This window comes from Onychomys torridus, chromosome 3, assembly GCF_903995425.1.
Source record: "Onychomys torridus chromosome 3, mOncTor1.1, whole genome shotgun sequence".
NCBI lineage: Eukaryota > Metazoa > Chordata > Mammalia > Rodentia > Cricetidae > Onychomys > Onychomys torridus.
The window spans coordinates 34,530,541-34,674,719 of record NC_050445.1 but is presented as its reverse complement, the minus strand read 5'-3'; the positions used below and the strand labels follow the sequence as shown (position 1 = coordinate 34,674,719).

Genomic DNA, 144,179 nt, shown 5'->3' with positions numbered 1-144,179 from the left:
CCCTGTCTTGAAAAACAAAACAAAAAACCAACCAAACAGACAAAAAAAACAGTAGTCTTCCATTCTCTCCTACTCACCAGACATCATTCTTAGCTCCCCAGGCAGGGGTGAGTAATGTCCATGTTAGCAGTCTTTGTCCACCAGCAGTTAAGATCAGTAAGTGTGGCCCCAACATTCAGAGCCACCACCTAAGCATGCACATACACTCAGCTAACATCTAGCCTCGTGAAGGGGCAGGAGCAGGCACATTCCCGGATTTCACAAGAACTCTGGGGGAAAAGGGCCCCAGAATTACTTGGAAACATTCATTGGTAATACCTAAAGCTAAGCTGCCAATCATGAGGGGTGCCAGTCTTCAAAACCACTGTGGCTCTTTGGAGCTGGTTAGGCCTGTTGTCTGACAACTCTGGGCACTAGTCAACAGTGAGAATAAGTGGTGGCTAGAGGTGGGAAGCAATGTCTATCTTCTCACTAATGGTTTCCAGTTCAGCAGGAAACTGAGGTGTAGTGAGGTGGCAGACCAGGAGCCATCCAGTAGCCATAATCTCCCTAACACTACAATTGGATACTGGTACTTTCCTTGCAATTGAGAAAACAAGCTCAGAGAGCTAGTGAGAGGGGAGACTCCGCTCAACTTGACCCTCTTCTCCTAAGTGCAGCCATGAATTCCCCACTACACAGACCTGCCTTGTAGGATGAGTCCAGCTCCTCAAACTCCACGAAATGCTCTTACATGGGAGAAGTCAAATGTGTCAAGTCAGACATGTCCAGGGTGCGATCTAAGTCATGGAGATGACAGTAATGCTCCTCTCTGGGGAAGGAGAGTCTAGGGTGAAGAGCACTGAACTGGGGGAGTGGAAGAATGTCTGGGTGGCAGGTCTAGGCCGTGCTGCCAGCAAAACCGTTTTCCATGATCAGAAGCTGTTCTAATGTGCTCCCCGAACCAAGAAGGTAGTCCCGAGGCCATGTGAGACTTATGGCTGCAAACGTCTCCTCGAGGTTCTCTGCTAGAGTGAGCTCTGGGAAGAGGTGAATGGGTCTAGTGCCTAATGGCTGTGTCTTTTGGCATCACATGGCTGCTGGCAGGCTGTTGATCAGCTTCAGGGATGGAGAAACATGCCTGAGGAGACCTGAAGTAGTCACCAAAGTTGGTCAGCTTCATAAATCTGTGTATTTCTGCCTCTGCTGACTATACACCAGCCATTGTTCAATCTCAACTAATGCCGTGAACCCAAGAAATCATCTATAAAATGGGAATAACATAAAGATCTCACATAGGTGGACCCTCTAACAGCAAACTTCTCTGGGGTTCACTGGCCCTCACCCTCTCTTGATAACTGTTTCCCACTCTCCTATGGTAACCCTGGAATCTTCTGGTCCATAGTCAGGTGTGTTATCCATTGTGCCCCTGGCCCAGTGCGGACACCCCTGAATTCTAACCATCCCACACTGAACTTCCTTTTTGAAATCTGATCTCAATTTCTCTAGGGAAATTCCAGCTCATGTAGAAATATGCTCATCATGAGTGTCTTTTCACAACATTACAAAATCAGGAAAGAAAGACTCATAGACCTACCGGGTTACCTTTTAAAAAATTTCTCTAGATCCTCTTCCAAATTTTAGCCACATATACACATATTCATAATAAACATTATTCTAACTTGGGTACCACTCAGTAGTATCACTCTTTCTCATTTAAACACTTCTTTGCAATTAAGTTGTCATCTTTGTCTTTTGGGGAAAGTCCTCATCAATATGCTGTCCTTCCAGATTGTTCCTATAATCTTTATTCATGCTTCAGAAGTAGGGATGACTATTTTTTGCTTGCAAGTGTGGATGTCATATGTCAACTAGACCAGGTCATGGAGTGTTCAGATTACATATTATTTGGGGGCATTCCTGTGAAGATGTTTCTAGAGGAGCTTGGCATTTGAATTCATTTGCATGCACAATCTAAGTGAGGCAGGTGGTCCTCCCCAGGAGATAGGCATCACTCAGCCCATCTAGGGTCTGAAGAAAACAAAGGCAAGGAAGGAATTCATCTTTTTTTTTTTTTTGCCTCATTGCTTGAGCTGGTACATCTCACTCTATCTTCTCTGCTCTGAATCCAGGATTTATACCATCATCTCTCCTGGTTCACAGGCCTTCAGACATAGACTAAATTATTCATTGGATGTTATGAGTCTCCAGCTAGAAGACAATAAATCATGGGACTTTTCAGTCTCAATATTCCCATGAGCTATTTTTGATAATAAAGTGTGTGTGTGTGTGTGTGTGTGTGTGTGTGTGTGTGTGTGTGTGCAGGTGGATGTACAGAAGCATACACAGACAGACAGATGAAATATATATATATCACACCAGTTGTAAATCTCTGGAGGGCTTAAGAAAATGAAATGCTCCAATCTTGTTCATCTTGTCTGGGTAAATCCCCCTGAGCTCAACAGCATTCATCTGTAAGACTATGTTTAATTTCCTACCTTTGAGTCTCATTTACTAAGGGAAGTCCACACCACTACATAGAACACAAGTCACTAAGGTGATAAATTTTCATAAAGAAAAATTTATTTGTGAAGCAGCCAAATATGAGGAAGTTGGAGCCCCATGTCTCAAATCTACCTCCCCAGGGAAGGTTTAGAGGTATTTATGGGACAAAGCATCGAGGTGGTTTGAGGCAAGTGATGGGAGGCAGGGGAAAGGGAAGGAATTGATGGCCTGAGCATGAGAAATCAAACTTTGTGGCTCTTCATAGAGAAATATACAGAATAGTGGTGACTCCATGCCATCTAATGGTAGTTTCCAGCCCTCTGATATCAGACAGTCACCCATGGGACACCTGCAAATGTCCACGTGAAAGGCCAGTATTTTCAGCTGGTTAGAGATAAATGGAAGCATCCTCCAAGTTCCTGCCAAACAACATGGCAGTTGTCGCCACCATGACCGGCTCACCAGAGCTGTTGTCAATAGTGAAACAGATAGGCATATACTAAATAAGGTATCTCTAAAACTGTGGATAAGAGCAAGTAACTCAAAACAAAGTGTAGCTTGAGATTTTATTCAAATCTTCCCTCAGTTCTACTTGGTCCCTGCCCCTTTCCTTCCAATCAACCTGAATATGGAAGCCTTATTCATCTTCTTGGTTTCGAGGAAGCCCTGACCATGAACTTTAACCCAAGTCTAGCCTGGAACTACTGGACTGTGAAATTAGGCCAGATTTCCTGCCCATCAGTAAACCCTCTTTGTATTACCACATCAGCTGAGCTCTGGGTCTAAGGATACCTCAATCACACAGAGGACTATGCCCTATCTGACACAGATATCCCTGTTAGAAGACAGAATTTGCTGAGAGCACCCTTTCTACTTGAGATTCTCAGAGTTAAGGAGTACTCAGCCCATAGCCAGATGAGTTTATCCTCAGTAAAGCTCATTTGCTGCTGCAGAATTGAACCCATGACCTTCCATTATGCTTTCAATTATGGCTAAATAAGAGTGAAATATGAGTTCATCTCTGAGTGTATCTTGGGAACTAAAAGATTTTTTCCTTTTTACAAGAGCAGAAAAATTAAAGTATTATCCCCCAGAAATAGTAACAAGAGATGGATATCTACCTATAGAAATGAGAAGTCAGTCCAGAATCAAAAGTTGGCTTCAGTTAATGGATACAAGACTACACTGAGCACCATTATCAAGCCTCATTCTACTCCTGAAGTGTTTTCTATCCATTGAATGGGAAAGGAGTCTGTTTCTCTACTTGTGACAGTTTTTATTGGCAATCCAATTTCTGAGTGTCATTGTGTGCCCTTCTCCAAGCATAAAAGAATGATGACTTGCTGGCAAAAGGCCCTGAAGTGTTGTCAGACATCTTGATAAATGGGAATCATCCTTGTTTTCAGTGTTGGACTGCACATCCCAATGCCACCCTTGTACAATTGTCTGATATCTACAGTGACATCCCAAGAGCCAGGCAGAGAGCCAGGATAATAAGTGAGCATCCATGCCCTTGCTGTGTTGGTCCTGTTCCTCTCTCAAGAGCACACAGGGAGGCTTGCTCACAAACGCCCTGCTGGAACCACCTCATACCAGCTCCCTAAAGCTAACTGCTAGACTTCCAGGAACTTCAGGAAGAAACTCCTATCTCCTTGTGAACTTGAAACTGGCTTGTCTGAAATGAATTGTGGTACAATTATTTACACCATGGAAATTGGCAGGTTCTGCACATCAGCATTGGTTGTTAAGCATTGGTTGTTAACCTTGCTTGTTATTGAGTACTTGGGATACTATAGGTAATTCAGGTAGGGTTCCAGACTTGAGCTAATTTGCTTGTTTTGTTTTTTGGGACAGACCTCACATTGTAGCCCAGGCTACGTTGGAACACAGTACATAGCCAAAGCTGACCTCAAATTCATTTGACTCCCCCTACCTGAGCCTTCCAAGTATCCTTCCTTCAGGCATTGAAGATCCACTGTGGACAGATCAGTCAGGTTAGCTGGTAGCAGAATAGTGACTGAGGCCGGGTCTCCCTGCACATCTGCAGTGCCCAGGGTACCCTGCCAGCCTGAATTCAGAGCTGTCTTTTGGATAGTAACCCTTTAAGACTCCAGAGCCTGCTCAGGGTGAGCTTCATACTCAGTACAATGCTTCCTTCTTCCTTGGAAATCTTGAGGGATGCAGGAAGTGGATATTTTCCATAAAGTATTTAAAAAATTCACACACACACACACACACACACACACACACACACACACACCATACTGGGATACTGGAAATTGAATATAGGGCCTTTCATATTCTCGGGAAGTGCTCTCCCATGGAGCTATAGTCCCAGCCTGCATTTGGGATTTTCTGTGTCACCTGTTTTCAGGCTGAGAAAGTCAAATTGGGAATTCATTCATGAGCCATCACACCCAACTCCAATGTGCTTTGTAATCATCCCCAGAAAAGAGCAAGAAAGGCAGAAACAGAGAGTCTAAAAGTGTGGGGAATAGATACTAGAAACCACCTGGAGAAAACACTTGACAAAGAGTGGAAGAAAGAATGTCTCCCTGCCCAGGACAAAGCGGGAGGAGACTCAGGGGCCTCTGTCCATGCCACTGTTCTGTAATGTTCCACAAAAACACTACAAGAACCACAATAGGGGAAAGAGTGACTGCTTTTACTACATCACCCCAGGGATGGGTTTATCCATGACACAAACTGAACATCTGCTTTGCCAAAATTTCCTCACCTGAGAAACAGGTCCCTCAAGAATTTGCCAGACCCAGGCCAGAGATAGCTCCAAGTTGGAGCTTTGTCTACTGTGTGTAAACCCTAGGTTCCATCTCCATTGTGGGGAGAGGGAGGTCCAACACTTCATTAAAAAGAGCTACTTCCTACGTCTCTCAAGATTTCCAGGGATGAAAGGGAGCTGTACTGAGTAGGAAGTCCCCTACCCTCAGCAATGGAAGTATCTGCTTCTAGTTTACACATCTGGACTCTTAAGAGATCACAATCAAAGAAATGGCTCTGAATTCAAGCAGCCTAGGATACCCTGAGCATGACAAAGGTTGACAGAGACATGTCCAGGCATGGGTGTTCTCAGGCTCTAATTTGGATGCCCATGTCTGAGGGATATTCAGTAATCACAATAACTAGGAAGACATCCCTATACCTGCACCTGAGATCCCTAAAACTTCATCACACCCAAGGGCTCTCAGGAACTGGGAAGGGAATAGATTGTTGGTCCCATTTTGCAGTGTGTGGCAGACCAGATATAGTAACTTGTTCATGTTTATAAGAGACAGAGCTACACTAAAAAGTTTGGGGATAATAGATCCTTCCTGAAGAAAATGAAAACACCTCAAAAACTAACAGCAGAGTGTTAATGAGCTAATGGACATGAATACATTGCTTGCTAATAGTGCACATGTGAGCAGAGAACCTGCCTTTGATACTTAGAAGTTTGTTCTTAACACTTAATTAAACAGAGTATTAACTATCCAAGGAAAAAAGTTAGGTGTTATATTGTGTATGTGACTTTACAAGAAATTAGAGAGTATCTGTAAGAGAAGTTCATTTGATCTATTCTATTCCAGAATCACTGATGTCCTTGCTTCCCATGTTTGAAGGAAATATGGCCTGTGTCTCTAATAGGTGTTCACAGTTATGTGGTGGGAGACACCTTCAAAACATTCTAGTGAAACTTACTTTGCGACCTAGATTTGTTTGAGTGTGTGTGTGTGTGTGTGTGTGTGTGTGTGTGTGTGTGTGTGTGTTATTATATATACAATAACTATATAATATGTAGGGTTATATTAGTCCAAGGGAGCACAGATTGGTTCACTGGTTCTATGTAATTCAGTGTTCAATGAATGCCAGCTTTGGGGGTTATAAGGTACAAATGAATCTCTTAGGAGTCTTGACTCCAAGATTCTAGTCCAGTCAGTCACGCTCACTTTCAGTTCCATTATCTTGTCTTTGGAACACTGAAGTTTTATTGTTTAACCTATCATTTAGCGTGCTCTCTCCCTCCTCTCTCTCTCTCTCTCCTTCTCCCTCTCTTCTCTCTCTCCCGTAAGCTAAACTATGTGACAGTAGAGACTTCCTTTTGTTCATCACTGTATCCCAACCCCTAGAACATACAAATGCTCCATCAATGCTGTTGAGTGAATGAGTTTGTTGGAGGTAAGATCAGCGTAGGGAGAACTATTAGAGACTTTGGAAACCCTCCCAGAAAGACTAGAGGACACCAGCAGTAGAGCACTGGTCATAGAGACAGAGAAATAGTTGGGGATAAAATTGGGCTTGTTGATCTGGAAGAGACAGGGCATGTGAAGTTAAAATGACTGGATGCCTTCCCATCTTACCATACCCAGTGAATGATAATACCTGAGATATGGAATCCCAGGAGGAGAAAATGATGTTTGGGTATAGATATGATAAATTTGCAGGCCCTTTGGAACTTGTAAGTGGTGAGCGAAATAGGATCTGGGACTTGGGAGAATCATCCATGCTGGAGGTAGAGGTTAGAGAGGTAATGGTAACCAGATAGGGGTTGAACAGCTCAGAGAGAAGTATGTATAAAAAGAAAAAGATGCAGCTGATCTTGAGGCGCATGAATAAAAAGAAGTGTGAAGAAAGCAGAGTCCACAGATGAGCTGAGGGGACCCAGGACATCTGTGCTTCTGTGTCATGGAAGCCAGGGGGACATAAGGGTTCCAAAGAGGCAGAAGTGATTCGTGGAGTTAAATTTAGCAGACGGTCAAGGAAGATAATGAAGAGGAAGTGACCATTGGGTTTGGCAATTAGGTGTTCAGAAGCATCTCAACTTCTGTAAAACTGTGTGGGTGGATGTCAAATGTGATATAATGAAGACTGAGTTGGAAGGGAGGGGTGACTAATAAACATAATTCTTCAAGATGTTTGAATGAGACTAGAAGGTAAAAGGACATTGAGTACAGAGGACACCAGAATGTTTTGTGTGACAAGGTCTTTAATGATGAGAGAGGCTGGCAGTGTTTGTGCTGAGGGTAAAAGTCCATAATGAAGGGAAGGTTGAAAACAAGAGAGAAGAGATTAGTGATAAAGTGAGGTCAAGTGGAGATGGGAAAGGAAGGACAGAATGGGAGCTAGAGTCTCCATCAGTGAAAGGGACATTTCATTTTCTGAGCCAGAGGAGAAGAAAAGAAAGATTGGAATGTTACAGTGATGCTATCAGTAAAATAGAATGACCTCAAGTTTCCCTAAAAAATAGACAGTCAGAAATTCAAGACTTTTTAATGCAAGAATGGCCACTTTAATTTTTTTAAATGGGAGCTGAAAAGTTCCCTAAGTGATAAGAGCAGCTTAGAGCATGCAAACTCTGCCAACCGTGTGGCTGGTACCAAATACCCGCTTTCCTCTTGGGTATGTGGAATTTTGACATGAGCTACACAATGGGCACCAATGAAACCAGCCAGCAATAAAAGTCATGGGCACTGAATAATGGAACCCTCTGAGCAGAACAGTCACACACATGTTGTCAGGTTTCCATTAATGGGAGAAGTGTGAACCCTGGGTGGCCTCTCATGGGAGAGAGGGCATAAGAAAACCTGAAGGTAGACCCCTTCTGACTCTGTAGGCAGTTCCTCGAGGTCTGCCTGCCTCCTATCTTATGATTGGACGTGTACTTACATTACACTAGAGCGATTCTTCGCCATGTTTATCACTCTGTGCTGACTCCTGTGGGTGTTTCAGACATGGTCTATATCTACCAGCCACGTTGCCCCACATCCTATTACTCCATCACCAGCCTCCAGTAAAGTACGATAGTAAACCTCCATTCTTTATAAATTACCTACTTTTAGGCATTTTTTTTATAACGACAGAAAATGGATGAAAAGGTTTTTAAATGTAAAACAACAACAACAACAACAACAACAACAAACCCCAACTCCCCCCCCCCAAAAAAAAAAAAAACAAAACCCAGAGGACCATTACCAAAAGCCCAAAGTATAGCTTCTATGGCTCCAGCAGATGGCAGCTAATGGATCAAACCCTGGAACAGAAGCAAACAAGCTATGGCCAAATCAGTCCAACATCTATGTGTGGAAGTAAGTCTCAGCAGAGCACAGCATGTCCTTTGTTTACACACAGTTTGACAGAGCTGGATGCCTTTCATGTCCTCTGGGGGCTCACAGGTTGATCATTTGATTCCCAGGGTGGTGATGTGAGGAATGGAAGAAGTTTTAAAAGGTGGTCCTCACAGAGGTCCTTAGATCATCGAGAATCATGCCCTCAGAAGGGAATAGTTTAGTTCTCATGGGACACCCACCCTATCAGTTCTCAAGAGAATGACTTGTTACAAGAATGAAACTGACCCCAGTCTTGGTCTCTGGCTTCAGTCTTTGGAAATGAACCCTGCGCCTGCATACCCTCTTATGATGCCATCTGTCCCCAAAAGACCAAACTGATGGGCCCACTCAATCTTGGACTTTCAGCTTCCTAACTATGGCTAAATTATATATATATATACATATATATATATATATATATATATATATACATACAATTTAAAAAAATCATTTTAAATAAAAATATATAATATGTAAATAGAATATATATAAATAAGATATATACATAAATAAATAAATGTGTGTGTGTGTGTGTGTGTGTGTGTGTGTGTGTGTGTGTGTTTGTGTTGTCTTCCTTGGGTAGTTCATTGTTGTAACAAAGAAGGGAAGGAAGAGGAGGACTTATATAGTATCCCTTGCTTCTTTGGTTCTCCAATAAGACTGAGGATTTGTAAAAGAAAAGAGGCCCAGTGGCTCAGAAAGCCTAGAAAAGTTATGAACTGGGGCTCATGGAAAATGCTAGTTGATTTGCTTTTGTGGACAGATTCCAGCTTTGCACACTAAGACAAAGTAAAGGACACTGAAGTCAGAGACTATCTTTTCCTGTTGTCCATGTTTACCTCAGCCTGGATTTTGAGCCCTTGAGTTTATAAGATGTTGTCCATTCAGCAACGCTAGTTTTTCTAAGCTGTTCTAAAGTAGAAAATACTTATCAAATATGACTTTCTTCCCTCTCTTGCTAGTCTGTAGAAAATGTAACTCTTAAAGCTCCTCTACAAGGTGAAAGCAAGCTTGTGTCAGGCTTGCATGAGCTCTAAACACCTGCTGTCCATTTCTCCACTCAGAGTTCTTTGGGAAATAAGGATTTTCTGGGGTCAGAAGTAAGACTGAGTTGATGCCCTCCCCCCAAATTCAAATTTATTTCACCACTAAACAGCATATCCAGATTTGGCACTATGCCACCTTATCTTGCAGGGTATTCATTCAGTCCATGGTGGTGACATCAAAATGGTTTCTACCTACGTGCATTCTGAGCCTGCTGACAGTTGCCTCTGCAGTAAGTAAATGAAATGTCCATTTCCTCCAACTGATGCCAGGTGACTGAAGAACTACAGCTTTGCCCCCTGGGAGTCACTTCTTCCCCCTCATCTGAAGATGACCAACCCTGTCAAACTCAGCCCTGCACTTGACTGGGGAACAGGGCGTAAATCCCCAAGAAGAAACCCTTCCTACTCAATGGATCATTCCCATCCATGGGCTGATCTTTCAGGTTTCACGTCTAGGGGGAAAGGCTGGAAGCATAGGAATGCAGAGAGGGCTCACGTGACACATCTGAGCTGGAATCCCCATGAGCTGTGTGAGGACAGCATTGCATCTCTGGGCAGTTCACGTCTTCATAGTGTGGAAAACACCTGGCTGTGCTTCTCATTGTCGGTCTTTGTTCAGCCTCCTCATGCCATGGCATGGACTGGCCTCATTTTTTCCTGAAGGCAAGACCTTAAGGTGTTCCCAGCCCTCCCTGCACCTGCTCCTCATTCTTCACCGATCCCAGTGCATCCTGTTATATCTATGCACCTCTTAAAGAAGAGTGTAGATCCACACATAAAAGCCCCATAGGAGCTGGGCGGTGGTGGTACATGCCTTTAATCCCAGCACTCAGGAGTCAAAGGCAGGTGATCTCTGTGAGTTTGAGACTAGCCTGGTCTACAGAGCAAGATCCAGGGCAGGCTCCAAAGCTACACAGAGAAACCCTGTCTGGAAAAACCAAATGTCAGGCTTAGGACTGACATTTCTTTCAGGCTTAGGATGTTTTCTTATGAAGGTCTCCTGAAGTCATATTAGCTTCCAAAAGCAGTCATCTCCCATCATTAGTTCTTTCTATCATTCACATATCCTAGTAAATCTATCAACATATTAAGAAGAAGTTCTTTTAAAATGAAGAACTCATATCTAACATTCTAGAGAGAAACTTAATTGTGTGAGTTATTTTCCAGTCTACTCCCTTGGTGAGAAATAAAAGACAACTGGGCATCAAAAAACATTAGAGAAAGGGGAGATTTTTGTGAGAATTTGAAAGACCAGGTCTATTGAAGAAGCCACATTCAAGGGTTCCCCCATCAATTAGACCCATCTGGACATACTTCTACAGACATGCCCACAAGTGTGCGCCACCAATGTCCTGGGTAATTCTAAATCATCCAAGTTCACAATGAAGATTAATTTTCAAACTTCTTTTCCTTCCAATAACATTCCACCAAAAGGAAAAAATCCAGGCATCAGGCAGTCTTCTCAGATAAACTGTCCCCTACACTGTATTCAGCAAATGTAACTCTTATACTTTCTTCTGAAAGGTTCTAATCCATCTTCTTTTCCCTGCTGTGGATATCGCTCTGTACAAATAAAGTGATGTTTGGCCAGTGGCCAGGCAGGAAGTATAGGTGGGACAAGAGAGTAGAGAATTCTGGGAGGTAGAAGGCTGGGGCGGAGAGATACTGCAAGCCGCCTCCATGACTAGGAGGATGTAAGGTAATGGTAAGCCACGAGCCACATGGCAAAGCATAGATTAATAGAAATGGGTTAATTTAAGATAGAAGAAGTAGATAACAAGAAGCCTGCCACAGCCATACAGTTTGTAAACAATGTAAGTTTCTGTGTGTTTACTTGGTTGGGTCTGAGCGACGGTGGGACTGGTGGGTGAAATTTGTCCTGACTGTGGGTCAGGCAGAAAAAACGCTAACTACATTTCCCCTTATGCCTTTTATAAAAGTGATGTTTTTCCTTCCTCTCTAATCCAAGTGGCATAAACATCTCCACGGTTCTTTAGCCAAAGGATTAATCATGGCATTGGTGACAACTGGAGGGACAAGCCCCACGACCCCCTGATCCAGCTCTTGCATCTCTCCTCTGCGTGGAGCTAGAAAGCCATCAGAGAAGCTGGTTCCCATGCTTCACACTGAGCCTGGGAAGGTGAGGCGTGGAGAGAAGGGAGACTGTGCTAGGCCCAGTCTATTGAATAGTCAGAGGAAGCAAGAAAGAAAAGCAGTCCAGGTAAGTGATCCATGCCCAAGATGTGTGTGATCAGAAACCTTTTGCATTTCAGAGGTTTTCAGCTTTGTTTGGAATATTTCGAAAGTAGATTGTATAAGGCTGGGTGTCCCTAATCCAAAGATTCAGTTAAAGGTTTTGAGGGGCTAATGCACAAAAAGTTCTGTATTTTTAGTATATCCTAGCTAGCTTTGATTGTCAATGTGACACAAGTCAGAGTCGTCTTAGAAGACAGCCTTAGTTGAGGAATTGCCAATATCAGATGTGGGAAAGCCTTGATTATTAACTGATATAGGAGGGCCCAGCCCACGATGAGTGGCAGCATCCTTAGGCAGGTGATCTTGGGCTATATCTAGCTAAGCATGACCTGGGGAGTGAGGCAGCCAGTGAGTCAAGAAACAGCATCCCTCCACTGGTTCTGCTTTGGGCTCCTGTTTAAGCTGCTGCCAGGACTTCCCTCAATGATGAATTGTGTCCTGAAGTATAAGCCAAGTAAATACTTTCCCCGCCAAGTTGCTTTTGGTCAGAGTGTTTTATCACAGCAACAGAAAGAAACCAGAACACAGGGCATTCCAAAACTCTGGTGTTTGTGACCTGAGTCTCAGCACCTCACCTCTATATTCAGACTAGGTGCTGTGTTTGAATCCCACACCATGCTAACCTTGGACTGTACCTTGTATGCTCAGTCGCTGCTCAGGCTCACTCACAAAGGTTCTCTCACAGGCTTTGCTCAAAGTCCCATAGCTAATGAATATTTGGACAACCACCAAGATCATAAGAATTTTTCAGTTTACTATATGCTTTCCTCCATAGCCCTCCAAAAGTCGGGGGGTACCATCAGATTCTTGGTTTGCCAGTCTTTAATGTCACATGCTGCAAGCTTAAGGTGCAACTCTTATAGTCCTGTAGCCCAGAGTCAGAAAGAGGTGAATGTTAGCAAAAATCTCCAGTTCTGGTTGAAATCTGTGAGGCGGGATCCCAAATGGCTATGGAGCCTGCAAATTACAGTTTTTAACTGCAAGCTACAAAAAGAAAAAAAAAAAAGTTGGGTAAGCAGCCAGTACAGATGGTTACTCGTCATGTGCAAGAGTACCTCATGTTGAGGGCTGAACTGACCAATCACATCACCAGTTCTTCAGAAGTAAGGGGATGTAAACAAAGCCGCCACACACTCACAGACCCAGTCCTCTGGCTGCATTCACCACTGTGCTTAGGTGCACAATAAAAAGATGTTGCTTTTGCTGCATTTGCTTGGCAAGGAAAACCCTGGAAATGTTGGGAATGTGGGTGGAGAAACACAAAGAGCTACCATGTGCTGTATTTGGAGAGATGCTAGGATCAGATGACTGGAGGATATTTTCTCCTGGCAACAGAAGCTAACCCATAGACCTCCCCTCAGGACAACCTGGAAGTCATTGGTTAGCAAAGTCTCATGCTAATTAGTCATTATTACACAGCAATCAATGGATTCAAACACTCTTAACCACAAGAATAAAGAAAGGGAATTATAGTAAGATTTCTAGGACAAAATTCAGTGTGCCTATGTATCCATTAATTGAAGTGGGAAGATTGCCCACCATGGATGGTTCTATTCCCTGGGCAAGGTGCTACTTCTTGGACTGAATGAAAACCAAGAAATCAAGCTATGCACAAAGACTCCCTGCCCCTCTGTTTCTTGACTATGGCTGTAACAGGAATCTTAAAAGTCTTATTAATAAAATCAAACCCGAGGGCAGTTGTTGGGGTGAATGCTGGAAAATCAGAGACACAGAACAAGCCACAGCTACCTCACCTTGCAAGTTCCTCAGCTGGTCTTATTTCCTCAGACTGGAAGCTTCTGAGTCCTCATCCTAATGGCTCTCAGCTGAACTGTGCTGCTCCAAAGCCTGAATGCTAAACCAGCCAAATGCTTAAGTAACTTAGTTCCTGGTCCTCAGGCCTTATATACCTTTCTGCTCTCTGCTATCACTCCCTGGGTTTAAAGGCTGGATTTCTGGGATTAAAGGTGTGTGTCACCATGCCTAGCTGTTTCTAAAGTGGCCTTGAACTCAGAGATCCGGCTAGCTCTGCCTCCCAAGTGCTGGGATTAAAGGCATGCACCACCACCGCCCAACTTGCTATGGCTTGCTCTGACCCATTTTCTAGCCACCATTTTTGGCTTTGTTCTAGTGGCTGTCTGTTCTCTGACCCCAGATAAATTTATTAGGGTGCACAATATTGTGGGGAACACAATACCACCACATATGGATGCAATGTAACCATCTGTTTCAAGTTCCTGCTGTCTTCGCTCCCTAACACGATGGACTGGCCTTGAACTGTGAGCTACAATAGAGCCCCTGTCTCCTCAAGTTGCTTTTGTCAGGGCATTTCACCACAGCTACAGAGCTAGGAAAAGAAACGAAGACAATACTCTAAGATAATCAAATAATGTGGAGTCAAGATCAACGTCAAAAGGGAACACATAGGCACTGTGGAACTTACTACATCTAGGAATCTTACTGTAACTCTCTTCTTTATTCTTGTGGGTAATAGAGTGTAGAAGTCAATTGGTTGCTGCATAGTGGTGACTAATTAGCAAGAAGGCTCAGTGGGTAGTACTTGCTGCACAGGTTTGGAAACTTGAGTTTGAGCTCAAGATGCCACACAAAGGTGAAAAGAGAGGAAGGATCCACAAAATTGTCTTTTGACCTTCACACGTGCAAACCACACACACACACACACACACACACACACACACACACACACAATATAAAAATATAGTAAGGAAGACATCATCATTTCAGTAAACAGAGAGAGAAAACTAGATAGACAAAAAAAAAAAAGAGAAAACATTAAATACAGAAACCGATTCACAGATGATAAGCACAACTACCTGACTAGCTCATCTAAAGGAAGAGGAATAATTAATTTCCCAAATGATATCTTATGCCATTCACAAAAACCAAATTCAGGCCGAGCAGTGGTGGCGCACGCCTTTAATCCCAGCACTCAGGAGGCAGAGCCAGGCAGATCTCTGTGAGTTCGAGGCCAGCCTAGTCTACAGAGTGAGTTCTAGGAAAGGTGCAAAGCTACACAGAGAAACCCTGTCTCAAGAAACCAAAAAAAAAAAAACAAACAAACAAACAAACAAACAAAAAAACCAAACAAACCAAATTCAGATCGATTATAGATCTAAACATGAAAACCATAGGAAACTTTCAGAAGAAAATACAATGTTTTAGGATTTGTAGTAAAAATGACACACAAAAGATAGCATTAAATACTAATATTAAAATGAAAATATTTGATTTATGACAAAATACAGTGGATAAACTACACATTGGCTGAGCATATTTGCAACACAGGTCTCTAAATGAATGCTTAGCATATGTCATATACAAAGAATTCTCTAATCCCACAGGGGCATTAGAAAACATTTTTAAACTTGATGTTAAAGCAATACAATAATCTGGGGTAGTTAAGTGAACTGAGTTCAACTCCCACCCTGAGCACAAGTAAATGTCAAAAACACAACAGTGAGTTAAAAATATAAAGCAAAGTCATGTGCTACAGCATAGAGATTTTAAATCAGTACAATGCCAGTTTATATTGTTCATAGATACACAGGTATAATTTTGGTAAAGAAATGTGCATTAAAGTGATAAGAACCACACTGAAGCAGAGCTATCTCTAGGGAGAGGGATTAGGAACAGTTATCTATGATGAGAATTTCTCATATGTCTAATACATTTTGTTTCTTTGAAAAAGAAGACTCCCTAAAATTATACACAGGGGCTGGAGAGGTGGCGTGGCTCAGTGGGTAAGAGCACTGGCTGCTCTTCCAGAGGACCTAAGTTCAAACCCTCAGCACTTGTATAAAAGCCAGGCGTGGTCACATGTGTCTGTACCCCATTGCTGAGGAACAACAGGCAGATTCAGGGAGCTTGGTGGCCATTGAGCCTAGCCAAAGCGTCAAGCTTTGGGTTCAGTAAGAGACCCCGTCTCAAAGACCAAGGAGGAAGACAGTTGACATAGTTGCCTAGCCTCTGCATACATAACTGCCCCCTGCCAAATAAAAATTAAAACATATGAAAGTAAAGTGTTGGTCTGATGGTATATGTTGGCTCATACAGACAATAGTATGAGAAAGAGCTTGCCTTCTCTTTATTATATATCCTTGATGAAATTTCTTCAGGAGTATATTAGCCATAAGTACAGATTACCTTTTTTTTTTTTTTTTTTTTTTTTTTTTGAGACAGGGTTTCTCTGTAGCTTTGGAGCCTGTCCTGGACTAGCTCTGTAGACCAGGCTGGCCTTGAACTCACAGAGATCTGCCTCTTGCTTCTGCCTCCCGAGTGCTAGGATTACAGGCATGTGCCACCACCACCTGGCTCCTTTTTTTTTTTTAAAAAAAAAATCTGTTCCCATCAGATTAGGAGTATATGTAGATTCATCATACCTTTGTTTCGTGCTCATGCGCTTTTACTGGTTATATAAATTGGCCCAACTTTCTGTTAATACATATAAGAGTTGAAGTTGTACAGCAATTTAGTTCCTGAAATCAATGTCTAGAAGTCTGCCATGAGGAACAATAAAATACAATCCCAGAGCTGCAGGTATAGTAATGTTTGCTGCAGGGTGGTCTATAAAAGACCAAAAGGGGACTTTTCATTAGTAGACACTGGGGACTTTCAGTTTGTAGACACTGGTCTTCCAGTCATGTAAGTATGATGTAACCACACAGAGGAACATTATGCAGACGTTATACACGTACCCATGATTCCAGCTCTGTTCTCATGGACAATGTATTAAGGGGGAAAGGGTTATGAAGCAGCAAATACAAGATGAAGGGACAGGAGAAAAGAAGACAAAGGAGATTTGGAAAGGTCATCTTCTATCTCAGGCAACTGAAGAATGAATAAAGTTACCAGGAATGAAGGAAACAGAAACCAGGAAAATTCCAGGGACCCTGTTCTAGCTGGCTTTCTGCTGCCGTGATAAACTTCGTGACTGAAAACAACTTAAAGAGGAATTACAGGTTTTGTGTATTATTGAGAGAAGTCAGGGCAGGAACTCAAAGCAGGAACCTGGAGGCAAGAACTGGAGCAGAGGTCATGGAGGAGGGCTGCGTGTCGACGTGCTCCCCATAGCTTGCTCAGCCTGCTTTCTTATAGAACCCAGGACCAGCTGCCCAGGGATTGCACCACCCACAGTGGGCTGGGCTCTCCTACATCAATCATTAATCAACAAAATGCCCCCACAGATTGGCCTAAAGCATCCTCTCAATTGAGGTTCCTCCTTCCCAAGTAACTCTACTTTGTGTCAAGTTGACAAAACAAACAAAAAGTGACCAACACAGACTCCATTAAATTTTTTTTCTAATTTTGATATGTGGCAGAGAGAACTGATCTAAACTCTATTTTATACTAAAAACCAATCAGCTTTAGCTTTACAAGATAACATAAATTTGGTTATAAAGACTCAATATCGATGATTAGGCTGTCACCAGAGTAAGAATAACAATTGCACATGTCCCTAAGAGGTGTCTATTGCTAGTGTGACCCATTTTTTGTATGATATATGTGGGTGTGAGTGTCACATGCCTGTAGCTGGAGACCTTTTCTCCAGCCCTTGTCAGGCCCTGTCAGTTCGACGGCCCACTTATAAAATAATAACACAGACACATATGTTATTTAAACTGTTTGGCCATTAGCTTAGGCCTACCATTGTCTAGCTCTTACTCTTGTATTTAGTCCATTTTTATTTATCTATACTTTGTCATGTGGCTTGTGGCTTACCAGTACCTTACATCTCACTTGTCATGGCAACAGCTGCCAGGTCTCGATTTACTTTCTGCTCTGTTGTTGTGATTAAAAAATGTGAAAGAAAGAAAGAAAAAGACAAGACCCGGATGAAGGCAACTTAAAGGGGGAAGGAGGGCTTATTTTGGCTCACAGTTCAAGAGTTCAGTCCCCATGGTGGGGAAGCCAAGGTACCAAAGGAATGACACAGCTGGCCACATCCCATCCACAATCAGAAAGCAGAAAGAGATAAAGGCACACTGCCGATCCATCTGTACTCTGCTTCATACAGCCCAGGATCCCACCCAGGGGGCGGTGTCACCCACAGTGGGTGGCTCTTCCGACCTCAGTCTCTGTAATCGAGAGACTCCCCACAGACATGCTCAGAGGCCTGTCTCCCTGGGGATTCTAGACCCTGTCAGCTTGACAATTAACACTAAGCATCACTCTGATGGAATAATGCAGAGTGCTTACTTTCTTTTATGCTTTTCTGTTTGCCTTTTTTTCAATGAACACCCATAACTTTCATAATTTTTGAAAAGCAATTTCCTCTGGGAAAAAGAACGTGTCACTTCAAGATTTGCTGAGGTGTTTTATGTCTAGGGTGGAACTGACAGGCTTAAGGTACAAAGCTTTCATCAAATACTCTTAAGCAGGGGAGGGTTAGTGGCAGCCCTGCCTCTCTTCTCAGCTGTCTGCTGGCCTCCCCTTTTCCACCACTCACCCTAATGTATTCCCTGGTCTAAGAACAAAGGAGAAGCCACTGCCCTTTAAGGTACATAGTACAAGCATGGACAATAAACAAATCCATCCCCAAAGAAGGAAGGGACCTTCGGCTGTTAGCTTGAAATCATCACCTGGATGCTGTGCCCGGTCTGGGATGTTTGCATCTCTCTGTCTCTGCTAAACTGATTCATAGAAGACAGCTTTTGTTGCTTTCTTCCCATCCCCCCACCAGCTCTCCACCTAATATGTACAGATTGTAAGAGAAACAAACTCAGATTTTAAAAACTGGTTTCCATACTTCCCTTGCTACTGTCTTCCGTCTGTTCTGTACATTTCCTGTGTCACACAAAGGAAGATTCGTGTGATGGACATCCCCCAACATCTCCATGGACAGACTGCACAGCTTTGGGTTCAAATACCTAGGGTTTGAGTCTGGACTTCGCTTCTATAGTTTCTACGTCTGAGTGTTGTCCTGCACTTTTGGGTCTTCCTTCGTGACCTGTGGGTTGTAAACAGGTTTGTGGTAACTGAGGCTGATGGCTGTGACATGTCTTTATCTATTTTGTCCTTTCAATTACTAGTAAATGAAGGGGAAAGGCTACATCGTCTTCATCTTTGTATCTTCAGCTAGCACAGTGCTTGGTGATGATGATCATGTACAGGGGGTAGGGCACAAGAGGACAGAGCTGGCAAATGCCAACTGTTGAGCTGTACCAGGTGCTGAATTAAGCAAAGACTTTTATCAGGCTCATTTCTCTCTCTTCTCTCTCTCTCTCTCTCTCTCTCTCTGCAACAGTAACCAGAGTTTTAGAGATCCTTCTCCCCCCTCTACCTGCAATAGTTTAAGCCATGTCATAGGAGACCTGTGATTCTCCATAAAAGCCTCATTCAGCCACAGTCTTAGATTTACCAAGCACCTACTTTGCGCATACCAAAGGCACTCCTCTCAACATAAACAAGAGACCCTGAGAAGTCAGATGCCAGTGCTAAGCCATCCAAGAAACTGCAGCACAAACCACCTACTCAGTGACTAGTCTATTTCCAGTCAACAGTGCAGTGGCCGTCTGTGCTCCATATCCACTCCCTCCCCAGTTCCAACCAGGTAAGAAGACAACAGGAAGTCCCTGTGGGTGAGATGAAAGTAAACAGGAAGTTCCTGCAGCCTAACAGAGGCATCAGAACAAGAGACTCTGCAATCTGCTGAGGGTGACATGCCTTCCAAAGTAGAGATGTAAAATCAAAACCTAGGGGTGGGGGGAGGGTATCTGAAGAACCAAGTGTCAAGTGTCTGTCTGTCAAGGCATCTTTGGCACCCACAGGGAATCAGGAGCAACAAAGAGAAAATAACTGCTTTGCTTCTCATGAGCCCATTTCTGTGACTTCCAGAATGTTCTTAGGTTATTTAAGTTGTTATGTTAGATGCAGGCTGTGGTTTATTCCAAGGCTGGGCCCCCCTTTTCCTTCTACTAATGATGAAAACAAAACAAAACTGAATCCACCAGGTTTAAATGAATCCCCAGGGGAGTCTTGGCCCTGGAGGAGATGGGAATGGAGGGGAGGGGCTGGGGGAAGGTGGGGGCGGGGGCGGGAAGGGGGAGGACAGGGGAACCCATGGCTGATGTGTAAAACACAAATATATTAAATAAAAAGAAGGAAAATAAAAAAAATAAAAAAATAAAAAATAAAAACCGCATTAATCAGCAAAAAAAAAAAAAAAGCAAAGATAGGAGAATGTGATACAAGTCTTGTTTTGCTTTGTGGGAAAGCAGCTTGCTTGATAAGAAGATGAAAGGAAGCATGGAGGATAAAGTGCTGTTAATGGAGTCCTATAGGCCCAGCACCACCCCCACCTCACCCCACTACCCACCCACCAACCCCCACCTCACCCCCACCTCAGAACAATTAGCATCCTCACCCTCATGGACAGATGGTATCTCCCTTCTCAGACCAAACCCAGGCCAGGCGGCTCCTCCACAGATCTGCATCAGTGTCATTCTGACTACCGGGGTGTGGGGGAGTAAAGGGGTGAGGGGGTGAGGAGGTGGGGGGGTGGGAGGGATGGGTGCTTTGTCACCAGAACATCACCTCCCCAAGTAAGGTGAAACACCAAATTGCCATCAGCCATGGGGGTCTGTGTTGGGCACTTTTCTTGCTGCAGTGAGTCCCTGATTAGAAGCATCTTAAGGAAGGGCTAATTTCAGCTTCCTGTTAGAGGAGATACAGACCATCATGGCAGGAAGGGACAGCAGGAGTGTGAAGGGACTGGTCACATGGTGTTGCTTTCAGAGTCCAGAAAAAGAGGGCAGAGAGGAAGGGGGCCAGGCTGTAAAACCTCCAGATCCACCCCAGGCGATGATCTACTTATTAGCAAGGCTCCACCTCCTAAAGGTCTCATCACCCTCCCACATGTGGGGACCAAGTCTTCAACCACATGAATCAAGGCAGACATTTCATAGTCAGACCATGACAGGGTCTTCAGGGCCTTTTTAGTTCCAATCTGCACAGTGGCCAGAGTGTGCCTTGGGATGAGGGCTATGTGCAGGGCTGAGATTTGCTTCATGCACAACTTGGCCATCAAGATGAATGATAATCTGAGGCAATACTTTTAAAAATCAAAGTGAGCACATAGACAAAAATCCATGGGCAAAATGCCATTTTTTTTTTTTTTTTAAATTTTTGAGACAGGGTTTCTTTGTGTAGCTTTGTACCTTTCCTGGAACTCACTTGGTAGCCCAGGCTGGCCTCAAACTCATAGAGATCCACCTGCCTCTGCCTCCCGAGTGCTGGGACTAAGGGCGTGCACCACCACCACCTGGCCAAAATGCCAATATTTTAAACAAAGACTGGGCCAATGCTATCGATTTGCTTTTGCTTCAGATTCCATGGGGCTCAGTAGTCTTGTCTTGCCCTGAAACACAGGCACCTTGTTCATCACAAAACAAGTGGATTAATTTTGAGTCTCATGAACATTATCTTAAAATATTTTTTCTCTTGTGTTCTAAGATTTAGGGCTTGCCACCATTTTTGGAGTCTGAGATTCTTGTTCCCATCCCTTAATGGTTCACCATCTGACAGCTGTAACTCACAGAATGTTCTAGGCTTTTCTCTCTCCTGTTATGTTGGTGTAGAGGACAGGTTCCCAGAAGCTGGCTGCTTGGATGGTCCCAATCAGGTTGTCTGAAACCCTTCCTAGGCTCCTGATTTTTTTTTTTCATCCAATTTCCTCTTGCCCTGGATCTGCCTTCATCAGAACTTTTCACCTGTGACCCAATGCCACCTCTTGCCAAAGCTATGAGAACAAAGTTCCTTCTGGAGGAACTGATTCCTTGTGGTATCCTGGCTGTAATCAGACATTCTCATTGGTCTGAAACACAAGTTGTTTTTCCTTCAAACATCAGGCCCGGGGTTGTTGCTGGTCTCCTCTGAGAGGGCTATGACCATATCGTCGCCTGCTTTTCCATCATACCACTCACCAAGAGATTCTCTGAGCAGCAGGGAAGAAGCAGAGCATGGAGCCAAGGTTGAGGGAGCTGCAGGCTATGAGGAACTCCCCTCTCACTGGGAGCTCTCCTCCCCATGAAGGAGCCCTCAGCCGGAGCAGAGAACTAGACAGACACCAGTGAGCACTGCAGACTCCAAGGAATCTGTCACATGGGGTGCTGGGTTTTAGGTGACTGTCATAAGAAGCCTCAAGACACTGTTCCGTTATCTGTGGTGCACTAGGTGAGATGGGAGGAATGCATGGGTTTGAACAACCCTGCTCCTTAGTGCCTTTGGAATGTACCTTGGCTATTTCAGAGCACCATCGAGATGCGAGCTAGTCACTCAGGAAATGTTTAGAAACTCTGTAGGTCTAAACAAATGTAAAATGTACTGTTTCAATAGTTAGCTAACTGAGAATGTTTAGTAAGAACTTTTCAACATGAACCACCAAGACAGGAGGTGGTCCCCACACAGCACACAGGCAGCATGGGCCACAGTCCTGAGAGGATGCCTGCTGTGGCAGCAGATCCCACAGGGATGTGAAGATGCACGCCTAGCTCCTTTTTGCTTAGGCTTTTGTGATTGGTGAGAGCATGTTCCCACAGCGGGCTGAGCAGGGGTAGGTCCCAGTGAGGTGGCCAAAGAATGCTATGATGCAGACCCTATTGAGGAAGCCTGGGTGCTGTTCTGAGGGAGAGGGAAGTGACACTTGCAAGGCAAACGAGAGTCTCAGGCTCATGCCCAGAAGAGAGGAGTTCTGTGCATACTCTGCATGGAGGGCAGGAGCACAGGACAAAGCAGTTTTGGAACCTAGAATGACCACAAAGCCCCCATATAGCGGGAGAGCACTCAGGTCTGTAGAGCATGTGACCTTGCATTGCAGACATCTGCTCTTTCCTCTTTGGTTATGCAGCCACGAAGCTGCCTCCTTCATTTGCAGCACACCCCCTTGTGTTTCTAAGTAGAAAGACAAGGCCTCAAAAGTCAGATAACCAGTTCTTGCACATCCTTTGCAGCTAGGCCCAGGCAAAGGGCTGAGATTCACACATCCAGTCTCTGAATCAGGTCTTAAGAACCACACAAAGAAGAGGCAGAGTATCCCCTAGCAGTGGCCATGGCAACGTCCTTAGATTCTAGGGTCAGGGATGCCCAATGACCTGTGCCAGAAGCAGAGATAGTACCAACAGAGATGCCCAGTGTTCAGTGACATCAAAAGCAGTTTGTAAACACCACACTAGGCTCTTTCTGGAACATGGTTTGGGCTGAGGTCCATGTTGTCGTTCATGTCTAATTTCTAAAGCCAGAGCAAAGCAAATATTTGCAGACTCCTAGATACATGGCAAAGCCGTGTGAGCTCCCAGTGAGAGCATGTCTACCTATGTGTGTAGAGAGCCTTCTCCAGGAGCCAAACCTGCCAGCACTTTAGTCTTCCATTTCTCAGCCTCTAGAATTGTAAGAAAGAAACACCTGCTATTTAAGTCAGCTATCTGTGTGGGTTTTGTGTTTCAGTTTTTGCTTTGTTTTAGTAATCTAAGCTGATACCTTCTTAGAGGTTCCTTGGTCTATCTAATCTCTAGTCAAGAAATCAAAATCTGCTCACACCCTCCCCAAGTCTCAGAGTACATCATGGAACAGGGGACAGAAACGACTTAAGAGCTGGAGAATGGATGGAGTGCTGTGAACACTGTCTCCTGGACATGGCATAGCTGCCTCACCTATGAAGTCACACACAGCAGTGGGCCCATCAATACTCCTTCATGGACAGGGAGGGCTTCTTGATGCCTGCCTCATCCCTGAAGAGCTGTTAATGGTTGCTGTGGTGTAGCCACTGGTAAGGTGTCTTTGTTCAATTAAATAATAGCTCATCTATGTTTATCCAAGCAATTCTAGTTAAATGCAGAGGGGTGCACGCGCACGTGCGCGCACACACACACACACACACACACACACACACACACACACACGCAAGCACACAAACTAGAAAGTAGGAAGTAAACTTGTTGGGAATAAGAAGTGGTTCTATAGGAAGTAGATGTAAGAGGTGATATATATATATACATATATATTAAAGGAACAAATTTTTGAAACAAAAATACATCTCCTTACCATTTACACAAGGTAAAGAAGCACCCTAGATCCAAATCAGTCCCTCTGGCTCCAGGATACACTGGTCCTTTGATTGATAACACAGATCTTTGGCTGGGGCATCAACTTAAAGCAACAGAATGGGTCTCACTGCTCAAGTCACATGGGGGCAAGATGGACATTGATCTGCACAGGAGGAAGCTGCAAATTTTTAGATTAGAGTTTTGTTGACTTTTACCTTAATAACATAATTCTCATGCATGGTGACTCTGCCTGCAATGTGACAACTTTTGGAAGGTGTTCTAGTGCACACTATCTTGCCATGGATTGATGAGGACTTGACTTGCGGATTCAGAAGGGTACCAGCCTGGGTTAGGAAGATGCTGAAAATATCTGGCCATTGCACAGAAATGCCAGCAAAGCCATCCTGCTCCTCTGATCCAGGCCTGACCCCTCTCCTAGCCTTGGTGACACACCGTGGTTCCAGTGGACAGTGGACTCCTTTCCTAGTCAGACTCCATGAGAAAGGAGACAGGTAGCACCTACATCGCCTCTCAACCCTGATGCACAGAGTGTGGCTGGAGGAAAGTGGCAGGAATTCTTTTGAGTCATAAAATCAGTGAATAGTGTGACTTTTTCCAGGGAGACATGAACAGCCATTTCTATTCTTACCAGGACAGGCACCAAGACCAAAGGGACAACTCCACCCAAGTCCAACTGATGAACCAATGAGTTGATTGAGGTTACTTCTGAGGCAGCTGCATCACAGAAAAGACCACCCTAGCATGGGTGACATGAAAATGGTGTCCCTGGGGTTCTCTGTGCAACTTACAGGCTGCTCCATCAAATGGAGTGCCCTGGCTTCAGCAATTGTTTGTTGCTTATGTGTGTACATGTGTGTGCATAACTATTGCTTCTTTGGCACCATCTACCTTGGGTTTTGTTATTGCTTGTTTTATTTTGAGACAGGGTCTCTCACTGGCCTGGAGCACACTAAGCAAGCCATAAGGATTTGACTTCCTCTACTTCCCCAGCACTAGGAGTACAACTATGTGCCACCATGCCTGGACCTTTTAAATGAGTCCTGAAGACTCTGTCCTCTAGTCCTCATGCCTGCACTTGACCAACTAAGTTATCTCCCAGACTCTGTTCACTGTGCCTATAACCTTAGGGGAGGGGCTAATGAATCTTGTAAGTTTCTGGGGTTCCTAAGCCTTGTAAGTTTCCTTAGCTCCTTTGTCTTATGAACCTCCTTCTCCCTCTAGGAAGGAATTTCAGTTTAGAGAAAATAGCTACATAACACTCACAGGATTTTGAAACTGGGGACAATAATGTGCTGGCAAATATTTAATAATCAGTTCTCACAGTGGGAGGGGGAATACATTTACAGGTTGGGCATTTCTAGTCTAAATGTCCCCAAGATCAAGACTTTTTACGCATTGACATGATGCAAGTGGGAAATTTAACCTGACCCTTATGATGGAGTTCTGGTTTGCTCTCTCTTCTGTGATAAATATACCATAATCAAAGGCAACTTTGGGGAGGTGTCGTGGGATATTTGTACACTATGTGATGATGTATTGCTGTGATTGGTGTAATAAAAAGATGAATGGTCAGTAGCCAAGCAGGAAGTATAGGTGGGACTTCTGGACAGAGAGCGAACTCTGGAAAGGAGAAAAGCAGAGTCTCCAGCCACACAGAGAGGAAACAGGAGGTAATGCCAGAGGCAATGGAAGAGAGTGGTAGAATGTAGATGAATATAAATGGGTTAATTTAAGTTATAAGAGCTAGTTGAGAGTAACTCTAAGTTAAGGCTGAGCTTTCATAATTAATAAGTCTCTGTGTCATTATTTGTGGCCTGGCAGTCCCAACAAGAAGAACTACTACAGGGAGGGAAGAGTTTATGACATCCTACAGGTTAGAGTCCATCACTGAAGGAAGTCAGGACAGCAGCTCAAGCAGAACTAGAGCTAGAGGCAAGAACTAAAACAGAGACAATGGAGGAGTGCTGCTCACGGGCTCTCTCTGGTGGCTCGCTCAGCTTGCTTTCTTATACAACTCAGGACCACCTGCCCAGAGGTGGTACCACTCACTGTAGGCTGGACCTTCCTGCATCAAAGAAATGCCCCATAGAATTGCCTACAGGCCATTCTGATGGAGGCTATTCTTCAGCTGAGGCTCCCTCTTCCCAGATAACATCAGCTTGTGTCAAGTAGACAAAAAACTAACTAGCACAGATGGCTCAGTTAGAATGCAGGTGATAAGTGCTTTCACAATGTATTGTGCAAACTTACCTTCAGGCTATCTATCTATCTATCTATCTATCTATCTATCTATAGTCCATGTGAAATGTAAATGACTTTGGGTTTACATTAGCATTCCATCCTCAAGATAACTCATGGTATATATGCAAATATTCCAAGATGCAAATAAGCCAAAATCTTAACCATGTCTGGTCTTAAATATGTCAGATAGGCATGCACGTGTGTGTGTGTGTGTGTGTGTGTGTGTGTGTGTGTGTGTGTGTGTGTTATACATGGAGATACTGGATTTTGCTCTAAACAGGGCTGTGACACAGTCCACAGGTAACACAAACACAATGTTCTTGCTTCAGTCTCCACATAGTTCACTCACTCAATGCTTTTCTTGATTTTTGTTCATAGCTCTCATCTGTAGCTAATCTATGGATGGAATCCAACCTTGATCTGACAAGTAGAGCTCCAGCTCAGTCTGAGTGAGTGAACTCTTCTCCCGATAAGTCAGTTGCTATTACAAATACCGCTGTCTACTGACAATCGTGTGCAAACTCTCTTCATTGCACTGAATATGTTCTTCTTGTTTCAATGGGAAGTCAAGGCACACATCTAAGTGTATTTACGTTTCTTACATTTATTTATTATGTTTGTGTGTTATGGGGGAGGGGGACATCTGCCTGAGTGCATGGGTGGAAGCCAGAGAACAACGTGCAGACTGACCTCTCTCCTTCCAGCATGTGGGTTCTGGGGACTAAAGTTAGTTGTTGGGCTTGGTGACAAGCATGGTTATCGGCTGGGTCATCTCAGGCACCATACTTTTGTGCTTTGTCTGCATCACTAGAATTTCCCCTCTGCTTTGTTAGGCTCAGACAAGCAACAAAACAATGACCCAGCACTACTTAAGGCATTTGCCAATTCTGTGATGTGTGTGCTCCCACTAGGGCCAGTTCGGCCATCGTAGGACCACCAGCCATGGAGATGGAGTTGTTTATATAGAACATACATGATGATGTTGATTTTTGTTGTTCAGGGCATATGGCATAGCTTACAGATAATACAGTGCACAATGGTCTTTTCTGTAGATTCCACATAGCTAATGAACTTGGGGTGCTTTTGATTTTTGCTTGTCTCTTAAGAAGCAAAGAAGGCAGTGGTGGCGCATGCCTTTAATCCCAGCACACAGGAGGCAGAGGCAGGCAGATCTTTGTGAATTCAAGGCCAGCCTGGGCTACAGAGTGAGTTCCAGGAAAGGCATCAAAGCTACACAGAGAAACCCTGTCTCAAAAACAAAAACAAAAACAAACAACAAAAAACCAACCAAACAAAAAAAAAGAGACACACAGTAGTAAGCCATCACACATATTTATACCATAGTGATGGCAACAGGACTAAAAAAAAAAAATACTCTCAAAAGATAAAATATAAAATAATTATGCAAATATGTGGGAGGGGATCTATTACATTAATGTGTGTTTACATATGTTAATGCACATGCAGGTGTATATGAGTGTGTGTGTGTGTGTGTGTGTGTATGTGTGTGTGTGTGTGTGTGTGTGTGTAGGAAAGAGGCTAATGTCAGGTGTCCTCCTTTATTGTTCTATGCCTTATTTTTTGAGACAGAATCTTTCAAAGAAACTATAGGGTATCTAGCCCAAACCTCAAACAACAAGCATGAAAAGCCCTCTTTTGAATTGTTCAGAGTTGTTCAAAAGACTCCCAAAACATTGTAGGCTATTATTGTTCTCCTCACTTGCCCCCAGAAGATAAGTCTCTATTGCTGAAGACACCATGCACTTCAAACACAGAACCCAGAGGATCCGAGCTGGATCTCACCTGAAAGCCTCTCTCCTGTGCACTAGCTTCTAATTCAGAAGGTACCAGGTGAGCTTCCAGAGAGAACTAATTATCCTGCCCAGCTACAGTGCCTAGCACAGCACAACAACTTAAGGGTGCAATAATGGCACTCATACCTTAGCAGTAACCAACAGCTCTCTAATTGGATTTAAGGTCTGCTCAATGAGAGGGAAACTATGCCTGGTACTGGAAACCTAGCAAATCACTTAATGCTAGTGAAGTCATGAGTCTTGAAGGAAAACCTACAACCACCATTTTACTAAACCAGCATAATTCCTAACTATACTGTAAATATTTATCCCTATACTCGCAGCTGAGTGAAGCTCTCACCCCTTATCAAGGAAACGTCTCTTTGCCACAGACAAAGACCATTACAGAAAACTATAACTGATCAAAATGCAGAGCTGTAGAGCCCAGCCCCAGCTGATACACCTACAATACAATCCTTGCACCTAAGGCTCAGGGATCATTGTAGAAGAGCAGAGGACCAGGAAGCCCACTGGAAGACTCTGTCTCCTACCAATGATAGTAAAGCTACTCCTATGAAAGCTCACCAGTATGGCTGCCTAGGCATGACCTGAGCAAGGTCAACACCACAGACATGCTAATGTAGAGGAGGGAAATCCCAGGAGGCTGCAACCCGAGACTAAGACCAATCGGCAACTAAGGAATGTTGAGGGTGGAAGAAATAGTCCCCCCTCCTCCGGAAAGCACACCAATTGGTTATACAATACCAAATGATCGGCCCTGAAAATATATACAAACAAGTAACAGTGTATAGACTGAGCAGGTTGTATTTATATATTTAGGAATACACACACACACACACACACACACACACACAAAGAAAAAGAGGCCATGAATTTGGAAGAGAACGAAGGGGAGGGGTATATGTGAGAGGGACTGAGCGATTAAAAGGAAGGGAAAATGATATAATTATAATTATAATATCATGTATTATATTATAATGTATAGTTTTTTTTTCAAAAAGAGCAAACAGAGAACCCAAAGTTCACTGATGCACCCAGACCAACTGGCAAGCCCCAAGGATCCTCCTGTCTCCACCCTCCTTGTTCTGGATATGCTGCCACAACCAGCCTTTGATGTGGGCGTTAATGAGCTACACTCAGGGAGTTATGCTTACCCAACAGCACTCTATCCCCTTAGACATCCCCAAGCTCTTCTACCTTAGTTGTTACGAAATTATTTAATTATAAATCTGTATTTATGGCATGGGTCAATAAATCTATATTTAAAGGCTAGGCTCACAACCAAAAATATAAATCTATGTTCATACATACACACACACACAGAGCTCATAAAATTCCTAAAAAGTTCCAATCCTCAGAATACCAGCATACAGGGGAGGCCTGGAGAGAGTCAACCTCCCTGTCCCTGGACATAGAATCTCTGGAGATGGGAGAGATGGATGCAGACTTGGACCAATTCCTCCACCAGATGTTCTGTGTCTTCACAATCAGTTGCAGCTGTTGGAAAGGATGGAGTCTGGCCTCTGGTGTGGGCCCTGCTGTGTTGTGTTCCAGCTCCACCTACCATTGCAGACTTGACCTATTTTCAGGCCAGGAAAAAAAATGCTGATTGATTCTCCAGTCGCCCGCTTTGGCTACTGGTTGCACAGACCTCACTCTATGCCTGTCATCACAGCCCAGGCTTTGACAATGTTCCCCATAACTGCAGGTCCGGAAAGAATGACACAGCTGGGGATCATTTTATAAACAATTAACCCTAATGAGCTGACTCAGCAAAAGCAGGGAAAAAAAAAAAAAAAAAAAAAAAAAGGGCAGGGAATGGCCTGGGCTGGAGGAGTTTTTGCCTTGGTGGTTCGTGGTTGGCAGAGGCCAATTAGAAAGGAAAAGGAGAGATCTGATTTATTAGCAAAGATGAAGATGTGCTGAACTGGGCCACTTCATGGGATGTATGTCTGTCCTCTGAGACTGTGGACAGCCATACTCTTTTCTATACTATTGGTAAGATGGTGAGTTGGTTCAGCCTCTGTGGACAATTGACCTTAAATCTCACAGATTTGAATTCACGTTCCATGTGATCTAGATGCTTAAGGATACTTGTGGCTGCATTGTCTGATCTTGTAACCCTGGTTTAGACGCAAACTCAAAGTCTATTTATAGGTAGCTTGCTAAACTTATAAATGACAATACTGTAAATCCAGACAAGTGAGTACTATTAAACCACTGGAAAGAGGATAGCTATTCTTTGTGACCTGCTGTTGAATACTCTTAAAGCTATTAAGTGCAAAAGGCAAGGCAAACTGCAGTGCACTGCCTCTACTTAAATTAATATACTGGTACACCTGGGTGCACATAACATATCTTAGGAAGGATATTGGACCCAGCCTCTGAGGAAGAAAACTGATAAAGAACAAGAAACAAGAAAGACTTCTTAATATATCCAGGATGGTTAATTTTGGTTGTCAATGTGATTGGAGCTGTAATCTATTTTCTACCTTGCAATCCAGATCAACTCTCCCAGCCAGCATCAAGAGTCCTATCTTTGCCTGTTCATTCAGAGGCATGAGGAAGCCAAAGTGTCCTCTATGGTGGTTTGAATAAAAATGGCCTCTGTAGACTCCTAGGGAGTGGTATTATTGGTGGTCTTGCTGGAGTAGGTGTGACCTTGTTGGAGGAAGTATGTCACAGGGGGTGGGCTTTGAGGTTTAAGAAGCTCAGGCCAGGCCCAGTGTCACCCTCTTCCTGCTGCCTGTGGATCCAGATGTAGCTACTTCTCCAGCACTGTGTCTACCTGCATGCCGCCATTCTCCCCACTATGATGATAGACTAAAACTCCAAACCTGGTGCACACTTTTAATCCCAGTACTTGGGAGGCAGAGGCAGGTCAATCTCTGTGAGTTCAAGGCCTGGTGTACAGAGTGAGTTCTAGAACAGCCAGGATTGTTTCACAAAGAAATCCTGTCTCAACAAACAAACAAACAAACAAACAAACAAACAAACAAAAACTCTGAACCTGTAAACTGGCCCCAGTTAAATGTTTTCCTTTATAAGAGTTTCCATGGTCATAATGTCCATACACTGTTGTGGAATATTATTTTAAGATGTGTTCATTTGTTTATGCTCTGGAACATTTGTTTAAAATGATGCAAAGATGTGTTGCATTCCTTTATGTTGCATTTGTTTAACTCTGTGATGTGTTACTTTGCCTATAACTCAGGCAAATACCTGACTGGTCTAATAAAGAGCTGAATGGCCAATAATGAGGTAGGAGAAAGGATAGGTGGGGCTGGCAGGCAGAGAGAATAAATAGGAGGAGAAATCTGAGAAGAAAAGGATTGAGGAGAGGAGGATTTCAGGGGCCAGCCATCCAGCTACAGAGCAAGCCATGGAGTAAGAAGTAAAGAAAGGTATACAGAAATAGAGAAAAATAAAAGCCCAGAGGCAAGAGATAGATAATTTAAGATAAGAAAAGCTGGCTAGAAACAAGCCAAGACAAGGCTGGACAGTCACAAGAAAGAATAAGACTCTGTGTTATTTATTTGGGAGCTGGGTGGCAGGCCCCACAAAGAGTAAAGAACCAAGGAGTTAAAAACCAAACAGCCACAATTCACAGCAATAAAACTCAATTAAGACAGCGTCTTAAAAAAAAAAATGACAGTTTTAATTTCCAGTTCAAAGGAGCCATTGTCATTATTGTGTTCCTGATGAAAGCATTTGGTTCCTCTAGAACCAAAACCTGTAGGCCAAAAAAAGCAGAGTGACAGGACCAAAAACTGCTAGTGAGTCACTAGGGATAACATGGAATGATGTCATACTTATTTTTACCACTGGACTCTTGGGCCAGCCAGTCCTGGAGTCAAGAGCTCCTGTTTCCACAATGAAAGGAAAACCTAAACTATTCTCCACTCCTCCCACACTCCCATAGAGGACACAAGTGCAATCACCCTTGCCATTTGTAACACAAATGGTATTGCCGTATACTGTTGGTGCAGACTCTGGGAATAAGGAATTGGCCCCTTTTCTCAGACTTGAGCAAGCTTATCTCAAGTGTCCTCTACAACTCTCTGTCCGGGGTCAGGCTGGTGCCTGACCTTCTAACAGGGAGGGAGGAGAACCACAAGCATCTAAATGTATGAAAAATATTATACCCTTGACTACAGCTAGAAGGCAAACCATTCCCAACAAAGGTTGCTATTGTTTATCACCTGATATAAAATGCCTGTGCTGGCAAGAGAGTCCTTGAACTTCTCTCAGTCTTAAACCCTGGGATCAAGGCCAGTGAGACAACTGAATACAGACAGGACTACTAATTACCCAGACTCTGTAGGAATAAAGGTTTTGGTCAGTCTACCAGGGAAAGAACCAAAACTAGCCGAGGTGCTTCCTAAACACAAAGGAACACATAGTAGACTGGAAGAGAGTGTTAAACATACCAGCCACCATCATGTGATAAGTTACAGAAACACCAACTGTCATGAGGATTTTCTTCCTTATTATGCAATGAATGTTTGTGTCAGTAGGCATTTCTCATCTCTCACTTTCTTACCATATAAGATTAAGCACTGATAATTTTACACTATAGTGTTTACATTATAGAGCACAAGGACAAGAGTAAATATCATGCAAGAACTTTCCCTCTTCTGCAGGAAGAGTTATATGAAGAGCAGTAGAAATGATGACTATGATATTGTCTTTATTTGGAGGTTAACAACGACTTAAAGAGATATCCAGGGATGACAAGGGGTGTCTAGCATAGTCGGTTTTATATGACAACTTTGCCAGGCCCAAAGGGCCAGTTAGAGCATTTTTCCTAGGTGTGTCTCTGAGGGTGCTTCTGGGTAAGAACAGCATTCAGTTTTGTGGGCTTAGCTGATTGGTCACCCTCCTATCATCAATGGACATCATCCATCCCATTGAACAGAACAAGAGATAGGAAAAGCAAGGATTTCCCCATTCCTTCCTGCATGCTGATTTGAGCTGTGATGTCCATCCTCCTCTGCCCTTAGACTTGGATTGATGATATCAACAAACTGGTTCTCAGCCTTTTAGACAAGAACTCAATTATATCACTCACTCTCCTGGGTCTCCAGCTGACAGATGGCATATGTGGGACTTCTTGACCTCTGTAAATGGATAATCCAATTAATCATTGATAGATAGATAGACAGAGATAGATGATAGATAATAGATAGATAGATGATAGATAGATAGATAGATAGATAGATAGATAACAGATAGGTGTTGGATAGATAGATGATATAGGTAGATGTGTGTGTGTGTGCATGTGTGTGTGCATGTGTGTGGGGGTGGGATGGGTGGGGTGGGGGATGGGGGTGTATGTGTATATATGGCTCTGTTTCTTTGGGAAAGGACTACCACAGTTGGTTACACTACGGGCTTCACCAAATCCATGCAGCATCCTCAGATGAGCCAGTCAGCTCCTCTTTACTCTCTTCCACTAGGGATTCCCACAGACTAAACTCAACCAGAAGCCAGAGGGCCAAGAGCTCTTGGCTAACATCCAAATAGGTCATCTTCCTGGATACAAAGCAGGAAGAAAGATCACTGTAGTCCAGGTTGGGTTAGTAAATGGAGTGGGCAATGGAAGCTATCCCCCAAACTCATGTTCTTAAGAGTTCTCACCTTAGAAACTTGAGACCAAGAGCAACAAGCAGCAGCTGTAGGGCTCAGTCTCTATCGAAATCAACTCTATTTCCCATTATCTTTCATTTTTCTCTGTCTCAGTTTCCTCATTTGTAAATAGAGAGGGTTTTTACTGACTACCATCTGTAGGTGTCTATCTTACTGGCCTCTTGGACATAGGAGCTCACTACCCAAGCAACCGTGACTCAGGTTTTACACAGGAGAGTGCTCTCCAAAACAGAAACCCTCAGAAGTCTTGGTGCGGATTGGGATCATAGAACTCTCAGTCCAGAAAGCAACCTGTTCTACCTCAGAGTCCATTTGAAAGTACTGTTTCTTAACACCACAATCTCAGCCTAAAGAGTTTGTTTGTAGTGTTTCTCAGGCGGCCCTCCGCCAGGGCATCTGAAGAATGCTCTCGGTGAAGCTTCTTGCAGCCTGGTTTGAAAACACCGTCAAAAAGGACGACTCCACATCATAGTATAAGAGCTTTTGGGTTCATTTCCTCTTTAATAAAAACAAGCCATTATTGGGTGATAATTATTTTTAAAAACAAAAGTAAGAGTTTTGAGGCCACCAAGCCACTGAATGAGTGGCAGCATGGAACTTCTTGCTAAGCAGTAAAATTGCATTCCGAAACATTCGCAAACAACCTAATCAGCCAGGTGTTAGGCTCTCAATCACAGGCCTCAAAACACATAATCAAGTATCAGTCAGCAGGTGTTGTAAGTGGAGATGGAAATAAACAGTTGCCTTTGTGGTTGTTTAAGAAGGTTTGCAGCATTAAGATGAAGAGCCTTCACTTACAGCAAGCTGATGTCAGAAGCATCTCAGCTCAATGAACCCAGGCATAATCATCACAGGAGACTTCAACCATACTGCAGTTTCAAAAGCCTTTGGTCTTACCAAGGAACTATGTTTATTTCCTTTATTCCCAGGACATTGACAGGCTCACCTTTAGGCAGGGTGAGTCTTTGAAAACTCACTGGAACACAATCACTTATCAAATGAAAGATTTTTTGATCCATTTAGAGAAAAACATATTCAGACTCTCTCTATATATGTTAAGTGCCACAGCTCCAGGGACTTGTCTTGCCTATCTCCACAATGTGACAGGTGTAGCTGGAGAGTTTCTCTCCACCAAGCCCCCGCAGTCCTGCAGCCCACTTATAAAATAATCATTTAGATGCTTATATTACTTAAACTGCTCAGCTATTAGCTCAGGCCTACCACTATCTACCTCTTACATTTAAACTCAGCCCATTTTTTTTTTACTAATCTATACCTTGTCATGTGACTTGTGGCTTACTGGTAACTTACATCTTGCTACTCATTGTGGTGGCTGGCAGCATCTCTCTCCCTCAGCCTTCCACTTCCCAGAATTCTCCTCCCTCTTTGTCCCACCTATACTTCCTGCCTGGCTACTGTCCAATCAGCATTTTATTTATCAATCAATCAATCAGTCATCCACAGTAGACAGGAGAAGGATTGGGAACTCTGAAGAAAAATCCATTACATGTTTTTCCTTCCCCATACATTCAAAATGGCTTCTCTATGTCCCCATAGTTAATCTAACATAACCTCACGAGAAACACTGATGGATTTGGGGAACAATTTAAGGATTTATCATTCCCCAAATAAGACCCTAACCACAAGTCTTAGTGACTTTCCTATTGCTGGGAACAGATACCACAACCAAGGCAACTTATAAAAGAAAGCATTTAATTGAGGTCTTGCTTACAGTTTCAGAGGGTAAATCCAAGATCATCATGGCAGGAAGTGTGGCAGAAGACAGGGATATATGACCCTGAAGCAGTAGTAGCTAAGAGCTTGCATCTGATCTAGAGTTGGAGGCAGAGGAAGCTAACTGGGAATGGTGTGGGATTTTAAAACCTCAAGTCCACTCCCAGTACATGCCTCCTCCAACAAGGCCACACCTCCTAATCTTTCCCAGACAGTTCCGCCAACTGGCGACCAAGCATTCGAATATGTGAGCCTATGGGGGCCATTTTCATTCAAACCGCCACAGCAGGTCTGAACAGGTCAGAGATCCAGAAGACGAGGAAGCCCGTCTTTCATTCCCACCAGCCCCTGAAACCTGCAGGTAACTGAAAATCTCACTGTGACTTCTCATTGATGCCATCTTTCTTTTTCTGCCTTGGAATTCAGCTGGGTTCTGAGTAGTGTGTACTTGAGGCTTTCATATCTCAGAACTGTAGACTGAGTCCATTTGTAAAGACAGCTAAGTTTTCTTTCACACCAGCTGTGGTTTTGCACACCTGTAACCCCAGCACACAAGAGGCTGATGAGGGAGGACCTCAATTAGGATGCCAGTCTGAACTACATCATGAGTCCAAGACCAGTCTGGGCAACTTAGTGAGACCCTGTCTAAAAAAAAAAAAAAAAGTAAATAAATAAAATTTCCACTTTAAACAGGGAATCTAGACATCTTTGGGCTTTTCTGGCATTCCTTTGTCATGCCACACCCTTCTTGTTTTTTGTATGTGTTCACTCTCTTCTTCTCCTGACATACTGGGAACTGTTAATCTAAATTAGACTTCTGCCCATCAGAGGCAACTCATTAGCCCTTTGCCCTTTACCATTGTTGGGTTGCATAGCATTAAGATGAACTGAAAATATCTTCAGAATTCCATCACACAAACAACTCAGACCAATTCAGAAGAGAATTCTCCCTCATCATGGTATTTCAATAAAATTTTCATTTCTCATTTCAGGGAGAAAATAGAAATTGTAAAGGGGAAGCTCTAGCAATTCTTCGCTTGTGTATAAGGTCCCAGAACTGATGGGATGTGTATATATATTAAAAAGGGGGATTCATTAGAGCAACTTACACCACAGAGATCGCATACCCAGCAGTGGGTATCTGCATACCAGGGAGGCTGAGAGCCCAGTAGCTGCTCAGGCAATGAAGCTGGATGCCATAACAGTTAGGATCTGATGGTGAAGGCCTAGAAGATTCCTGGAGAGTCCCTGCTCTTCAGTCAAGGCTGAAGAAGCTGGAGTCTGATATCAATGAAGGATGGCCAAGACAGCATCAGCATCAGCAATCAGACAATGTGGCAGCAACAATACTCAACAGCAAGAAGCAAAGGCATACAGGAAACATTGCCATTCTCAGAGCTCTTTCTATCTAGGATACACACAGGAAAGCGCTACCCACTCTGAGAGAGAGTCTCCCCCTGTGAATCCATTCTAGAAATGTCCTTACAGACCCCATAAGAGGCATGTGTTTTGGTTGACTCCAGATCCCATTAAGCTAACAATAAAGATTAACCATCACACACACACACACACACACACACACACACACACACACACACACACACTGAATTCTGGGGAGACTCATTACCTTCAGATATGCACTCAATGGTGAGCTCACCAGGCTTCATTGGATAGTTCCACACCGGTGGTCACACATGGTCACACAGAAAACCCTAGTTAAACCCAATGGGTCACAAACAAAAAGACGTGAACACAGGGAGGGGACCTTGGTGCTAACATTTCTTCTCGAGGGGAAATGTAAGCAATGTCTCCTCATCCTCCTAAGGTTCCAATGACAAATTGTGATTCCATCAGAGTTTATTTTGGGAAACCAGTGAGTTCATTGGGTTTACTTACAGAGCAGAGGCAAGGGGACACTTACAGAAACATGAGTGCTTCACCCAAAAGACTTTACACCAGAAAGTCTTTACCAACAGGGATAAGGGCTTTCCCATAGCCACACCCCTCACCTAATCTTCCACAGCCTATATACTCTGAACACCCCACTCCAAGGCCATGTGCAGTTAAGGCAGTACTACACACAACAGATTATATTCTGTAGCAGCTGCATACTCAGGGGAGGGTCCTGTGACCTCCCCTGACTTTCTATGGCAGGGGATGTAAATGGTCAACAAGCCAAGATGGGATATTTTGCAGGCAGGCACAGCTGAACTCCCAAAGACTTCTCAGAGGATAGCCATATACAATATTCATATAGGGAGGGTGGGGAGAAGGTTGACAGGGAGGAGATAAAAGAGGGACAGTGAAAATACTCAGAATACATTGTGTGTGTGTGTGTGTGTGTGTGTGTGTAGAGCTGTCAAAGAAGAAAATTAAGCTTTTAAAATTAACATCACAGCTTGCCTCCTTGAATGTAAGAATTCCTCTCTACATTCTCTCATGTCCCAACAGAAAAGAGGCCTCTGATCCCTCCAAAATGATTCCTCCTGCATCAGCTTCTTCCTCATTCTCACCATGCGTATGTTATGCAATGTTAAATTAGAGGTCTGGATACAAGAAACCAATCTGTTCCAACCACTACAATCTGAAAGCCAGTGTTTTAACTTTTAAACCCTCTCATGGGCATGAAGTACTAAAAGGATCAAAAGAGCTAAGAACCAAAAGAGAGATTTGGAGGAGAAACACCAGCATGCTAGAATCTGGAGAATGAAGCAGATACCTGTTCACCTCAAGTCAATGGGAGAGCTTTACTGGGATAACTTGAAGAGATGAATAAATGTCTACTGAGATTGAGGGATTGAAAGGACTCAGAACCAGGTCATGCCCAAGCTTCTCAGAGCAGCCTATGGCCACAGGGTAGAGAGCCAAATCCAGAAAGCGGCCTCATGCCTGGGGAGTGAACGTGAGGACCTTGTTCTGGAAAAGTGGGCCCTGTGGAAAGAGGCTCTGGGCAGCCCTGGCGGGTAAGGCTTAAGGACAAGGGAGAGATGATGAGGAGTAAAAGACCAGCTAGGGAATTGCGGTTGGAACGGTCTACCAAATGAATATCCAAGACACTAATGGAAATGCTTGCTGGGAGCCTGCTGTGAACACCTTCTGACCACTGGGACCAAGTGTATGGGTGTGGGGCCTTCCATTGGAGCATGGGAATCCAGCTCCTGCCACAGTTTCAGAATAGAGTGGTTCTGCACCCTCCTGCTCTGCCCCAGCAACTGTCAACGGCCAGTAGCTCCATCAACACCATCTATGGCAGAATTTTGCCTGGCTTGATCTTGTGTCAGTCTTGTGCGGGTCACCTCAGCTGCTATGAGTTCAAGCGTGCAATAGCCATGCCATTTGCAGAGGACAGCATCCCACAGCATTCATCCTCCTCTGGCTCTTACATTCTTCCCGCCTCTTCTTCCATGATGTTCCCTGAGCTTTTGTGGTGGGATGTAAATGTCCTTTTCAGGGCTGAGCACTCACTCAGTCTCTTACTCGGATTCAGGAAGCTAAGGAAGTGTGGCTTTGTTGGCAGAAATAGGTTACCAGAGTTGGAGTTGAGTTTGAAGTCTTGAATCATTTCTAGTTTACTCTCTCTGCTTCCTGCTTGTGAGCTCTGGGCTTCTATTCCTGCCACCATGCCTGCCACTTGCTGCCATCATGGACTCCTAAACCCTCAGGAACCTTAGGCCCAAATAAACCTTTCCTTCTGAAAATCACCTTGGTCATGGTGTTCTGTCACAGTAACAGCAAAGTGACCAACATGCCTGTTATATATATATATATCTCTGTGTTGATGGTTGCATACAAATTTTTATATGTACTTTAGAAGTACATGGTAAGTTTGAATAAATTTAAATAGATTCTCTCTCTCTCTCTCTCTCTCTCTCTCTCTCTCTCTCTCTCTTTCTCTCTGTGTGTGTGTGTGTGTGTGTGTGTGTGTGTGTGTGTGACATACATACATGCACACACCCCTACCACAGTGTTGCAAGCCTATAATCCCATCTATTAGGAGACAGAGGCATGATAAGAAATCCAGAAAAGTCTGGGCTACATAGCAAAGACTCATCTCAAAAAAACAAGAGTTAGGGACTCAGTAGTAAACACTTGCCTAGCATGTGCAAACATTGCCAAAAATAGATAATTCTTCTTATAGAAGATGAGATTGGTTAATATAAACAAGAATATTCCTCACCAGTACTTCCTTTCTGAAGACATTATTTTTGCATAGTGAACTTATAGGCTATTACAGATCACAGCTGTATTCTTTTCTCCACCATTTTATTGTTTGTTTAATATACTTATTAAGATCTTAATTGATGTGGTAATTATACATATTTATGGGGTACAGTGTGGAATTTTAATACTTCTATACAATATAAGATGATCAGGCTAAGATAATTGTTGTATCTATTACCTCAGATATTTATCATTTTTGTATGTTAGGAAACATTCCAACTCTGCTACCTATTGGGAAATATTTGGTTGATTGTTGTCAAGCATAGCGATCCCACCATGCTCCACGGCATTAGGAGATGCTCCTCCTCCTATCCACCTGCACCCTTGGCTCATTCACCATCCCTGCTCCATCCTTCCCTCCCCCAGATGTTTTCTTTTATGTTTCAGATCTTACAAAAATCACAGCTGTCTGTGTCTTCTGCTGTTCCCGGGTTATATAAAGATTTATGGATGCATTAGAAGAAGGGGCTGTGTGACAACTTGGCACACCCATTCATGTGTCGAAGAACAGTGAGGACTAAAGGATGATATTGACTTAACACTCTATCAAATAACATTATTCATTTCTCTTCTAATTGCGCACATTGCAATTTTAGGACATGAAGAGACAGAGCTGAGGTGTAGCTTGGTGATACCAAAAATGCCAAGGATGTACAAAGAAAAGTAAAGAAAAAGGAAAAAAAACCCAAACAAATAACTAAAAAGAGATGCTTGGGTGTATCTCATTTGGTAAAAATGTCCTGGGTTTGATCTCCACTAATATATACACCAGGTGTATCACGAGGGCTAGTGGCTGTTGGATTCTAAGTTCAAGGTTGGGCCATGCCAATGGTCCTATCAATAAGGCATTTCCCACATTTGAGTGTGAAGACTGGAGTTCAAATAAACCCACATAAAACCAGACACAGTAACTCATGTGCTTTAATCATGGTGTGGCTGTGGTGAGATGGAAGTGGACACTGCAGAATTCTCACACTCCCAGGCCAGCTGGTCTGGCACATTCAGTGGCACAGAAAAGACCCTGCCTCAAATAAAGTAAAAATCAAGGTCATCTTCCCATTTCCACATGCCTGTCATGTTATGTATTTGCATGCACTCGACAATGTGAATCTTACCCGCACATCCATATATCACACACACACACACAACAAACCCACAAAAGATATTTAAAGAAGTTCAAGGTCATCCTCAGCTACACAGAGTTCAAGGCAAGCCTAGAATACATGAGACAATATGTCTCAACAACAACAAAAAGATATAAAAGGATAATGGAGGAAATTCTAAGACATGATTGTGCCCTAAGGAATATATTTTTCATTCATAATTATGTTGAATATACCTTTGCCAAGATGTCAATACATAATGTACATTACTCTACACACTTAGAAACATTAACATCTAAACATAATGGACCTAGAGACCCCTACTCACCCATGTTGTCCCCACACTTTCAGGTCTAACTGCAATCATTCAGCTTGAGCATTAGTCCTACCTAGTGCCTGTAGCCAACACTTTTTTACAGTGGCAGACAGAGGACTCCTTCAGAGATCCACAACTTGTCCAAATGCCAAGAGTAAGTGACTATGGGGTGCTCAGCCCTAACTGATACATAGTCAACACAATCCCAACACCTAAGGCTCAGCCCAGGGAACACTGAGGAAGAGAGGGGAAGAAGATCATAAGAGCCAGAGGACCGAGATGCCTGCTTCTAGTGTCTTCTAGATATGACAGAGAAATTGTCAATAATATGGTGGCCTGAAACAAGACCTTCATAACGATAATGCCCATCAAATGCCAACATAGTTGGGTGAAATCTCCCAAGGTCCCATTCTTAGATGAAGAGCTATAGACAACTGCTGAGTATGTGTGTGTGTGTGTGTGTGTGTGTGTGTGTGTGTGTGTGTGTGTGTGTGAGAGAGAGAGAGAGAGAGAGAGAGAGAGAGAGAGAGAGAGAGAGAGAGAGAGAGAGAAATAGAGAGAAATCAGTTTTCTCCAATGACAAGCCCCCTGACACGTTATTCAACCCCACTCTTATGGTACCCAATGATGCTTTAGAAAAAATTATACTAATTCACCCTCCCCACCCTCTCCAACAACAGATATTATAGACTTCCTATGTTTTGTTGGGTTATTGTGAGTTGAATGGAGAACCTTGTATAGACTAGGTAAGTGGTCTATCACTAAGCTGCATTTCATCTTTGCCAATCTGATCATTTAAAAATTATCTCAGGCCGGGCAGCAGTAGTGTGTGCCTTTAATCCCAGAACTTGGGAGACAAAGCCAGGTGGATCTCTGTGAGTTCAAGACCAGCCTGGTCTACAGAGCGAGATCCAGGACAGGCACCAAAACTACACAGAGAAACCATGTCTCAAAAAAACAGAAACAACAACAACAACAACAACAACAACAACAAACTCCAAAAAAACCTCAAAAAACAAAACAACAACAACAAAAAACCAACAAAAGCAACAAAAATCTCTCTTTTTTTTTTTTTTTTTTTTAGATATTATTTCATCATGTAGCTTTGGCTGGCCTAGAACTTGCTGGTCTTGAACTGACAGAGATCTATCTAACTGCCTCTACATCCCTGGTCCTAGGATTAAAGGTGTACACCCCCAGGACCAGCCAGTATTTTCTTCATAATCAAGAATATGAAACTTTGGGGATGGAGGCGTGGCTCAGTGGTTAAGAGCACTTGATGCTCTTGCAGAGGACTTTGACTAGGTTCCTAGCACCCCATGGTAACTCACAGCCATGAGGAACTCCAGTTCCAGGGGACCTGCCACCATCTTCTGACCTCTTTGAATGCCAAGCATGCATGTGGTACACATACATGCATGCAGGCAAAACATATATCCATAAAATAAAAATAAACAAATCTTTTATAAGAGTGTGCAGCTTCTCATATACTGATGGCACGGCTTCCCTATTCATGTCTTGTCCATTTTTCTGATAGACTATTTGCCTTATCTATAAATTTATAAAATTTACTTAGAGCACACACCTGGTATATGTACATTAAACCATCCATACATATAAAATAAAATAAATAAATCTTAAAAATTAAATTAATTTAGAGTATTACTTGGTGGTGTTCATTAGGATTTATTATCTATCCCTAGCCTTCCTTCTAGTCTTTTTACTTAATAAGTTTCTTCTTCTATAAGAGATTAAACTTGCCCATCATTCAATTATCTTCATATTTTCTTCATAGTTCCCCTTTTTTGGATCATACTCTCGGGCTTTCACCACCCATGATTATAAAAATAGTCATCCATATTTTCTTCTAATATTTATATAACTTCACATCTCCTCTTAGCTTGCTTCATGGGTACTGATTTTGGTAGCAAAAGTGAAGCCAGCATCCTATAGAAACAGATTCTGCAATTGTGACCATATTTCCATCTTAATGAACATATTTATATATTATTACTTTATACTGTTTCCATAATTTATTTAGTCACTCTTCTGTTATTGGGCAGTTAGGTTGTTTGCAATTACATCAAACTACACAGTGATTAAGATAACAGAAGCTGAACTCTCATTCATTACTTGGATAATGCTTTTGTATAACACTTTTTTACATTTATTTATTATGTATGTATGTATGTTTGTGTGTATGTTTGGGAGAGCACACAAGTGCCACCTCATCTATGTGAAGGTCAGAACAACTTGGTGCTGTGGATATCGCTCTGTGTAAATAAAGTTCTGATTGGCAAGTGGTCAGGCAGGAAGTATAGGCGGGACAAGAGAGAGGAGAATTCTGGGATGTAGAAGGCTGGGGAGAGACACCGCCAGCCGCTGCCATGGAAAGCAACATGTAAAGACACTGATAAGCCACAAGCCATGTGGCAAAGTATAGACTAACAGAAATGGGTTAATTTAAGATAGAAAAGGTAGATAACAAGCAGCCTGCCACGGCCATACAGTTTGTAAACAATGTAAGTTTCTGTGTGCTTTTTTGGTTGGGTCTGAGTGACTGTGGGACTGGCGGGTAAGAGAGATTTGTCCTGACTGTGGGCCAGGCAGGAAAACTCTAACTACAACTTGGGGGATCTGGTTCTCTCTTTCCATCATGTGGGTTCCAAGAACCAAATGCAAGTCATCAGTTTGGCAGAAATCATCCTTATCCACTGAACCTTCTCACTAGCCCTCAAATGATGCTCCTAATGTGCATTTCACTGCCTTGCCTGGTGGTGCTGTCTTTTATCCCAGTATCCAGGAAGCAAAGGCAGAGAGAAGAGATCTGGATTATTCAGGGCCAGGCTGGTCTGTAAATCAAGTTCCAAGCCAGCCAGGGTTATATAGGGTGTGTGTGTGTGTGTGTGTGTGTGTGTGATATGAATTCACACTCTTCCTTTTCTAAATCCAGACCTTGTCCAGTCATTTCATCATAGTGAATTATACCCTCACTCACCCTCTTGCTCAAACCAAATCCTTTGAACTAATGCTTGAATCTTTACTTTTCCCCATCCTTCAACCCAAGGCATCAAACAAACCCCATCAGCTCCATTCATAGTTCATGTGCATCCCATTCTTCTCCTACAGTCCCATTTCCCAAGCCACTGTCGCCCTCAGCGGACAACTGCAGCAGCCTCCCTGTCCCATCCCATTACCATCCATGTCCAGACAGTAGGGTGCCATTCTAGGATGTAGATTCTATCAAGCCTCCTCCGTACTGAACCCCCCTAACCGCTTCAAGCCCTCACCAAGTCCTAGCAGGGCTGTCAGTGGGCCCCGCCCACCTCTCTGACTCATGTTCCACCACTCATTCTTTGCAGACCAGTTGCCAGGCACTGACCTCATTTCCAGTCCTTAAGTGGGCCAAGCTTGTTCCTAATTTAGGCCTAGACTCCTCACACTTGGCATTTGAGCGGGATAATTCCTTGAAGTGGGGGCTGTCCTAGTCACTGTAAGATGTTAAGCAGCATCCCTGCCCTCCACTCACTGGGTGCCAGCAGGACCTCTCCAGCTGTAAGAACAGAAAAAAAAAAAGTCTTATGGACTGAGAGTGCAGTTCAGTGGCAGAATGCTTGTGTAGCATGCACAGGACCTGGGTTCAAGCCCATGCACCAAACACATGCATAAAAAGAGTATTAAAACAATGCCAGATGTCCTCTGGGGAACAAAATGGCTCCAACCAAGGTCTGAGTTCAGACCTTGGCACAAGATCTTCCTTCTGAGGCAGGTAGTTTTCAGGGATAGCTTAGCAACCCATGACCCCACCTGTATCCATCTAAGCAAAACAACTGGTCACTCGGCCCTAATAACTCCCTGGCAACTACCCACTTGTAGTTAGTTTGAAGTCACACACATCCTGGAACTAGAAGGAAATGAGTAGGGCCAATCAGAACAAGCTTTAGATATAAGGGCAGTTAATTGAACTGGGACCTCAAGTGATTTTCTATGAGAAAATTCCTAAATACCCTCTTATGTCTATATATGACTCAGACATATATGTGACTAAAATTACAGGATGTGGGGCTGGCGAGATGGTGGCTCAGAAGTTAGGAGCACTTTGCCGCTCTTGCAGAAGACCTATGTTGGATTCCCAGAGCCCACATCAGGTGGTGGGTGTCATCAAGCCCACTGATGGGCCTGAGTACGTTCAAAGGGCAGGGACAGGAGGGATCTGACCACTTCTGCTTCTAGCCTCACTGTTTGAGCTACCCATCCATCCGTCTTTGAACTCAAACCCTCAGCCTCTAGTTCTCAGGTCTTCGGACCTTGCACCACCAGCTCTTGTAGGTCTCCAGTTGACAGCTGGCAGGCTGTGAGACTCCTCGGCCTCCACAGCAGGTAAGTTGACTCCTCATAATAAATCTCTCAAGGCATGCATAGCTCGATATCTTGGTCTGTTTCCCTGGAGACCTCCAACATACACTCTCAGCTGGCACAGCTTAGTCTCTGCTCCTGATGCTCCTAGTGTCTGTGGAATTCCTATTGGGAGTTGAGACAACATCCTCCCACGAGGCTTTGTGGCTGCTTTGACTCCTCCAGTACTTGTTCCTTGCTGCCTGCTTGAAACTCAGTGACTTCACATTACCTGAGTCAAAGATAAAATCCCCTCCCTTGCCCTCTCAACACACCAAACTCTGATTACCTCCTGGACCATGAATGCGCTCCTTCTCACATCTGAAACAACCTCACGCCTCCTCCTCTGTGGGGGATGCAGGGAACATCTGCCAAAACAGCATGTTGGATTTCCATTGCCTTACCCTGGTTCTTAGCTTAGTCATTGGGTCTTTTCTGAGTCTCCTAAGACAGTGAGGTCTGTATACTTGTTCTTCTGTCCCCTGTGCTTCAATAGACTGGTTAATATATAGTGACTTCATAGGGGGACATGCAATTGTCAAGTGTGAGTGAAAAAGGTGTGTACTAAGCACATGAAGGTATCACTGCCCAGCCTCTGTTAGCACTGTCACCTACCTGTGGGTACCTAGGCACCGGCCTGGCACAGTATGACAACATGTCCTGAGATGAACTGATGGAACCCAGCTTTACCTGTCAGTTCCTTGAGCTGCCCACCAGGCCAACTCAGAGGGGCTTTCTGAAGGACACAGCCCTTGAAGGACCAGATAGATTCCTCTTAAATAGAGTGCCCCAAGTGTGGTGAGCAGACCCAGTGACCTGGGGGAGTGACAAGTATCTTAGATGTTGTCCGTTGTCAAAGCCATTTTCCTTAATTGAACAGTGAAGAAAAGGGCAATTGCCAATTCTAAAAAAAATTTTATTAGACAGAATGATTGCCTGTCTTCTCAAGCTCAAAGGGAGTGAATAGAAATTCATTTCATAGCTTGTGCAAGCCAGTGCTGAAAGGTCACAGATGAATATTGGCCCCTAGTGGGAAGTTTTGGGAGCTTATATGATGTGGGTCCCTTTTAAGAATCCAGAGGTAAGCTGGAGATGTGGCTCTGTTAGCAGAATGGTTGGCTGGCATGCCCAAATTCCTAGCACTACATAAACCAGGCATAAACCAGTGCCTATAATCCCATGCTTGGGAGGTAGGGGCAAGAGAATACAAAGTTCAAAATCATCCTTGTCTACATAGCATTTGTGATCAGCCTGAACTGTACCAGACCCTGTCGTTAAAACAAAAACACAACCTAAAAAAGACACTAGAGTGTAAAGCCGGCACCTAGTCAGCACCTCTCTCTCTCTCTCTCTCTCTCTCTCTCTCTCTCTCTCTCTCTCTCCTTCGTGACTTCATATTCCTTTTACTTAGAGTGCTTCAAGTGTTAGCCATGCTACAGTGGCCAGCTTCTCAAGGTTGTGGCCAGAGTCCTGGAAAGGCTTGTCAGAGTCTGACAATGACCCTGGTAGCACAGGAGAACATGTTCCCAGGCTTCAGAGGCAGCCTCCAAACAATGATCAACAAGAAAACACATCCACATTGCAATTTGTTAAAATAAGCAATGGTCTCTCTTCTCACGCTGTGCAGGAATTAAACAGAAATCCCTGCTCTCCTGGCTGTTGTGACCTAGTTAAGGAAGAGAGACTATTGCTTAAAATTATACCTTGCCGCTGAAATCACAGGCTTTTCTAAAACCAAAAGCACTCCTCCAGCCTGAATGAGGTGTGAGAGAGCAATAGAGCCCACGTTTTCCTAAATGTCAAAGCTCAAGATTTCCCGAAATATCCCGTATCTCAAAGGTGGTGAAACAAAAGGATGCCTCTGTCCCAAGTCCCAAAGTCTCCAGTCTCAAGCCTCCTGGAGGGATGGGGGCACTGCCCCACCTTCTACTTCTTCCATAGATCAGGTTGTCCTGCTGGCTCACCGGACTTACCTGACTGTTACCACTGTTCACTATACTTGCCATCATTTTTCTTTTAAAAGTTGCTTAGTGATTAACTGATTGATTGACTGATTGATCGATTGATCCTGTGTGTGTTTATGTGCCTGTTCATGTGTGTGGGTATGCTCATTCATGTGTGTGAGTGCACATTGTGTGAAGGCACATGTGTATGTTTGTGGGTGTGTGTGGATGTCAGGGGTCAACCTCAAGTGTCTTCTTCTGTCATTCTCCATCTTGTATTTTGAGACAAGCTCTCTCACTTTGACCTGGAGCTACCAATTCTACTAGGCCACTGGCCCATGAGCCCCAGGGATCCCCCATCTCTGACTCCTCAGAGCTGGGATTAAAAGTGTACTATGGGGGCTGGAGGTACACCTTGGCAATTCAAAGCCCTTACAGTTCTCTCAGAGGGCCTGGGTTTGGTTCCCAGCACCCAGGTGGTAACTCAAAATCATCTGTTAACTCTGGTTCTAGGGCATCTGGTGCTGTCTTTTGGCCTCTGTGGACACTGCACACCCATCATGCACATACATATACCACACTCTTGAGCATAAAATAAATCTAAAAATGTATCATCATGCCGGGATTTTTTAGATGGGTTCTGGGTTTTGAAGTCAGGTCCTCACACTTGCATGGCATGCATTGTAAAATGATTCTCACTGTCAAGCTAGTCAGCACGTCCTTCATCCCACATTCTAATTTGCCTCACCCTTACTCTGTTTTTCTAAGTTCTTCATAACCATGTCTGGATATGGGAGATAAAACCAATAGCTAATTTTTATTTCTTTACTTCCCATGGGCTATCTTAAAATTTTAATGGGAAAAATGGTATAAATGCCTTCATTTGTGTACTGCTTTTTTTAAAAAAAATATAGTTCCAGTGTAGGCAGAGTTTTCTGTCTCGCCAGCCAGCTCCCAAATAACCACAGAGAGGCTTAGTATTAATTATAAATGCTCGGCCAGTCATTTGGGCTTGTTACTAACTAGCTTTTACAACTTAAATTAACCCATATTTCTTATGTATGCTCTACCATGTGGTGGTACCTTTTTTAGCATGGAATATTCATCTTGCTTTTCTCTGCATCTTGTGGCAACTCTGCCCTCTTCTACCCTGTGCTTCTTTTTGTCCACAAGTTCCACATTATGGTGATATTTTATTTGCACTGAAATGTGATTTTATTTGTATGTTAATAAATAAAGTTGCTTGGGGGTCAGAGCTAATAGCAAGGCATAGCACAAGCTGGGTGGTGGTGGTGGTGGTGGTGGTGGTGGTGGTAGTGGTGGTGGTGCACACCTTTAATCCAGATCACATGACAGGCAGATCTCTGTGTGTTCAAGGATACATCCAGCATGGAGACACACGCCTTTAATCTCAATACCAACCATAGAAGACCTGGAGGTCTGTATAGACAGGCAGTGATGAGGAGGTCATGTGGTTGGATTTACAACCAATGAGGAGGCAGAACAGAAATTCAATAAAAAGACAGATACACAGGAAGTAGGCCTCTTGCTGAGGGGGAGGACAGCAGTGGCAGTGAAGGGTAAGAAAGGGTTTTTAGCTCTTAACTATTGCTCTGATCTCTTGGACTTTTAACTCTGCGTTTGGCTCTGTGCTTCTTATTTTAAAAAGACTGTTACATCTACACCACCTAACCTTTTCCTGCCTAGCTATTGGACAGTCAGCTCTTTATTAACCAATGAGAGTAATACATATTTACAATGTACCAAAAGATTGTTCTACAACAGCCCAGAGCCTGTATAAGTCTGCTCCAGATGGGGTCTTAGAGATGAAAGCAGCAGTGGACACATGCCCCCACCCCCAACCTGGAAGCAATCTCTAATTGATAACCACTTGCAAATGAAAGAATTTAGTTTTCTGCAAAGGAGCGTAACTGGGGAAACAAACTACTCTTGAGGGTAGCCTGCTTGGCCAGCAGCAGATGGACAAGAGAAAATGAAGTCAATGACATCTTTGGAGGTTCCTTGTTTTATAATGTTATGTTGGAGCTTTTAATTTTTCATTTTAAAAAAAAATTTTGTCTTAATATATTTATTTTTTTATTTACATATTATCTTCTCTCTTTTTACTCCGCAGGTCCTCTGTGTATATATTATGGCTTCCAGTTTAGTGTTTTTATGGGATTCCTGAGTGTGAGGACAAGTGGGTCTCTGAGTTTCTTGTTTCTTGTGCCTTCTCTTAGGCTCTTTTCTTTCTGCTTGTTTGTTTTGTCCAATTCCAATGTGGTTTTGTTTTATCTTATTTTATGGTATTATATTATATTTTATTATTATCTTTTATAAGGCTGTCTGTTTTCTAATGAGAGGCAGAAAGGTGATGGATCCGGATTGGGGGGAGATGGAGAGGAACTGGGAGGAATAGAGGGAGAAGAAACTAATCAAGATATATTATATGAGAAAAAAAATCTGTTTTCTAGTAAAAACTTTTTAAAAAGAATGATTACTTAACCCCTGTGTCAGTCATACTGTCTTCCTCATACACCTTTTGTTGACCAGTTTTCTCAGTGATCTTCACAATCAGCTTTAGTTTTCAACTTGACCACACTGGGAAGAGGGAACCTCAGTTGAGGAATTGTGTCCATCCAAGTAGCCTATGGAAATGTCTTGATATATGGAATTGATATAGGAGGACCCAGTGCACTGTGGGCAGTGCCATCCTTAGACAGTGGCTGTACCAGGCAGCTAGCTGAATAAGTCAGAGGAAGCAAGCCAGCCAGTAAGCAGCATTCCTCTCTGTTTTCTGCTTCTGTTCCTGTCTGGAGCTCCTGCCCTGGCATCCTTCCATGATAGACTATAACCTGCAAACTACAATAAACCCTTCTTCCTCCAGAGCAAGCACCAGCAGCACCACCTGGAGGTGCTAGTAATACAGAGCCCTGCGGAGTTCTGCGATATGTGAACACATCAGTGTTAGAGAAGCCTTAGTGCAATACAGAAGACTAAGTCACTGTCTACTTGGCTGTACACTGAATTTTCAGAGCTATGAAACATGCTGATGCATGAGTTTGGAAGATATTCTGATGTCATTGGTGTAAGAAGCAGCCTGTGTATTTGGGTTTGTTTTTGTTTTCTGTTTGTTTTAATCTCTGAACAATGCTTTTGCAGAACTGGAGACTGATGGCATAGTAGAGGGGAGACTGGTGTGAAGAGAGGTGTGCATGAACATCAATAGTCACCAGACAGTGAGAAGACCTCTCTGAAGGAGACAAGGGGCTTAGGATTGGTAGGGAAAGGCAGGTAATTGATGTGGATATTGATCTGTATAAATAAAATGCTGATTGGCCAGTAGCCAGACAAGAAATATAGGTGGGACAAGGAGAGAGGAGAATTCTGGGAAGTGGAAGGCGAAGGCAGAGAGATATGGCCAGCTGCTGCCATGACAAGATATAAGGTACTGGTAAGCCACGAGCCATGTGGCAAAGTATAGATTAATAGAAATGGGCTAAATATAAGAGTAAGAGCTAGACATTGGTAGGCCTGAGCTATAATGGCCAAGAAGTTTAAATAATATGAATGTCTGTATGTTTATTTTATAAATGGGTTGTTGGACTAATAGGGCTTGGTAGGGGCTGGAGAGAAGCTCTCCAACAACATATGGCACCCAACATGGGGCACCAACCCATGACCCTAGGATTAAGAGTCCCATGCTCTACCAACTGAGCTAGCTTTCCAACAACAGGTAATTGATGTGGGATGATGTCTTTCTGTATGTTATGAATATGTGTTGCTCTCATAAAGCTGCTTTGGCCTGTGGCAAGGCAAAATAGAGGCAGGTGGGAAATCCAAGCAGAGATACAGGAGAAAAAGGGCAGAGTCTGGGAGAAGCCAGCCAGCTGCCCAAGGAGCAACATGCCAGCAGATGGGTAATGCTACAGACCACATGACAAAACATAGGATAATAGAAATGGGTTAATTTAAGAGATAATTAGTAATAAACCTGAGCAATAGGCCCAACAGTTTGTAATTAATGTCAAACCTTTGAGTAATTATTTTATAAGCGGCTGTGGGACCCGGCTAGATACAGAAAAGACTCCAGTTACAGGTAATGATCATAGACTTTAAGACATAAGCTGGTAAGAAACAGGCTGCTGGAGAAAATGCATGCCACTCAGCAAAGCTTGCAGTCACTGGATCACAGGCCCACCCTAGTGAACTTCTTTCTCCTGATTACTTCTTCAAATCCCCTAACTCAGATATGGTCACAAACTGAGTAACTGGGATTTGGAAATTCATCATAGGAATGTGGGAAGGAAATCATAAATTCAGTTCATAACACATCAAAAAATAATACTAACCCATGCAGAGTCCACTCTTTCTACTCAGTAGAGGTGACCAGAGTGGGATGCATGTGGTCCTGTCCCCTGTCCCCTGAGCTGGGCGGTGATCCCACCATACAGGAACAGGAGGCATGTAAAATAAATGTGAGCCTGAAGGGGGCTCTCAGTGCCAGAGATAGCTGGCCAAAGAATTGTTTTTCAATTCAGATTTCTTCCACCACAGTTGGTTTAAATGTGTCAATTTACAGAGTTGAGATTTGCAGTCCATGGTGTAATATTCAAAAGCAAATATGTCATCTTTTATACAGTGAAATCACTATCACAGCTGACAGAGACATCGGCAAGCCCCAGGTGATGAATGGAAATATAAAATAGATTTCAAAGCTGAGGGTGTATGATTCATTACCATAGACACCAACCACTAGCCTGTTGACTGGGGACTGTAGGCTTACACCTGTGTTCAGGGAACTGAGCAATTTCCAGTGTCAGGAACCAAAGACCTCAGTGGTCAGGGCAGCCAGGAGGAGGGGACCATGAAGGTGAGATTGGTAAGTCACACTAAACTCCTTGTTCATAACCAGCAACTAGTCCTGTGGCAAAGGTCATGCATGTGGTGGGGGAGACAGGTCCAGATCAGACCATCCTAGGGGACACAGAGTCAAGAAAGACGAGGATCCAGTGTCCTCAGATGGGGCTCTGCTCCTCTTTGCTCATGACAGGATGGCATCAGCTCTGCCTCTCTCTGTTCTCAAAACAGAAAAACAAAGTTGGCCCATGCTGTGGTTGTTTGTAGAATGTTGCCCCAAAGCCCATGCATTCAAGGCTTGGTCTCCAGGGAATCAGGTAGGACCTTTCAAAGACTGGGCCTAGGAGATCCGTAAATTACTGAAGATGTGACCTGCAATGGGCTTATGGGTGCTGGGCCCATTTTGTTTTCTCTTTTCTGTGTTTTGCTCACTCACACACAGCTACAAAGCCAAGAGCCACTCGTCATTGACTGGGGCCAAAAGACGTCATGACTCTTTTTAAGTTGCCCAAGTCATATGTTTTGTTATAGTTCTAAAAAGCTGGCTAGTTCAGGTTATGAAAAGCAGTGGTTTCCAACTCCATGGATGGTTTTATTAAAACATGCATTTCTAGAACCCATGTTCAATTCCCAACCCAGCAGGTCTTCAGTGAGGCCTGGTCACATGCATTTCTAAGAAGTCTCTTAGGCAGTGAGCCACTCTGGAAGATCCACTTTCTTTTTAGTTCTTTTTTTTTTTTCCCTTCTTAAGTTGGGATCTCATGTAGCTTAGGCTGGCCACAAACTCTCCACTGTTAAGCCAAAGATGACCTTGAAGTTCTGATCCTCCTTCCTCCACTCCTGAGTGCTGGGATTATAAGCATGGGCCTGGTTTACACAGTGTTAAGAATCAAATTCAGAGCTTCTTGCATGCTAGGCAAACACTCTACCAACTGAGCTATCTCCCCAATCCCAAGAAATGGTCTTATAAGCTGTATATAAATGTTTGAGGAACAGCTAGCCCAGGTTAGGGTGAAGTCTGTGACTGTGGCATGCCATTGTCCCCTCAAAGAGATCACTGTTTGCTGAGAATCCAGGCCAATAACTTTTGTTTTCATTAGTTTTATGTTCTAATCAAATGTGGTCTCAGGTTTTTTTTTTTTTTTATTTCTTATAGGACCTAAACCAACAAAGCAATAAGACCTGCCCAAAGATTCTGAAAGATGGGGTGTTGAGAACAGGCAAAGAGCACTTTGTCTGAGCACTGCCATTTTGACTTCAGACTCTACCTGTAGGGTGAAACAAAGTTCAGGTCCCCAAGCCCTGGGGGAGCTGGGAACCTTCCAATGGCTGACCCACCTCCTCCACAAACCATAGAAATAGTCACTATGCATCTTCAGTTCTCTAGAAACGTTATGGCTGATCCTGACAACAGACAGAACAAATGAATCTGACTGGCTGAACTGAAAAGCTTGCATTGTACATTGATTGACAGTGATGGAACACTTAAGAAAAGTCCCCAATCTTTGAATTCTGATTGGTGGAAAATTGTAACTGAAACTTAGCAACAAATGTTTATCATTTTTATGCTGAAATACTTGTGTTAGTTAGCATTCAGGGTCCCAGTTCAGCTCCTGAGTCTGTTCTGTGGCCCCGATCAATCAGCTGACATTTGCCCTCTTCTTTTGTGCTGCCTGTATTAAATCTTGCTTTTCTTTTCAGTAACCTCTTGTGTCTGCTTGGGTTGATATGGAGCCTCAGACCATAACAGGGGAACAAATTGGGCTTTGTGGGTGGTGTGCTAGCTTTGGAAGTTTGGCATAGGAGCACATTTAGAGTGGGCTAGACAGACAGCTTAGCAGATAAGTGTTCTTGCTGTATAGCAATGAAGACCCGACTTCAGGTCCCAGCTCCATGGAGCAAGCCAGGCATGGCTTACACATATCTGTAACCCCTGTACTATGTGGAGCAGAGACAAGGCAGATCACCAGGGCTTGCTGGCTGGGAACCTAGCCTAAGTTGGGAGAGAGATCCTGCCTCAAAGGAACAAGGTGGAGAGTAAAAGAGGACACCCAGTGCCTTCTCTTACTTCCACGCACACACACACACACACACACACACACACACACACACACACACGGAGAGTGGGGAGAACCTACTCATTTAGAAACAGCATGGCCAACCCTGGCCATACTATTTAACTAGAAAATAAGCAAAGCAAGATGGAGAAGAGAACATACATAAGGGGCTGGCACCAACCTTCACATCTCTTTGCAACGTTATTGTTGACTCAATGTGACCAGCCATCTCATGCTCCTGCTATCACAAATTCTCCACCACATTGGACTGTGTCCCCATCAAACTGTGAGCCAAAATAAACTCTTTCTCCCTAAGTTACTTCTTGCCACACATTTGGCCACAGCAATGTGAAAAGTAATGAATACATTTTCAGAATCTAGAGAACACACTATTTATTGTTTATGTCAATGGTTTATCTATTGGGTAGGCTGCTTCCTTCTCTCCACTAAATCATGGCCATTTTCTACTTTAATGTTCAATTACAATGCCTATCTTCTAGAAAGTAGAGTTCATCAAACCTTTGTATATTGCATGACCAAAGCCAGTATCATCTAGACACATGTGTATGTGCATAGCAAACACAAGCTCATGACCATAGAAAGCAACAATAACAATCCATTCATAAATAAGAGCTACATAGTACCTACCATGTTATAAGACCCAAAGAAAACAGGCAAAATCTCTATTGTCCTGTTACTATATTCTAGTAATGGAGGCATATGACAAAGAAAAGCTTACATTCAAGGTAACACATTCTAGAGAGAGAATAATAAATCACGGAGAGTGATTTGAGTGCTATGGGGAGCATTTGAACTGTATAAGAGCTGATGTTTTAGTAAGCTCTGCTACTGTGACAAAATACCACAGTCTGGGGCTGTGAAAACACAGGAACTTATTTCCTCACATTCCTAGATGCTGAAGTGCCTGCAGGGTTGACTGTCTTGGAGTTGGAGGTCCATGCATTTTGTCTTCTGTATTCACATGGCCTTCTCTCTTTCCTTCTTTGTGTTTTAATCTCCTCTTCCTATAAGGAAGTCATATCGGGATGCAGTGCATCCTAACTTGAACCTTAATTACCTCTAGAGTCTCATTCTGAAGCACTAGGGGTGAAGATGTCAATATAGAATGGGAAGGCATGATTAAGCCCATAGCAGGATGTATCCTTTCTGAAAACAAAAAATACCTGAAGGAAATACCAGTGTGAGTTATGGGAGGGGGGCACCCCGCTGGGGAGGAGACACCAGTTGAGAAACCTTGAGGTGGCTGCTGTTCATAAACAGCAAGGAGGTTCTGTGGCTAGAAGCAAGTGGGAAAGGAAAACAGTGGGCAAAGGAAGTCCCAGAGGCAGCAAAGGCATCTGTCCTATGGAGTACTGCTGGTTATAGTGACATGAAAGTCAGAGGAGTGACTAGGTCTTCCTTACAGGGCTCCTCTGTTGCATTAAGATAGGTTTAAAGAGGCAAAGGTGAGCAGGTGCTACCACAATAGGACATGATGGTTCGGAGGTAAAATGGATAGGGTGTTCTACAGGCCAGCTTTGGAATGGGATGAAAGAGAAAATAAAACCAGAGATGCATGCAAGACTTGTGGCTTGAGGAAATGGCACTACGGAGTCACCATTTGTTGAGATGGGAAAACCAGAGGAGAAAGAATTTTGGTGGAAATGATCCGAACCAGAGAAATAATATAAGCCCAGATGTGGGGTGAGAAGTTCAAGTTATGGACCCGAACTTGGGAAGCCATCAGCATAGAGATGTCACTTAAATCACAGGGCTGACAGACATGACAAGGGAGATGGGTTAATGGAAAGATGAAAGGTCATCTAATGATGTCACTTGAACATTTATAGAAAAATAGCCATTGAAAGGGGTTTGGGGAGTCACCTTCCCCCGGGGGCTCCAGTTACAAGCTTTAGCCTGCTAGACAGGCCAGAAATGATGATGCAATTTCTTGTTGAGTTAACATGATCACTTTTGCCTCCTATCTTTGGTACCCTGCCCATAAGACTCATGACTGGAGCTGGTCACAGAGGGCACACAGAACAGCTGTACATCATCTTGAAGACTATCGTTTACCCACATGAAATGAGAGCATATGCCCACTAAAACACTTGTACACAAATGTTTGTAAACGTTTTATTTGTAACAGCCATAAATTAGGGGAAAAAACAGATGTCCCTTTGTGGGTGAATGGACAATTATGCTAGATCCATTTAATGAAATACAAATAAATAACGTCTATGCAGTGCATATGAATGAATCCCAGTAATGTTATAACTAGCAAAGGAAGCCATAAGGTAAAAAGTGGCTCCACATCACCAGAGAGGACGCTAAATAAAGAATTAATAATTATGGAATTATACATTTCATCCAGGGTCTGCAGCCCAGACTGGTGGTTGTGTTAACACAGGAAAAACACAAACGATGCTTCCAACCTGCAGGGGACCACGACAGTTCTATGTACATGTAACCCGACGCTGCAAGAAGAGACAGGCCACGTCCACTCAGTGAGGCAGCAAGTTGGAATGATCTGAGTTAGCTTGGAGATGTAGGTGAAGGGCTGGCTGCAGCTTAGGACCAACCACTGGAACGGGGGCCACCATTCAGGAGCTGCATCCCTGAAGAAAACTGACTCTCCCTTTCCCAGCAACCATGGACTGCCAATAGCTCCTTCCTCTGCATGCTGGAACTTTGGCTAGCTTGATCTTTCGTGCAGCAATTGTAACTCCATTCAAGGAATTCAGAGAGCAGGAATAGACACCAAACAAACAACAAAACAGCAAAAAACAAAACAAAAACATAGCAAAAACAAAACAATAACAAAACCCATAGTTGAATGAAATAAGGAAGATGATTGAGGATAGGAAAATAAAATTCAATAAAGGAACAGAAATTCTGAGGAAAACCCAAACAGAGACAGGAAATTAAAAAAAAAAAAAAATCCAAACAGGGTTATAGTATTCCTGCCTGGTGTTAGTCACAGAGGTGTCAAATTTCCAGTATTTTCTCTGCAGAGGCACGGAGCACCTCTTCACTCAATGGGATTTTTGCAGGTTTTTTTTTTTGTTTCATGATGCTTTGTCTGAGCAGTTTCTTTCTTTCTTTCTTTCTTTCTTTCTTTCTTTCTTTCTTTCTTTCTTTCTTTCTTTCTTCCTTCCTTCCTTCCTTCCTTCCTTCCTTCCTTCCTTCCTTCCTTCCTTCCTTCCTTTTAAATAAATCTTACAGATCTTTTGCTTATATATTGTGGGCTCCAGTTCTGTGTTTGGTGAGATTTCTCTGTGTGCAACTGTGTGTGTCTGTGTATGTTTCTTGTTCTTTTTCTTTGGCTCTTCTTTCTTTTTCCTGTTTGTTTCATTCTGTGACCTATCTTGGATTTCATTTTAGTTGCCTGCTTGTTTTCTAATGGTGGAAAAAAAGGAAAGGTGTGGAGATTTGGGTGGGTGGGGAGGCAGGGAGGATCTGGGAGGACTTGGGGAGGAGAAGTGTGATCAGAATATATTGTTTGAAAAAAAATATTTATAATTTAAAAAGTCGTCATGACTTTTGATTACATGTAATGAATTATGTAATAAATAAGTAAATGTTATAGTTCTTTTCCTCCATACATTTGTAGAAAAAGTCAAAGAATATTTCCACATCTTAAAAATTATAATATTTATGAAAGACAAATAAATATTAAATATGGAAATAAGAGACAATTTTAGGGAGATTAAACATTTTCCTTGTTGTTTTAGTGAAGAATATTGGTTTAATAAAAACATGAAATTCAGACTATTTCAGTATGATGTCAAAGAAAATGACCATCAATCAATCTACTATTAAAGAGTCTATGGGTCTAATTTTTTCAGTTCTACATAAGATTAGTAATCTCCAGTCTAACCATATTCTATAAATCAGATCAGCAATAAATGCTTCCTGTCACTAAAAAAAAAAAAGATTCAGAGAATTACTCCAAGTGTTCTGTGGTAATATATTCTTTGATGGTAGTGTGTGTGTGTGTGTGTGTGTGGTGGATGATTTAGAAAAACTGCGAAGTACAGTGCTTCATTTGGGCGTGTGGACTACACGCCTTTTCTAGGCTAGAGATCACTGTCCCTCAGAAGTGTGAAGACACCGCTCTACCATCTTTAGTTTCCAGGGCCACAGGGAGAAGTCAGCGGGGTCTCTACCAGACCCCAGTGCCCTGAGTCTGGAGAGAATGCCTGAGTGGGCACCCTCTGAGCTGGACACTCAGTCACACCTTCTCACCGACGTCAGCCGGGACATCCTCTTGAGGCTGCTGTTGTGATTTTACTCATTCTTTCTGCGGCTGCTGTTTCTCTCACATCCGTGGCACTTCCTGTCTGGTGCCAGTTCTCTCCAGCGTCTCTACTCTCCTATTTCTCACCTTGTTCTTTCTTTATATTTCCTGGGTGACCTTTTCAACTTTTAACATTTGTATCTCTTACACTGCTTACTTTTGTTTACATAACATTTTCTATAGAGGTCATTTTTGTTGGTCTTCTTCTAGGTGTGTTTATTATTTTGTTTGTTTTAGGGTCAGTTCTTGTTTCATGGATGCAGTATTTTATTTTTTCTTTGGCATGCTCTTTTATGTATTTGGCTTTGTTGTATCTTTCCCTTTCTGGATGGTCTTTGTCTCCTATAGGGTTTTCTTTCTCCCCCCCCCCCCCCCCCCAGTTTGTGTTTGTCTTTCATTAAACATGTATTTCTCAAGTGGCCAGTGAGCCCTGGTTTTCACTAGGGGATTGTAAGGAATTTAAGAAGTGATTAGCACATCCAAAGACTTGTAGAGGGATTCACTCTTTTTGCTGTGATGGGTAATCTTCACCCATCATCTTGATAGATTGAAGTCACTAGAGACATACCTCTGGGAGTGTTTGCAAGGGCTGTTTTGCCAGAGAGGATTAAGAAGGTGTTAGGTCCGTCCTGGACATAGTTAGCTCACCCCTTAGGCCTGTGGGCCTGGGGTTAATAGAAGAAGGAAAAGGAGAAAACCTGATGAGTGTCCTTCTCCCCTTCCCTGCTTCCTGTGCCCCGGGGCTGTGAGGCATCTCAGCCTCCTGCTGCCAGGGAGCCATTTGCTGCCATGCCATCTCTGCAAGGGTGGATTTTATGCCCTTCTATCATGAGGCACAACATGACCTTTCTGACGTGCATTTTATCACAGCAGTAAGAAAGTTCACAATGGCCAGAAGTGGAAACAAGTCTGTCAACTGATGAAGATACAGTAAAAATATAGTATCTACATAAAATCCCTTGCAGTCATAAAGGGAATGGAATTCTGATACATGCTACAACCTGGATGGTTCAGGAAGTGTGCTAAGTGAAATAAGCCAGACACAAAAGGACAAGTATTGCATGACCCCACCTATAATAGGCATCTTATGTAGGAAGAATTTTAGAGACAGGAAGCAGGATAGGGGTTACTGGGGCTGGGGGCAGGGCTATTGTTTATTGGTTACAGAGTTTCTGTTTAGGGTGACGAAAAATTGTGGAAACAGGGAGTGGTAACAATGGCTGCACTACTTTTCGAATTTATTTTGTGCCAGTGAGGCATAAGCTTAAATGGTATATTTTATGCTGTAGAGACACAAAGGGTAAAACAGACACAACAGAATGAGCAGAGAAGCCCTGAGCTGGTGATGGGTTTATCATCTGTGGATTCTGTTTAGATCATTTGTCTAAGGAGCCCAGGCTGCAGAAGCTTGTACTGAGAGACCCCAGGGCAGGCTCCTCCAGGCTTACCTGCAGCCCACAAGCTCAGCTGTGAGTCTTTCCAAGTTTCTATGAAATCTGTCAGTCTCAGTATGGCTGATACCTCCTTGCCTGGTATTCGTGATCCACAGGACGTCTGTTACTCTGTCTAGATTCACCTCCAGCCTGCCTCCAGGGGAGAAGGAGGCTCCTCAAGGCATTAGCTTTTTAAACTGACCTCCGTCAACTCTCCTTAGTTACAGAACACTCTCCATTTTCTAATTTCTACAGTGTTTAGATCTCTTGGGAGATGTGAAGGGAAAAACTGGAGGCAACTTTGGAGTGGATTGGTATCTTAATGTTTTTGTTTAGTGAGACATTATTTCTTTAGATCCTGACTTATTTATGAGCACATCAAGTGTGAAACAAATTCCAGTTATCTTTTAAGAGTTTTCTGATTTGTGTTATGGCCAAATATACAGTCTTGCTATATAAGTCGCTTAGATTTCACATATTTTCATATTCTATGACCAACTGCATGTTCAACTTTGGTAAATGTTCACCTGTGTAATGATTCTTTTGAAAAAGGCAAGGTGAAACTATTATTCTCCTATTACCTTAGCAGATAATCAAAGGCCAAGAGAAATGTTTAAAAATTACATTAAGTATATATAATTAAATTATGTAAACTATACGCACATTTTTCTTGATTAAATTTGTTCTTTGACAATTCCATACATGTATATAGTAAGTTCTATTCAGTCTAACTGCCCCTTACTATCTCCCTCCCACACCTGTTATCCTCCCTCCTCCCTCTCCACAGGTCCTTTTCCCATGTTCCTGTCTTTTAGTTTTGTTGTGGGACACACAGATCTAAATTAGGACTGTCTGGATGGCCGTGGGTTTGGACTATCTGTTAGAGTCTGGTGGGCTTGCTATTTGATAAACAACTGAAGACAATGACAGTTCTTTCCCCAGAATGGACCACTAGTTGACCAGGGAGAGGTGGATTCCCATGGACCGTTCAGCTGTTGGCTGTTGATAGGATCAGTTTTAGGCAGGCCCTGTCCGAGCCCCTGCAGCTGCTGTGAGATGCTAACAATGGCTGTGCCATATCCTGAAGACAGTGTTTCATAGCCTTTCTCCCTATCTTGCTAAAGGAGCAAGCTGAGCAAGGAAAAATATAAAATGTACAGTTCAAGGAGAAAAGGGGCATTAGGAAATGGATTGGAGCTAAACCCTGTGTTCAAGGAGATAAACAGATTAAAGAAAAGCCTGGTGGCAAATGGAATAAAGGGAGTGGTGACCTCAGGGCAAGGTCCCAACCAGCTAAGGTGCCAAATTTGGAAAGGAATTAAAGAAAAGCTTAGAGCCTGATGTGGTGGTACAGGCCTATGGTCCCAGTACTCCTAGAGGCTGGCCAATCTCTGAGTTTGAGTCCAGCTTGGTCTACAGATCCAGTTTCAGGACAGCCAAGCTTAGGCAGTGAAGGAAACCATTGAAAACAGAAAGTTGGTGAAGATGTAATTGAACAAGGGGGCTGTGTTTCAGCCCCCTTAAGCAGCAGAACTTGGCTTTGACTACATGGTTCTGGCTTTAGATTCAAGGATGAAAGGAATGGGTTGTGGAATTTCCCTCTGTGCCTAAGAAAAGCCTCTTAGGCCAGGCATGTGTCAGAGGTGTCCCTGAATGGAGGCCTAGAGAGGCAATTGTGTGAAGCTGTGAAGGTGAAGCCTGGATTGGAGATGCCAGAGCCATGAGATACCTGCCAATGAGAGCTGCTAACAGGGAGTGGAACCAGCCTGAGGGAGGAGGGGTTGCAAATGGTAGGGAGAGAGGGACATTACAAATGGCAGTAGCTTGTATTGATTTGGGGGGCTCTGGGACCTCCCTGATCAACAACTCATAAGAGGGTATTCCATACTTGGCACTAAGACTTTTGTTTGCTGAACTATAGCTTCTGGAGCAGCAGTATCCAGCCAGGCAGAACTACCTTTTAACTTATATTTTTAAATTGGCTTACAAAGTAGTAGGCTTACATATGTCTTTTTCTTCAACTTTTCACTTTGGTTATTGAGTTCAAGGGATTCTCCTGTCTCTACCTCCCCAGTATTACTCTCTGGGAGTCTAATGGTCTTCTATTTCTTCTTCTGTTTATCAGTCAGACTTCTTTTGTAATGAGGAGCTATGTCTTTTTGGTAATTCATATATTCAATTACATCAGAATAGATCCATGGTTTAATTTTTGTGGTTGTTCTGTCAGTCAGAATCCAACGTTATTTCCTTTGTCCCTTGGATTGTTTTATCTTTGGCCACCGTGGACTCTTCCAGTTGGATTTTGGGCTTTGGCAAAAATTCACCTGAAAGCATTTCCTTACTTTTGGCTCTAGAAGCTCCAGGGCCTTGCTGTGGTTTTCTTGCCTAGGCCTGGTTCCTGTTGTTGGAGAATGAAATTTAGACACTAAGAAGTAGATGGTGTACTTGTTGCTATGGTAGGGGGGAACATTAATAAAAGGACATTGCTTTCCCTTTCTAACAATGTTTTCTTAGGTGTGATGGTTGGTTTTGTCAATGTGACACCATCTAGAACAGTGGTTCTCAACCTTCCTGATGCTGTGATCGTTTAATACAGTTCCTCATGTTGTGGTGACTCCCAACCATAAAATTATTTCGTTGCTACCTCATAACTGTAATTATGAATCATAATGCAAATATCTGATATGCAACCCCCATGGGGGTTGTGACCCACAGATTGAGAACCACCAATCTAGGCTCATCTGGAGATCTCAACAAGGGATTTAGTCTAGAATAGATTGGTTTTGTGTGCCTGTCCCTGAGGGATTGTTTTGATTAGTGAGAAGACTCTCTCACTACGAGTGGTCCCTGGGCAGGGTATCCTGAATTGTATGAATGGAGAAATCGAACCAAGCCCTAGCATGCACACATCAATTCATTGTTTCCTGCTCTTGATTGTGGCTGTAATCTGACTAGCTGCTTCAAGTTCCTGCTACTTTGACTTTCCCACCATGATGGACTGCAGCCTGGACCTGTGAGCTGAATAATCTTTTCTCTTTTAAGTTACCTTTATCAGAAAATTTATCATAGCGATAGGAAAAGTAACTGCAGTACACTGGGGTTGGAGGTGTGGCCCCGCGGTACATGCAGTACTTGCCTGCCATGCCGAAGGCCCTAGGATTCATCCCCTGTATCACTATTTTTGCTCTTTGCTTTCAACTGTCAGTGTCTGAAATTCTGAGGTTCCCTAGGAACAAAAGGAAGCCACCCTACTACATTCCAGCCACCTCATAGATGGACTGACTATAAGGTCTGGAAGATTGTGTAGCCCCTTGTTAAAAGTTTTTCTTGGATTATATGATGACTTAACACTACCCAAAAGTGAGTTATCCACAACAGAGGTTTAGAAGTATCCACAACTAGCAGCCATGACTCAGAGGCCCAAAGGGACTTTGGGGAGGAAGCAGATGGTCATCAGCTGTTAGAAATGATGTATGTCCTTAAGGCTGAGCCTGTCTCCCACTCCTTCTTTTTACATTCCTAAGTACATTCCTTTGCATTTTCTTTTGGGAAAGTGAAGTGTGTTGAGTGTTTTGGGCTAGAAAGTTGCTAAGGACAATAGTGGCAAAAAAAAAAAAAAGCCTTGGGAATCCTTTGATAGCTTTTGTTTGAGCCACCATGGATCTCTAAATCTGCTCTAAAAATGTGTTTCTTTGCAGAACTCCAACCCAGATTTGACCTATGATTTGTGCCATCACTTGATCTCTACTGCACTCTCTTCATTTTAATCATTTCTTCATTTTCCTTCTCCGTGTGTGTGTGTGTGTGTGTGTGTGTGTGTGTGTGTGTGTGTGTGTGTGTGTACATGTAGTCAAGAGGATAACTTGTAGGATTCAGCTTTCTCCTTCCATCACATGGATCCAGGGGATTAAACTCAGGCCATCAGGCTTCGTGGCATGTGCATTTTAACAAAGCCATCTTGCTGGCCCTTATTAACTATTCTCTTCTGATAATACATATTCCATTTATTTTTGCTTTAAAATTTTGCATGTATGTGTGTGTGTGTGTGTACATGCATGTATGAGAATGTGCTGAGGTTTGAGGATAACTTGTAGGAGTTGGTTCTCTCCTGCCATCATTTGGGTCCGGGAATAGAACTCAGGTCTTCAGCCTTGGCGGTATGTTGCCACCTACTGAGCCATCTTGCCAGTCCTTCTTTGGCTTTTAACTTTCCTTCAGGGTTAGACTTTCCTATACTATCCCTCTTTTTCTCTATGTCCTCTACTCAGTGAATGGCAAGATTGCTATTATTTATGGCTAAAGAAATACCCCAGTGTTGGAGAAAGGCAGGGGAGGTGGGTGGGGAAAAAGGCTTTGGCAGGCAGCTGGAAGAGCAAACACCTTCCTTGCCTGACTGATACACAAGTGAATGGAGAGGGTTGTCGAGGTAGGTTGGGGAAGACGGTTGGGCCCTTTGCCTGACTTTGATACCCCAGTAACTGTGGTTCCTGCAGAACTCTGGAGAACTTACCTGATGAGCTAAGGTCCTCTGACCTGCTAAGTAGAAACAATTTCAAAAGCAACCTGCACAGCTGTCATACTTGAAGACTTGTCCTGTTTGATTCTGTTGGTTCTTTGAATCATCAAGCATCTCTGTGAATGGGACAGGGCTCCCTCAATTGGCCTTGGCAGTGGTAAATCCTGTCTAGGAGGCTGTCAGAATTCTCAGCACTGACAGCCTCCTGGGGTAAACAGAGCAGCTGAACATCACTTATTTATGCCTTCAAAGGACTCTGGAAGCCCGGGTAACAATGGGTGAAAGGACGAGCCTGTCATGTATTAATAAACAGGAAGGCTGATCATGGGAGGAGGGTTCACCAAGGACTGATGGGCTCCCTGGAGCTTCCTGCCAGGCCTGCTCTAATGACTTATTAGTGAGGCTACTAGGGAAGAAACTATAGTTTTCCCTTCCTTTTGCCACTTCTGTCTGGAGAAACTAAAGGTATTTCATTAGCAAATTCTTTCAGAGAAGGTGGAGATACTGTCTACCTGGGATGGACACAGGACATACACTAGAGTTTTAAAGTAACTGAAGTATTTGAGCACCCATGAAATGCCAGACACTGTGCTAGGCATGGGGACACAAAATGAAGACAGTGGTGGTCCTTAAGAGTGGTTCATTCTTCTCAGGTCCAGTGTAAAGTTAGTTCGAAGAATACTAGATCGATTCACTTATAAGGACTTTTAGAGAATTTGTGTGCTCTAGAGACTGAAAATGTCAAAGGCGAGTCTCAGGGGGCTTATGAGCAGGCAGAAATTAAGTGTTGTGGAGACAATGGCAGATGAAGCACCAGAAACTGGTGCTGAAGGGTGGGCGTCAGAAATCAGGGCGTTGGTAGGGCTGGTTCCCTGCCTCCAGCCTAGAACCCTCTTCACTTCACTTCTTGTTGTGGCTGTCCATCCCTGACTGACCGACAGCTGTCATTCCAGTGTCTGCCTCCATCTTTACTTGGTAATATCTGTCTTATAACAATGTTATTTGTCATTTGTAAACAGCTGGAGCCACATTCTGAGGTTCTGCAAACAGGAACTCAATTTCTTTGTTTGGAGGACCCAACTGAACCTGTAATAGATGAGCTAGTAAAACCAGGATGTTAGTCTGAATGGAAGACTCCTTGAAGTAGGAAAGTCTTCCTGTTGGGAGTTGGGAAAAGTACCATGTCCTGCACCAGGGGCAGCAACATGAATGGAACATTCATTCAGCTTGGCATTGTTGGCTTTTTGTGGAAAATGACTGAAAAGGAACTATGACTGTAGTCAAGATGAAACACAGGTTTTAAATTTAGGTGGTCATAATTGCAAACATAAATTAAGTTTAATAAGCACTTTATTTGGAAGGCAAGAAATGCCTTCCCAGGCATGTATAAGCTTAGACCCAGAACCTGGGTGAGATGTGATCTGGAGGGCTTTCTCTGAAATGACAAAAGTATCTCAAGAGTCAGCCAGATGGTCCAACATGCTTATTTCTGAACACTGTTCCTGTTTCCATACTTTTAGAATCCTACTTAAGCTTATAAGCAAAAAACCTTTAGATTTCTGAAAATCTAGCACAACTACCTTCTCAAAACTCATCACCGTAAACAGCCTTAAAATAATTTCCTGTTTTGTGCTCCCAACTTTTATCAGTTCTCAGAGCTTTCTTCAGGCTCAAGGCCAGGTGCTCTTAGCATTTTTGATTCCCTTAGTAAATAGTTGAAATTATCCTGGGGAGATCTGGAACATCTAATTGTACTTTCTTAGACCCACTGAATATCATTAGGGGAGGGGAGCAGGGCTGAGCACAGAGAACATTTTCATTTTCATTGGATGGGTATGTTTGTGGACATAAGGAACTTGGTCACTGCAAGATTTCCTCTGGGTCTGCTAACAGGAAGTGCTGCTCCATAGTTGTGGGCTGACTTTGAAGGCGCATGGTCCAGAATCCTGTATTTGGAATCTCCTTCCACACTTCCCCCTCTGACATAATTAGCCCACTGACATATGAAGAAAACATATATCCTCCTTCATGAGCAGGCAATTTCAAAGGGGAAGAAGAGTAGAGCCAAAACATGAATGTAAGTTTTAGAAAAAAAATCTCAAGGGTTGCTTCACAGCATGACAAAACTAAACACAGTATGTCAGGAAGCACCAGACAAATTCAAACCCTGACAACTCTGGCAAGAGAAAACTAGTAACCACAGCTACCCACTTTTTGTTCAGTACTAATAGCAGGCATGTTGAAACATACCTTTGACTCACCAATAAAGCTAGTGAGCACCTTGACAGAGAAAATACACTCTAGGAAACAAAAAATGTTCTGGATGAGAACGATTAGACCAAAAAAATTCCCCGATGTTTAAGCAGCCAGACTTCCTCTTAAAGTCATGCCTTTTGAAATTTAAAGGTAATTTCTCATTTAAAAGGTATTTAGTATTTACTATTATCTTCGTATTTTTCTTCCTTTTAACTTCTGGTTGTGGAAGAATATAAATGTTTAAAAGATAATCTACTTGCATTGTGCAACCAAAACACATTAGGACTAGTTGTCTTGGGAAGGAATTTTCTCTGGACTATTGAAGCCCTGGTGAGCCGTTTTGTTGTCTGTGGAGACTGCCCACATTTCCAATGGGGATTTTATGGATTATTGTTACTTTGGGAAGAATTACTTATAGTGACATGGGGCATTTAAAGTTACAGAAGATGAGGTGAACTACAGGATTTATCCAAGGGCATAGTTATAAAAGGGAGAAAAAAGATGAAAATCAATTTTCCATGCCCTCTGTGTTTTGAGGAGCAAATATTGGAAATTTTTTTTTTTTTTTTTTTTTTTTGCTAAACAAGCATGGTCCTGTCCACGAGTCCAGAGGCATTTTAGGTCCCTGAAGAGAGTGCTGAGCTTCTGTTGGCTCCCATTAGGACAAGCTACTGGAGAGCTCTAGAGCAGAACTCACCAGGGTTCCCACTCTCCCTGCCTGCCAGGCTGGTGGTAGTGAGCAGGCCATTCCCTTGGAGAGTCATATTGGCATATATTCCACTCTCAGTACATTCAGATCTGAGCAATACTTTCAAGTTTACTGAAATCTGACCAGCAAGCCCCAATCCACTGCAACACAGACGTGGTAGCTTGTTCCTGGGATAAATGGTGATCATTATCAGATACCAGGAAGAAGGCACGTAATACACTTTAGATTCGTCAGTTCAAAAATTTGCAATTCTTTAAAAATGTGCTTATCTAGTAGCACTCTCAAAACCAGTATCCAATAGCTAGAAGTTTTCTTCTATACAAGATGCTGTTGCTATGAATACTGTCACATGTGACCTAGTCCAGAACTGTCCAGAACTGTTAGCAGCTAGCCTATAGAAGTTGCTAGGGTGGCTGGATGGATCTTTTCTTCTATGTCATTTACAGCTGTTTCAGCATATCCCACAATGGCAGAGGGTTCCCTGCATTTGACCTGGCAGTCAGCATTTCAATGAAATATTGTGACCGTGTTACTGTATATTTCCATTTCATCCATTTGGGTTTGTACTGGTTTTATTTAGGAGCTCCTTGGTCAAGGGTCTGGGACACTGGCTCTCAGGTGGTCTCACAGTTCAAATGTTCTGACTTCAGCTGACTCAAGTGAATCAAAATGTCTCTCATATGTTAATATATAATGGTTTGATAGCTTTAGCTAAGGATGTGTGCCATGGTCAAGCACTATTCAAGTTGCGGACAACTTTATCAACAACTGTACTTCAATGAAGTAAAAAAGCCGTGAAGAGGCTTCTGTGTGCTGATCTGGCTTATACCTGGGAAAGATCACTGGGTGAGTGATATCAAGTCAGGAGGAGGCCATTCTGCAATGTGGGTGAAGGAAAGCATTGTATCCTGGAGACCTGGGCCAAAGGCTGCTGTTCCTCAGCCAGTGGAGGTGCATGCACTGTAGTGTGTTCTACTTCATATGCTGCAGGGTAGAAGTCAGCCTTAGTGCTCTTTGGATTGGTGGACATACATGTTTGCTGCTGGAGCAATCCCACCTGGACCCGATGGTAAGAAGTATGACGCTGGTTCGCACTCTTTCCCACTCATGTATACTTCCTTTTGGGGGATTACGGAGACTAAAAAGAGGGGCGAGGCTTAGGCAAGGCATAGGTCTTAGAAATTCAGCTGTGGAGATAACTTTGGGCTGGTGAACTACAGAAATACTGTCTAAAACAACTGGTATGACATACATTAAGAAAAAAAAAAATCAAGGATCATTCTAACAATACTGCATCCTGACTGAGGTTTACAGTTAAACCTTCTTTCAGCCAAAGCATACTCAAGCTCATCTGATAATTTTCTTGGGTGTTGAGAACTTGACTTTACAGTGAACGTCTATTCCCTCATCTCTGGGAAACCATGCCTGATATTTGATATTCTCTCTCTCTGGCTATTTTCACGGTTCCTTTCCTTTAGCGTGCTTCAAAATCCTCCAGAGGCCCAGCCCAGAATTTGACTCAGAGGTCTCAGCTGGGATTTAACAATTTGCATTTATATCAACTTTCTAAGTTGGGGCAATGCAGTTGGTCTAGAGACCACATTTGGAGGTCAGCGATCTTGCAGCAGACGGAGAAGTCAGAGCAGTATGTACACTGTACAGTGGGAAAGTTCTGTGCAGTTGTTCTCTGAGACAAAGCAAGTTAGGTGTTAGGTTCACTCTTCTTTACAGGAATTCACTCTTCTACCCATATTTACTAGTTTTTCTTCAAGTGTCATATAAAGGGGCTCCATTCCCTTTATAGCATTTAATCAGACTGAAGTCTCTTCTTAAAGACTTTATTATTTTTATTATTTGGCTTTTTGAGACAGGGTTTCTGTGTAGCCCTGGCTGTCCTGGAACTTGCTCTTAGACCTGGCTGGCCTTGAACACACAGAGACCTTCTTGCCTCTGCCTCCCAAATGCTGGGATTAAAGGCATGTGCCACCAACACCTTAAAATGAGAATTATCTGAAAAAATTTGTGTGAACACATTCACCTAAACCCATAGCAGATACCCGTTTATACTTTAGCCAACTTAGCACTGCCATGTTTTTGTTTCCTCACTTTTACTATGGATATCTTTAAAAACTTTTCTGGTATCAACAAAGATTACAACAGAAACAAACTGATTTCATATATAATGTAGTTCAGTTTTGAGATTCGAAGAGATCATTCATCCAGAAAAGTATACTCTAAATGTATGGGTGGTCATTAATTTGGGAAATGTAGGTCTTCGAGAAAGCAGCAGCAACCTAAAGAGCAATGAAGAACTGCTAAGACAGCTTGTGACCCTATTTTCTTCAATGTCAATCAATCACTCTGATGCTCTATTGGCAATGTCTTGTTCTCAGTCAGTAAGGAGGGTTCCTGGACCTGTGTACAGCAACAGTGTGTATCAGAAGATTAACACTGAAGTAAAAGCCTCTCCATGAGTAGCACAATCTATTCCCATTAGGTCTTTAATATTTAGTTTCTTTCCCCACTCATTTCTTCTAGAAGTGGGATAAAGTCAAATTAAAAGATCAAGTCAGTCAAGGTTTTCATATAGCTGAAGGATGTCTGGAAAGGAAGATGACAGTGACTGGGAGATAAACATGTTGCTGATATGTTATCTGTAGCACAATTCAAGTTTATTCCATTTGTTCTTGCAACATGAAACTTAAACACAGTATTAGTTAGCATTCAGATGTACATGAACTAGGATGCTTATGAGAAACCCAACTGTGTCAAAGGAATGACATTGTGGAACCATGAACTCAAATATACCAAAAGTGCACAAAGCACTAGTCTTCCTCCATACTGCTTAGAAAGATTGATTGTTTCTCCATTTACAGAATAGAATCAGGACAATTTAAAGATTTAAAGTTTGCATGCAAAACACTGCAATTGCTTATTTATGTAGGAGGGCACTCTTACCAGCTTCTTCTATACACAACCAAGTATACAATATTACATGAAGAAATTCAGCAGCTGAGCTGAAAAAAAAAATCAAGTACACATAAATTGAAGCTCCTTTATCTGGGGAAAGAAGGAAATGAATAGAAGGCTACTTGTCTGAGCGTCCACATGCTGCAGTTACTGCCTTTCTTCTGTGCCCAGCTGGCTCTAGAAAGGTGAGCTGGGATGTGCAAGTGCTGTATTAGAACTTAAATCTACAGATGCCGGCATGAAGCTGTGGGGGATTTGTTAGTACACTAACCACCAAAAGGCAAATTACCTGTTTTTATTTGATACAGTGCATATGAAATGATGGATTTGATATAAAACTATAGAACATGCAGGGTTTTTTTTTTTCTGAGATGTTAAATAGTACTTCAGTGGAGAACAAAACTTAACCTTTTATTAATGCGTGTAGTACCAAAAGCAGACATTTTAGCTTCCTTTATTCAAAAATATTAACATTAAGCGTCATGAATTTCTCTGCCAAGTGGTTCAGAAATACATTATAAATAACCTAGTTTTTTTTTTATTTGTATTTATTTATTTTTTTTTTAAAGAAACTGTAAACCATCCTGGTCAGTCTATCCTAGTCTATGTTTATATGCTATTTTCTCAAGCAATCGCTTCCTAGTTATGGTTTACAAAATGGCCACCAAAGGGAGGAAGGCAGGCCAGCCTCTACTGCATCACAAGGAACACTAGGATACACTGTACAAAGAATCCTACGGTCTCAGTACCATAACGACTGTAGAAAGCAGACCAAGTTTAAGAATGCTAAGACAATCTACTCTCTGCAATAGCCAACTGTAACAAAACACTTTGAAAGAAAAACTGAAAACCGTGTAAAGGGTTAAAATTCAAGCCTTTAAAACAGCAGTATGCCAAGAGGTGAAAACAAAGGTCTCAAAACACCCTGTTGCATTACATTGACAGTTACAGATTGATCGTGTGCCCTCCACTTATTATCAGGATATCCAACTCTATAGCTTTTTGGCCTTTTGGCTAGGATCAAGTGTAGGATGTCCAACTCTAGTAGGTTGCATTAAGACAGCAGAGTTAGCCAAATATACCAAAGTATTTAAACTACCGTTTTGTGATTGTTTTCTTGGACATAGAAAAATTACAGGGTCAGGTTATTTGAAAGTGAAAAAGCCACAGGATAAAAAAGAGTTCATGGGATAACACACACACACACACACACACACACGCACGCACGCACGCACGCACGCACGCACACACGCCAACCAACCATCAACTGATCAATAGTTATTTAGCCAGGCTGACTGTTCTTGGTAATAGTTTAAACCTGCTATAGAATGCTACATTGCCTTTAAAAAAAACATTATTAGTTTTTTTTATTATCCATAATCTGAATATAAGTCCCTATCCCACCCACCCTTTAAAAATTTGAGGTACATTCAATTATTGCATGACTTGGCTAAGGAAAGATTGGAATAGTTTTTGTAAGCCTGTATGGATGGCAAGTCAAAGAAATCTTAAATGTAGGATATCAAATTTAAGGTTGTATGTTTTAACTCATTTTATTGTTCATGAATTAAAATTTAGAGGTAAGTCTAAATTTTCTGAAGGTCCGAAGAACACCATTTTAGGGCACTGTATTCTAAGAACACAGAATATTTTACATGTATGCAATGCATGATTGTTAAGATAAACAAAAACACTATGCAGGTGGGGTGGTGTTGGCCCAGCAAGAGTCAATTGACAGCTCAGGGAAACCTGGTAACAAGCACGTTTTTGAAGGGATGAGGTTCCATCTATCCAACAGTACATCTCACCCCAGTGATAGCTTTGGTGCACTCCAAAATCAGCATCCATGGTGGGTCTTAGAGAGGCATTTCAAAGAATTGTCTTCATTCTCCAAACACAACTAAGGCTGATTCACTCAAATAGCAAATGAAGAAAATCTGTAAGTACTAAGACAACTGTTCTCTCTTTATAAGATACTAACACGCTTATGGCTATGATTTTATTTTTAAATCTCCTTTTACTACCAGCAGGAGTCTCAAAGTGTTTCAATGTTATATAAATGTCTGAGTCTAAAGGAGAAAAAAAGAAATAGGCATACTGGAATGACTCCTCCTTTAGGCTCCTAGAATTTAATATTTTATAAATAAAACTAGTCAGTTTTATCTAAAGAGACATAAAATTGATGTGAAAGGGGAGAGAAAATCCAAAGTTTAGTCATCCAGCAATTTAGGGGTGTGCTGCTTATCTGAGCTTTCCATAAAGATTAAAGTCATTTAAGATTTTGGTCACTAACCATAGGCAGCGAGCGCTCTTCCCTAGCCAGGAACCCCCAGGAGAGTGCATTCTTAAGGCAGAAGGCTGTAGCTAATTGCTTGTCTCAGCACCCTAAGTTGACATAACAGCAGCCACTACTGCTCACAGCTAGGGCTACCCAATAAGTAAAGTTGGCCTTGTACAGTCAGACCTTCAACACACTAATTAATAATTAGCTAGGGAGCTGAGAAGGTCCAATGATCCCCATACACTGTATTTTTGCTCTCCCTTGGGTATAAGCTGTATATTTTACCAGAAATGGAAAAGAGGCTGGTTTGATCAGGAATCCCAGTAAAAGGCCGATCACATTCCCCACTGCTCCTCCAAAATACGTTTTTCCCTCCCTTGGTAGTCTGATTGGTTATGAGTTTCTCTCTCCCCTCACCCCTCTTAAAGTATTTAGCTGAAGAAGCTGGCAGATAGAAAGTGACAGACAGACAGGCAGCAGTGTGAGGCCACAGGAGAGTCATTCTTCCCAAGTTATCAGTCCATCCATCCATTACTGGAGAAGAGCTTTGATTGCCTGGTTGTCAGTGGCTTCAACAGCAGTCAGTCCATCTGGGCCTTTCACAGTCTTATCAGCACCCTGGAAAAGAGAGGAGAGACCCTTCATTAACTGAACTCACACTAGAGAACAGTGAATGCCAGAGGTGGCTAAGTGGTATAGGCCTTTTCTACTCTGATCCCTGGAACCCCTGGTGAAGGACTGAACCAACACTGGAAAGGTGTCCTTTGTCCTTCACACTGTGCTATGACATGTCCATGACCACACTCACACACACACAGAAGTAAGATAAAAAAATTACATTATCATTTTCCAGGTGTTAGAAATTATAAGAAACAAAACAAGTGTTTTGGGTATGTAGTGGGTAGCTGTTCCAGCTTTGTCCTTGAAGCACTACTCACATTGAGGCTTCCAGTAACTGTCATGCCTATGAGGCCAGGTGGAGAGAGGAGCCCTTAAGACCTGAGATCCAGATGTGCCGGCTCTGTTGGTTCCTGGATCCTGGACACTAGAGGTAGAATGAGCAGAGTTCTCCAGAGACCACTGGACTGTACTACACCTTTCCCGGACCTTGTAACCTATCCCTTTACTTGTAAGTTAACCCACAAAAGAAACCTCCCTTTTAACTACATGGAGTTGTCTTAATACTCCCACCAGTATGGGTACTGTTCTATTACTGTGAAGAAACTCCATGACCAAGGCAACTTATAAAAGAAAGCATTTGATTGGGGGCTTGGTTACAGTTTTAGAGTGTTAGTCCATGACCATCATGGCATGACACCAGAGCAATAGCTGAGAGCTGACCTCTGACTCATAAGCCCAAAGGGAGAGTGAGACTGGGAATGGTGTGGGCTTTGGGAACCTCAAAGCCCAACTACAGCGACACACCTCCTCCAACAAGGCCACACCTCCTAATCCTTACCCCAAACAGCAGTTCCACCAACAAGGGACCAAGCATTCAAGTATGAGCTTACTAGGACAACATTCTCATTCTCATTTCAATCACCACAACAACTCAGCAACTCAGCATCAGCATGGAAGGAGAGAGGACGAGACAGGTTTTTGTTTGTTTGTTTGTTTGTTTTTGTTTTTTTTTAAGGGTAGGGCTCCTGGTAGGTCAGCTACTTTCTAGTGGATAGCCTCCTATCTAGGAATTTATGGTCAGCACCAATTAGACTCTGTGGGATGGACAGGCTAGGCGGGAGGAGTGGGGATGAACACAGGGAATTGGAGCTCACTTAATTGTGGCTTTACCTACATCAAACATCTGAAAGATCCCTGCTACTCAAAGCCCCAAGCTACCCAGCTTCCACTTCTCGGGCTCTCAATAATTCTCAGTGGCCCAAAATCTTTTCAAAAAGTTCCTATTAGAGTGAATTTCTATTATGACAACATTTAGCTGACAAAATATTTACAATTCTATAGGCCAAACACAACTAATGTTAGTGCTTTAAATGAAATTAAAAGACAATGCCTGTAATAACAGAGAACGGGTATGTTAAGGAAAGTGGTTTTTGAGGACTAATGAAGTTCCTGGAGAATTTGGGTGTATCTGGCCCTATCCCTTTCTTTAGGAAGCAAATCATTTTTGTGCATTCATTTTTAGTTATGTGATAATTTCCATAGCTTTAGATAATATATTCCTGTTACTATTTGAGTTGCTAGCTTTAGATTTTATCTTGATTTCCTGCTACAGAGACAGATGAGTCCTAGCTTACTAACACCCTCTTCCTTCCTCAGACTCCCACTTTCTTATACTTAATGTATCATACTGTTGCTTTGCAAATTTAAAGTTATTTGAATCTAGGTTTCTTCTTACATTTTGATGGTGTATCATTTTCCATAAAGTAGTATTAGAAGATACCCTCCTGGATTTGCCTATGATTCTCCCTAGGGAACTTTAAATTTGCCAAATTTTATGTACTTTAGGATTAACTTTTATATTCTGGTCTGTAAAACTTGTATGTATGTTGACTCTCAAAGTTAAAATGTGCTAGCAATGTTTAATTATTTGACATAAGTACCGCTTACTGCGGCTCTTAGCCACTACTATCCTTTGCTATCTTTTTTTTTTTTCTTTTTGGTTTTTCGAGACAGGGTTTTCCTGTAGTTTGGCGCCTTTCCTGGAACTCGCTTTGTAGGTCAGGCTGGCCTCGAACTCAGAGATCCGCCTGGCTCTGCCTCCCGAGTGCTGGGATTACAGGCATGCGCCACCACTGCCCGGCTTTTGCAATCTTTTTGTTATTCCAGCGCTGCCACTCTGGGCAGCCCTCACAAACGGAAGGGGCTGTAAATGTGCAGTACAGTGTTAGACCTATGTAACAGCCTGAGGCTGCTCAGTCTTATTCATTCATTTTCAAACAAACTTTTGAACCTTTGTTACTTAGTTAGGGTAAACTGGTAAAATAAAAGTGGAAGACAAAGTAAACACAGTTTCCCTTCCTAGAAGAAAGAGGAAAAATAGACATAGCATACAACTGGCAACTGACCTAAGTTGGAATAAGTTGCATTGTTCTCTAAATGCTGAGTTCACTGGGTGTTAATGTATCTGAGCAGTGAGGACAGTCAAACTTCTACCTCAATATGCCCGCCCACTTGCAAAACAGGATGGCTACATTCTCTATTCTGTCTGGCCTGGCCCTCCCTCCTCTTGCTCTACTCCTCCCACCCTCTCTGGCTGTCCTGGACATATTCCCCATTCATTATAGAGCTGCAAAGCATGCTCAGGTGCTTAACCACACCCCCTAAAACAAGCCTGTAGCGTCTCCCTACACACTCACTGCTTTTTAGTGTTCTCTCCTGGTGAAGGACTTAGCCAAGGAAGGTGAGCACACTATGCAGCTTTTCTTGTTGACTTTCCACCTAACCAGTCATTAAGTCTGCACTATCTTAATGACTCCCAACTACCTTCTCCATTGCTATCCTTATTTTCAGGATCTTCTCAACTTTTAGATGCAATAGTTTTCTATTTGGTTTAGCTTCTTTATCACGTAGCATGCCATTCGGACTACTCCATCTACGTGGGTGATCTTTCTCGAACACAATGCTAAAAATTCTCTTCACTTTCCTACGAGTCTTTAGTGGCATCCTCATAAATGAGAATGGAGACAAATAACAAAAAGCCATGAGCAAGTGGAAGAGGCCACTTCAACTGCCTGTGGTGCTATCTAAGAGACATTCATTATCTTAGCTGGTGTGGGTGGCATCACCCCTAGGCCGATGGCACCTGAGTTGTGTATGAAAGCTACTTGAGCATGAGCCAGAGACCACCAGAAAGCAGTGTCCCTCCCTCCAGTTCCTGCTTTTAAAGAGCCTGCTCTGACTTCTTGATGATGGACAGTGACCTGAAGTGGAAGCTTAATAGACATTTCTTCCCTAAGATGCTTCTGGTCATGGTGTTCATCACAGTAAGAGAAAGCAAACAAAGACATTACCTATCTCTTATTTCTTGATAAATGCTTTCTCGCCCAGACTGTAGCTTCAAAAAAACCTATCGTATCTCCCCATGTCTCCATCTCCACCTGAGCCTTCTTTCATTGATGCTTCTGCCTTGAATGATACCTCAGTTCTCTTATGGACTCTTAAGACAGTCTCTAAGCTTCCCAGCCCCTGCTGGCTGACCTAAGAGTAGTGAATGGTACATGGTATTGTAACACTACCCTGTACTAACTACCCTTCCCTGGACTTCTCTCTTCAGTTCCCTCCTCCTTCACATGTTAGCTCTTGCCCAACACTTCCCTAACACATGCTGCTTTCTGTATGTTTCCTTTATCCCTACCCTGAACATCTACCTTCAACTTTAAGCCTCACCCTCCCTCCCTACTCATCTGCTTTGAAATATATCTGTATCAAGTCTTATAAATACCTCAAATTCAACATCTCCTAAAAATCAATCTGACATCTTTTCTTATAAACTTGTTCTTTACCACAGTAAACATGTTGATAGCAAGAGCCAATCCTATTAGTCTTTGCACTCCCAGGGCTTTACAAAAGGCCCCAAACAGGATAATGTCGAGGATGATAAATCTTCAAAGAAATGTTTAATCATGCTGTGTTTACTTTGCCTAAGAGGAAAATATACCTTCAAAAATTTTTCTATCTGAATATTTTTTAAAAAAATATTATAAAGGCATTTTCTATTTTATTTTCTTAAAGTATTTGTTACTATCTGAAACTAAAAATTTCTGCCTTTAGAAAATAAGGTCTGTGAAGTCCGAGGATGCACTCACTTTGTTCTCCTATATATTCCTGGTATTTAAATGAAAACAGTTTATTTTCCTTTATTTGATATTAAATATCCCACCAACTGAAAAATGCAAAGGAACAAAAACATTGTTTGTTCTCCATTCAATTAACTCCTATTCAGTTGTTACATTCTAGGAAGTCTTTCTGAATATCCCAGGCAGTTGGCTTCAGCTTCTGTTTGTCCATGGCATGCTGTCTATCATATTGAGCTGAATGAACACTATCTCCTGGCTCTCTTGAAGGCCAGTAAAACAACCTCTCTATTTCTGTTTTTTCTTTACACAAAGAGGTTGAAAAGAAATAGAATTCTCAAGCTCTCTTCAATCTAGAGGTATCTATCTATCTATCTATCTATCTATCTATCTATCTATCTATGTATATACATGATATACAAGGTATAACTACAGCTTCTTTCATGCATCACCTTTTTTTCAGTAAAAGCTCAGAAGAACATTCTCACCTCTTTTTCCTTCCTCCTTTCCAAACACAGATAATCCCTGCAGGTGCAATACTCATTCTGTAACCATAAAGACCACAGGGCTGGCAGGGTACAGAAGGCGGGCTGATGATAAATATATATACAGTAGAGCCAGTGGCTCAGCCTTGGACTGTAACCATTAGGCAGCTTACCTTGAGACAGTCTCGTGTAGAGTCCTGTAATAGGGGTTCTGTTACTCACAACAGAGCTCCACTCCTCTTATTACTCACTGGAGTAACAGACAACTTTACAGACTTAAGCTGCATTCCATTATGACAAGGTCCTTATTGTAGTCATCTTTGTAACCTGACACCCTGGACAGTGCCTCATATTCACTAATGCTTATTACATAATGGTTTAATGAAAAAAATATTCCTGTCTCATGGTGTAACTGCATACTTAGGAATACTGTACCCTTACTGGACATATGCTCAGTGACATTAGTCTCTTACTGCTTTCCTATCATCCCATCTAAGCATGTGCCACCATTTCCTACCGTTATTAGGATATTGCAAATCCGAGAAACTTTTAACTGAATGTATATTTAAATATTACCATTGCCAAGGATCTTACAGATACTGTTCCATTTCAGAGACTACTAAAAATGGATTTGGTATTTAGTGACATGAGAAACTATCCAAATACATAAATTATATACATTGTAAAATTTTATTTACTGGTACAGGACTTGATAGCACATTTAATTTGCATATTAACACTAGATACACTATATAAAGACAGCTTAGACAGTAGCCCCCATGACTTCCATACATTTTGGTAATTTTTGGTTTTTAACATATTATAGACAAATCTTACTTTTTTCCTCACAGCAGGGTTATGAAGTAAGGTACTGCGAACTAACTACTTCATTACACATTGGGGTTCTTAAGTTGAGAGAGATAAGGAACTTGTTTAAAGTCAGTTGGATCTTCCTGCATTCTGTGCCATCTTTAGTTGAAAACTACCCATGGCTTTTTGGGGCAAAAATGTCAGGATGAGACATAGTTCCCTTGAGACACTTGCAACTTAATTGTGTGTCTTACAAAAAAGTGCAGAACCTTGTAAAATGCAGAGATAGGAAGTCTCATCTCATCTGTTGAAGCCTGAGAAAACACAAATACACACACACACACACACACACACACACACACACACACAGAGTGTGTGTGTGTAATCAAACTCAAAGGCCTGCTTATTGAAGGCAAGTGCTGTACCACTGAACTACATCATCAGTGCTTAAGAAACATCTAAAGACAGTTTGTAAGTTAATTTAACAAATATTGACCAGGCTTCTATTAATAACATCTGTGCAGTTTTGCTAATGAAAACTTGCAGCCACTCAACTGTTTGTAAGTAGTTATGGCTGCTTTGGTGATGTGGTGGCAGAGATAAGTAGTTTATGACAGAGACTATAGGGTACAAGAAGTCTACAGTATTTACTATCTGGCCTGTCACAGAAAATTTGCATTATGTTGAAGGGTACTGAGGAAAGGGAAACAATCCCTCCTACTTCACAATGTAGTACAGAAAAGGATCAAATATACAAATATATCAGGGAGACAAGTACTGTACTAAAAACCGAACGATCACTTTCTCTGATCCTCAGAGTATTCCAGAGCATGAGGACTATTAAGCCTTCAGAATGCTAAATATAATTAGTAACAGAATGATGGCTTATAAAAACAAATTAAATATACTGTCTGTTTTTATAATCTAAGATACAGTGCTTTGAAACTTAAGTTACTGGGATGTAACATGTCTATTTAAAAGAATTTCTATTCCTACCCTATTTCTTTGTTTTGGCTGTTTGAGACAGTCTTGAGCTACAGCCCAGGCTGGCCTCAGAGCTTCCTGTCTTGCGTCCTGAGTACAGGGATTACAGGGATGAATTACCATGCCTAGCTCCTATTAGTTTTAACAGCAGTGTATACTACACAAGCAATGTAGTTTGCTGACTATCTGTTTATCACAAAAACAAAAAAAAAAAAACATTTAAAAGTGATTGGTAATAGAAGTAGGGTATTTTTAGGGTAGGTCTATTAAGGGTGTTTTTCTATAATACCACATACTAACAGACTGAGAATTTTTTCCCCACTTAGGATTAAAGAACAAGGATACTGGACTGCTTAAAAATCCTTTATTATCACTTATATAAACTGTAAGAAATTATATAAATTATAAGGAATTTTAAAAAAGTAATAATGTAGAAAATTTAGCAGCTGGTAAATAATGTAAGAAATGTTCAACATGACATTGTAAAGCTGCTAGAGGCAAACTACTAATCATACTATATGTAACTTGAAAATAAATGAGTTTTGGATTTATAAAAACTCATTTGCTAAAAATAGTAGATTTAACAAAAATAAGGTTTTACTATCAACCCTCTTGAAATAATGTACTCATGCTATTACTTCAACATTTGAAATATGATCAGAAGAGTTTAGTAATGAGCCATGAAGACCCAGATTAGTGTTTTAGGAACTCTTGTTTGGCTACATTCGTTTTCAACAGGAGGTACTCCATGTCCAAGATGATGCAATTCAACTTTGGAAGAATCATGCTGCCACTTAAGGCTTTAAAATGATGCTTACTAAAAAATCCAAAGTACTTATGAGCTACAGAGGGGGCTGGACAGTAAGCTACAGTCTAAGTACTCGTTTTTGTAACAACATTTTACCCCCCACTCCCTGATGGAATATGTGGAGCTGCTATCACAAAATTATGACTAAGACAACATGGTTTGCAAGGCATAGAACTTGCACTCCCCGCCCCCCATGTTTGTTAGGGCCTCACATAGCCTAGGCTGGTCTTGAACTCTCTAGCCTGCCTCTACTACCCAAGTACTGAGATTACAGGAGCCTGACCTGTATTTTTATAGCACTGATATGCAGTGCTTACATTTCAAAGAATTTTCTGGTAAAGTTTTTTTCTTTTTTTTTAATTCAACTGAGATAATTACAATTCTAAATAACAAATGATTACCCAGTCTATTCTTGCTTTGATAAAAACAGGATGAGCACAGTGAGCTTGGCCCTTATACTCACCTGATGCTGTGTCATTAGTCACCATTCTCCTCTCATGGGCGTCAACACTGCACACTCACTTTACCAATTCTCTGGTCTTAGTTAATACTCATTTTGTATTTTCAGATCTGCTTAGATTTACCCCCACCCTACTTTTTCTTTCTTGTACTGTGCTTCTTCCTGAAGCATATCCAACTTCCATTCCATTTCTTCAGGGGTACCAAGCTCCTCCCTTTGGTAAAGATCCAGCCAGAATATAGTTGAAAATGTTTTCTTTGACTCTGCCCTCTTTGCTTCCTATGTTTTAAGCGTTCACTACCATTTCTTGTCTAATGCCTAATGAATCCCTTTTGTATAATCCACTATAAGGCATTAATTCATTAATTAAAAAAAACCTTTTTTGTCAGTTGACAGAAAACCCACATACGCACACATACCACAAAATAAAAAACAAACCCCAAAGCAAACGCAAACACACACACACACACACACACACACACACACACACACACACACACACACACAACAAAAGCCTACCCCAAACCAGGAGGCAAGGCCATGTGGTTAGATCTCAGCCTTGAAATGGAAGTCTGATAACTGTGGATCTCTCTGCATTTTTTTAATTTATCAGCTCAGCAATTAAACATCAGTCTGCATGTCTTTCTATCTACAGATATGGGTATGTTCCATGCTTCACAACTTCTCTGATAAATTCCAGCATTTTTAAGTAGTAGAGAGAACATAGGCTGTTAAACCTCCATCTTGGGACAGATTTTAAATCTATTAATTTTTGTTAGGCTTTCAGGCAGTTAGATCTCCCTGAGACAAACGGTTTCTTTATCCATAAAAAGAAATGATGCTTATGGTATTTGACTTGTGAGTAAATTATTACTTGGCAACACAATTTTGATTCTAGCAATTTTCTTTGTTTCTATGTCCTATTAACTGGGATCATACTGAGTGTTTCTAAATTGCTGCTTATTATTTTGTCCTTATGCTATCAGTATATTTAGCAATTAAAAAATTTCTGGTGGAGTATCATTGATTTAAAAAAAGATTGGCTAAGAATATTACAGTGTGTTCATTAAAAAAAGTCATGCAATACTAAAATCAAAGTAGTTACTTTCAAGAAAGCAGAACTAAATTTTCTCCATTTAAAAAATTCATAAGATACCAGCTCCACCCAACTGTAACTACTCTCCCACCAATACAGACTTCCCTAATGTCATTTATTTGACAACAAAACAAGGCACAGACCAAGGAAAAATAAATAAAAAAACTAGTTAATATAACTCAATAATAAAACATTTATTAGGACACCACAGTAGGGCCTAATACATACATAAATCAATAATTTTAGGAATTCTTATAAATACAGGTCTAAATGAATTGAAGACGAATATTTTGACACTAAAGAATGTAGAACAGTGACTGGCCCTTCTCTATGATAACTATGTCTTGTTTTGTTTCCTTATGAAGAAAAACAAGTATATTAGAAAGAAAAAAGTTCTATCTATAGTTCAAGAAACGGCTAAGAGGAGAGAACACACTGAATTTATTATAAAACAATGAAAAGCACACATTTACAGATACCCAGTTATTGTTTGATATGACTCTAAGAGTAGAACTCAACAGCAGTGTTAGAGGACCCACTGTAGAGCTCTAAGGAGGTAGTGATAAGAGTTAAGACAAAAGTGTTTATCTTCCCCAGTTCTCTCTACTGTATTGAAACTCTAGCAAAGAAAGTGCAAAGCCCACCTTTAGTCTTAGTCCTAAAAAAACGACTCATTACTGATTACTTAAGTATTTTGTGCCAGGAACTTGACCAATCTGTCCTTCAGCGTATGGTCATGAAATGTAAGTCTGGTGACTTACTCTATAGAGATGTCTTCCCTTATAGAATATAACACAGCTAGGATGGTTCCTAGTAAGTGGTTACTCTTTTCTTTCTTCTTTCTTTCTTTCTTTCTTCTTTCTTTCTTCTTTCTTTCTTTCTTTCTTTCTTTCTTTCTTTCTTTCTTTCTTTCCTTCCTTCCTTCCTTCCTTCCTTCCTTTCTTTCTTTCTCTCTTTCCCTCCCTCCCTCCCTCTCTCCCTTCCTTCTTTCTTTCTTTCTTTTTTTGTTTTTCAAGACAGGGTTTCTCTGTGTAGTTTTGGTGCCTGTCCTGGAACTCACTCTATAGATCAGGCTGGCCTCGAACTCAGAGATCCACCTGCCTCTGCCTCCCTAGTGCTAGGATTAAAAAGGAATGCGCCACCACCGACTGGCTAAGTGGTTACTCTTAAGGCTGGATTCTGTACTCTGTCATGCATTAACAAAGATGAAAACATTCAAAAACTCCCAGACTCAGCACTATCTCAATGATATCAACAAAGTAGAGAGCCCTAGAGTAAAACACTTGATAATCTTTGTCAGTATAGACTACAGAAAGAAGTGTAAAATTTCAAACCCCTGTGACTTAAAGTGTGCTTTATCACCCTGTACCAGGCCGCAAATCTACCCATCCACGATGATGCCATTTCTTTTACCATTAATACTTGCTTACTTTAGCTGACTTCTTTTACTTAACAAGATTTTCTAATGAAGGAAACTAGGCCAAGGACTTTAACCATCACAAGCTGGAAGTAAACAGTCTATAGCCAGCAATCATAACTAACATTGTTCTAGATTTCCATTTCTGTCCCTGCAGTCACACTTAGTTTAAATGGTTCCAAAGAAATGAGGGTCTTAAATTAAGTGATAAAAATGAACACTGGTCTTACCTTTGACAGAAGCAATTTCACACAGGAAACATGACCTTCATAGACAGCAGACAGAAGAGGGGTAATATGATGTTTATCTGGAGCCTATAGACATCAAAGAGATAATTTTATTTCCTTAAAAAAAGAAAACTTCTTTTATATCTAATTAGGGAATTCTTAGGACTATTTCAAAATTAATACCCATTTTCTTTTGTGTACAAAAATTACTCGAGAGAGAAGTTTCTAGTCACTAAAAATTATCAAGAAGCCCAAGTACACAAGTGCCTTCTCTTGGGAACCAGTGTGGAGAGGAAATCCGATCTAAGCTGACTCTTTTATCTGCCCCTTGATGTGATTAGTTCCTCGCAGCTAGCTTTCCCACTTCTGTAGAAATGCCAGTGTCCTTCTGAAAGGAAGGAGGGGTAAGATGCCAACAAGGAGGCAGGAGAAGACAGCCCAGTTGGGTCAACTACCATGGTGAAAAGTCCTCTCTTTCCCTATTATGATCATCAAAACAATTTCCTGAAATCCTGACATTACAGAGGGCTCCAGTCAGATGACAGGACCTGCCTGATACTTGCTCACGCTTGTCCCTGATCCAGGCTAGTGCAGCCTATCACTGCAAGCTCCATTACAGGACAGCATCTACTACCTACTGTCCTAACTCGCCAAGCTTTAGAACTTCAAAAACTGTAACAGCCAAGGAGGGAGACAGCAAACAGTTCATTAACTTAAAAACAGGAAGAATCCAGGGAGGACTATATTATTTAAAGTAACTATTTCATAAACCCACAGCAAGGAATTCCTCGAAGCATTATGACCGATTTTTTCTAGAATCTTATATATTATACATATAGCATTAAGTATTAATGTATGTCTAGTACATACATTAATGTCTGCTCCTTTCAGTAGCAGAAATTCCAGGATTTCAAGCTGTCCACAATCTGCTGCATAATGAAGAGGCTTCCTTCCACCTTCTAGTGTCCGGTTGACATCTTCTCCCTAGTCAGAGTAGCCAAATGAAACAATGTTTATATGGATAAGAGACCGAAGAGGGAACAAAACAAGGCACCTGCTACTTCTTTTAAAACTTCTTTAAAACTTTACAGAGTTTCATGAAAATTCTATTTTAGGAAAGTGAAGTGAAAATGTAAAGAAGTCACAGCCTGCATAATAACACATGGCACTCACGTCATGATTAGGCAAACTGAAAACAATACAGACTAATGCTAAATGCAATGAAATACATCACTGTGTTCTATTACCTCAGATGAGTTCAGTCAGCATACTGTCATATGTAGGCACAGAAGACTGGTTAGTTCAAGTACTGAGATTTTGTCTTTTCTATGTCATGTATCATTATCAGAAATAACACTTACAACCACTCTATTCTTTCAGTATTTACTACAGTGGTGTGGTAAAACAGGCATACCACCAGGCATTGGGAAGACAAAGGCGAACAAAGGCGTGGTTTCCAATGTATGTAGCTTACTACCTAATGTGTGGAGATGACCTAATTTGAAAATACTGGTGTTCTATAAACAAAAACAGAAATTCATCATCACACAGTTACCAGAAGACTATGACGTAATCTTAATAACAGGGATGTAGCATTAAGACACTAGCTTTTCTAGTGACCAACTACTCTATTTTTGGTATCATGCTATAATAAAAATATACATAATTTCTAATCTGCAAAGTACCCCAGGACAAGGGGCCTTTTATCCATCAAATGTAAAGCTAAAATAAATGACCTTAGTAAGTCCCCAGTAAGATGCTTTTGTTAAAAAGACATTCCTCTGAATCACAATGTTGTATTCCTTTTTTTTTTTTTTTTTAAATTTTTCGAGATAGGGTTTATTTGTGTAGTTTTGCGCCTTTCCTGGAACTCATTTTGTAGACCTTGCTGGCCTTGAACTCACAGAGATCCTCTTGCCTCTGCCTCCTGAGTGCTGGGATTAAAGGCGTGCGCCACCACCGCCCAGCTCACAATGCTGTATTCTTAATACAAGGCTACAAAATATGTATTTCATATTCTTGTTTTAGCTGACAAGTGACCAAAAGTAAAGGATTCTCTAGATGGGCCCTTTGCAAAGCAGCACTGAGAAGAAATGTATAGCATTAAAAGATAGTACCCTTTCTATATTCACCAAAACAAATTAGAAAAAGCAACTTAAAGCAAAGCAAAAAGGACAAAAGAATAAAGGTCACAGTAGAAATCAAATAAACTGAAAACAGGACACCATGGAGATAAATAAAAAGGTGATTCAGGAAGATCAATGTAACTGCTAAGCCATTCTGAAACATGAACAGAAGAAGGGTAAAGTACATTTAATGCCAGCACCAGACTCTACAGGTGACCTTGCCAGGAAACTTCCAAATACTCACAAGTCTTCAGACCTGCTCTACACACTTCCAGAAAACAGAATGGATAGGAAGATTTATCAACTAATCTGAGGTCAGTAACAGTCTTTTGGGGAAGGCTAATATGTAAATAATGAGTCCCATTTAGTTTTGTGTCCTAAGAACAGCAAAAGTATAGGAATTCAACCAAGGGAATGATCAAAAACTTACCTCCCTGGCAGTTTACCTTTCCGTGTGAATGGACTGTTCAGGGATGCGTGATTCGTCTTGTTAGATTTTAAAGGCCCTATTACAATGGACAACTTTTCCTTCTACCACCATGACTCACAGTACTGTCAAACCTCAACCAGAGTTACTGTGACTTTGCTTAGGATAACCTATATTTTAGGCATATTTCACTACAAAACTAAGAACATTAATAAATGATAAAGGAGAACTCAATGCAAAAAAAGCAGACACATTAATTTTGTACTTTAAACACGTCATGTGTCTTTATGTGGACAATAATATGAAAACAGCTCTGATGAGAGAAGCATGCACCCCGGTTCTCTAGCAGACAAAGGCATGGCAGGCATGATTAAAAGACAGCAATACTTACTAGGTTTATTCTCCCAGCCTTCTGCAATCTGTGTCTCTTCTATTTTCCTAATTGGTCTTACATGGAATAGAAACATGCTTAAAAATCTGTGGTGTAACCTAAGACAGAACACCTGTGTGGCCTGGACAGGTGTCTCTATGACGGGTAAGGTGACCTGCTGATGTCCCATGCAACCTAAGTCAGAAGCTCACTTTTTAGTAAAAGGGGGAGAACTGTAGGTCCCTGGCCTCCGTTTTGGGTAACTGTTGCCTTGCTTGCCGACCTTGACCTTGATATCCTCCCTATGCTAACTCCCTACGAGATTTCACCCTCCTGAATGCTTAAGGGAAGCTCCTTGTCTGTGTATCCAGCATATTGGGCGTTAACTACTTAGATGCAAGATTGTAAAACATCAGGAGTCGGGGTGGGGATTTAGCTCAATGGTAAAGCGCAAGCGCAAGGCCTGGGGTTCGATCCTCAGCTCAAAAAGAAAAGAAAAGAAAACAAAACAAAACAAAACAAAAAACAAAAAACAAAACCAAAAACCAAAAAAAAACCAGAAACCAAAAAAACACACATCAGAAGTGAACTTCTGCCATCCGGGGTTCCCCCATTGTGCTGTAAGCCTGTATTTAAGACCTCCTCCCTCCTTCAATAAATGGCATTCGACATTCAAAAAATAAATAAATAAATAAAGAAGAGGGGGTCAAGATCAAGATCACGATGGGGAAACCCAGAGACTGCTGACTGGTGCTAGTTGGAGTTCACTGACTCTAGACTGACAGCTCAGGAACCTGCATGGGACCTAACTAGGCCTGCTGAATGTGGGTGACAGCTATGTGGCTCGATCTGTTTGTGGGGTCCCTGGCAGCAGGACCAGTACTTATCCCAGATGCATGAACTGGCTTTTTAGAGCCCATTTCCTGTGGTGGGATACCTTGCTCAGCCTTGATACAATGGGAGGGGCTAGGTTCTCCTTCAACTTGGTATGCCAGACTTTGTTGACTACCATGTCTTACCCACTCTGAGGAATGGATGGGGGTAGAGTGGGAGGGAGGTGAGGAGGCGGGAGAAGGGGAGGGAGCGGGAACTCGGGTTGGTATGTAAAATGGAAAATAATTTTAATAAATAAATATATTTAATTAAAAAAATCTCTGTGTGTGTGTGTGTGTGTGTGTGTGTGTGTGTGTGTGTGTGTGTGTGTATGCGCGTGCAGGTGTAAAAACTATCCTAATACAAATGGAACACCATACAGTTTGTTCAAGGACACCACTCAAATCTTGTGTGGCATACATTTAAGAGCCAGAGTTTCTCCTTTAACTCCCAGATCTTTTATATGGATCTTAAACTACACTAGGTTAGAAATATAGATAGAAAAAACATTTTAAATTAAATGGCCACCTGACTCCTGCTGTTAGCCTTTTTAGGCCTTTCTTCAGATGAAAAGAAACAATTCTCTCCCTTTCATTTCCAAATGTGCACACTTTGTGAAACCAAGATTTAAGGCATGAGTTCATACTGTATTGTCATAAAAGACTAATGGCCCCCAGAGCTACTCAAAAGCAGGCTATGTGTGACAATTTTGTAGGACAGCATGTAAATTAACACCGGACACCTGAGTGAGTAGAAAGCAAACAGCAGATGTATTAAATTTACCAAATTCTACAGCTGAGCCAATGTTCCTAGCCATTCAGTCAGTGCTAAGTATTTTCTGTCCTATTTAGAATAGATCAGAGCTCTTAATTCTTAAGGTCCTTTTGAGAAGAATATTCTGGCCCATCATTTCCTACCTTTCCCCATGTGTACCCTATTTTCTCACCCCATCTACCTCACTAGCTAAAACTTTTACCTTAGGATGTAATTCTGCAGAGACTAACATCACTGTACCAGTAGTGGTAAGAGTGCAGAGCAGTTCCAGCACAGTCCCAGAATTATAATTACAGCAGAGCAGTGGGTTCAAATCTACCTTTGACAGTAAAGCAGCCAAAAGAGGTGAGAAAAACTTTGATACTTTATCTATAACTGCCTAATACAGAAAAACTGACAGCAAAAAGTAAAAAGGTATGATATATAATTCCAACCCTTTTCCTGTTTTCTAAAAAGTTAATTGGTATATAAATAAATTCGAATCTCCAATGTTATTAACATAAAGTAATGAATAGTAATTCCCACAACTATAATTTACTTAATAGGCATATACTCAGTTAATATAATATATAATAATGTAGCCTTTTAAACTCCTTCAAGTGTTTTGAAGGCTAATTCTTATTCCTAGTTAAGAGAGGGAGTTCACTGACAAACCACTTAAGGAACACTTCCAGAGTGGGTAGTAATAGCTGTGGGTCTTACACAAAAGAAATTATTCACAGTAACAAATAAAACAAAATATCACATTTAAGAAGGAATCACAAAATCTGGTGACCAAGTACTTCTGGGATTCTTACCCTAGGACCATTCAGGCTCTAGAAGGATATGTATCAATGGTGTGACAAATAAAATGTGCTACAAAAAATGTTCAGTGTAAAGAAATGCAATGCTTAGCTGTTCAAGTATTTTAAGACAATAAAAAGTTTTGAATATCTACCTTTCTGACCTACAATAAAAATGGATGAAGAAGAACCCATGAAGTTAAGACCCTAATCTTATTCCCCTACTTATGCATTTACTTCAATTCAGCATTTTTTTTTTTTGTTCAAAATAACCAGTTAAGTGATTCAAGCTATGGTAAATTCTTAAATTTAATACAGCTAGTTTGTTTGCTAAATGACCCTTAACTTTTCTCCTAAGGTCTAAAAGTAGTTAGTCAAACATAGATTTTGCAACTAAAATAGTAATTTGTTTTTAAAGAAAAGTTTTACTTGTGGTGTATAACTAAAAGTTTAGTAGCCAAAGGCATGAAGAAACTAACCAAATTAAGAAACACATTCAAAATACTATGGTTCTATCTCAGTTATTTTGGGGGAAAAAAAAAGGTCAAAATGTAGCTTCATTCACAAGATATAAACTCAGTGATCCATAGTTAGAATTCCTTCTGAAAAAAATGTTGGCAGCCTGGAAAGTATCTGCTATTTGATTCAGCTGATTACAGATCTAAAAGCTGCATCTGTAAATAAACTTATTGACAAGAAGGAAACAAGTGGGAAAGAAGAAGGCTTTACTCCCTCACCACCAATCATCTGTAGTTCTCAAACAGTCTATGAATAATGAGGGGAAAGAACAGGAATGTTCTTTGGAATGACTCAGATCTGAGCTGAAATCCTGTCCTGCTGTGACTTTGCTGTGAAAGCTAGGGAAAGTTACTCAATTCCCACTTCCCTAACTGTAAGATGAGGGTTAGGCCGACCTGTGTAGTTAAATGATACGTTTATCTACATGTACATTGCTGTGTTGGCTATATACACACAACACAGTACTCAAAGAAGGGGCATTCTTTTCTCATTACTGGAATTCTGATTTGAATCTGGTATTTTACAGTGTTTATTCTTCTTTCTATTGGAACCAAATATAAATTTATCATGGATTTTATAGCATCTACTCTTTAATAGAGTTGTATTTTAATCAACAAAATGTAAAGCACCATAGTTTTATTCATAGTTCATGTATTTAAGAAAAACAACTTATTCAGAACCCATACAATTATTGTATTTACTGTTTTCTTGTACATTCAAGTGAATCCCCCAAAGAACACATATCCTTAGAAGCATTAACTTTTGCTGTGTTCATGCTTATCTAATACAACGGCTGGCACTGTAGGCTCAACTGGTATTTGCTGAATTAATTATAAATGAACCAGTGAAAACTGTGTTAACTAGCCTTCTCTTTCACTGCTGGAATTAGAAATCAAACCAGGTCATGGGACTGGCACCAGAGCTGGGGAGAGAATTCTAGAACATTTCGCTGAACATTTTGACAGCTGAAAAAATTCTCTAGAAATTCCTTTCAGTTTAAGAACGTAGGTTAATTTGTTTGCACATTTGTGAATAAAGATTCCTAATGCTCAATTTATAAACTAATTCCACATCTCTTGCCTAAGGTTCAAATTCACTAGAGACTATGCTTTTTCGTTTAGAGAATTTTAGTTTAACATCTCTTCCATCTACCCACACATGGCTTTCTATGCTTCGGTTTTCATTACAGTTCAACATCTTTCAACCATAAGGATTTCTGAAATTGATTTTTGGAAACAGCCTCAAAATAAAACTTCTATTTTATCATGTATCCTACTTATTTTAGGTGTCAGAATCTTGATGATAAAGAAATTTAGTCTACTGGATGAATTCACTTTTTAAAAAAAAAAAAAAAAAACTTCAGTCTTATGTAAAGAGTAATCTATGGCTAATGGGTCAAATCAAGCCTAGTTTATTTTTGGTAAATAAAGTTTTATTGGAACACAAATAGCACATTCAACTGTTCGATTGTTTACACACTATCTATTCCTGCTTCTGCACAACAGCAGAGAGAGACCTATGGCTGACAAGTCCTGAAATAAGTACTAACTGGTCATTTATGAAAACAAAGCCAAGTTTGCCAGCCTCTTGTCTTACTTCTAAGCCTTCACTTAGTAAACAATCTGCAAGCAACATAAATAGCAAACATTACTGCACAGCTGCAACATGTAGTGGAAATGTTGCTCTTTTTAGACATGTTTACTGTCTCTTTAAAAATTGCATAAAATATGAGTTGGCAACATCATGACCCTGTCTCAGAGGAGAATGCTGAGGCTTCAACAGGTGCTTTTATGTTACTATTAGGAAAAAAAAAAAGACTAATGATTCTTAATTTTCATAAAGCATCAAGTGCAAAACCTTACTTTCAAGTATGATGGGTGATTTTGAAAATATCTGACTAAAATTCCAAAATGATGGTCACAAGACAAAGTCAAAACTGGCAAGGTATGTAGACAACTACTGTCACTAAAATCATGGGAACTGCATAAAGTTCACCAAAACAACCAAGATTTTGAACACTACAGGCTATTTCTAAGAAAAGAAAGAATATCATTATACCAATTGGAGGTATTTATGGTAAACCCACTTGAAAAAAGGAAGGGCTAGCTTCTCCAAATAGCAATCCAATCCAAACCAAATTTAGCTGAACTGTATGGTAGATAAGAGAAATGTGACAATAAATGGGAATACAGAGATAACTCCTTTTTAAAAAAAGATAATTTCTATCTTTAAAAAAGTAAAAACAAAAACCAAAAACCCAGAGGTGTTGGCAACTAAAAATGAGCAATTATAGCCCATTCAGACTGAAGAAGAAGTGTAACACTAACAGAACTAACTGCTGAGCAGGTCAAAGACATGCAGAAGAATAAGGCTTACAGTCAAGAAATAAAAAATGAAAATCTGCCTTAAGAACAACGTGGACAAGAGAAGAGATGCCACTACTGTGGTTTTTCTAAACCGAGTGTTCTCTTGTGGCCACTGCATCCTTTACTGCCCTTCACTGTGCTTAAGCTTTTATACTTAGCTCTAGTCAGAAGCATCCCATTAGTCATATTTGGGTTTTGCACCCATTTCCTGTGTGGGCAGGAGAAAGCAAGTTATTTCTTGGATTTTGTTGTGGTGTGGGCCAGGCTTCACATTTCATCAAGATTCATATTGTACAGCAGGGAATCCCCCAGATCAGAAAAGGGGCTTCATTTGTTTATGAGGCTCCTCTCACAAGACAAATGCTCCACTAGACATAGTATCTCATAAGATTAGCCGAAGCCTTCTGGGGAAAGGAAAGCAGCCCAGTTCTCAGGAGCACTATCTAAATATATAAATACACTAACCATATACTATTTACTAAAACACTCAACACCTATAAGTGCACTTTTTGAGTCTCTATTTTCTTTTTTTAAAGCAGCCATTAAGGCAAAACTCTCATTTTCTCTCCTACTTCCCCTTCTCCTTTCTCTGGCTATTGTCTACTAGGATTTATTCTGCAAAGTTTGTCAGTTAACTCTGGCTCCCAAAAGTTCAAAAAACTCCACAGAACAAACTCAGCAAGAAAGCTTTGTATGATATGCTGAGATGCAATACTGGTATAACTGCACAAGTTGGGAGCTTTGTTTAACAAAACACATGAACAAAAACTTGAATATAAACAGTGATAGGATCTGGAAGTAGTTTGTTCCCTCAGGGTTCATGTGCTGAAAGCTTGGTTGTCAGTACAGTAGTGTGAAAACTGATGAAATTTTGGGTGTGTGTGTGGTTTCTACTATATTATATAAGGCTAGGTGCTGCCCCTGGGAAGGGATTTAGGTAGTTCTTGGCCTCACATCACCTCCTACTTCCAAGGTTCCGGCCGTGTCTGAGTTCCTGCTTAGGTTTCCCTAAATGGACTGTAACTTGGGATATGTAAGCCAAATCTCTTCCTCCTCAAGTTGCCTTTGGTCATGGTGTTTCAACACAGTAATAATAACCCTAACTAAGACACCATGACAGTCACAATATTATATAAGTCAATAAACTACACTCCTATTTTACTAGTCCAAATAAGTAACAGAAAGGGACTAACAACCAAGTCACAAGACGTTTGTAGATCAAATAGCTAAAAATCAAGATACACTGGGAACAATATTTACATGACAAAAAAAACCCCTTAATTTATAGGACTCACACAATCTGTAAATGGGCCAACTACCTAATTTTAAAAAGTGAACAACAGGTACAAATAAGAATCCAATAAGAAATGTTGTGGACACACCTTAACTGTAGGACCAGAAAGAATTAAGGCAGGGGAACCTAAATTCAAGGCCAGCCTAGACTACAGAGCAAGTTCCAGGACAGACTGGACTGAAAAAAAAAAAGACCCCAAACCAAAGAAGGGGAGAGCACAGGACAGGAAAGAAAAAGAAAAACAAGCAGGGAAAGAATACAAACGGCTAATAATGTTCTAAAATGTTCAATTTTTAATGAAATACAAATTAAAGCAACATACCTTTTTTTTTTAATCTATCCAATGGTAAAACCAAAAAGTTTAGTGATACTCAGGACTGTTCATAGGGCATTGTCCATGTGCACCTAAATCCATGAAACTTTTTAGACTCAAAATATGGATCTATTTTCAAAAGTTGTTAAAATACAAACACGATTACTATAATATTGTTTAGTGCAAAAACTGGAAGTAAAAAGTTTATCATAGATATTTATAACATACCCATACAATAAAATATCATGCACCATTTCAGAGTAATTAATTAATTTCAATATATAGCATCTTTAAGATAAATTAAGGAATTAAGAAGAGCAAGTAGAGAGTGTTTAAAAAACATTTAAGTGAGGGGAAATGGATAAGTAAATGAATTTCCAAAGTTTTTCTGATATGAACTACACATACGGCTTTAGATGGCTAACTTTGTTCACGGAGGCTGGGAAGAGAGGTCTTCATCTTTTAGTCCCAATTGCTGCACTTTCAAATCTGTGTCTGAAGTAATCTGATTTTACCTGTTGTGCCTCCCACCCCACCCCACACGCATGCGCTTATGAAGGCCAGGAGTTGGTGATGGGTGTCTTCTTTAAACCCAGAACTTGCTGATTCAGCCAATCTAGCTAGCCAGCTTTTTCCAGAGATCCTGTCTCTACATCCTGGGTGCTGGAGCTCTGAACTCCTGTCCTCAGGCTTGGACAAGAAGTACTTATCCGCTGGGCCATCTCCCTAAGCCCCTCATTTTACTTCTTAAGATTATTAGGATAGTAGGATTATGAACTAATTTTTGTCTTCTGTATATTTTTGTTGAAAGATCCTTTGCTATTATTTCATCTGAGAAAAAAGACAAAGTATAATAGAAAGATAAATATTTATATTGCACTAAATTTTTTGTTTTTACTGATAGCATTTCTATTTCCTAAAAGCTGATATGATGACTACATCTGGACCACTTTAAAACTGCCTACTCCCCCTTCCCTTTTTTAGAAAAGTGAAAAAAAGATCTAGATTAGATTTGCTACATTTCTTGGATTCAATGGATCCAGTCTTTTACATAGTGCACAACTGTTGCTTCCCAAGCCTATTAGAGTGTCAAAGGCTGATGTAATTAGAATGGGGTTGGAGAGAAACCACAGAGAAAGGGAAGTTAGAGACACAGTGTATAGTGTTTCACAGCCAGTGAAACAGAAGTACACGTAAACAAGAGAGGACATGTATTAGAGCTGCTGCCGTCTACAGGCTACTCACCAGCAGAACTCACAAGCACTCCCCCAAAGGAACCTTGGATCCTCAAAGGCTACGGTAGAGTATATCTCTAAATAGCCTCAAGGGACCATTACCATCCTGCTCTACTCTTTAATTTTTATAGACACAGTAGCAACATATCCCCTTAGCTATCTGAGATCGTTTAGAAGTGAAGGCCAAGAGCACGTGAAGAAGTTAATATCAAGGAATTCTGAAAGCCCTTCATAGCCTATGAAAATGAGTTCAGATCTCAGTCCTACTACCCACTCGAGAGCTTCACGATCTTGGACAAATTACTTATCTTACCTCTAAAATGTCTAAAATTAGACTCATGGGTTGATGTGATAATAATATCTGTATATGACATCACAATAGTCAAATATATAAAATGTTAAGAACATACACTTAGGAATCTCAGTAATTTAGTTATCCATTTCTTCCTAGGGCTAACACACAATATTACCTTTTTCTGGATTGTTGTTCAGGATCACAACTACAAACATAAACAACAAGCTTATGATTATAAAAAAAAATTTCCACAAGTTACCAAATAATCATCTTACACAGACTGTACAAGACAGTTTGGTGAGAATTTAAGTCTACCAGAAACTTGCCTTTATGCTAATTATTTCTAAACTGTTGCACATAAATAAAAAGCCCTCTCTGTCTACATTCATTGTCAGGACTAAGTTCTTCTAGCAAGCCTCTTATTTTCTTAATGGGCTGACTCTAAGCCTTAGTAAGCTAAGAAAATGGAAAAAACACAACTACTTCAAAGCAGACTGATACAGCTTTAAAAAAAAAAATGTATGCTTTAGATTCAGACAGCCTTTGATTTAAACCCAAGTTAGGCCAGTAGTCTGCAACCTTGTCAAATTAACTCCTCCAAATCTAAATTTCCTCATTCTTAAATGCAAATATAGAAATAGGATGGTTAAAAAAAAAATCTGAAAATGAGTAAAAAAAAAAAAAAATCACAGAGTGCTTTCTACTACTGTGTAATATACAAACTAACCAATGAATGGTAATTACTCTTACATAACTAGTGAAGTTAATTAAAATCATAGCTAAGGGAAGAATTTCTTACTAGGAACATAGACTTTAATGTGTGAAGCTCCTTTGCTGTGAAGATGAAAAAGAACATAGCATCTAATACCCAGAGGCTCAGGGCCTAACGAGGGGCAAATACACAGCAGAATCACAGTGACTGACAAATGAAACAGCATTAAGAAGCTAAGTTCCCTTCCAAGTTGAAATGTTTTCTGCAAGAGGTGATAGGTAGGCTAAGAGGACAAACATGAATTTACCAGCTTGGAGACTAACTAACTTGTGAAGCTGACTTGGCCAAACAGGGCTTAAGTGCACATGGAAAACAAGTCAGGGTCTGCAGTAGAGCTCCCAGACAGGTGAGAAAAACAATCCCTCAACACATCACAATGGCCCAGTAGACCAAAAGAAAGAGGAGCTGGAGCGACACAGAGTCACAAGACGTAGAATCCACCATCAAGTCAGAGAAGGAAGTTCACTGAGAAAAAGAACACGCTTAATAAATCCTGATCCCTTCAGTTAACCAAGATGAGCAGGATGGGGACTGGGCAAAGCAAGAAAACCCAGTGTGGGCTGACTTGAAGTGGTGCTATACGACTCGAGAGTGAAGCAAGGTAGTCTTGACAACCCTCAGATATGGAGGGAAATCCCCCAGTTTCCAGCTGGGATGAATGGTTCAGCTTTGAAGTCAACAGGGAGACAATAGAGACAATTTCAAGCATGCTATATTGTAATTACATTCAGTTAGTCTTACCAATGTTTTGTATTTCCAATCACTTAGGTTTGAGCAGGACAGGAAAAACAAAGGCAACGCATTTTGAGAGAGTAGTGTGGCGTTCCACTACTGGTTGATGTATTTCTTTTACCCTCCATTGAAAGAGGTTGTGATTCAGGTTTCGGTCTGCTACTAGCTAAGGCAGTTCAGAAAGGAGCATGTCTTAAGCATCCATCCACAACTAAGCAGATCAAATACATATGAAAAGTCTAAACTCATGCCATTAAATGGAGAAAAGACTAACAGCCCTGTATAATGATGTGGTTGTTTTAAAACAAACAAACCCCCCAAACTGCTTCTGCTTGCCTCCTCTAACATAGGCCTATGAAGCGGGACACCACTGGACACCACTGCTCACACCTTTTAAGAACTGAAATCTCGACCACAGGCTCACACTTTTGGAAGAGGACCAGGATGCTCACAGTTGTCATAAAATTATACTTTCAGAAAATAATTTTAAATAATATTAAGTTCTTTTTATAATTGAAAAGGTGCAATTTTAAGGACAAAGGTAGGTTATCTTAGAACTTTTCAAGTCCCTCACAAAGTGAATTTATTTCTATTAATTTGGGTTTCGATTTGAATTTGGCTTTCTTAAACATATATATATATATATATTACCCTCAAATACAGCATGAGTAGACTGCAGTCCTATTTACAACACACATACAGGCTCCAGATGAAATCAATGGAGTACTCAAATAAAATGCTTCTGAAAAACTCCTCAGATTTCCTAACCACTCACTACAGATGCCAAATGACAATCTTACCGCGAGTAATCACACACACACACACACACACCCCTATACTGTGTGTTGGAGGAGAGGGAAAAGGCCACACCCAAAGTTAACCAAGTTTCAGAAATCGAACTACGGCTATGTGGGGGCACTCACGAACTTTCACGGTTGACGACTGTCTCTGGGTTCTGTCCATTCCCACCAGGCCCCAAGTTCCAGGAAGAAATCGTTCCGGAGTCTAACTGCTTAGGTTACTTCTCAGTAGCCCGCAAGCCCAAGATGGAGAACCGCCTCATTCAAAGAGAGGTTCCAGCAACTGGTCTCTCTAACGACCGAGGGAGGCGACCAGGGCGCCGGACACCCGAGCGGAGGTGCGGGGTTAGAAAGGCAAAGCCGCCGCGGCAACACAGCGGTTACCTGCCACCCATCGGCCCCAGGTTCCAGGCCCATCGGCCTCCAGGCGTCTCCCCGCCCGCCTAGCTCCCGGCCCCCGGGGCTCCGCGGCCACGCCGCCTCAGCGCATCCCCAGCTCACCTTGGCCACATAGTCCTTCACCTCATCCAAGTCTCCGTTTTTAAGGGCCCACATGAACTCCTTGTCGCACATCACTGCAGCGGGTGGGCCGGCAGGCCGGGCAGAAGTGGCGGGTACGCCCGACGAGGGGACACGAGGAGACGACGCGCCTCAGGCCGCCGCGTGGGCGAGGCTGCGGGCCGCAACGACCGTTGGGGCGGGAGAAAGTTCTTTTGCAGCCGCTGGGCCCAGCCGAACGGGTTCCGCCTGGCTAGGGGGAGAAGCAGGACGTTTGCACTTCCGGTTCACGCCCCGCTAGGACCCGCCTGCGACTTCCTCTTCCTCTTCCTCTCAACGGAACGCCCGGCTCTGCACCCCGCCCCGGCTGCTCACCTCCGGAGGGCCAATTGTGCGCAGACTCAGTGTCTTGGCTTGCCAGCTCAGAGAAGAGGAGGGGCGTGGTCCAGTGGGCGGGGCCGGGAGGCTGAGTGACAGAGATCCCGGGGGGGTCACGAACGTCCGGGGTTAAACCTGGGAAGGTTACAATGTTTTGGGGGAGATTAGGACATTTCCACTCCACTACAGAAGGGAAAATGTTAGTATCCGAGGGCTCACTTTCTAATAATGTCAAGAAGTGGTTACTTTAGATCGTCTCCGTCTCTCTTTACCACTTTAAGTCATTAACAAAGCAAAGCGAAACAACCCACTCTCAAAAAATTGAGAATTTCATCTGTACATAAAACTCATTTTGATCAAATCCACCCCCTATTCTCTCCTCTCCTTTCTCTGCTCATTCCACCACCACTTTTCCTTCCCAATTATATGCCCACTAACTTTAAAAAAAAAACAACTTACTTTTATTTATATATTGTGTTTTTCCTGGATGTTTATGTGCATCACATGTGTGCTGCTGCCCAAGGAGGCAAGGAGAGGCATCAGATCTCAGGGAGCTGAAGTTACAGACTGTTGTGAGCCTCCATATGAAGCATGCTGGAAACCAAACCTGGTTCCTCTGCAAGAGCAGCAAATGCTCTTAACCATTGAGCCATCTCTCCATCGCCTCTCTCTCTCTCTCTCTCTCTCTCTCTCTCTCTCTCTCCCCTCTCTCTCTCTGTCTCTCTCTCTGTCTCAGCCCGCTGAGTCCACTTTGTGCTTCCTGTGTGTGCATGCATGCATGCAGGACCTGCTTTGTTTAGCCTTGAGGCCTCAAACTGAATTCCTGTTCTTAGACATCTTTGGCTGGGTAGGGCTCTATCCTTTCTCTTCTCCCTCCCCATTACCATCCTGCCTTTTCTCCTTCCTTTCCTCAACTATGCAGTATTGTTGGGATTCAAGACCCTGCTCTCCACCAGAGGGAAATAAAAAGGAAAGAATAAAGCAATTTTTGCTCAGAAGGAAATCTTTAACACACAGTTAATACAACAACGTCAATATGTTTTTTTTTTAATTGTTTACTTAGGTGCATCTGTACAGATGTACATACATGGGAATGATTGTGCTACAGTATCCATGTCAGAGGATACTTGTGGGAAGAGTTTGTTACTTCTACTCCATGGGTCCTGGGGATTGAACTTAGGTCATCTCACGCTTCACTGCACAAATCTTTACTGTCTGAGCCATCTCGCCAACTCACCCTTGTAGCTTTAGCACATTAGTACTATGCATTACGTTCCATGGTGGAAACACTCAGTGTGTGATGGGGATGGAAAGCTAACTCATTTTCCTGTCTGGCAAATGACACCTAACATGTTTAGTGTAATTTGCATTAAAATTTTGTGTGTTTTAAAAAGCATTCACTTTTTAATTGGTGGATGCTATCTTAAGGATTCAAACATAAGTATATACCAAGGAGCACTGAGAAAAAATCTTCCTGGAACTGTTATGCATATTGGATATTATTATCATTCAGGAAATAATTAAACCAAACTAGTTTACTTCTATTCCACAAAGTACAGAGGTTGAAAGCACAGAGTGGAGTGAAATGCATAGGTTTTTAAAATATAAGATGCACTCTGATTTTGTGTCATCTCCAAGTTATTTAACCCTTTTTGCCTCAAATTTTGCAGCAGAACAAGGCTATTTGGTGAGTATGTGTGCATTTGTATCATGTAGTAACAGAAGATAAAGTCTTCCCACCACGAAGAAGACCTCTGAATGACTGGCAACTGCTTACGTGGTTACTCTTCTCATTCTGGCTCTGATGGTTGAGAGTACAAAACCACATGTCCATCAGTGACACCTCTCCGGAAGGAGACTGCAGTAAAAACAATGTGAGGCAAAATTTGATTCCTCACAAGCTCTCTCAAGTGATCTCTGAGTTACAGGACATGGCAGCTCTTGGTTCGTCACTAACCAAGACTTCTATGTGATACCCAGCATTTCATGAGACTGTCTCAAGCTTAGTATGTTTAAAACAGAATCTTGTCTCAAAGATTCTAAACTTTAATAACTCTCTACTCCTCCTGGTTCTATAAATGGCCTTACCCACCACCCGGTCACCAAAACCGGAAACATGAAAGTAACAAATAGCTCCAGGCATTCCCAGCTTTCCCTTAATCCGACCTGGGAAGTCCCCCAAATACGTGGGAGTTGGCTGACTTGTAGACTTCAGCACTGACCCATACGTTCACCCAAGCTGCCATCTCTGTCTGCTACGGAGGTAGCTCTGGCAGATCTCAGATTTGCTTTCATGCTGTTCCAGGTAACTTTTTTTTCACACAGAGTGTTGCTTTTTTTTAAAGCTCAAACACAACATTCACCCTTTGTTTTAAGTGTTCAGCAGCTTCTGAGCGTACATCCTGTTTGCTATGTGCATCAGATCAGGGCCGTCTGTGATCTTCCCTGGGAAGCCCTGATCCCATGATACTCCCCCCCCCCCAACTGCCTCTGGAGTTTTTTAGCCCACCTTTTGTCTTTTCCTGGAAAAGCCATGCACAGTCCAGCCTATGGCCTTCACAGGGGTTATTTCCTGTCTAGGATTCTAATTCTTACCAGCTTGGAATTTGCTTGCAGATGTTACCTTGAAGCGAACCTTCTAAAACTACTCACCAGTCATATAGCTCCTCCCCCGGCCCCCCACTTTTGCCAAGTCACAGTGTTTACCCAAAGATTTTCATTGCTTTTTACTTACCTATTTTGGAAGATCTTTACAGCATTCAATAAATGATTCCTTTTATCTGTCAATACCATTCTGGGTGCAAGAGAGAATTGCTCTTCCTGGATTCTTTGTAGCTGAGTAAGGTCATGTAACTAATTTTGGACTATTACTAAGTACAAGTAATATGAGTCACTTCTAGTCTGGCTGGTTCAAGACTCTTCAGAACCCAGTTTTCCCTTCTGCTGTAGCAATGAACAACACTCCAGACAGTGACTACAAGGTAGCCGGGGGTCCTGGAGGAGCATATGCACAGAGCTTGCCCCATCCTCTGCTGAATGTGTAATATGAACGAAATAATTCCTTGTTTTAAACCACTGAGACTTGGATTTTATCCTGGAGCAGCACCGAGCCAGCCCTGATTGACATGGAACTCATTTCCAGTTTGAGAAGTGGCTGGAACAAAAGCAGTGAAGGAGTTACTCTGACTTAAGGACCAGGGAGCACACAGAAAAGGAAGTGATAGAAGTCACGAGGATGGGGATTCATGTTCACAGGAGCAAAAGACAGGGAAGCGCAGTCTGGAGGCAGATGATGTAATCCACAGGCTCGTGGCTGTAGTGGAGAAGGCTGGCACTGGGAGCACAGTTCTCCGTGTTGGTAAATAGTTATTACATAAAACAGTGCAGGGAAAGTTCAGCTTAGAAAATAACTGTCCAGTTTGGCAAATAAAAATGCAAGTGAGCCTAAGGGATGCCTCAGCAGTTAAGGGTGTGTACTGCCCTTGGAGCAGGGAGTTCAGGTTCCAACATGCAGTTTGGGCAGCTTGTAAGGAACTGCCTGTAACTCCAGCTCCAGCGATCTGGTGCCCTCTTCTGTCCTTCACTGTCACTGTCACTCATGTGTGCATCCTCACACATGGATACAGACACATCATTGAAATATTTGAAAAATGAGGTCGATTATAGGGAGTTCAAAAATTTGGAAATATGAACAACTAGAAGAAACAAGTGATTTTTACCTTGTTATTAAAAATAAGCAAAAAAGAGAAGAGATAGAGAGATAGAGATAGATAGATAGATAGATAGATAGAGAGAGAGAGAGAGAGAGAGAGAGCAACAAAGACTGGTTAGCATGTAAACTTGAGGACAGGAACACATTCTAGATTAAAGTAGTATTTCAGTGAAACCCTTCAGTAGTACCAAATAGCACATGCTTTGCTAGCCCAATAAGCTGAAAGACCAGAAAGAAATAAACAAGACATGACAATGGCTGGGATTAGGATACATAGAGCTCACTTGGATCAACTGTAGAAATAGCTGACTGAAGTTCTGAGCGTGAGGCCAAAATACCTATCTTTGTATTTATAGGATAGTCTTGAAATGACTCAGGGCCTCTTCCTCTGTGCATAGGAAGTTTGAGAACGTTGCTTGAACTCTAAGAAGCACATAGTCTCTGAAACTTACTCAAGATGACAAGTGAGGTGGGGAGGAAGAGGCCTTCAGAAGGGGATAGCTAAGAACAGCCCAAAGCCATGACCTGCAGGAGGAAGGTGTTATGGATTCCAACTGGGGCTTAATCAAAGACCATCCCCTCCCACAAGGGGCTCCTTGCAAGGCCTGTGCAAGGTTGCAAAATAGCCACAGACTATGATTGGTGTCTCTATCCCACTCTTCCTCTTTCTGAATGGGAGTGGTTATTGTGGTTATCATGCACCCACATATATCTGCATACTAGGTACAGGGGAAGGATACTTTGTTACTCAGTTCATATGTCTCCAGATCAACAAAAGTCATACAAAACCTACTGTGAGACCCTGGAAGTTGAACTTGATAACTCTATTGTCCTGTGTGCCTTTGTTGTTCTGAGGATTTGAATCCAGTGTCTTTTCACATGCTGGGAAAGCACTCTACCACTGAGCTATGTTACCCGGCAAGCTTGATGCTCTAATAGCATAACACTTCTTGGGTTATTTTTCTCAGAAGACATTATACATTTATTTTGCATGTGGGAAAAAGCATAACCCCAATATCTAAAGGACCAGAAGGGAAAAATGATTATCAATAGTTTTTTTAATCTTGCTTCCTCCTTTGGGGAGGTCACTTTTTGGTCCCTAAGGCTTAAGTGGGGACTTGTGAGTAGTTCTGGCAAGTGAGATGTGAACATTTTAACATTTAAGAAAACACCTAAGCATTTGATAGGCATTGTGTGTTTTTGTAATACTCTTTTCCAAATACAGTGGCTATCCTTCAAGAAGATTCCCTTGTTACCTATAATAGACATGTAATATCATTGAGGAATGTTTTGTAGTGAATGCCACTAAAATTTCAGGCATTGTACGCCATAGTGAAATAACACAGTCCATCTTGAATAATAAAACTATTACTTATCTATCTCTTGCATTACAGTGTAAGATGTCATAATATACTACAGGATGGAAGATGTTGTTTGACACCCCAGCCTCTAGGCTTTGGGCCCAGGGTCACAACCCTGTGCCCCCATGCCACCACCCTTTGCAGTCCCAGTTTCAGGCCAGCAGACAGGTCAGAATACCACCATCCCCCACTAGACCCTGTAATACACAAGCTCCACTTCCCCCAAACCCACTCACCCACCATCTGAGACTGCAGCTGCTCCCTGAGACAGAGATCACTGGTGCTTATGGGACTAAGAGCTACTCCCTAAGACACAGAACCCATCAGCACCAATTGGACCAAGAGCCTCAATTAGACCAAGAACTCCCATTAGACCAAGAAGTATCAGTTGGACCAAGAAAAGGTCCCTCAGACACAGATACTGCTTGCGCCAAGTGGAGGAAGAGATGGGTAGATGCCAGTACAAAAATACAGTCAACAACATAAAGACCAATATAGCACCATCAGAACCTAGTAGTTCTACATCAGCAAGAAGAACATTCCAAAGCAGAAGAAGCAGAAGGACTCAAATTTAAAGTAACTTTAAGAAAATCATAGAGGCCTTTAAAGAAGAAATGTAAATTTCCCTTAAAGAATTAGAAGAAAAGACAAACAAAAAAATTGGAAGAAATCAATAAATCCCTTAAAGAAAGCCAAGAAAATGCAATTAAACAGGTGAATGAACAGTCCAAGATTTTAAAAATGATATAGAGGCAATAAAGAAGACACAAAATGAGGGAATGCTGGAAAAGGAAAATCTGAGTAAATGAACAGAACTACAGATGCAAGCACAACCAACAGAATGCAAGAGATGGAAGTTGAAGATATGATAGAAGAAACAGATTCATCAGTCAAAGAAAACACTAAAGCCAACAAAATCATAACACAAATGTCCAGGAAATTTGGGACACCATGAATAGGCCAAACCTAAAAATAATAGGGATAGAAGAAGGAGAATACCAACTCAAAGGCACAGAAAATATATTCAACAAAATCATAGAAGAAAACTTTAGCAACCTAAAAAAGGAAATGCCTATGAAGATTCAAGATGCTTATAGAACACCAAATAGACTGGATCCAAAAAATGTCCCCTCATCACATAATAATCAAACCACTAAACTTACAGAATAAAGAAAAAATAGTAAGAGCTGCAAAGGAAAAAGGCCAAGTAACATATAAAGGCAGACTCATCAGAGTAACACTTGACTTCTCAATTGAGACTCTGAAAGCCAGAAGGTGCTGGGCAGATATTATGCAGACACTAAGAGACCATGGATGCCAACCCAGACTATTAGGCCCAGCAAAACTCTCAATCACCATAGGCAGAGTAAACAAGATATTCCATGATAAAACCGGATTTAAACGATACATATTCACAAATCCAGCCCTACAGAAAGCACTAGAAGGAAGAATCCAACCTAAAGAAGTTAGATACACCCATGAAAACACAGGCAATAGATGATAATCCCACACCAAAAATACAGAAGAAGAGAAACACACAACACTACCAACAAAAAATAACAGGAATTAACAATCATTGGTCATTAATATCCATTAATATCAATGGTATCAACTCACTTATAAAAAGACACAAGCTGACAGAATAGATATGAAAATAGGATCCATCCTTCTGCTGCATACAGGAAACATTTCAACTTCAAAGACAGACACAACCTCAGAGTAAAAGGCTGGGAAAAGACTTTCCAATCAAATGGACTTAAGAAGCAAGCTGGTGTAGCTATCCTAATATTTAATAAAATAGACTTCAAACTAAAGTCAATCAAAAGAGATCAGGAAGGACATTACATATTTATCACAGAGAAAATCCATCAAGATGAAGTCTCAATTCTGAATATTTATGCTCCAAATACAAGGGCACCCACATTTGTAAAAGAAACATGACTAAAGCTTAAATCACACATCAAACCCCACACACTAGTAGTGGGAGATTTCAGCACCCCACTCTCACCAATGGACAGGTCTGCCAGACAGAAACTTAACAGAGAAAGAAATAATGGAACTAACAAACATTGTGACTCAAATGGACTTAATAGATAGATATCTACAGAACATTTCACCCTAACACAAAAGAATATACTTTCTTCTCAGCACCCAATGGAACCATCTCTAAAACCAACCACATGCTTGGTCACAAAGTAAATCTCAACAGATACAAAAAAAAAAAAAAAAAAAAAACCTTCCGTATTTTATTGGACCACCATGGATTAAAGTTAGATTTCAACAACAACACAAATTACAGAAAATCTACAATCTCATGGAACCTGAATAATGCTCAACTGAATCACCAATGAGTCAAGGAAGAAATAAGAAAGAAATTAAAGATTTCCTAGAATTCAATGAAAATGAATGTACAACATACCCAAACTTATGGGACACTATGAACGCAGTGCTAAGAGGAAAATTCATAGCACTAAATGCACACATAAAGAAGATGGAGAAATCTTACACTAGCAACTTAACTGCATGCCTGAAATCTCTAAAACAAAAAGAAGCAAACTCACCCAGGAGGAATAGATGCCAGGAAATAATAAAATTGAGAGCTGAAATCAATAAAATAGAAACAAAGAGAACAATACAAAGAACCCACAAAACAAAGAGTTGGTTCTTTGAGAAAATCAACAAGATAGACAAGCCCTTATCAAATTTGACCAAAAGGCAGAGAGAATATCCAAATTAACAAAATCAGAAATGAAAAGGGAGATATAACAATAGGCAACAAGGAAATCCAGAGAATAATCAGGTCATCCTTCAGAAACCTCTGCTCCACAAAATTGGAAAATCTGAAAGAAATGGACATTTTTCTGAATAGGTACCACATACTAAAATTAAATCAAGACCAGATAAACTATTTCAATAGACCAATAACCTCTAAAAAATAGAAATAGGCATTAAAAGTCTCCCAAGCCAAAAAAAAAAAAAAAACAAAACAAAAACAAAAACAAAAACAAAAACAAAAGCAAAAAAAAAAAAACCAACAACAAAAAAAACCAAAACCCAGGATCAGATGGTTTTGGTGCAGAATTCTACCAGATTTTCAAAGAAGAGCTAATACCAATACTCTTCAAATTGTTCGACACATAGAAACAGAAGAAACATTACCAAACTCTTTTTATGAGCCTACAGTTACCCTGACATCCAAACTACACGAAGATGCAACAAAGAAAGAGAATTACAGACCAATCTCCTTCATGAACATTGATGCAAAAATACTCAATAAAATATTGGCAAACTGAATTCAAGAATATATCTAAAAAATTAATCATCATGATCAAGTAGGGTTCATCCCAGAGATGCAAGGATAGTTCAACACATGAAAATTTGTCAATGTAATATACCATATAAACAAACTGAAAGAAAAAAATCACATAATCACTTCATTAGATGCTGAAAAAGCCTTTGACAAAATCCAACACCCCTTCATGACAAAGGTCCTAGAGAGATCAGGAATACAAGGAACATACCTAAACATAATAAAGGCAATTTACAGCAAGTTGACAGCCAACATAAAATCAAATAGAAACTCAAAACAATTCCACTAAAATCAGGAACAAAACAAGGCTGTTCACTCTTCTCATATTTATTCAATATAGTATTTGAAGTTCTGGCTAGAGCAATAAGACAAAAAAAAAAAGGAGAATAGAAATTGGAAAGGAAGAAGTCATACTTTCACTATTTGCAGACAATATGATAGTATACATAAGTGGCCCCAAAAATTCTATCAGGGAACAGCTGATAAAATCCTTCAGTAATGTGACAGAATACAAGATTAACTCAGAAAAATCAGTAGCCCTCCTATGTACAAATGATAGATGGGCTGAGAAAGAAATCAGAGAAACATCACCCTTTATAATAACCACAAATAATATAAAATATCTTGGGGTAACTCTAACTAAGCAGGTGGAGGTCCTGTATGATAAGAACTTTAAGTCTCTGAAGAAAGAAATCACAGAAGATATCAGAAAATGGAAGATTGCCCATGCCCAAGGATAGGTATGATTAACATGTATAAATGGCAATCTTTCCAAAAGCAATCTACAGATTCAATGCAACCCCCATCAATATCCTAACACAATTCTTCACAGACTTAGAAAGAACAATACTCAACTTCATATGGAAAAACAAAAAACCCAGGGTAGCTAAAAGGATCCCATACAATAAAGCAACCTCTGGAGGCATCATGATCCCTGACCTCAAGTTCTACTATAAAGTAGTAATAAAAACAGGTTGGTACTGGCATAAAAACCAACACGTGGACCAATGGAATTGAATTGAAGACCCTGACATTAATCCTCACATCTATGAATACCTGATTTTTGACAAAGAAGCCAAAACTGTACAATGGAAAAAAGAAAGTATCATCAACAAATGGTGCTGGCATAACTGGATGTCAACATGTAGAAGATAGGAAATAGATCCATATCTGTCGCTATGCACAAAACTCAAGTCCAAGTGGATCAAAGACCTCAACATAAATCCAGCTACATTGAACTTGATAGAAGAGAAAGTAGGAAGTAGTCTGGAACAAATTGGCACAGGAGACCACTTCCTAAATATAACACCAGTAGCACAGACACTGAAAGCAACAGTTAATAAATGGGACCTCTTGAAACTGAGGAGCTTTTCTAGAACAAAGGACATGGTCAATAACCAAAATAACAGCCTGCAGAATGCAAAAAGATCTTTACCAACCCCATATCTGTCAGAGGTCTGATCTCCAAAATATATATAAATTCAAGAAACTAGACATCAAAATACTGAACAATCCAATAAAAAATGGGCTACAGAACTAAACAGAGAATTTTCAACAGAAGAATCTCAAATTGCTGAAAGACATTTAAGGAATTGCTCAATATCCTTAGTCCTCAGGGAAATGCAAATCTGAAATACCATCTGACACCTGTCAGAATAGCTATGATCAAAAACATTGATGACAGGTTATGTTTCAGAGGATGTGGAACTAGGGGAACACTTCTCCACTGTTGGTGGGAGTGCAAACTTGTACAGCCACATTGGAAATCAGCATGGTGGTTTCTCAGAAAATTGGGAATCAGTCTTCAAGACCAAGTTATACCACTCTTGGGCATATACCCAAAGAATGCTCAATTATACCACAAGGACACATGCTCATCATAGCAACATTATTTGTAATAGCCAGAACCTGAAAACCACGTAGATGCCCTTCAACCAAAGAATGGATAAAGAAAATGTGGCACATATACACAATGGAGTACTTACTACTCAGCAGTAAAAAACAATGACATCATGAAGTTTGCAGGCAAATGGATGGAACTAAAAAAATATCATCTTGAATGAGGTAACTCAGACTCAGAAGGGCAAACATGGTATGTACTCACTCATAACTGGATACTAGATGTAAAGAAAAGGATAACCAGACTACAACCCACAGCTCCAGAGAAGCTAGTTAACAAGGAGGACTCTAAGAGGGACACATAGATCTCCCAGTGAAGGAGAAATAGATGAGATCTACATGAGCAAATTGTGGATAAGGGGGGATAATGGAGGGCAAGAGATGGGGGATGAGAACATAAGGAAATGGGAGTTTTGAGCTGGAACAGGGACAGAGTGGGAGAGCAAGGAAAGAGATACCATAATAAATGAAGACTTCATGGGAATAGGGAGATACAGGGTGCTGGGAAGTTCCCAGGAATCCACAAGGATGACCCCACCTTAGACTGCTAGCAATAGTTGAGAGGGTGCCTGAATTGGTCTACTCCGGTAATCAGATTAGTGAATACCCTAATTGTCATCATAGAGCATTCATTCAGTAACTGATGGAAACAGATGCAGAGATCCACAGCTGGGTGCTAGGCCGGGCTCCAGGGTCCAATTGATGAGAGAGAGGAGGGATTCTATGAGCAAGAGACATTGAGGTCATGATGGGAAAACATACAGAGCCAGCCAGCCAAACCAGTGGATACTCATGAACTGTGGAGCAATAGCTGTGGAGCCCCTATGGGACTGGACTAGGCCCTCTGTATAGGTGAGACAGTTGTTTAGCTTGAACAGTTTAGGGGGCCCCCCAGGCAGTGGGATTGGGATTTGTCACTGGTGCATGAGCGGGCTTTTTGGAGCCTAGTGCCTAGGGTGGAACACCTTGCACAGCCTTAGTGCAGGGGGAAGAGGCTTGGACCTGCTTCAACTGAATGCACCAAGCTCTGCTGACTCCCCATGGGAAACCTTGTCTTGGAGGAGGTGGGAATGGGGGGATGGGTGAGAGAGGAAGGCTGGGAAGTAGGATGAGGGAGGACAGGGGAATCTGTGGTTGGTATGTAAAATGAATAGGAAATTTCTTAATAATAATAATAATAATAATAATAATAATAATAATAATAATATTAAAGATGTTGTTCGAATCTTAGATGGTATTACAATAAAAAACCCAGAGCCAGATATTGAGGTGAAAGCCAAATGATCAGAGAAGCAGAGCAAGCCACAGCCAACCTCACCTCTCCAACTCCTCAGCTGATCCTGCTTCCTCTGACTGAAAGCCTTCTATTCTTCACCCAAAAGGGTTTCAGCTGAACTGCCTTAGTTCCTGTTTCCTCACGCCGTATATACCTTTCTCTGCCCTGCCATTACTTCCTGGGATTAGAGGCATGTGTTCTTCCCAGTACTGGGATTAGAGGTGTGTGCCACCACTGCCTGGCTCTATTTCCAGTGTGGCCTTGAACTCACACAGACCCAGACAAGGATCTCTGCCTGCTGAATGGTAGGATTATGGGTGTGTGCCACCACTGCCTGACCTCCCAGTTAGTGGAAATGTTTGGGAAGGATTAGGAGGAATGGCTTTGTTGGAGTAGGTGTGGCCTTGTTGACAGAGGTATGCCACTGGGAGTAGGCTTTGAGGTTTCGCAAAAGTCCACACCAAACCTTGTCTCCCTGCCTTTCTCTCTGCCTGCTGCTTGCACATCAGGATATAAGAGCTCTCAGCTACTGCTCCTATGCCATGCCTGTCTGCTTCCTGCCATGATGATCATGGACTAACCCTCTAAAGCCCCCAATTAAATGCTTTCTTTCACAAGAGTCGCCTTGGTCATGGTGTCCCTTCACAGCAATAGAACACTGACTAGAACAAGCCTCCCTCTCAGGGAAGAAACAGAATAAACAAATAGATTAGTAAGATAATTCAGCTCGGGTTGAGTGTTATGATGAATCTTGAGAGGGTGTGTTTGTGGGAGGCCAACGTTAGCTATATAGAGTATTCAAAGAGGGCTTGTCAGAGAGGGAACATCTAAGGTGAGACAAAGAACAACTTGCCCAATTTTCTGCAGCAGAATATTCCAGGCAGGTGGAACAGCAATCACAGAGGTCAAGTTAAGCATAGACTTGGTGGAATCAGGGACTGGGTTGACTCTAATAGTGGAAATGAGTATGCAAAGAGTCAAGGCACACTGTGATGATAATTTGGACCTGCTGAATTGTAAGAAGAAAAACACACATATAAAGTATTATTGATACTCTTCCAACATGACAAGAACAACCACAGTGCTGAAATAGCACTAAGACGACATAGAAAGTCCATGTGAATACAACCTTCAATTCCCCGTTTATCTTAGAGTCTCTTTAAGTTACGTATATTATTATGTAGACATAGTATCCTGGTCACTTTTTATACTTTTCATAATTTTATGTTTTAGGAAGAGCTGTAGTGTTTGGATGGGAAATGTCTCCTACAGGTTTAGGCATTTGAACAGCTGATCTCGTGTTGGTGGCACTGTTTGTGTGATTATGGAACATTTAAGATGTGGAGGAAGTACATCACTGGGGGCAGTTTTGAGAGTACATAGCCTCACTACACTTCTAGTTTACTCTTTTGGCTTTCTTTAGGACAGCACATGATCATTCTGTCTCCTGCTCTGCTGGACCGCCACCATGCTTTCTTTATCATTAGGGACCCCCTCTCCAGAGCCCTAAGCCATACCTTCCAAATGTTGCTTACGGTCAGGTATTTTATGACAGCAACAGAAAAGTAAGAAATGCAGGTCCAAATGCATTGCTGTAGATGAAAACAGTGTAAACAAGAAAGCAAGCTGCTTTCCCTGTTATGAACCCACACCCACGTGGACTCACAGAAGTGCCAGTACTAACCTTTGCTGGTGCCCGAGTTTTGGGTACAGTCTAGGTTGGAATACATTATCTCTGAAATGTTAAATTTGCATTCCCAAACTTACCGCTGAAAAGCCAAATGTGAAGCTGTTTCACCCCGTGACAACGATGACTGAAAGGGACCGTGAAGAAGTATGTTGGACCGATGGAGGAAGAGTCTGAGGCGTAGCTGGCCAAGTTTGTCACATTGAACTGAGTCTATGGCACAACTAAAGGTTTCTTTAAAGAAGCTAGAATATCAGGTGACTGTTAATCAACAACATCTCCCTTCATGAGTCCATGATCACAGCAGCAGTAGAGAGACAGGGTAAAGCTGCTCGGACGAATCAGGAATAACATCCCCAAAACAAGCCTGGAGACAGAAGGAAGTGGACTTTCTTCTCAACTCACACGGGGCAAACCATCTATATCATCTATAACTTCCTTGAACATAATAGTTCTGCAATGTCTTGCTTTTTTTTTTTTTTTTTAAACTAAAGAACACACATGTGGCAGGGGAACCATATTTTGTAAAAACAATATGTGAGCTACTAGGAAATGTTGACAAATAGACATTAATGTGTGTAACTGGGTATTTAATACTGCAATTCACCTTGTTTTGAGTAGATTAGTCCATTCCATAGTCTCTAAAGCAGTGTTTTGTGCTTCTTGTTCTGGGAGGTAACCCAGCGGAAGAGGAAACGGTAGAGAGAAGAATGGGTGTCCATGAAGCTTCGTGCTTTACTGTCAACTCATTAATGCTGTTCTGTGTTCAACAGTAGAGTACTTTGGTCCCCCTCCCCCATTCATGGCTATATCACATTTCTTCAGTGATTTATTTTCCTACTCAATGCTATAGGGCAATGACCAGGGAGAAAATGAAGTACCTTGGGAAATCTTTAATGTTTAGATTCTGCAATGAACTCTAACTGAAAGATTTTGAGTTGCCGTGTTCTGTAGAAGAGTTTGGATGATTAGTTAGGATCTTTAGAGAAATTTATTAATGGAAAAACAAAATAACAATACAAATTTCCATGAGTTTTGGTTTTATGAAGCAAACTGTCCAAGTTACCAATAAAAATGTCTCATAAATATTAAAATCAGGAAATATATGCATTAGTGTGTATAGTACATTTATAATGATTGTATATAGTCAGGAACATATTTATGCTTTAAATATTATAAAATTTTGTTCTTTTTGTTTATTATTTCTTAGATCAATTTGGTATAAAAATTTTCCTCATCCACAAACTATAATATTGTTCTTCTGAGAAATTTATTTTATGATGATTCATTTTATTTTATATTCCTAGAAAAATTCTTAACTATGTATTTTTTCCTGGTAAATTTGAAGAAGGTTCAATTGTGTAATAACTAGTTTTCTATTATGTTCTTTTAGACATGTCTGAAGAGATATACTGTCCATAGGGATGGGCTAGGTGAAATAAATAATGCATGTTATAATAGGAGGTTATGCTATTGTAAACAAATACCTGACTGATATGCTGTCTAATGTGTTTGTTACAGAGGCTTAGCTATATTAACTACATGGGAGAAAAGTATGGAAAGAAGTTGGGAAGGAAAAGAAAAATAATAAAAATATTCTATTGCTTTATAGACTGTCAAATATTCTTACAGCATTTTACCTGAACACCAGGCCTATAGGCAGAGTTTTTCTGTGTCTCAGCAGCTGCTCCTAAATAACCATTCAGAGACTTATTATTAATTATAAATGCTCAACCGATAGGCTGGTTACTAGCTAATTCTGGTATTTTATATTAACCCATATTTCTTTTTTAAAAATCTTTATTTCTTATCTACACTCTGCCATGTGGCAGTGCCTTTTTTTCAAAATGGTGTGTTCACTTTTCTTCTTTCTGCATTTCCTCCTCTTCTTCCTCATACTCTCTTTTTTTTCTGCAAGTCCCACCTAACCTCTGCCTGTCCAGATATTGGCCAGTTAGCTTTTTTCATTAACTCAACCACAGTAACACACATTCACACAGTAAAGGAGGAAAATATGGAAAGGAGTTGGGAAGGAAAAGAATAATGATAAAAAAATATTCTGTTGCTTTATAGACTGTCAAATGTTCTTATAGTATTTTACCTGAACACAGGCCTGCAGCACCTGAAGTAGCCTGTGTTGTTATGTTGTCTTATAGGTGTGGGAATGAAGCATGGGGAGATCCTTCACTTTGCAAAGCTACAAGTGGTGGAAGTGGATGTTCATCTTGGCTTTAGTACTATAGTAGCAAAAAGTGGGCCAGACAAGCATGGAATAGTGGGAACAGGACTTGAGTTTGTGAAAATCCAAGGTTCTAGTGCACACAACAAGTACAAATGCTTCAGAATTCTCAGAAGGGATCAGAGTACACTTTCATCTCTTTCAGTCCCAGGTTGGAGGATGAGGGTGGACAGTCAGGATCAATCTTGCATCTTTATGGACCTGAGAGTTGGAAGATGGGTCTTTCAGCCAAGAAATGGAGAAGCTGTGGACTGAGGAAGGGAATCTAGAAGCATTACCAGCATTTTAGGGGAGAAAATTGCTTGTTTCAGGGGGCTGTCATATACGTTGTATGGTGTTTAATACTCACTATTAGGTATTACCTTCTCTACCTACTAGCTGTCAAGGGCATTGCCTCTCATCTCCAGTGCCATATCCCCAGACATTAGCTATTGGTCTCCAAGAGGCAGAATTACGGACAGCTGAAAACTATTATTTAAAGCAAACCAAATTGAATTAAGTAACCAAGATAGTATGCCTTGAGTTTACATGCTGATGCATAGATTATATCTCAATATCCCCCTCAAATGTTAAAGTATAGTTATTCTGTAACTGTGGGCTATTGGTTTCAAAACTTGCCTGCAGATAACAAAATACATGCATGCTCCAGTCCCTTATGTAAAATGTAACAGTAGTCACATTCCCTTAGGCATGTCCTCCCACATTTTTTTTAGGCATGCCCAAGCTTTTGACATTAACTGTGAGATCATCATCTAAGAAGTTCATGCTTGAGAACAATGCACAAATAAATGAGTTTCAAAAAAGTGCACAAAACCACCCTCATAATGTTTTAACTAAGTTTACATTTTTTTTTTTTTTTACATTGGACCACATTGATAGTTATCCTCTGCTTCATACAGTTGTTTTCCACAGGTCTCATATGCCTGTTAGATTACTTATAATAGCTAGTACAATGAAAATGTGGTCTAAATAGTTTTAAGGCCATATTATTAAGGAATAGTGAAAAGAAAAATTTGTGCACATACAGTACAATTTTGGGTGTGTATGCATATATGTGTGTGTGTGTGTATAACGCCTCATATGTATGTGTTCCCATGTGTGTAGGCAGGTATATATTCATGCATATTGTGAAGACCCGAAGTTGGCTTCTGGTGTCTTCCTCCATTGGTCTCTACTTTATATTTTGAGGCAGCGTCTCTCACTGAATTTGGACTCATTGTTTCAGCAAGGCTAGCTAGCTAGCTTGTTCTTGAGATTTTCTGTCCCTTGTGTTGGTTTCCAGGCTGGCCATGAGGCCTAGCTGCCTTCATGTGGTTCTGGTGATCAGAGCTCTGCTCCTTATGTTTTCATAGCAAGCGTTTTACACACTGAGCTCTTTCCCTAGCCCTTAGCACAGTCTTACTTTTTTTCTGAGACAGAATTTCTCTGTGTTTCCCTGGCTGTCCTGGAACTCCCTCTGAAGACAAGACCTTGAACTCTTCCTGCCCCTGCCTCTGCCTCCTGAGTGCTGGGATTAAAGGTGTGTGCCACCATCACCTGGATATTTTTTTTTAAATTGTATTTTTGATCAAGGGTTGGTTGAATCTGTGGATGTAGGACCCTTAGACGTGGAGGCTGAATGTATGTTTTTAAGGCAATGAGCTCCAATGTGCTCATTGGACCATCTTCTACAGGTGAGGAACATCAGAAAAAAATATGAGGAGAAATTATGGTCTCAAGAGAAAGGACTTTGGAGGAAACTCTTAGATTGCTAAAATACTAGCAATAGAGTAGTAATGAAGCAGAAGTTTCTCAAGTCCCTACCTTTTATAAGCAATGTCCCTGTCCCCAGGCCTGTAAAAGGGGTGTTACATTTTTGAAAGACCATCTGTCTTTGACTGTGGCATCTGAAGTCACTGCGTTAGTTGCTTCATCACAAAGGCTGGACCACCAGTTCAGAAGTGTCAGATGAGAACAGTCTCTCAGGAAAGAGGGACAAGGGAAAGCATCCAGATGATAAGACTTTGATCCTCTTCAGAGAGGGAGGCAACTTGTACATTTCAAAATCACTGGAATAGGGGATTTGGATGCTTTATTGTAGTGGATAAGCCTTTGAGGTGAAAGATGCACCAACTCCTCTGATTATATCATTACACAATGCATACATGCATTAAAACATCACTCTGTGTCCCACAAATATATATATAAATATATTATGTAAAGCTTAAAAGAGTCTGTGGCTGATGAAAAGGCAGGACACTTGGAGGAGAAATAGATTATCACAGTGATTTTCTGGTGAAGGAAAAGCCATTAAAAAACCGAAAACACAGTAAATCAAACAACTAGTATTTTGACCATTCTTTTATTCCAGCTCCATAATTACCATTTAAACCTAGAAAAGGAATATAATGATGGATGTGACTCTTTCAGAGAATTCCACAGGAACTTAATGAATTTTTAATGTTATACTAAAAAGATGTTTATCAAGGAGAAATCATTACTGGCCACTGTAGTGGACAGTTGCTATTTTATGTTTTGAATTATGTTTTTGAAGATTTGAAATGGGAGGAAACAAGCTGGTCTGCAGCCACAGAAGACTACAATGCCAACTGCATCCTATTCCAGCTTCTGTCTGACAAGCCAGTCTGATGGAGCCAGTGATGTGGGGACTGTGCAAACTGCAAGGTGAGGCAGTGGCAGCTGGCCCTGTGGATCCAGGGTGCTGGTGGAGCAAGTCTGAGAGGCAATGGTGACATCAGCAGGGAGTTCAAACCCCTCTGTGCAGCCTCACAGGAATTCTGGGACCTGCCCTCTTTAAAAACTACTTTCCAATTTTTAGTTAAGTTAATTAGAGTAAGGTTGTGTTGCTTCTAAGAACCCAGAGTGATATGATCATGTTTGGGAAAGTTACTTTAACAGTAACAGAATCAGAAACTTTGTTTTCAATATTAAATTCAGCCACAGCAGTAGTAATACTAACAATAGGTAATGCACCTTGCAGGCCTACTTTGTGCAAAGCATGGGTCTGTGTTTATCACATTCATTAACTCACTAAATATACAGCTGGTAAAAAAAAATGCATAATTGAGAATAAGCATTTTGACATCAGGGACCATGCACCTAAACAGTTGTCAAGTAAAGATCTGCCTGCTCTGCTAGAAATCTTGAGATTTTGTGGTGCTTTGAGTAAGCATGGCCCTCATAGACTCATGTGTTTGAATGCTTGGCCCATAGGGAATATCACTATTATGAGGTGTAGCTTCGTTGGAGTAGGTGTGGCCTTGTTGGAGAAGTGTGTCACTGTGGAGGCAGCCTTTGAGGTATCATATGCTCAAACTATGCCCAGTGTGGGACACACAGTCTCCTTCTGCTGCCTGTGGATCAAGATGTAGAATTCTCAGCTACCTCCCCAGCACCATGTCTGCTTGCATGATGCCTTGCTTCCTGCCATGATGATAATGGACTAAACCTCTGAAAACTCTTAAGCCAGCCCTAATTAAATGTTTTCCTTTCTAAGAGTTGCTGTGGTCATGGTGCCTCTTCACAGCAATATAAACCCTAAGACAGGTTTCACTGGGAAAGATCCTCTTAGTTATTCTGAATGAATGGAGGGATAAAGTGCTACATGGGCACCACCATTCATGAAGGATAGACTAAGGTATTCATTAATTAATCCACCCATTTATTAGTTTAGAACATGTGTTTTAGAATAGCCGTGCAAAGTGGATTCCTAAAATGGACCCTCATGAGCCTCCCCTCCAGGCAATCCTTCCTTTGAGTGGTTCTCTCACTTAAGATGGAGTTGGCCCAATGACTTCTTAGTAACCAACACAATCCAGCAAAAGTGACGGGATGCACTTCTATAATTAGTTTATATGAAACTGTAACCTCTATCCTGTTAATGAGCTGTTTTCTTTCTCTATTGCATGTGTTGATAAAGCAAGCTATTGTGAAATGAGCTCCCAAGTAAGCCACCCCAAAGTAGACAACCTCATTGAAACAATAGTGAAGATCTGAACTCTGTCAACAATCACATGAGATGGAATCAGGTCCTTTCTCAGTAAAGCTTTCAGATGAAACCTCAGGTCTGCCCAACACATTGAGACTTGTGAGGCATACTGAAGTGATGCCAACTAAGCTATACCTAGGATTCTTGACCCACAGAAACTGCAAGGTAACAAATGTTTTTTTTTTTTAAGCTTCTGAATTTGTTGTAGCTATTATGAGAAAATGGATGATCTATATAATATCTTTAATGTGTCTTCCACTTTTCCTAAATAGACCAGGTCCTTATCTTCATGGGACTTATGCCAAAAGTGAACATGATAACTTCAGGTAGTATTCTTTATTCTGGGGCGTAGCTGGAGATTTCTCCAGTCCTGCTCAGACCCAAGTAAACACACAGAGACTTACATTACTTATAAACTGTATGGCCATGGCAGGCTTCTTGTTATCTCATTCTTATATCTTAAATTAACCCATTTCTATTAATTTATAATTTGCCATGTGGCTTGTGGCTTACCAGTACTTTAAATCTTACTTCTCATGGTGGCAGTGGCTGGCAGCATCTCCTGACTCAGCCTTTCTCTTCTTAGCATTCTCCTCTCTCCTTATCCCGCCTATACTGGGATAGTTTTATGTCTCCTTGATACAAGCTGGTGTCATTGGGAAGAGAGATCCTCTATTGAGAAGATGTCCCCACAAGATTGGTCTATGGACAGTCTTGTGGTGCATTTTATTGATTGATGATTGATGGGGAGGGCCCAGTCCATGGTGAGTGGTACCACCTCTGGGTTGGTGGTCTTGAGTGCTATAAGGAAGCAGGCTGAGCAAGTCATGATGAAACAAGCCAGTAAGCACCCCTCCATGGCCTCTGCATCAGTTCATTTTCTCTGTGAAACAATCCTGGCTGTCCTGTGACTTACTCTCTATAATAGGCTGGCCTTGAACTCACAGAGATCCTCCTGCCTCTGCTTCCCAAGTGCTGGGATTAAAGGCATGCACCACCACCGCCCAGCTTCTACATCAGTTCTTGCCTCCAGGCTCCTGCCCTGGTAGGGTTCTAGTTCTGACTTCCCTCAGTAATAGTCTGTTATCTAGAAGCATACAATGAAATAAACCTTTTCCTCCCAAGTTGCTTTCAGCTATGGTGTTTTATCACAGCAACAGAAACCCTAACTAACAGAAGGGGTTTCTTTAAAATGAGAAGCTAGGGAAGATGTCTCTAATAGGGAAGCTTTTGAAAACTGGACCTGAAGGAGAAGAGCAAATATCTGATCTATGAAGATGTAGGGATGGGGTGTGCTCAGCTGAGGGCACAAGATTCATGAAAATGGAAGGTGGGAACTCTTGTGATGTGTTTGAAGGTAGTATGTCTGGAACTGAGTCATCTAGGAGTAAGGTTGGAAGGGGACCCAAGATAAGGAGTTTGAATTGTATCTATTCACCCCAGATAGAGGGTCCTGAGAAATGAAAGTAAAAGATTCTTTCTAAGTCCAGCTTAAAGGACCAATGGGGTAATGTACAAGAGCATGGGTAAATCACAGGCATCCACACCATTCCAGAGTTCCCTGAGTGACTCATGGGAAGCTACACCACCAAGAAGTCTCACTCCAGCCAACTGTTTGCCTCTTATATAGCAGTTGGAATCTTGTGGAGAAGGGCCTCATGATGTGCTTGTGGCGGTGGGGGGTTCTCATGAGCCCTGTGAGTCTTGTGAGCCTTCCTTCTCACTCCATGAGGGAGTGTTGATTAGCAAGATCTTCTAAGAATCTCCTACTGCTCACCACAGCATCTCTGCTTCAAGACAACCAAGGTCATGTCCAACTTAAAGGAAACATATTTTAGACAATGAAATAGCCAGGACAGAGGTCTAGAGCTCACTGAAGTCAGAATTGGGGACAAAACTGGGAGTCCCTGGCATATAAATACAACCTAGAGCCATGGTACTGGTAGTCATTTCTAGGGAAAGCACAGAGGTGGGACTGAGCCTCAGGGGTACCCATGCTGCAAGAGAAGGAAGAAAATGGAAGATCACCGTGTGTAACCTTCCCATCTCTTACTATCATGTAAGAAAATAGTTCAGATTAGTTCCTAAAGCAGAGATCCATGAGATCTCTGTGCAGTTACAGGTCTCTAGCATTCAAAACACAAATCCAGGGGCTGGAGGTGGTGATAGGAGGGAGAGAAAATCAGATTACAAGAAATCTCCAGGCCACTTGCTGTGAAAACCTGGGAGGTTCTTCTCTCCAGCCTCACAGGTGACTCTTAGTTCTTGTCTCCCTGTGCTCTAGCCACAGTGAATTTTCCCATGCCAGAACCTTTGTAAACACCCTTTCATCTAGCTACCTCTTCTTTCTTTCTTTTTTGACCACTCTATGTACAGTAAATCTCTCTTAGTTTTTTTTTTTTTTTTTAACCTCATCAATTTGTATTGTTTCTTGTATGGTTCTCATTGCAAAGAGTAATCACCTTCATAGCCGCTTTTTCCTGTTTTTGGTGTTTTGAATGAAAAATGTTCCCCATGGGCTCAGGTATTTGAACACTTGTCTCCAATTGGTGGCACTGTTTGGGGGAGGTGATGCAGCCTTGTTGGAGAAGTACGAGACTAGGGTGGGCTTTGAGAGTTCATGGTCTTGTTCTGCTTGTAAGCCCCCTTGAGCCATACTAGTGGCCAGGCCCCTCCTCTGAGGACCTCTGACTGCTAGGTTCCACCTCACAGAGCACTCTAACTGCCCTCAATTCTGGACCCTGCCCCCACCCTACAGAGTTAAAAAAAAAAGCCCAATCTCTGTATGTGAAATTCCACCAGTCTCTATCCTGGAAAGCTCCACCCTGAAAAGTTCCATGACCCATCCCCAAGAAATTCTCTATAAGCCCTGTATCCTGTTCAGTATGCTGCTGTTTCTCACCAGAGCAGAGGCAGCCACCCTCCTGGTTTTTTTCCTCCCAATAAATCTCTTGTGTGAGGTTTGTTGTGTGGTGTGACTTTATGGTATTCCTTGGCTCCCAGCTGCCAGGATACCTTTCCATCCAAGCTGTTAACACTTACACTACTTTCACTTTGCTTTCTCTGTTTTATATTTGTGGTTGAAAATGTGAGCTCTCAGCTTTCTGCTCCAAGCACCTGTTGTCATGCCTCCCCTGTCACTGTGGACTCTCTCTGGAACTTTAGTCCGAATAAATGACTTTACCCCCTGTAAGTTGCCTTGGTTGTGGGATTTTATCACAGCAAAAGCAAAGTAGCTAATACACTATAGGGCATACAACTTCCAAATGAAGAGATAATTTGTCTTCTTTACCTTTATACATCCAATGCTTGGTGATTATCTTTTGCATACATATCTTCAGTGCCTGGAAATAAATATTACTAAATGGAATAAGTGTATTTTTTGGGTCCTAAGAGTCTATAAGTTGTTTGAAAGGCTCAATGCCATTTAAGGCTCTCAATGCTGTGATGCAGATATGGTAATTTGCTTTCCAGTTTACTGATGAGATGGCGGACTGAGAGCTGAGTAAGCACATCAAGTAGACACAACAGCAAGTAACAGAGACTGGAAACATCAAAAGCCAGGTGCAGGTATTTAAAAGAACATATTGGGGGCAGGCAGGAGAGAGGGACCTCAAGCCACAGGTGACAAGGGACCCAGGGGATAGACTGCTGGTTTGCAGCAGTCAGAGCAGAGACCTGACTTCCCAGGAGCAGTGTTAAGATGCTGCCTTGGAGACTCTTCAACAGGGTAGTCAGAAGCAACACAGCAGATGGCAGAACCAGGCCTTTGTCTGGGACTAGGGTACACAGGCCTCTGGTGAGCAAGTCACAGAGCCAGAGTCTCCTTTTGACCTAGGAGAAACAGAACTGCAGGCATTAGGAAACCTGGAGGGTAGGTCCAATATGTTTTTGGTGAGGATAGTCATCTTTTTGGTATTAATATAATATTTGTATGTGCTTCTCTATCTTGACATATCTGTGAAATGATCTGCTTTGTGTGGTAGATTCCATGAAGACTTTCTCTGTTCGTTTGTTCAATGCTGGTCTATAATGGCTGGCATCACAACACTAGCAGAGAGCAGTAAATGTTTAATGAATAGTAAACTGATGACAGTCATAATAATAACAGGAAATACACTTATATTAACAAGTAATGTAACTTCATACACAATAATTTGATCACTTCTTACAACGATCCTCTAGAACAGGTTCATTGACTTCATATATTTTGCAGATCTAGAAATGCACAGAGAGGTTGAGTTACTGAAGGTAACAAAGCCAGTGAGAGGTAGAATTGGGAATGTAGTGTGAATGAATAGACCTCTGAATGAAGAAACCTTCACACGGATGGTTACTTATGATCACTTGGCATCTTTGCTTTTAGACAAGGAACATACTAAGCCCATTTTCATTACCATATTTTTCTTTTGAGGTTGAAGATGGCTGATATTTTTCTGCCTGGCCTTTCCTGAGTGCAGAGAGTGATTTGATCTGCAGGTAATTGAATTTTTGAGGCAAACAACTGGGATGCAGCTAGGATAGAATTGGACAGTCAAGGAGGAAAGAGGAGGCAACAGCAGATTTTGGAGTGAAGGAAATTCCAAAATTACAGTTCAGCATTAGAACAAAGGAAAAGGAGACAGAGTGGGACACCCATGTATATGAATCATGTGTGGGGCCAAGAGCCTCAAACATATGCTTAAATAGTATTCATACACATGGAGACTCAAAAAAATAGATATATGAAGAGAAAAAGACTCAGAGGTGAAAGAATTTGAATCTTAAGTTAGAATCTATTTGGACTCATGCATCTTATTTCTTGGTCATAAAATAATAGAATTAAATTGTGTATTAAAAATAATACAACAGAGTGCATCTAATTGCAGAAAAATACTGTGCAATAAGAGTGATAATGTCTTATCTCAGTAGTAGTCTTTGTCCTCATTGTGGTTTATAGAGAAATGATAGCATTTAAGGTCCAATGCTTCTAAAAATTCATTTTCCTTTTTTCTTTAACTATGCTTCTATTACCTAATCTATTGCCAATACTGAGTATTTCACTTGACTAAGGCCATTTAAAAGAACATAATTTGGCTTTCCACAATACCCCAAAGCCTAAATTGAAAATAAATGTTTCTTAAGAAGCAATTACATATATCTGTGCTTATTTCCTGCTCCTCATACACTATAAAAACTGAGTGCTTTATGCTAGTGAGGTTAATTGGGAATCAGTCTTAACAAAGTCACTGTTGTACTTGTTAAAACAAATAAAATAAAGTGATAGGAGTGATATAATTTAAACTGTTACAGTGTATGTTTGCCAAACCATAAAAATTTATATTTGAAAATTTCTTTACTCTGTTTGCATCTGATTATTACTTAACCATAAAAGGATGGGCAACCAAGATCTACTCAGCTACACCTCATCAATAAAGCACAATGCAATATAAATAGAACAGATAGTATTTGCATAGTTTTTAAAATATATTTATTTTGTTGTTATTATGTGTTTTAATTTTACACATCAGCCATGGGTTCCCCTGTCCCCCCCCTCCCGCCCCCACCCCCACCTTTCCCCCATCACCTCCCCTCCATTCCCATGTCCTCCAGGACCAGGACACCCCTGGGGATTCATTTAAACCTGGTGGATTCAGTACAGGCGGGGCCTGTCCCCTCCTTCCAGACTGAGCATGTGTCCCTGTGTAAGCCCAAGGTTCCAAACAGCCAGCTCATGCACTAAGGACAGGTCCTGGTACCACAGACTGGGTGCCTCCCAAACAGATCAAGCTATTCAATTGTCTCACTTATCCAGAGGGCCTGATATAGCTGGGGGCTCCTCAGCCGTCGGTTCATCATTCATGTGCTTCTATTCGATTAGCTATCTGTCCCTGTGCTTTTTGCAATCTTGGATTCAACAATTCATGGTCTTGCAGTCCCTCCTCTTTCTCGACAGTTGGACTCCAGGAGCTCCACCTGAGGCCTGGCTGAGGATCTCTGCATCCACTTCCATCAGTTATTGGATGAGAGTTCCAAGACGACTGTTAGGTGTTTAGTCATCTGATCACCAGACTAAGTCAGATCAGGCTTTCTCTCGACCATTGCAGTCTATAGAGGATATATCATTGTGGATTTCTGGGGACCTCTCGAGCATTCTGCCTATTCCTGTTCTCATGTGGTCTTCATTTATCATGGTCTGTTATTCCTTGTTCCCTCTTTCTGTTCTTGATCCAGCTGGGATCTCCTGCTCCCCTAAGCTTTCTTTCCCTCAAATCTTGCCCTTCATTACTCCCACTGTCGTCCAGGTTGTTCATGTAGATCTCATCCATTTCTCTGTTATTGGGTGATCCCTGTGTCTTTCCTAGGGTCCCGTTTTCTAGGTAATCTCCCTGGAGTTGTATAGCAGTCTAGTCATCTTTGTTTTACATCTAATATCCTCCTATGAGTGAGTACATACCATGTTTGTCCTTCTGAGTCTGGGTTACCTCACTCAGGATGATTTTTTTCTAGATCCATCCATTTGCCTGCAAACCTCATGATGTCATTATTTTTCTCTGCTGAGTAGTACTCCATTGTGTATATGTACCATATTTTCTTTATCCATTCTTCAGTTGAAGGGCATCTAGGTTGTTTCCAGGTTCTGGCTATTACAAACAAAGCTGATATGAACATAGCTGAGCAAATGCCCTTGTGGCATGATTGAGCATTCCTTGGGTATAAGCCCAAGAGTGCTACAGCTGGGTCTTAGGGGAGATGGATTCCCAATTTTCTAAGGAAGCACCATATTGATTTCAAAAGTGGCTGTATAAGCTTGCATTCCCACCAGCAGTGGAGGAGAGTACCCCTTGCTCCACATCCTCTCCAGCATAAGCTGTCTTCTGTGTTTTTGATCTTAGCCACTTTGACAGGTGTAAGGTGGTATCTCAGAGTCATTTTGATTTGCATTTCCCAGATAATTAGGGATGTTGAGCAATTCCTTAAATGTCTTTCAGCCATTTGAACTTCCTCTGTGGAGAATTCTCTGTTTAGTTCTATAGCCCATTTCTTAATTGGACTGTTGGGCATTTTGATGTCTAATTTCTTGAGTTCTTTATATATTCTGGATATCAGCTCTATGTCAGATATGGGGTTGGTGAAGACCTTTTCCCATTCTGTAGGCTGTCGCTTTGTCTTGTTGACTATGTCCTTTGCTCTACAAAAGCTTCTCAGTTTCAACAGGTCCCATTGATTGATTGTTTCTCTCAGTGTCTGTGCTACTGGTGTTATATTTAGAAAGTGATCTCCGGTGCCAATGCGTTCAAGAGTACTTCCTACTTTCTCTTCTATCAGGTTCAGAGTAAATGGATTTATGTTGAGGTCTTTGATCCACTTGGACTTAAGTTTTGTGCACAGTGACAGATATGGATCTATTTGCAGCCTTCTACACATTGACATCCAGTTATGCCAGCACCATTTGTTGAAGATTCTTTCTTTTTTCCATTGTACATTTTTGGCTTCTTTGTCAAAAATTACATGTTCATAGGTGTGCGGGTTAATGTCAGGGTCTTCAATTCGATCCCATTGGTCCACTGGTTTTTATGCCAGTACCAAGCTGTTTTTATTACAGTAGCTCTATAGTAGAGCTTTAGGTCGTGGATCGTGATGCCTCCAGAGGTTGTTTTATTGTCCAGGATTCTTTTGGCTATCCTGGGTTTTTTGTTTTTCCATATGAAGTTAAGTATTATTCTTTCCAGATCTGTGAAGAATTGTGTTGATAATTTGATGGGGATTGCATTGAATCTGTAGATTGCTTTTGGTAAGATCACCATTTTTACTATGTTAATCCTGCCTATCCATGAGCATGGGAGATCTTTCCATTTTCTGACATCTTCTTCAATTTCTTTTTTCAGGGACTTAAAGTCCTTGTCATATAGGTCCTTCACATGCTTGGTTAGTATAACCCCAAGGTATTTTATATCATTTGTGGCTATAGTAAAAGGTGATGTATCTCTGATTTCCTTCTCAGCCTGTTTGTCTATTGTATATAGGAGGGCTACTGATTTTTTTGAGTTGATCTTGTATCCTGTTATGTTGCTGAAGGTTTTTATTAGCTGCATCAGTTCCTTGGCTGAATTTTTGGGGTCACTCATGTATACTATCATGTCATCTGCAAATAGGGAGAGCTTGACTTCTTCCTTTCCAATTTGTATCCCCTTAATCTCTTTATGTTGTCTTATAGCTCTGGCTAGAACTTCAAGTACTATATTGAATAAGTATGGGGAGAGGGGACAGCCTTGCCTTGTTCCTGATTTTAGTGGTATTGCTTTGAGTTTCTCTCCATTTAATTTGATGTTGGCTGTTGGCTTGCTGTAGATTGCCTTTATTATGTTTAGGTATGTTCCCTGTTGTCCTGATCACTCCAAGACCTTTATCATGAAGGGGTGTTGGATTTTGTCAAATGCCTTTTCTGCATCTAGTGAGATGATCATGTGTTTTTTTTTTTCTTTGAGTTTGTTTATATGGTATATTACATTGATGGACTTTTGTATGTTGAACCACCCTTGTATCCCTGGGATGAAGCCTACTTGATCATGGTAGATAACTGTTTTGATGTGTGCTTGTAGTCTGTTTGCCAGTATTTTATTGAGTATTTTTGCATCAATGTTCATGAGGGAGATCAGTCTGTAGTTCTCTTTCTTTGTTGCATCTGTGTTTGGTTTAGGAATCAGGGTAATTGTAGCCTCATAGAAGGAGTTTGGTAATATACCTTCTGCTTCTATTGTGTGGAACAATTTAAAGAGTATTGGTATTAAGTCTTCTTTGAAGATCTGGTAGAATTCTGCAGTGAAACCATCAGGTCCAGGGCTTTTTTTGGTTGGGAGACTTTTAATGACTGATTCTATTTCCTTAGGGGTTATTGGACTATTTAAATGTTTTATCTGGTCTTGATTTAACTTAGGTATGTGGTACCTATCCAGAAAATTATCCATTTCTTTTAGATTTTCCAGTTTTGTGGAGTAGAGGTTTTTGAAGTATGACCTGATGATTCTCTGGATTTCCTCATTGTCTGTTGTTATGTCCCCCTTTTCATTTCTGATTTTGTTAATTTGGATGCACTCTCTCTCTGTCTTTTGGTTAGTTTGGATAAGGGCTTGTCTATCTTGTTGGTCTTCTCAAAGAACCAACTCTTTGTTTCATTAATCCTTTGTATCGTTCTCTTTATTTCTATTTTATTGATTTCACCTCTCAATTTGATAATTTTCTGGCATCTATTCCTCCTGGGAGACTTTGCTTCTTTCTGTTCAAGGGCTTTCAGGTGTGCTGTCAAGTCACTAGTGTGAGATTTCTCCAGCTTCTTTATGTGGGCATTCAGTGCTATGAATTTCCCTCTTAGCACTGCTTTCATAGTATCCCATAAGTTTGGGTATGTGGTGTATTCATTTTCATTGATCTCTAGGAAGTCTTTAATTTCTTTCTTTATTTCTTCCTTAACCCATTGGTGATTCAGTTGAGCATTATTCAGTTTCCATGAGATTGTAGGATTTCTGTAGGTTTTTTTTTTTTTTGTTGTTGTTGAAATCTAACTTTAAACCATGGTGGTCTGATAGAACACAGGAGGTTATTCCAATTGTTTTGTATCTGTTGAGATTTGCTTTGTGGCCAAGTATGTGGTCGATTTTAGAGAAGGTTCCATGGGGTGCTGAGAAGAAGGTATATTCCTTTTTGTTTGGGTGGAATGTTCTGTAGATATCGATTAAGTCCATTTGAGCCATAACATCAGTTAAGTCCATTATCTCTCTGTTAAGTTTTAATTTGGCCGATCTGTCCAGGGGTGAAAGTGGGGTGTTGAAGTCTCCCACTATTAATGTGTGGGGTTTTATATGTGATTTAAGCTTTAGTAATGTTTCTTTTACATATGTGCGTGCCCTTGTGTTTGGGGCATAAATGTTCAGAATTGAGACTTCATCTTGGTGGATCTTTCCTGCAATGAGTATGTAATGTCTTTCATCATCTCTTTTGATTGATTTTAGTTTGAAGTCTATTTTGCTGGATATTAGGATGGGTACACCAGCTTGCTTCTTAAGACCATTTGATTGGAAAGTCTTTTCCCAGCCTTTTATTCTTAGAGGTATCTGTCTTTGAATTTGAGATGTGTTTCTTATATGCAGCAGAAAGATGGGTCCTGTTTTCGTATCCATTCTGTTAGTCTTTGTCTTTTTATAGGTGAATTAAGTCCATTGATATTAAGGGATATTAATGACCAGTGATTGTTCATTCCTGTTGTTATTTTTATTTTTTTGGTGGTAGTGTGTGTGTACTTCTCTTCTTTGGGGATTACTGCTGTGGTGTTATCTATTGCCTGTGTTTTCATGGGTGTATCTGCCTTCCTTAGGTTGGAATTTTCCTTCTAGTGCTTTCTGTAGGGCTGGGTTTGTGGATAAGTATTCTTTAAATCTGGTTTTGTCTTGGAAGGTCTTGTTCACTCCATCTATGATGATTGAAAGTTTTGCTGGGTATATTAGACTAGGCTGGCATCCATGATCTCTTAGTGTCCGCATTATATCTGTCCAGGTCCTTCTGGCTTTCAAAGTCTCCATTGAGAAATTGGGTGTTATTCTGATGGCTTTGTCTTTATAAGTCACTTGGCCTTTTTCCTTTGCTGCCCTTAATATTCTTTCTTTTATTTGTATGTTTAGTTGTTTAATTATTATGTGGCAAGGGGACTTTTTTTGGGGGTGGGGGGTCTTGTCCCTTTGGTGTTCTATGGGCTTCTTGTATCTTCATAGGCATTTCCTTCTTTAAGTTGGGAAAGTTTTCTTCTATGATCTTGTTAAATATATTTTCTGTGCCTTTGAGTTGGTATTTTTCTCCTTCCTCTATCCCTGTTATTCATAGGTTTGGTCTTTTCATGGTGTTCCAAATTTCTTGGACATTTTGGGTCATGATTTTGTTGGTTTTATTGTTTTCTTTGACTCATGAATCTATTTCTTCTACCGTATCTTCAACACCAGAGATCCTCTCTTCCATCTCTTGCATTCTCTTGGTTATACTCTGAAGTTCCTGTTTGTTTACTCAGATTTTCTATTTCCAGCATTCCTTCTGCTAGTGTCTTCTTCTTTTTTTCTATTTTCTTCTTCAGGTCTTGGAATGTCTCCCTTGCTTTTTCATGGTTTTCTTTCAAGGACTTATTGTTTTCTTCTGCTTTAATTGTCCTTTCCTCTAGTTTTTTTATAGTATTCTTCCCATTTTTTGTTTGTCTGTTCCTCTACTTTATTTTTGATTTCTTCTATATAAGGCTCTAGCCTCTTCATGATGTTACTTATAAGGTTGTTTTCTTCTTCTTCTTCTTCTTCTTCTTCTTCTTCTTCTTCTTCTTCTTCTTCTTCTTCTTCTTCTTCTTCTCCTTCTTCTTCCATTCTGTGACATTCAGGTCTAGCTGTTGGAGAAGGGCTAGGTTCTGGTGATGCTGTATTGCTCTTTATTTTGTTGTATGTACTTCTGCCTTGACGTCTGCCCATCTCCTCTTGGGTTCGTTCTTGGTCTTATCAGTGTACTTGGTCCAGAGAGAGCTGACAGATTTAGGGAGCCTCTCTCTGGTCCAGATGGAAGCTCTGGGCCAGTTGGGAGCGCTGGTCCAGATGAGAGTGCTGGCTGGATAGGAGCTGGGGGGCTGGACTCTGAGTCTTGGGAAGTCCCTGGGGTCTCCTTATTTTGTCCAGATGGGAGCTCCTCTTGTCCAGATGGGAGTTCCTCTGGTCTCTGGTCCAGATGGGAGTTCCAGGGCAGGATGGAAGCTGGGGGCTGGTCTCTGATTCTCAGGAAGTGGCTGGGGTCTCTGGCAGATGGGTGTGGGGGCAGGGTGTGGAGACTGCAGGCATGCCTGCAGTCTTGGAAAAGGGGAGCCTTCCCACAGGGCCTGCCGATTGGCTGGAAAATGGGGCCAAGTTGGTCAGGTCCTCCCGGGGTGGCCTGTGTCCAGCGGTGGGACCCAGGGGCAGTTGACTCTCTGGCTATAACCCCAGGCACTCACCTCTGGTCCAGATGGGAGTTCTGGGGCGGACAGGAGCTGGGGGTTGGTCTCTGAGTCTCAGGAAGTGGCTGGGGTCTCGGGCAAATGGGTGTGGGGGCAGGTGTGCAGACTGTAGTGTCTGCCTGCAGTCTCTGGTCCAGATGGGAGCTGGAGGTTGGTCTCTGAGTCTCAGGATGTGGAGTTCCAGGGCGGACCTGCATAGTTTTTGAAAATAATTTTTAAACATATTTTATTCTCATTTATAACTTAGGATAGCTTCATGAAGTTGATAACATTATTATTATTTTTATTTTAGCATTGATGGAGTCAAATTACAGAGAGTAATAACCACAATGGTATAGTCAGTGAAACTGATACAGGACCCAATATCCTGACTTATCATTCTATACATCCTGCTACCGCTGTTCAGGAAAGATCATGGATCTGGATCTCAATATTGAGTGTAAAGAGATTTTTAGGAATTTTGAAAATAAGAGTGTTGTAGTTACTTTTTATGGGTGTGATAAGATATCATAAGCAAAGAAATTTATAAAAGAAAGTATTTAATCAAAGCTTACTGTAGTGGTTAGCCATCCCAGCATTGGCCTGGAAGTTCCAACCCCCTTTGAGGCTTCGGTAATGGTCATGCCCACAAGGCAGGGCTGAGGGAGGAAGCCGAAGACCCAGGATCAAGAGGAGAGGCTCTCTTGGTTCTGGAATCCTGGATGCTGGAGGTAGACCGAGCAGAGTTCTCCAGAGAACACCGCCGGACTGTGCCATACCTTTCCCAGACCCTGCAACCTATCCCTTCATTTGTAAGTTACCCCACAAAATAAACCTCCCTTTAACTATGTGGAGTGGCCTCAATAATTTCACCAATAGCTTACGATTTCAGAGGGCTGGAATCCATCATGGTGGGAGCTGAGCAGTGGCACGCAGTCACATTGCTGGAGCAGTAGCTGAGAACTCAGATCTGGAGACACAACTGTGAGGCAGACAGGGTTCTCCCTGGAAATTTCAAGTCTTTTGAAACCCTAAAGCCCACCACTAGTGACATACCAGCTGCAAAAAGGCCACACCTCCTAATTCTGCTCAAACAGTTTCACCAATTGGGGTACAAATATTCAAATATATGAGGCTACGGGAGCCGTTCTTATTCAAACTGCCACAGTCTTTAGAAAGTTAGGCATTTGTATTTGATTGAGTTTCAAGGAAACTGTTCAAAAGAGGAAGAGTGTCTTCCAGCCTGGGCACTCTTCATCCCATCCGGCATTATAGAGATGTATTCTTCATGATTAGCATACTCTGTATAACTCCCTCATCTAAACACTGGCGACAGACCTGGGTTCAAATTCCAGTTCTGCCATTTCCTGGTTAAATGGCCTTGAGCTAATGAATTCCCTTCTCCAGCACCCAGTTTCCTCATCTACAGAGTGGAGATGAATAAAATACCCACTGGAAAAGAGTTGAAGGATGAGGATGAGGAAGGCATTCCAGTCAAGTAGGTATATTATTGGCAATAACCTTAGTGTCTCATGCTTTCAAAGGAAGTAAGCGAGTGAATGAAAGATTGTAATGGCTTGTGTATTGAGAAAGATCTCATCAAACTGAATATGCCCAGAGTAAAACTGGCATGAGTTGGCTAATTTGATGACAATTTTCTGAAGACACTAAAACCTATCAGTTATTTTTGACTCTGAAGTCCTCCTCTGATGCTCTGACGGCAGGTGAGCATGCAGCTCCTTTCCTGTGAGAAGACACAGGAGACCATCACAGGTGTGCTGCTGGGGGCTGCTGTTTAATTCTGAACATCTGCCAATCTTGACTTTGTGGCTTTCAACCCAGGACTATTTTGAGGGATTGCTGAGCAGCAGCTTAGCATGTCTTAAAGGACACAATCCTATCTGGTCAACTAGATTGAGGATGGTTAATTAGCCAAAATTAGTCTTAGGAACTGAACGTTATTTGGAAATTGTTGCGGTTGACACTTACAAAAAAAAACATTTACTTGCATAAGTGCACCCACATTTTATTTATCAAAATGATTTGCGCTGAAGACTCCTTAGTTGTTTTCTTGGTATGTTTATTGTTTGAATCCAAAGATCCCTTTTAGTTATATCTTTCAACCTTGGAGTTATTTCCCTTCTGGTAATGATTAATCCCTAAGAAAGCCCCAAACTATTTAGTATATAGCTCAAACCCAATTAACTTGAGCCCAGTTTCCCCTTGGGGGGATGCTGACATTGGAAACTACTGAGTTGATTTCTGCTGCTGTAATATAAACAAATGAATTTTCTTTACCTTCTTAGGTTTGCATTCTTTAAAAAAATGTAAAAGTTTTTAGTGTGTGTATGTGTGTGTGTGTATGTGTATGTGTGTGTGTGTGTGTATGTGTGTGTGTGTGTGTGTGTGTGTGTGTGTGTGTGTGTGTGTGTTTGCACTTGGACCACAGTGCCCATGTGAAAGTCAGAGGATAACTTTTGGGAGTAGTTGTCCCCTTCCACCACGTTAACTTTGGAATCTCTTTTTTTCTGCTGCTGCACTGTCTACCACAGCCTACTTGGCCTGGGAGCTCTGGGTGATTCTCCTGTATCCACCTCCCATCTCCCCCTAGGGGTCCTGAGGGTACAAATGTAGGCTATCATATTCAACTTCAATCCTAGGATTGAATTAAGGCCATCAGGCTTACATGGCTGATACTTTTACCTGCTGAGCCATCTCCCTAGTCCAGCTGGTACTCTCTAGTTTACAGAACTGGCTAAATTGAAACATCTTTACACAGATTGAAATGGCACGAGAGACAGTTTTGCTTTAAATTACTCGAGTGTAGAATAATATCCTTTCTGATCCATAGGTAAGGTGTGCTTTTTGTGAAATGGAAGCAGATGTAGCAGCTCATTCCTGCAATCCTAGTACTTAGGAGGCTGAGGCAGGAGGACTGCTGTGTTCCAGGATACCCTAGTGCACATAGTGAATTGAATCCAAGTCATCTGGGGCTAGACAGTAAGACCCTTTCTCAGAAGACAAAACCATCAAGAGGCACCAGGGAGAGGTGGGAGGAGGGGTTGAGAGAAAGATGGGACAGAAATGGATATACTTGTGTCTCTGTACATCCCATTGTGCCCCATGCTTGCTAGATTAAGCTGTAATAATTCCACATTTGGCACAAATTTAAGATTGGGTTGGAATTCAGCGGGAGATGTCAAGAGAAACATGTATAACATTTGGAGAAGGGGCGACAAGCTGAGAACTGGGACTTGTAATGATCAATCTTAAATAACTGTGGCATAGTTCTGTATAGCCTCAGATGACAAACAAGGAGCAGTGAGAAATGATCTTTCTAGAGGCCCCATATGAGACTTTTACAACCACTAGAATGTCTTGTGAAAGGAGCAGGCACCTTTCAGGGTTGAGAGCAGTTAGCTCTGCCACCTCTCAGATGGAGTTCCTTCAAAGGTGCTCCTGAAGTGGCCTTCACTTTGGGCAGGAGTTTGGACTGGTGACTTCCCACGATTTGGTTTTGCAAGATGCTTTGGTTTCATATCTTTAAGAAACGAGCCTGATAAAATGTCTTGAGTATGCAATGCATGGGATATGGACAAGCCCTGGATTCTTCCTGGGCTCTAAGTATCTAGTCTGTGAAATGAGATGCTGTCTCCTGTATCCATTATGCATATTCCTTGGCATTTGAATGGCACCTGGCCTGAAAGGTTAAGAAGAAAAATTGGAACTTTTGCCACCGTGTTTACCACACAAGTGTATCCAAAAGCTAATGTTTTAGTGGCTTATAAAATAGCACCAGTCTTCTCACGGACGTTTTATCATGAAAGCAAGATGATCCACATTGTAAGATGGAGCCAATCTATAAGTCACAGTGGACTAATTTTTCATTTGGAAGACAGAAATAAAATCTGAAAAACTGCAAATTTTCTGGACTTTTCCATGGTACTGCAGTTTCACTAGACGGTGTTTTCAGTCTCCAGCTTAAACACTATTTCAATGTCACTTACCACTCCTAGGATTGTAGATCCTAAGCATAGGATCCTGAAGTCGCAAGCCTAGGAATCTTCTACCTCTAGATCAGCTTCTTTTCAGAATCCAGTATTGGCTAGATCTCAGGAGAGGGCAGCGAAGAAACCAAGGCAATCTTGCTTCTAGTTTCATGAATCAACACATTTTAGAGCGCAGAGCACAGGGCCAAATGCAATGTGTACTCAAAGCCGTTTCCAAAGTACTTACTTTCCCAGAAGTCCAAATCACCGTTTCCCCAAATGGATGTTCTCGTTATAACAGCTTTTACTTCAAAAACAATGATGATTTGTGCTGGAGGTGGCCAAAACTCAGATATCACGAGAACTAATTTCCATGGGGACAAAGGCCTTCGTATTGTATCTCCAGAAAATAACAGAGTTTAGCAGTTAGTTGAAACCCAGTAATATTTTTTCTTAGAGCAAATGAATTGTGAGGCTATATAACATTTCAAGCTTTTCCTATCTGTAGTTCTAATGGTGAGAGAGCCCCCTGCTGGAAAAATGGATCTTAAGTGTGCTACAGCAATGTGCTGCATCCTGAAAATAATTTCAGCTTATCACTCATTACTAGACTAGGCCACAGCTTATTGGTCAGGTATGACTAAAAGACTGCCAAGAGTTATCAGATAGAGCAGGACTCATTGTCAGTGGTCAGATGCAGTCTAGACAAGCAATGGGTTTGGATTTATGTAATATAATTATTATGGACATGTCTAATTAGATAATACTATTTATTAATTCTTTAAGATGTTAATAGATGGCCATATTTTAAACACTAAATTACTAATACTTCATATGACTGATATAAGAATCCCTATCAGATGTAATTTATACATCAATTTGATACATTTACTGATGTGTGTGTGTGTGTGTGTGTGTGTGTGTGTGTACATTCATGCAGTAGAATAATCATCTTTTGATACATAAGTAAGTGATTCATAATAATTACCTTTTGCATGATCAGGACAGAATGTTAGTTTTTCACATTAGTTCTTCAATGATGAAAATCATCATCACTTTTCATTCACCCAATTTGACACAAGTGCATACATACTCAGCTTGAAACTAACCCCTCACTCCTCAAAATTATTTTCCTTTCTCTCCCTCTCCCTCCTCTCTTCCTCCTTCCCTCCCTCCCTGCCTGCCTCGCTATCTTCTTTCTTTCTAGACAGAGTCTTAGTTCAAAGCTCAGGCTGTCCTTGATCTCACAGAGATATTCTTGCCTCAGGCTCCCAAATGCTGGGGTGATAGGTATGAACTACTGTGCCCAATTTTAACTCTTCAATTTTTATAGCCCTCTGTACACCTGCCTCCCTTTCCTCCCCATGACCTTACTTCCATCTGCAGATGTGCTATCAATATCTGTATGTTCCTTTGTTGGATGTCTGGAGAGAATGTAGAAAGGAGAGCAACATTTGGCCAAAGAGATGGAGAGCCACACTTCAGGGGCGATGATGGAAGAGTGTCTAGCAGCAGCTCCTCTCTCCCAAAAGGATGGGAGCTCATTTTGATAATGCACTGTCTCCCAGCAGCTTGGAGACATTGGAGAGATTGAGGAGAGGAAGTGGTGTAGGGTGGGAAAATATCTGGAAGAAGAAGTCAGCCCAGCAGAAGAACTCGAGGCCCCTTCAACAATGAGGAGCACCTCCCATTCAGAAATCATAACACCACAGGAAGAGGTCTTCAGCAACCACCAAGGGATACGTGAGAGGTTTTCAAGCATGGAATTTCCTAGGAAATCACTGAAATGACCTTGGCCTTTAGAGTGCAGCTTAGTGGTAGAGCATTTGTCTGGCATGTGGGAGGCTTTGGAGTCAATCCCAGAACCCCAAACAAACTCAGTTGTGTCTGTTTTCAGAAATTCACATATGTATCTCATTTGGGGAATAGGATGGGTGTTAGACTGCTTAAAATCTTCCAGTTGTCTTAGTCAGGTTTCTATTGCTGTGAAGAGACACCATGACCATGGCAATTCTTATAAAGGAAAACATGTAATTGGACTCACTTACAGTTCAGAGGTTCAGTCCGTTATCATCATGGTGGCAGATGGTGTTGGAAAGGTAACTGAGAATTCTATATCTTGTAGGCAATAGGAAGTGGTCTGAGAGAGTGGGCATGGCTTGAGCATATATGAGACCTCAAAGTCCACCTCTACAGTGACACACTTCCTCCAATAAGGCCACGCCTACTTCAATAAAGCCACACCTCCTAATAATGCCTCTCCCTATCAGCTTATGGGAACCATTCACATTCACACTAGCACACCAGTATAGACCCAGGCTGGGACTCAGCATTCTCATAAACTGATGATTATGACCTCCAATGAGGCACTCTTGAACTCCTGGCTCTTAGCTCATCCTTCTCTCATTCTGTTTTATTCTTTTCTTCTTTATCATTGTGGTAGGCAGGAATACCCTACTTCCTAGGAAGCTCCTGGGATGTATATGTCCTAATCTTTCAAAGCACCTTCCTTTACAAAAGGAACTTTGCTACTGTGATTAAGGCTTTTGATATGGGTAAAGGGTAAACAGGATATGATTTATGCTTTCAAATGATATTGTGGTCTATGCACAAAGGACAAGAGTAAGTGGTGGATGCTGCAGCTGGAATAGAAGCAGGAGATCACTTAGGAGGCTACTAGAGTGGTCTATGCTGGAGTTAATAATGGTTTATTCTAGTATATAAAGGAACAAAATGAAGACTTATTTTATAGACACAATACAAAGTACTATATAATACATTGGATGTAGGATGATGGACAGAGAAGAATGAACTTTTACTTAAGCAATTGGGTGCTTGATGTTGCCACTGATGGAGAGAGAGCATGTGAAGTTATAAGTAAGAAGAGAGGATGCAGAGTTCTATCTAGGGCTTTATCATTTTGAGATGCCTATTTGACACACAATGGTGATGCCAATAAGACAACAGACATAAAGAAGGATCTTGGGAGAGACTTCTGGGCAGTTATTCTAACTTAGGGTGATGTAAGCGGACTAAAAAAGACTATATACTCCAAGGGTTTAAGTGAACAGAACTTCTGAGCCACTTCCTACTACTGAAGAGGAGTAGAATAGACAGGAAAGGGCTATGGTGAAGGAGAGACAGGGGATTCAAATGGTGGTCATGAAAGCCACAAAGGGAAGAAAGAAAGAAGGAAAGAAAGAAAGAAAGAAAGAAAGAAAGAAAGAAAGAAAGAAAGAAGAGATAAGTTGGATTGATATTTTTAAGAAGTTCAGTAACATAAGAACAATTAGGTGATGAGTCTCTTTTCTACACCTATAAAAGTTACTATATATACATACATACATACACACACATATATATGTACACACACACACACACACACACACACACACACACACACACACATATATATATTATGGTGTGTTTCATCCAGATACCAGCATGATTGCTATTGGTTAGAAAAATTGCAATTAAAAGTCAAAAGGAGACAATTGAGGCAACTCCCATCCACCTTTACTACTTAATTTTTTTCTAGAGGAGTAAACCAATGAAATGACACAAAAGGAAAAAGTTACAATTTCACAAGATTCAATAAGCCTTTCTTAAGTTATTTATACTCCACTCTTAATTATTCTGTAGATTCATTTGAGTGAAACCAGTATCTCTAGGCTTGTTAATTTAAGAAGAAGATTTTGTAATAAATTAATTAAAGTCTTCTTTCATGGATCTCAACTGCTGATTTTCAGTTAAATTTATCCTAGATTTTAAAAATACCTTTCTGTTGTGGTAACTATATAATATTTATACATTTATTTATAAAATGAACTTAAAATACAGAACATGTCATTGACTTAAGTGATTATGAACAGAAAGATTAAACCAGAAATGAGCAGAACTTTACCTGACAAAAATCTCCTTTCCATTCTCCCTCTCTATTGTATGCTCATGAATGTGTCCATGCATTTACATGTGCATATACATGCATGTAATCCCCTATAAAATCAAAATAAAAAAACAGATCACATACTTCCATCATATAATGGCACAGGATATGCATCCAAAACATAGGGAAGGAAGCATAGTGAGGAAACACTGGACCAAAGCAAGACAAAAAACCACCTGGGCAAACTCCAAACTGCATCTCCATGTCTGATATCAAAATGTTAGTTTCTTTATTTTTCAAAAGTAGGATTTCACACAGTTTTATCTCTGAATCTTTGTCTACCTCTTTCTACCACTGTGAGCATAGTATGAAGGGGTAGGTGTTGGGGTTCAGTTTGTTCTGTGATGTCACAGAAGTCGCCTAACCTCTCTGAGCTTTAGTGCCTGCACTGGAATCTGGAAATACTAACATTGTCACATGAGGCTGCTGGAGGCATCCAGTGAGATAACGCGTATAGAAGATTGATAATAGTTTCCAAGCAATAGGATTCAGCAAATATTAACTATCATTACTATTATTCGTAGTATTGGCTAGGGTTCCCAGGAAATTCTTAGTAGTGAATCTAGCGAAAATAATGGTCTTAAGTGAAAACACTCATATTTTACCATTTCCTTATGTTCTAATTATTCTTTGTCATAGCTTTGAATATCTCCATTTAATCTAAAATTTCAGACAGGTTAAAACATGAAATTGCAAATATCTACCTTTTGATCTAGAAAACAAAGATCACACAGATTTCAACCTAATATTTCTACGAAATTGAGTATTTTCTGTGCTGGTTGTGCAAAAACAGCAGACTGAGCAAGCCGTGGAGAGCAAGCTGAGATGCAGCACTCCTCCAGGGTTCCTGCCCTGACTTTCCTCAAAGATTGGCTGCTATTGGATATGGAAGGCAAATAAACCTTTTCCTCCCAAGTTCTTTTTGGTCATAGTGATTATCACAGCATCAGCAAAGCAAGATAGATTGCTACCTTGAAATTATTTTTAATGTCTTGCTATTTGTGGCTGTTTCTTTACTATCCAGCTGTGTGTATTTGTGCTGTTTGTGTGGGAGTGGGAGATCTGAACTCAGTTCCTCAGGCTTGGGCTGCACTTTACCAACTGAGGTATTTTTTCCAGACTCACTTTTTGTTGAATAATTATTTACAGTTATGATATTTCCTCTGAATGATGCTTTAATCACTTAATATTTTCTTTACACTTTTTTATTAGCCAGTTGAAATGTTCGCTCTTATTCACCAAATTTTTCATGAGAATTCAGATACTTCTGAATATTATGGGCTTTTGCTCATTACTGTTATTTATTTCCAATTTTGTTACACCACAATATGGGATTCTTAGATTTAGAGTTAGTTACTCCTTTTTAGGTTAGTTGAGATTTTCTTTGTGACCTAATATGTGGTCTATTTAAAAAATAAATCAGTGGACAGTTGAGTAGAAGGCTGAGTTTCTGTATTTTCATGGGGATCCCCTTACATATGTCGACTCAATTCACCCAATTGGTTCCATCTTTTGTTAATATGAGGGATGTGATGCTGTGTGGGCTATGCTCTGTCCCTGACCTAGCCTTCTGTGCATGTCCAAATCCTCTAGACAAATTCGGAGGTTTTTGTTTCATTCCTTCCTTCCTTTCATCCTCCCTTCCTTCCTCCATCCCCCCTTCCTTCCTTCTTTCCTTCCTCCCTACCTCCCTCCTTCCCGTTCTTCCTTCCTTCCCTCCCTCCTCCTTCCTTTCTTCTTTCCTTCCTGTCTATAAAGCCTTTGTTTTTTTCTTCTTTTCTGGTTATAAAATACAAAATTTATTTTATTTTTGAAGCTCATTAGGTGTAGGAACCAAAATACTGAGAAAGACTTCCGGGTGTTTCTTGGTGTGCGTATATTCCTAAAGAGGTTCGAAGACAGTCTCCCTCATGAACCCATGAACTCGATTGTAGAAAGGATGGAGCTTATGGTGGGCCAGGGAGGGAGAAACGTGGTCTATCAGATTTTCAGTCATGAAAACTTGCATAGGGGTCTTAATCGCATGAACTTCAGTATAAAATTGCATTTAGTTTAAAATTCCCTTTAAATTCTATTTCTTCCCTAACATCTCCTATTCTCTCTCATTTTAATAAAACCTCATTGCTAGAACAACCAAACTGCCACAGCTCCTCAAACAATTCCCTCAAAAATCCTTTTGGGAAATGGTGTTTAATGAACATCAAAAAGTATAGTTCTTTTTTGTTTTTACCCCAGGTGTTTGGACAGCTCCAGTGGGTTTTCTGCTGTCTGTTTAGTCTAATTCAAAACAAAGACGGGAATCAATTATACAAATCCTTTCCTAAAAGAGTGCAAAACAGATGTTTGATTTAAAATACATGAAAACATGGCCACATTTGCTAGTATTTGAATATTTTAGTGCAGCAATAAGCAGCATATTATAACAGTATTTCATATACATTTTGTCAAGTTATATATTAATATTATAGCTGGCTGCTCCAGCTCTATGCCCAAACCAATTACTACATTTGTTTCAAGTTATAAACAGTTGGATTAAATGTTTTCCTCTTCTGAGACTCTGACTTAATAAGTTAATTCTCTGGACGAATGCATGTATAGGCAGGAGACGGGGGAACACAGCATGCTGCGTGAGGTTCAATAGCAAATTTTAATATCTTTAGAACAAACTAGTTCATTAAACAGCAGAATTAATATATTGAGAACTTCAATAACAATTGAATTTATGACTTATGAGCACTGGAAATTTCATACTCAAATTCAAATGGCTTATAAAAAATAATTGAGAGAAGAACTCATTTCTACTTGTCTAGAAATAGACATTATGCTTTCATGTTTAAGGGAGTACATGATTATCCAGAGAAGGCTGGTGGAGAAGTGGACACAGACTAGAGACTGCAGACTAATAATTAAACTCCAATGGAGAAAACCGAAGATGGCCAGAGAGTCTATCCATCTTCTATCTGGTTCGTTTCTAGTGTCCTATGTAACTCTTACTGGTCTGTATTTCTTAGATGAACTCATGAGAGCATCCCAGGATGGAAATGACATTGCTTGATTCTTTTTTTTTTTTTTTGAAGCTGAGGACCAAACCCAGGGCCTTGCGCTTGCTAGGCAAGTGCTCTACCACTGAGCTAAATCCCCAACTTCATGATTCTTTGAGGAAACTGAAGGAATGTTTTCAGGCCCCCAGTGATGATATCAGGGAATGTTTTCAGGCTTCTGATGATGAAGGATGCATCAAAGCCTGCCTGTTCCTTTCTCATGTCCAGGAAAATTTGTAAAGCTAATAACATCAGGATTTGTCCAAGCAGTTTGGACTTAAGGAAAGTTCTGCTCTGGGGGATTATCTCATCAATATCATCAATCAGTGAGGAGCACCCTCCAAGGGCAGGTGACTCTGTATGCTCATGACCACAGAGGGAGAGCCATCACAAAGTACAATTTCCAATATTGAAATGCCTCACACACCAGAGTTAAGAACACTACTCAGATAACAGGACTGCACAACAGAAACTTATGTTTACTGTGTGCTGCCTCCTAGTGATTGTCATGAACAAATGAAATGTGCTACTTATCTTATAGCTACTAACCTGGTCTTGGGCGGCACCTAGAACTCACCAGTAGCTACGTTCCACGCTGTCAATACAATGATGAAACATTAGGTGTTCCTAGGCTGAGAAATAGAGACTGGATAAAGGATTTGTGGCCAAAAAGTTTTGCTCAAATCTAGAATGTTCCCTCGGGGTCTATTTCGAGTGCTTGGTGCCCAGCTTTGGGTACTACTTTGAAGACTGTAGTCTTCGGGAGGTGGGATCTAGTTCACAGAAGTAGGTCACTAGAGGTGGGCCTCTGAAGGTTGTATGCACTCTAGGTTCTATCTAGCTCCCTCTGTTTCCTGGTCTACTGCCATGTGAGGAGCTGTTGTTGTATAGACTCACAGCTTGGACAAAGTTGCTCTCTCTACCATACCTTCCCCGCCACGATGGATTGACATGTCTCAGAGACTTGAAGCCTAGATAATGCTTTCTTTCCTTAAGATGTTTCTGCCAGGTGTTTGACCATAGCAGTGAAGGAAATGACTAATACCAAATGCTTTGAAGTGGAGAGTAACGCTTAACTCAAAGGTTTAGGTGTTAATTCTCTAGTTTTTGGACATATCATTCAGATGAACAAAGTACCCAAGATGCATTGCCTACTTACAGAGCCTGTGGTTGGATGAACTCATACAGGAGCTGCCCCTGCAAGCTGAGACGATCTTCATTGAAAAGAAACACATTACTCCCAAACAGGAAGAGGAAGTTTTACATAGAAAAAAAGATAACCTAGAGGAAACTGGAGAAACAGACATATTATATGCAAATAAATTTAGCATGAAGTAAATATAAATAAAATTAAAATAAAACTTCTTTGCAACTGGTCACCATTTTATGATGCGAGGCACAGACTGAAGCTCTACAAGAAAAATATCACCTTATAAATATGATTTTTTTTTTGGGAGGAGAGGACTTCCAGAGTTTTTTAATGACTTGATTCATTCTCATGAAATACTTAAATGTGGGAGAATAGGTGTTGAAATGGATGGGCTTTCTATATGATAAAATGTAGGACTATTTTTGTGCTTGTAATTGAGAATTGCATCTTTGCTAGTAATTTTGCTGGTGATATATGAGTCAGACCAGGCTACAATTCTCTTCTAAAGCTATATTAAATGTATAGTGCTGACATTACAGGAAAAGGCTTTCTCAGTAAGTAAAAAGACACGAAGAATTGATGGGTACAGTGATAATTGGACTCTATTACTTTTGACAAGTCATCTGGTCTACCCATGCTTGGGAAAATATATAACTAAATAGCCCCTCAAAATGAATAATCAGTTGAGAAGTTGTCTTTCAAATTTTAGATTCAACTGTTTCCTAAAGATTAGAAATTGCCCAAGTATTTAAGACTAAAAAGAAACTAAGTCTATTACAGGTACCATTCTGGCAATGGAAGAGGTTGTTTTTATTTTTAACTTAAAAAATATCGGTTTATTTTTATTTTATGTGCATGAGTGTTTTGCCTACCTGTTTGTCTGTGCCATGTGTGTGCAGTGCCCATGGAGGGCAGAAGAGGGCATCAGATCTCCTGGAACTGGAGTTACAGCTGGTTGTTAGCTGACACATGAGTACTAGAAACTGAACCCAGGTCCTCTGGGAAAGCAACCAGTGGTCTTAACTACTGAGCATCTCTCCAGCCTCAAAGGTTGTTTTTATATTCTATTAAAATTTTGAGTTTGTTTGCAGAGTATGATATTTCTTCTATCTCTGGGTGGTAGGATGAGCACCTGCAGCAGAAAATACTCCCTGTATATTAGTCTTTCTAAGATGGTTTTTAACCTTCAAGGCATTAGGAGCAGTAATAGTTACATCTCAGGGTTGTTGTCATATTTCAAATTTGAGATAGCGTGAAGGACGGGTATTTGGATTTGAAAACATAGTAAATGTATTATATACCCAGGGCAGAAATTACTATGCTTGCAGACTGGACATTTTGACATCAATCAAACAAAAACCAAGATGGTTCAATAAAGAAACAATTTGAGTAGGAAGGGAGAGAATGTAGTATGGGGTTGGAAGGAAGCTCGCTTAGGAGTCTTGTCATGCAGAGCCATGAAGAAGAGCTTCATTAATAGGGAGTTAGGTGCCTTACAGGGAATCGGTTTGGAAGATGACCCAGGAGTAGTGCAGGAGGAAGGGGTGTGGTACTCACCTTTTCACGTCAGCAGAAGGAGGTACTCAGATCTCTAAGGAAGAAATGGCTCTCTGTGTGTGCAGGATATACTTTTATCAGCATCCCTCTAAAACTACCCTATATGTTCACAGAGTCTTAGTAAAAGGGTTACCTTATTTGGTAAAAATAGCCTTCATGCAAATATTAATTCATTCACATCACTTCTAAGCTTTTCTTACTTGCATATTTTTGAGCTATCACTGTTGTCCCATTTTAAAAACAGGAAAATCACTTATTTACTTTTTTTTTTTTGTCAAGAATTTATAAGCTTAAGGGGTATGTGTTTGCTTCCTGTGAGTTTTGCTTCCCATGTGTCCTTAGAATCTAGCACAGTGTCTGCTATGTAGTTGGTATACAGTCAATGTGCATGGAATATATATGCAATGGAATATAATTAGAAGAAATACATGAATGAAAAAGAACACTTGTTTTTGCAGAGGACCTGGGTTCAGTTCCTCAGCACCCACATTGTAGTTCACAACCATCAATAATTCCAGTTCCATCAGATCCAATGTATGCAGACAAAACATACCTACACATAAAATATATCTAAAAAGGGCAACATTCATTGTGGAATTTGCCTTTATTGACTGCTAATGTATGTGGCTTTGGTTACAATAACCATTCTGATCCTTTGAACAACTCTAAGATAAGCATGATTGGTCCATTTAG

At 41.3% G+C, this 144,179-nt stretch overlaps 1 protein-coding gene across 1 annotated transcript; it reads right to left on the bottom strand.

Moving 5' to 3' along the window:
• Positions 1 to 70,162: 70,162 nt before the first annotated feature.
• On the bottom strand, positions 70,163 to 98,333 carry Mtpn (myotrophin). The gene is made up of 4 exons (XM_036182095.1): positions 97,986 to 98,333; positions 84,677 to 84,790; positions 83,810 to 83,893; positions 70,163 to 73,383 (listed from the first exon to the last, which is right to left on the bottom strand). The coding sequence occupies exons 1-4, from the start codon at positions 98,055 to 98,057 to the stop codon at positions 73,297 to 73,299; spliced, it is 357 nt and encodes a 118-aa protein (XP_036037988.1). The 5' UTR covers positions 98,058 to 98,333; the 3' UTR covers positions 70,163 to 73,296.
• Between the last annotated feature and the right edge of the window lie 45,846 nt (positions 98,334 to 144,179).

Coding starts and splice junctions, on each gene's coding strand:
- Mtpn (XM_036182095.1), bottom strand. CDS start 98,057: ATGTGCGACAAGGAGTTCATGTGGGCCCTTAAAAACGGAGACTTGGAT. Junction 84,791..97,985: donor TGAAGGACTATGTGGCCAAG/GTGAGCTGGGGA, acceptor TACTCTGACTAG/GGAGAAGATGTCAACCGGAC. Junction 83,894..84,676: donor TGAAAGGAGCAGACATTAAT/GTATGTACTAGA, acceptor TGATGTCTATAG/GCTCCAGATAAACATCATAT.